Source organism: Lactuca saligna, chromosome 5, assembly GCF_052625555.1.
Source record: "Lactuca saligna cultivar CGN05327 chromosome 5, ASM5262555v1, whole genome shotgun sequence".
In the NCBI taxonomy this organism is placed as follows: Eukaryota; Viridiplantae; Streptophyta; class Magnoliopsida; order Asterales; family Asteraceae; genus Lactuca; species Lactuca saligna.
Window position 1 is genome coordinate 177082002 of NC_136421.1, and position 144179 is coordinate 177226180.

At 39.4% G+C, this 144179-nt stretch overlaps 5 protein-coding genes and 1 long non-coding RNA gene across 7 annotated transcripts; 3 read left to right on the forward strand and 3 right to left on the reverse strand.

Moving 5' to 3' along the window:
- Window positions 1–2925: 2925 nt before the first annotated feature.
- LOC145045976 (RAF-like serine/threonine-protein kinase PRAF) lies at window positions 2926–4269 on the reverse strand. Its single transcript, XM_078994264.1, has 3 exons — window positions 3856–4269; window positions 3742–3746; window positions 2926–2929 (listed from the first exon to the last, which is right to left on the reverse strand). Exons 1-3 carry the CDS (start codon window positions 4267–4269, stop codon window positions 2926–2928), a joined length of 423 nt encoding a protein of 140 aa, XP_078850390.1.
- Window positions 4270–25215: 20946 nt separating this feature from the next.
- On the reverse strand, window positions 25216–25665 carry LOC145045978 (RAF-like serine/threonine-protein kinase 24). Its single transcript, XM_078994266.1, has one exon. The coding sequence runs from the start codon at window positions 25663–25665 to the stop codon at window positions 25216–25218; it is 450 nt and encodes a 149-aa protein (XP_078850392.1).
- Window positions 25666–68933: 43268 nt separating this feature from the next.
- LOC145046408 (uncharacterized) lies at window positions 68934–70075 on the forward strand. Its single transcript, XM_078994698.1, has 2 exons — window positions 68934–69184; window positions 69531–70075. The coding sequence occupies exon 2, from the start codon at window positions 69548–69550 to the stop codon at window positions 69893–69895; it is 348 nt and encodes a 115-aa protein (XP_078850824.1). The 5' UTR covers window positions 68934–69184; window positions 69531–69547; the 3' UTR covers window positions 69896–70075.
- A 3117-nt stretch (window positions 70076–73192) lies between these two features.
- Window positions 73193–74537, reverse strand: LOC144997896 (hydroxyproline O-galactosyltransferase GALT3-like). The gene has a single exon (XM_078957758.1). It carries the CDS (start codon window positions 74530–74532, stop codon window positions 73588–73590), a length of 945 nt encoding a protein of 314 aa, XP_078813884.1. The 5' UTR covers window positions 74533–74537; the 3' UTR covers window positions 73193–73587.
- Window positions 74538–75674: 1137 nt separating this feature from the next.
- LOC145047116 (uncharacterized) lies at window positions 75675–78563 on the forward strand. 2 transcript variants are annotated; one of them, XR_013682115.1, is made up of 5 exons: window positions 75675–76200; window positions 76288–76508; window positions 76905–76954; window positions 77054–77205; window positions 77336–78563. It is a non-coding gene; the product is annotated as an uncharacterized LOC145047116 (long non-coding RNA). The 2 variants fall into 2 exon arrangements; XR_013682114.1 differs by having other exon boundaries at window positions 76288–76954.
- Window positions 78564–130671: 52108 nt separating this feature from the next.
- On the forward strand, window positions 130672–132301 carry LOC145045760 (CASP-like protein 2C1). The gene is made up of 3 exons (XM_078994082.1): window positions 130672–130928; window positions 131347–131488; window positions 131863–132301. Exons 1-3 carry the CDS (start codon window positions 130777–130779, stop codon window positions 132106–132108), a joined length of 540 nt encoding a protein of 179 aa, XP_078850208.1. The 5' UTR covers window positions 130672–130776; the 3' UTR covers window positions 132109–132301.
- Window positions 132302–144179: the final 11878 nt, after the last annotated feature.

Sequence of the window (144179 nt, forward strand, 5' to 3'; positions counted from 1 at the left end):
CGGCATCAACTGTGTCATACAACTATACAACTGACGTGATAACTTTCAACTTGTTGAATAACAAGACAGTTCGTCTTACCAAGAACATGTTCATCGACTTCTTGAACATTCGTAATAACCCACCGTTCTTTAAGCCAACTAATTCACAGATTATCTTCATGTTCAATGAGATGGGTCATCAACCTACTCTTGAAAAGATAAGTGATTCTAGAAAATCAAGCTTACCATGTATTCGGAATTTCTTATTTGGTCTCTTTCTAAGATGTTTGGCCGGAAGGAGTGTAGGTCTAGACAGGGGACAAATGGAGGTTTATGCCATAGTTATGGGTCTTTACTATGATTTAAGTGTTGATTATGGAGCTCAGCTTTGGAAGGAGTTTAACAAAATCCTAGAAAATACAAGTGTTGATAAGGGGATTTCTTGTGCAAGGTACTGGAGTTTGATTTTAGAAAAAGTATACGCAAAAGAAGGCATTCAAGTTCCTGAAGAAGGAGAAGTTGCAGAATTTTCTTTGTACCAGTTTCCTAAAGTTGTTGAAGATGATGAAAATATCTTCACAAGCGTCACAAGAATTCCTGATGCAATGCTTCGCAAAGTTTCGTCTACTCACAAGGTGTTAGTTCGCTACATGAAAACGTTTGATCCTAATGTGCGAACTGGAGTGTTGCTTGAAGTCAGTGCTGAGTCCTCAAAGAAAAAGAAGAAAACTCAAAAGAAAGACAAACATGAATCTTCCAAAGTGTCGAAGGATGAAGGGGTTGAGAAAGATGAGCTTTCTCCCAAAACAAAGAAGGAAACTATACCAACAAAATCAGGGGTATTAAAGAAGCTTCGCAAGTCATCACACATGGCAACTACTTCACCTACTATTCGCAAAACTGAGGTGAGTAGTAAGGGAACTATGTTTAGAGATGTTCCCGCTCATGTTTCTCCTGGTTAAAAGAGAAGAAGAGATGAAGAGGTTGCGAAGCGTATTACTCAAAAGCTCTACAAGAAACGAGATGATTATTCACAATGCGTCATCAAATGATGAAGTGGTTCCAGAAACTCCACCTGTTTCCCTTTCCACAACGGTAAATGTTTCTCTTCCAATTACATCGCAAATTTCCACTACCACATCCATTCCACTTAAAGTTCTTACACACAACTCAGTTCATGAGGAAGAACTTATTTCTGATAAGGTTGTTAACGTATCTGATACGCGGACACTATCACAAATATTGAACTCACAGAGCCAATTATCTTATATACTTCATTACCACCATTTCCTCTTCCAAATACACATACAACCACATCATCCATATTTGATCATCCTTTGAAACATCCTTTTACTACATTGCTTCCATCTCACTCACCTGAAACACCACCACCTATACCTTCGCAAGCTCCGTCTGATGAAGAAACCGAAGGAGGAGGTTTTGGAGGAACGTTTGAAGCCATACACTTTGATTTAGAGGAGGAGGACATACCTGATCATATGCTAATGTCAGGTAAGCAATTTAAAATCCTGAATCGAAAGTTGAATGCCATTATTCAATCACAAGCTGATGCTGGTACAAAGTCATCTATATCGGGATTGGAGGTTGAATCTATGATCAAAGCTGCAGAGAAACGTATCATTGCTAAAGTTGATGATTCCGATAACAATAATGAGCTTCGCATTCAAGCTCAAGGAAAATCTTTTGATGGCGTTATAAAAGATTTGAAAATTGTTACAAAAGAACAACATGTTCTTTTCGTACAAGATGTGAAGAAGGTCAGGGAAGATGTTAACTTCAAAATTGAAGAGTTAAAGGCAGAAATTGCAAAGGAGATTCAAGACCTTCATTCGCAAAATTTAGAAGTACAAAAACGTGTTGATATTATTGCTGAAGCAATGACCAAGCTTGCTACTGATTATCAATCATCTGCTCAAATGATCGAAGCCACGCGTCAAGAGAATAAGGAGCAGTTTTCAAAATTACTTCAGTTGGCTATTGAATTAAAAAGTTGTATTTCGCAGCCTTATCAACAAACGATTCTTACTCCGGAATTTTTAACTCTCAAAGTCAACACTTTAAAGCAAGCTATCCAAAAGGCGTTGGCCCCGATTACCAATTTTACTTCACTGTTGCCAAAGAATGCCCCGCCTGCTTTCACAAGGGTGCATGGGGGAGAAATAAAAGGAAGTAAAGGAGAGGATGTGAAAACTGTTGGGAAGATTAATTCCACTCAGCTCAAAACAACTCTATCAGTACTCACGAAACCAATTCCTTCAACAATAGAAACAACAAAGCCATTTACAAAGCCAATTCTCAAGGGAATTATCATTGGTTCAACATAAGGAGGGAGTTAAAGTGCGAAACCTCAACTAGTGAATACTGGAAAAGGAAAAGAGGTGGCTTACGAAAAGTCAAAAGAAGAAAGGAAAGCAGAGATTGAAGCAGAAATGGAAAAGCAAAGACAAATTCAAAGCATTTTAAGACAAAGGGCAAGTGATCCACCAAGTTTGAACAAAGGTGATCCTGCGAAGTTGTATTCATACGAAACAATTGAATCCAAAATCTTGGGAAGTCATCTGTATGAGTTTGAGAACAAACCCAGAAGAAGTTATGATGTTGCAAATTCAGACAAATGCCAACTTGACTTTCTGATCAATGAGATGATGTTTGTGACAACATAGTACAAGATCAGTGAAAACATTCAAAAATGCTGATGAATACACTTTAATGAAAATCAGATTTCATGATGTACTTGCGAAGGATCAAGATGAGGTTTGGTCATTGATGAAGATTAAGAAAGTGCTTACTATTAAGAAGGATGAACTGTTCGAGAACATGCTTCAAAAATAAGAGAAACAGATGACGTGACTTATTACCGTATCGGGAAAATGACTTGTTAGACCAACGAAGTTTCCAAAATGTTTAAAAAACTCAAATCATGTTTTAACTGTTAAAAAAAAAAAAAAAAAAAAAAAAAAAAAAAAAACCCAACAAACTTAAACAAAACAAAACAGAGATTTTTTGAACGGTTTGAAACTTTGTTGGACTTTTTAGATAAAATGTTAAATTCGTTGGGTTTTCTTGAACTGACAAAACATGATTGGGGTTTTTGAATGGTTTGAAAACTTTGTTGGGTTTTTAAATCATTTTCCCTCAAAACATCAACAAAATTCTTTCTTATTAGTGAAAATATGATAATCGAAATCACACCAATCTAGCTAAAGTCGGTTGAAAACCTTTTCTTTAAATGTACTATATCCCGGAAATGTCAAGGAAATTTGCCATGCACTTGAACGGGTATTCTTGAACCCGATAAAATATTTGTTTCACACAGACCAAATTTGTGAATATGTAGCTAGCTAGTATATAAACCCTAACATAACCTAACTTCATCCACAAACACAAACAAATATACATTTTGTTTTCTTTACCCATCTCGTATACGCATTTCAAGATAGAATACAACAAAAAAAACCGAAAACATTAAAGGAACAAATAATAGCATATAGTTACTGCATATTCATATTAATGTTGTTGCTCTTTTTAAAGATACAAAAGGTTCCAACATACAAAACTAACATTAAGGTGACGAATAATATGAAAGTGTAATTTTTGCGTAATAACGAGGAGATAACTTTCTCTAGGATCCTCATTGAGATAACTCATGCACCTTAATGGATATTGGATTTATGTAAAAACGAATAATGGATTTATGCTTGCACCACTACAACTAGTTCAACCTTAATCTTCATCAGTTACATCATCTTCAATCAATAAAAAAAAAACTACCAAAATCAATAAAACGAACATTCTTCTGCCTTTCGGCTCAAGAAACCATCAATGTCCAGCCATGGCTTGGTCTACATGATAAACCTGAGGTGGTGTGTAACCGAAGAACTTCACTCCTGCCAGCTTATAACTGCGGAAGTAATCCTCAAAAACTTCAGGTATTGGCGGTGGTAGAGGGTCGAGAATGGCTCTGATCTTCATGTTTTTACCAACCCGATCATATTCTTCCATAACATAATTAAGATCTTCATCTGATGTAACTTTCACTAATGAGTACAAATCGTCCATAGGCAACTTGCACCTCAGGTTCATAGAAGGTCCACATATATCCCACCACTTCACAATTAGTTCTGTGTAAGTGATACTCTTATCCACAGTCAAGATTATGTTTGTTCCACCAATGTATTTGAGGTTGCCATCATTCGGACACACCTTGAACGTGTCACCATAACTATAATGGAATTTTATCTTCTTACCAGAATCGGAAGGCACAACCATGGCTAATTACAGGTATGGTAACAATCATGAATTGTTAATTAAGCATTCTGATGAACAAGAAGCAGAACGTACGTATATATATATATATTTGTTGTACAGGTTTCCTTATTGTGATAGGAAAACTTTCTTTAAATCCTTCATGATAGGTATTAACTATCGAGTGCTCCTGATAATATGATTACAGACCGTTTGAAAATTAATGGGAGAAATAGCCTTAGATTTCTCCGATACTTTCCTTGTATATAGTTATTTGTATCAAATTCTAGTTAGGCTGTTATTATCTTAATTTTTAATCTTTATCGTTTATACTAATAACAATTCTCTGAAGAATATATTATTAAGTATCTGTAAATGTGTAAGAAACTTTAAGAACAAGAAATAATATATCAGTAATTACAATGTGTTTCTACTATTTTATTTATTTAATTTTTCAAAATTCTTAATGACTTAATTTTAAACTTTTTTTAAATAAGTAGTAATGTCTTTTTACAAAAAAAAAAAAAAAAAAGTTTGGAGGCTTATTTGATAATTAATAAACATGTATTGTGTGGTTACATGTTCTTTTTTCTTAGTTCTCAATTATGTAATTTATTAACTATTTTTAGTTTGGTTAATTATCATTAAAAAGTTTTGTTAGTGTTTAAGCATAAAATATAAATATAGCGACCCAACTTGTTGCCCGATTGTATAGTTAGAGGGTTGATGATGATTTGGCTATTAAGGTACTAGGATCCAAATTCGATGACATATACAAATAACCGGGTAAAAATCTCTATGGGTCAATATATAACCTAGCTACCAACATATTTGACCATAACACTCTCAATGAGTATTGTCTAATAAGTTTTTCTTGTGTGTTTTTATAAAACCATCGTCAAAATGTTTATTGAAAAGACCTAAGAAGGTTGTTAAATTTGTTGTCGGCCCCACGCATATAACATCTATTTTTTGGTCATGAAGTTTTGGGTATTTTGATAAAAATAAGAAGTTTCTTTATTTTAGAATTGCATGATGAAATCGGTTTTTCAACGGCTAGCGCAACGACAACAAATCAGAACTTCTAAACAAGCTCAATTGGAGAAACTTGTTGTCATTGTGTATGTGTCAAACTTTCCTTCTCATCTTTCTGTGCGTGAACTTTGGAACATTTATGGTAACATGGGACACCAGGTTGATGTTTTATTGCGAAACATTTTAATAAACTCGTATAAATGTTTGGATTATGTCTTTTCATTAGAATGGGTGATAAGGCTAAGCTAATCGAGTCCCTTTGTAAGGTATGGATTGGGAACTTGGGTTTACATGCAAACCTTACTAGATTCAATAGGGGTGATTCAACTCCTAAACAATCTCTTGCTCCTTCAAAGGCTCCTTATGTTAACAGGATTGTTTCATTTAATAAGAGTTCTTATGCATCACCTGATAAGACCTCTTATGGTTCAATTGTTAAAGGATCATCAGATATGAAAGAAAATGTAACAACCTGAAAACCATAATAAATTTTTTCACTTTTAAAAAAGAGTTATAGTCATCAACTTGTTCCAAAACCATTATGTAGTACAAATGTCAAATTATTAGAGTAACAATGTCAAAAAGTACGGAAATTAGTGAAGGGAGAATGATGTGCCATCACGTCGGGCTTTTCCCCTTAGTACTATAAGTACCTGAAACCATAATATATAAATTGTAAGTAAAAGCTTAGTGAGTTTCCCCAAAGTACCACATATCATACATAAATAAGTTAGTGATATGCGCCAAATCATAGTCTTACAAGTAATTCTTGTCAGGGGCTAAATCCCGGTCTTCCATACAAGTGCCATGTGCCAGATCCTGGTCTTTCATATAGATGGCAGGGGCCATGTAACGTCCGTAGATCCGAGATAGTCAATTTAGAGATAATAAGCATCAAAAATATGAGTTTTTGATGGAAGATTATTCAGAAGGATTAATCTTTTCCAAGTGGTAGTATATGTTACAAGGGTAAAGAACGTCGAAATCCAAGTTATAACGAAGAAGTTATGATCCGTCAATGTTTTTCGACAAAACCAGCACGACACTGGGAGACGTAAATAGTGAATTTACAATTGAAAGACCCCAACTTTCGTATTTTTGAAAGACCCAAACCGTCTATTACAAAGTGTTATATATATTACATAACTACCCAGGATATTGTAATTTATACAAACATAAACTGTAGTACAAAAGTACTATTACAAACTATTCTAAATCTTTCAATACTATGTTATATATATATATTACATAACTACCCAGGATATTGTAATTTATACAAACATAAACTGTAGTACAAAAGTACTATTACAAACTATTCTAAATCTTTCAATAGTATGTGAATATACTAGTTACTTATCACCTGCAATTGTTAAACATTGATAGGGTAAGCTGTGATGCTTAGTGAGTTCAATAATAGATACAATATAACGTTATGTCATATATATATACTTCAATGTGGCAAATGCAAAGAAGAATAACAAGACATATGTGAGATCATGTGACAAGCGTTCATATCAATCAAAGACGTTATTCAAAGATATACTTTTCAATTGTTGATATACATCAATAAAGCTTTGGCCCAAATGGCATAGAAGACATGCAATTTTTGATTAACATCTTGTTAGATTTCAGGCTTATAGTCTTGTCTAACCATTTGCCAATGCCATAGAATAGAAGTCATTCTCTTACGAAGACATGCTCTACATGGTCAGAGGCTACGTACCAGTACCAATGTAAATCTAAGTCCTTTCACTGATCACATTGTCAAAGGTATTACAATTGCTATAAACATAGCGAATAAAATCACACGGGAAAATAACTCAGAATAATAACACTGAAAAGCACATAGCACATATAACACATAACATACAATTTTTCCTATATATTGAACTCACCTTAAGTTAACCGGGGGTTAAAATAGTAATTTGGACAACACTTCGGCTTTAAATATGTCTTTCTATGTTGAAAACCGGGAGCTTAATTGAAAACCAGGCTCTACGAAGGTAGGGATTCAAAACCGAAAAGATAAAATTTATGGGCTTCTTGGGGGTCTCGGGGCATGTTTCGGTTGCTAAAATTGATATCGGGGCTTCGGGGAAAGTTAAAATAGTGAATATATGGATTTAAGGGTGAAAAATGGCAAATTCTCAAAATTACCCGGGAAGGCTCGCAGGCCTCCCTTTTATAGGCGAGGGGCTTGGATCCAGAGTTAGGAAAAGCAAGCACATGGCTCGCATGCGAGGAGGGAAAGGCAGGTGGCGGTGCGAGGCTCGGACACGTGCTTGGTTCGGATGCGAGGCTGGTAGGCGAGACGTGTCTCGCGTCGGACTGGCCACCGATGTGAGACGTGTCTCGTTCTTGCTGGACCTCGGTCTTGGCAAATCATAAGTGAACACGTGCTGGTCTCGAAATTAGGCCAAGTCTCGGATACGCTGCTGCTTCGTGCGAGGTGACGTGTCTGAACACTGTTCATGCGAAAATTCTCGGTTTTCAGGCCCCGAACTTCTAAAATCCATAACTTTCGCATACGAGCTCCGTTTTTGACGTTATTTATACGAACGCGTAGCTAACATTACGCTCTACAACTTTTGTTTAGACTTCGTCGGCTAATTTTGACTTTATTTTTAATATTATTATTTTTAACTGACCGAGACAGAAAAATTCGTTAAAAATTCATTACTTCCTCATCCGACATCCGTTTTCATCAGACTTGTTACCGTTGTATTACATATGACGAGACCTTCGATTCTCGTTAAGGATGTATCGGTCAAATATCTATCGATCTAAAATTCGAGTTTTTAGCTGTCTACTACTAAGTTGAAACTTCGAAAAATCATAACTTCCTCATACGAAGTCAGATTTTGGCGTTCTTTTTAATGAATTTTTCGGTTTAACGAATACTACGACTTTCATTTAGATTACTAAGGCTAAAAAGTAGTTTATCAAAAACTCACTTTTTACGTCATCCGGCGTCGTGTCGGTTTTGTCGTGGATCTTCGGTTGTTCATAACTTCTTCGTTATAACTCGGATTTCGACGAGGTTTTCGCCTACAAGTTTCTAACGAGATTCTCTACAACATCAAATAATAAAATTTTACTTATTTAAACTCGCTAAATTTCACTATTTGGCTTTTAATTGGAATCTCATTAGACTTCCAATATTTTGTGAGTGATTCTAAACATAGTTTTACTTCATTTCTAGTAAAAACCATCTGTTAGAACTCAACACTTAATTTCACATAGTATTTCACAATTTTATTCATTACAAAACACGATTTCAAAACGTGTATTGAAACATCCCAAAATACGACCCAAAATTTTTTGTTTAACAATTAAAGAAAGTACTAAAATAATATCACAAGGTAAAACTCATACGTCAATATTTCAAAACAGTAACTAATAGTTATGTAGAATTGTATCAAAACTATACCAATCACATTTATGAAAAACTAGAAACATCTCCCAGGACAACTGAAACTGTGGTGTATGCGATGCCATCAACTCGAGCTCTTCCCTTTGCTTGCAGAAGTATCTGAAACCAAAACTGAAACTGTAAGCACGAAGCTTAGTGAGCTCCCCCAAACTACCACATACCATACAATACATATAAACACATACTGGGCCTCGCCCACTGCATCGGATCGGAGTCCAGAAACTGCATCGGACCGAAGTCCGGAACTAGCCAGAGCCTTGCCCACTGCATCGGACCGAAATCCGGAACTACTGAGGCCTTGCCTCCTGCATCGGACCGAAGTTCGGAACTAACTGCATCGGACCGAAATCCGGAACCACTGATCATAGCATAGCATAAACATATCAACTAGCATGGACACATAAACAGCATACTGCATCGGGCTGTAACCCGAAATATATAACACATAAATCCTGTCTGAGTCACGAAGGCATCAGACATGATAAAATCTGCATCGGACCAAAATTCGGAAACTACTACTAGCTATACGGGCCGACATTGTGGCCTTAGACCCGTTCCTACTGGAAGGAAACTCACCTCATGATCTGGCTGCTGAGTGTATGGCTCTGGAAGCTATCTGTTGCTGCTCTGGTATCTCCCCGGCTACAATTCCAAAAATACACTCAATCAAAACACTAATAACTGCATTGGGGTAAAATGACTCTTTTATCCCTGGCTAAAGTCAACTCTCCTGGTCAAGGTCAACTCTTCTGGTCAAAGTCAACTTACAGTTGACCTAACTCGCTGAGTTGGGTCGCCAACTCGCCGAGTCCCTACTCTCATTTCTTAACCCTGTTAGTTGCTACTCGTAGAGTATGGCTTAAACTCGACGAGTTCCTATTTGATTCAAACACTCAGACTATTTGCATCCGACTCGCCGAGTTGTATGAACAACTCGACGAGTTGTTCTTGAATTTATGAAGATTGCCTTAGACTCGTCGAGTTGCATGAACAACTCGTCGAGTCCCTCCATTACTGAGTCTAACCTCCGAATCACTGACTCCATTCCACTACTCACTGGTCTCCACTCGGAATCACTCAAAGGGGAAGGATCGGGGACTCGCTGCTCGACTCGCCGAGTCCGAAGAACGACTCGCCGAGTCACATGCATGCAATTACTAAAAACTCGATTCTGCTCAAAACCACTGCATACAATGTATAGATCTGAGTTCCTTTATCTGGTTTACCACGTAAAGTTTCCAACTTTACGTGTACATATGCATACAAAAGGATATAAACGCTAAAAAGGTACTTGGAAGAGTAGATCTAAGGCTATCATGCAAAAACGCTCCATAAAGTTGATAGATCTACGTTTTTGGAACTGAAACACTGCTAGATCCGAAAGCTAATCCATCCAATATGATTTCTCTACTATGAACAAGCTAAAGAATGGGCTAAATATGCTTATAAAGGAGAATCAATCATCAAAACAGGAAGAAACCGATTATTACCTCAAAATACTCTGAAATGGGTGCAAAAACTTGGATCTTCTTCTTCTCCTTTGGATCTAGCCTCCTTCTTCTCTTCAAAACTTCAAGATTTACACAAGGAATGCTCAAATACTCAATGGAATGGTTAGGGTTTGGTAAAGTTGTTCTTGAGAATACTCAATCCATCCAATACGATTTCTCCGAGTTCATCTTCATCCGAAGAACACTCTAAGCTGTGACTCGCCGAGTTGTATGAACGACTCGTCGAGTTGTTCTTGAGACAAGAAGATTGCATTGAACTCGCTGAGTCATGGCACTGAATCGCCGAGTTACTTCACGAGTGAGCCTAGCTTCCGACTCGCTGAGTCCTAACACACGACTCACCACTTCCACTCTACAAGCACGAAAAAGGGGAAAAACTCGGGGACTCGCGACTCGACTCACTGAGTCCGAGGGATGAATCATCGAGTCGGCCACATGCAATTACTATACACTCGATTTTTCTTAAATCCAGCTCATGCCATTCACAGATCTGGGTTTCTAGGGCATGAATTACACCTAAAGTTTCCAACTTTACGTGTAGAAATGCACCAATGAAGGTTTTAGGGCTCAAAATGCACCAAAAGGGGTAGATCTAGGGCTTTCATGCAATTTACTCCCATAAAGGTTATACATCTGAGCTTCTGGAGCTCAAACATGACTAGATCTAGTGAATAATCAACCTATTACGACTTCTACTTCATGCACAAGCTTGGAAAAGGTTCAAGAAGAGCTCAAGAGGTGCTCTAATGGGGGTTTTAAGCATACAAACAGAATGGAGCAGAGATATACCTCAAAGAACTCTGAAATAGCACCAAGATATCTGGTCTCCTTCTTTTCTCCTTGATCCACTCACATTCTTCTCCCAAAAATCTTCAAGGAATCACTCTAAACACTTCAATTTCACAAGAAACGAGTTAGGGTTTGATGTAGTGCGCTCTGAGGGTGAAAGGGGGCGATCTTAGGCCACACAAGCTAGCTTAAATAGGGACAAACCCTTGAAATTAGGGTTTCATCATACAAAAGGGACTCGCCGAGTCCAGGATATGGACTCGTCGAGTCGCCAACTTAAACGTGTTTCGGATCTCGTCTCTACTCGGCGAGTCGGACCTCCAACTCGCCGAGTCTAAGGCTAAAAAATGAGAAATACTTAGATAAATTTTACGTACCAGGAACCAGGTGCTACAAATCTCCCCCACTTATTTTAGACTTCATCCTCGAAGTCTGCCGCTCGATCCTGAAACAGCTCGGGGTAATGCTCCATCATTTCTTCCACCGGCTCCCAAGTCCATTCTGAACCCTTGCGGTGCTGCCATTTCACCTTCACTAATTCCACCCTTTTGTTCCTTAGATCCTTCGATTTTCGGTCGAGGATTGCGACTGGGCGCTCAATGTAATTCAGGCTGTCATCAACCTGTATATCCTCCAATGGCACCACCGCGGAATCATCCACGAGGCACTTCCGCAGCTTGGATACATGGAAGGTGCTGTGGATCTGACTGAGCTTGGCTGGCAGATCCAGCCTATATGCCACCTTGCCCACCCGGGCTAAAACCCTGAACGGACCAATGTATCTCGGGCCCAACTTGCCCCACTTCCTGAATCGAATGACGCCTTTCCAAGGCGACACCTTCAGGAGAACCATATCCCCGACCTGGAACTCCAGGTCTGATCGACGCTTGTCAGCATAACTTTTCTGCCGACTCTGCGCGGTCTGAACTCTGCTTCGAACCTGCTGGATCCTCTCGGTCGTCTTGAGCACCACCTCGGTGCTCCCCGTGACCCTTTGGCCAACTTCACCCCAACATATCGGGGTCCTACACCTCCGCCCGTACAACATCTCGAAAGGGGGACGATCAATACTCTCGTTGTAGTTGTTGTTATACGAGAACTCAGCCAAGGGAAGATAGGTATCCCAACTACCACCGAAGTCTAGTACGCATGCCCGTAACATATCCTCCAAAGTCTGGATTGTCCGCTTGCTCTGACCATCCATCTGTGGGTGAAAGGCGGTGCTAAAATGTAGACGAGTGCCCAACTCATCGTGAAACTTCTTCCAAAACCTTGAAGTGAACCGCACATCTAGATCCGATATCACGGACACTGGCACCCTGTTCCACGCCACTATCTCCCTGATATAGATATCGGCCAACTTTTTGGCCGAGATACTCTCCTGAATCGGGATAAAATGGGCGCTCTTGGTCAACCGATCCACGATGACCCAAATCGAATCTACTCCTCGTGCCGTTCGTGGAAGCTTAGTGATAAAATCCATCGTAATATCCTCCCATTTCCATGATGGGATATCCAACGGCTGCATCTTTCCGTGCGGTCTCTGATGCTCGGCCTTGACCTTCCTGCAGGTCAAACACTGCTCGACGTACCACGCCACATCCCGATTCATGTAGGGCCACCAATAGTCTAGGCAAAGATCTTGATACATCTTCGTCGCCCCTGGATGAATAGAGAATTGGAATTTGTGCGCCTCCTCCATCAAGATCTGGCGCACGCCTCCAAGATACGACACCCACACCCTACGGTGTAGTGTCAATAACCCCCGGCTATCATAATCGAAGGAGGTGACTTGACCCACTATTCGCTCACTCTTTCGATGCTCCTCCTTCATAGCCTCCTGTTGATCCTCCCAAATCTGTTCCAACAGGGGAGTCACCACAATCAACCTCATGCAAACATCCCTGATCGGGACCGCCTTACGGCTAAGCGCATCAGCCACCACATTGGCCTTCCCCGGGTGGTAAAGGATCTTGCAATCATAATACTTCACTACGTCCAACCACCGACGTTGCCTCATGTTCAGATTCGGCTGATCCATGAGGTACCTCAAACTTTTGTGGTCCGTGTAAATGGTACATCGAACCCCGTAGAGGTAATGCCGCCAAATCTTGATGGCGAAAACCACCGCCCCCAACTCCAAATCATGCATCGGGTAGCTCGCCTCGTGTGGCTTCAGCTGCCTCGAAGCATAAGCAATGACATGCCCCCTCTGCATCAATACTACGCCCAAACCTGAGATCGACGCATCACAGTATACCACAAAATCCTCTACGCCCTCGGGCAGGGCTAAGATCGGCGCCTCGCACAATCTCTGCCTCAGAATCTCGAACGTTGCCTATTGCTCAGGCCCCCATCGAAAGGCCACGTCTTTCCAAGTCAACCATGCTAGGGGTACGACTATCTTGGAGAAATCCCGAATGAATCTCCGATAGTAGCCTACCAATCCTAGGAAACTCCAAATCTCGGATGGAGACTTCGGAACCTCCCACCTCATCACGGCCTCCACCTTGGCCGGGTCTACTGGAATCCTGTTCTGCTTGATGAGGTGCCCAAGAAACTGCACCTCGTGCAACCAAAACTCACATTTGGAGAACTTGGCGTACAAGCTCTCCCTCCTCAGGGTCTCCAAAACCTCTCTCAGATGCTCCTCATGCTCCTCCTGCGTCTTGGAATAAACCAAGATGTCATCAATGAAAACTATCACAGACCGATCCAACATCAGTCTACACACGCGGTTCATGAGGTCCATGAATGCGGCAGGAGCATTGGTGAGCCCGAACAGCATCACCACGAACTCATAATGGCCATAGCGCATCCGAAACGTGGTCTTCTGCACATCCTCTTCTCTGACCCTCATCTGATGATAACCTGAACGCAAATCGATCTTGGAGAACCAAGATGCTCCCTGCAGCTGATCAAAGAGGTCATCAATCCTCGGGAGTGGGTAACGGTTCTTCACCGTTACCTTATTCAGCTCCCGGTAATCTATACACATCCGATGTGACCCGTTCTTCTTCTTCACAAACAGGATCGGGGCTCCCAGGGTGAACTGCTCGGATGAATAAATCCCTTGTCCAGCAGCTCCTGCAACTGCGTAGATAACTCCTGCATCTCAGGAGGAGCCAGCCGATATAGGGTGCCTTGGCTATCGGAGCCGCACCAGGAACTAGGTCGATCCTGAACTTTACCTGACGCTCCGGAGGTATTCCAGGAAGCTCTTCTGGGAACACATCAGCGTATTCCCGCACCACTGGAACCTCGCTCACCGTCGCTTTTCCCGTCTCCCAGGTATCCTTAACATACACGACATATCCCGCGCAACCCTGCTGAAGGTAGCGCCTAGCTCTCGCTGTTGAACATACTGCAGGTCCACGCTATGGTCTCTCGCTGTGAATCACCAGCTCTCCCCCACTCGGGGTCCTGATCCGCATTAGCTGTTGTGCGCAATCTATCACCGCCCCATTAGGGCTCAACCAATCCATGCCTATAATCAGATTGTTCCCCTGCAGCGGGATGGGAACCAAATCCACCAAATAACGCTCCTCAAATAACCTCAGAACACAATCCCTGAACACTGCCGATGCTCGTACCGATCGATCATCGGTAATCTCTACCTCGAAAGGGAAATCCAACATGCCCGAGGACTCAGTGAACCTCTTGCTAAGCATAAGGGAAACAAATGACCGAGTGGCACCCGAGTCAAACAACACCTGAATTGGGATACCGTTCACATGGAAAGATCCTAATGCATATACATAGAGCACATATCAATATCATAGCATCAATAAAAAAAGGTAGTGGAAAGATTCATACTCGTCACCACATCGGGTGTCGCGCGTGCCTGCTCTGCCGTCAGCTGAAATTCTCGGCTCCTCACCACTGGAGCCTCTGCCTTTCCCTGTCGGCCATTTGTAATCCGTAGGGTAGCTAGAGCTGGCGCCTTAACCGACGCTGATGCTGTCAACTGGGGGCAATTGGCCCTCTTGTGGCCTCTCTGGTTGCAGTGGAAAGACAGCAACTCAGATGTTTGAACAACCGATACAGGAGCAGTACAATCCCTGCTAAAGTGCCCCGTCTTGCCGCACTTGTAGCAGCCTGATGATCCCAACCTACATGCTCCCTCATGTGACCTACCGCATTTCCCGCAGCGGCCCGTCCCTCCTTATCCTTTTAGCCTCCCATCTGATCCCTTGGGCTTCTTCCCCGAAGCCCCAACCGCCTGCCCCGCCTCTTCCTTTCTGTTCCAAATGTGCACTAAATCAATCTCCCTTTCTCTCTCCCTAGCAATCATGGACTCCAAGGTAGGGCAAGCTAAAAATCTAACATGCTCTCGGATGTCAGCCCGTAGCATGTCATGATAACGGGTCCTCCTCATATCCTCATCTCCCGCATACTGGAGCACCAATAATGCCCTCTCCCGGAATTTGGCGGTGATCTCCGCCATGGTCTCTGTCATCTGTCGCATGTCCAATAACTCCCTGGCCAGCTGCTGAAGCTCGACAGCCGGCGCGAACTCTGCCTTGAACCTGGTCGTGAAGTCTAACCAAGTCATAGCCTTGACAGCCGAGGCCCCCAACGAGTCCCCCACAGACTACCACCAATCCCTAGCTCGATCTCGTAAACACCCTATAGCAGACCTCACCTTTGACCCCTCAGGGCAGAAGCTAATCATCTGTGCAGACTCAATGTCTGCAATCCATCGTCTGGCAGCTATGGGGTCCTTCGCCCCGTGAAAATCCGACGCACCACTGCCCTGGAAGTCCTTGAAGGACAGTGTGCGAGATCCCGACTGGCCGGATGCCATGTCGCTCCTGAATGCCCGGAGGCGATCCTCCATCAACTCCAATATCCCTTCCTTGATTGACCCGAAAATAATGGGGGTCGACTCAAGGATGCCTATGCTGATCTCTGACGTGATGAACTCGCGTAGCCCCTCATCTACTGGCTCGGATCCTGATCCCGAACCCGATCCCTCTCCTGTACCGCCAACTGCTGGCCTCGAACGTAGTACCACCATTCTGCAATACATAAATAAATAACAATTGTTAGCGATACTGATACCTCTGGAGGGATCACACCTACTACAAGTTACCTGGTCTTATCTTGGCCTTCCTCGATTCGGGTACGTATCCTCTGCTTTCGGTAGTACGGGCCCATACTACCTTCCATATTTATCAATACCTTCTCCAAGGACTGCCTTGACTCCACCAGGTCCCATTCACTACCGCTGATCTCTGCTACTCCTATCCTAGGCTTACCCTAGGAACCCTCTGACTCCACCCAACGCAGTCCTCAGCTGCTGAAGGTCTCTGGGTGATGCCAATTAGCTATTACCTGAATACAATCACATGTGACGAGGCTTGGATAATCCTTCGAGTAAGGGACTCATCCCTACAACGGTTAGGACTCAAACAAGAGCTACGCAATAGAGTCACTTCCAACACTCTGAGATTATTCGATCCTGATCACATGTGACCTTAACGTATTCACCTAACAGCTAACTCCCATCACTCAAAGCCCACATAGCACAAAGCAAACAACATTTGGACAAAAGGAAACAATCTCAAGCAACTCTATCCTCGTAGATAAAAACTGAACTAGCATACAATGCTAAACTCGTACTATCAGGCATAACCTAAACAGGCTATCCTACTACTGTCTAGTCAGTTCTAGCATGCAACTTTTCATACACTGAAGCACATAAGCAGGCACATAAGGCATCACTCCTAGATCCTTAGTCCTATTCTAGCATGTTGTTCTACTGAAACTGATAAACATAACGTAAGCTCGTATGGGTACTTTGGGGAATACTTACTTGAGCTCGGCCAGTCGCGCACATCACACACTGCGTTCCTTCTTAAAACTCTTTACTTAACTTTTTGAAAATATTTTCTTCTTTAATATCTTTTAATCCCTCGATTTGAGTTCAGTCACCCCCGAAGGTGTGTCCGAATCCCTCAAACCAGGGCTCTGATACCAACTTGTAACGTCTCAAAAATACGAGCCAAAAATTTCATTTTAAAACGTGCGCTTAGGAAATCATTAGGAATAAAACGTTCAACGATCATATCATTTCACAAAAGTTATTGCATGTTTGGAAAACATTTTTATAAAACATAAAAGTGTCAGAGTACAATCCCCAGGTGATATCATAATGCGGAATATAAGCATGTGTGTGATGTACTGCTACCGCACCAGCTCCTTCCCCTTCGAAGAAGAGGTACCTGAAACCAAAACTGAAAACTGTAAGCATGAATCTTAGTGATTTCCCCCATAATACCTCATACCATACAACATACAATGAACAGCTAAGAGATACGGGCCTCACCCACACTCCGCTAACTGGGAGATACGGGCCTCGCCCACACTCCTCTATCTTGGAGATACCAGCCTCGCCCACACTCCACTCTCAAAGAGATACGGGCCTCGCCCACACTTAGCTGCTAACCCATAATATACAAGTATCACATAAGCATATCATATCAACACTTCTCATAAGCATATCACATAAGCATATCTCATTAGTATATCACACAAATGTAAACATACCAAGATAATTATCACAAAGACAATTATCTACCAACTACCCCTGTTGGTGGGCCGGCATTGTGGCCTTAGACCCACCCTTACTAGAAGGTAACTCACCTTAAAATAGCTGATGATCTGTGTGGGAACTGATTGTCTGCTGCTGCTGCCGCTCCGGTAATCCTCCGACTATAATTCCCACAAAACCTTAGTCAAATACTGCTAACCGACTTTAGGGTAAAATGACCATTTACCCTTTACCAATCAAGAGTCAAGTCAAAGTCAACTGTCAGTTGGCCCGACTTGTCGAGTTGACTTATCAACTCGCCGAGTCCCTATCCCTTTATCTGACCATAAACCCGCCTCTACTCGTCGAGTTAAGCATTGACTCGACGAGTTCTCCTTCTAAACTATAGGCTAATAGTCCTTCATCCTACTCGCCGAGTTGTATGATCAACTCGTCGAGTTCATCTTCATCCGAAGAACACTCTAAGCTATGACTCGCCGAGTTGTATGAACGACTCGCCGAGTTGTTCTTGAGATAAGAAGATTGCCTTGAACTCGCCAAGTCATGGCACTTACTCGCCGAGTTACTTCACGAGTGAGTCTAGCTTCTGACTCGCTGAATCCTAACCCCAGACTCACCACTTCCACTCTGCAAGCACGAAAAAGGGGAAAAGCTCAGGGACTCGCGACTCGACTCGCCGAGTCGGCCACATGCAATTACTATACACTCGATTTTTCTTGAATCCAGCTCATTCCATTCACAGATCTGGGTTTCTAGGGCATGGATTACACTTAAAGTTTCCAACATTACATGTAGAAATGCACCAATGAAGGTTTTAGGGCTCAAAATGCACCAAAAGGGGTAGATCTAGGGCTTTCATGCAATTTACTCCCATAAAGGTTATAGATCTGAGCTTCTGGAGCTCAAACATGACTAAATCTAGTGGATAACCAACCTATTACGACTTCTACTTCATGCACAAGCTTGGAAAAGGTTCAAGAAGAGCTCAAGAGGTGCTCTAATAGGGTTTGAAGCATACAAACAGAATGGAGTAGAGATATACCTCAAAGAACTTTGAAATAGCACCAAGATATTTAGTGTCCTTCTTCTCTTCTTGATCCACTCACCTTCTCCAAATATCTTCAAGGAATCACTCTAAACACTTCAATTTCACAAGAAACGAGTTAGGGTTTGATATAGGGTGCTCTGAGGGTGAAAGGGGGCGAGCTTGGGCCGCACAAGCTAGCTTAAATAGGGGGCAAACCCTTGAAATTAGGGTTTCATCATACAGCAGGGACTCGACGAGTCCAGGTTATGGACTCGCCAAGTCGCCAATTTAAACGTGTTCCGGATCTCGTCTCTATTCAGCGAGTCGGACCTCCAACTCGCCGAGTCCAAGGCTAAAAAATGACAAATACTTAGATAAATTTTACGTACCAGGAACCAGGTGCTACACAACTGGAAGGTTGACCAGGACTTTTACTTTGACCATAGTTGTCTTGGTTTGACTTCTAGAGTTCAGTTTGGAACTAAGTGTTTTATTGGTATTAGTAGCTCGGAGAGCTAGGGGAGCAGCGGCTCAGAAAGTGGTCGAGCAACAGCCAGAGATTTATCAACAAAGTTCAGTAGTGCGAGGTGAGTCTCCTTACTGTTTTTATGGGTCTAAGACATCAATGCCGGCCCATCTAGTTTATGTACGCTAGGAAGACCGAGGGATTAGCCCTAGGCAGTATGCATGAAAGACCAGGAGGCAGCTCCTGGCACACAATATGTTATTATGTATGATAGGAAGACCCGGGGGTTAGCCCTAGGCAATATGTATGAAAGACCAAGAGGTGGCTCCTGGCGCACTGTATGCCATTGTGTATGAAAGACTAGGAGGTAGCTCCTGGCACACTATATGCTGATTAGCCTAGTAGAGTAGTATGTATAGTTGTCTTTGTGATACTTGCATGAAAGACCAGGGGGTGGCCCTTGGCACCTGTCTGTAAGACCCAGGGAATGGCCCCATGCTGGACCAGGAAGACAACATGCGGCCCGTGGCACAACCATCGGACTATGTTTGGCACATAACACCTTAGCAATACTACGTTTGGCACATAGTACCTTACTTGATTATGGTATGTTGATTATGTATGGCTCTTGGCTAAGTATGGCATGTTTGGATCAATTGGTTGTATGGTATGTGGTATCTGGGGAACTCACTAAGCTTCGTGCTTACGGTTTTCAGTTTTGGTTTCAGGTATCCGGTTTTCAGAAAAGGAGCTCGGAGGGTTGCAGTGCACACACCATGATAAGTTAACCTGGGATGTCTTACTCTGATAATTAAACAAGCAATTTGGAAATGAAACTATGATTTGTCATATAAACCCTTTTTGTATGTTTGAATAACTTTACACTATGATTTAGTAATGTTTTTAAAAGAAATTTTTGGTCTTGAACTTTGGGACGTTACAGTGTATGTTAAAAGAACTAACTAACCCTTCGAGAGATGTTGTTCTTGTAACTTCTGAAGTCATATTTTGGAATATCCACTGCTTTCCACTGCTTTAACATCTCCACAACTGAGAGTAACTTCTCATTATCAAAAGCATCTGGAAAAGTACAATAAGAAACAAGAAAACAAAACCTGATTAGAAACAAAAAAAAAATATCAAGAAAATAGCAAGTTAAAGTAACAAAACTTGCCAGGATGATCAAAGTTGTACTCATGGACCCTTGTAAGCTCTACAGGAGACAAATTATGATAGCATGAGTGCTGAAAACAAAACCATAAATACCTATCAGCTAAATAAACCAGCTTTTCTTCAAACAAAATATAGTAAAATGGATCAATGCATATCATAGACAAAAGAACAAATTAACAAGACTATAAATAGAGAGGAATAAGGATTAAATCATCAAAGAAAAAGTTACCTGATTGACAAGTATTACACGCTGGTCATACATGTACACAATGCATATATATATATATATATATATATATATATATATATATATATATATATATATATATATATATATATATATATATATATATATGGTTAAGTTCAAATGAAAACACTATTTAATGTGAGAACGTGAGAACACTACTTTATGTTACTATTCTACTATGAATTTAATATGTATAGTATTGTAGTAATTATAATATGAATATATTCAATTTTATATTGATATTCTACTATAAAATTGATATATATATGTGTAGTAATTTAGTAAGTTGATATATATATATATATATATATATATATATATATATATATATATATATATATATATATATATATATATATGGTTCAGTTCAAATGAGAACACTATTTAATGTGAGAACGTGAGAACACTACTTTATGTTACTATTCTACTATGAATTTAATATGTATAGTATTGTAGTAATTATAATATGAATATATTCAATTTTATATTGATATTTTACTATAAAATTGATATATATGTGTAGTAATTTAGTAAATTCTAATGTGAACGTTAAATATGTGATTGTTCATATATTCGGTGATGAATAATGTCATAAAGTTGTACATACAAAATTTTAATATGCATATTAATGTTTGATTGTTCGTATATTTGTTGATGAATAATGTCATATCGTTGTATATACAAAATTCATAGTAGAATAGTAACATAAAGTAGTGTTATCACATTAAATATTGTTCTTATTTGAACTTAACCATATATATATATATATATATATATATATATATATATATATATATATATATATATATATATATATATAAGCAATTAACCAAAAAAAAATCTAAGAAGGTATATATATCATGGTGTATTGAAGGAACAAAAAAAATGAACTGCACTGCATTCACATTTACTTAAGCGGGGAAAAAATCAGAAAACCAACCTTAAAATCGGTGGTGAAGATAGGTATATCACCGGAAATCGTTTTCTATGGCGGTGTTCACCGTTCTTGTCCGGCCGGCGATAGTGTTTTAGGGCTCCAAAACCGGAAACAAATCCCCCAAAATCGGAATAAAAACTCAAGCTCTTACTAATTAAGAAGAAATCAAGGACCAAAACCTTACCTTTTAGCTGGCCGATGAAGTAGAATGCTGGGATCGCCGAAGCTTGAGAGGAAAACAGAAGGGGTAGTCGACTGGAAAATGAAGACTGAAATCGTTTTTGTTGCAACAAAACCATATAGAGATGACATATCGTCTCTATAGGTAAACGAAAACGGGGTCGTTCAGCTTCATTCTCGCCAAGTCCAATAAAATACAGACTCTCTGTCATTAAAAAATAAAATAAAATAAAAAGGGTTTTCACGCGGATCGCGGTCCTACCTTTTCCAGACGGCATGTCGTCTGGATAGCTTGATCAAAACAACGTCGTATTCCATTTCTACAAGACGGATAAAAAGTAAATCGAAATTAATTTTTAAGCACCCTATAACTGACGACATGTCGTCTGCCTAGGCTGACCAAAACGGCATCGTATTGCTTTTCTGCGACAAAGAATTAAAATAAATCGAAAATATTTTTTTAATTCCTCCTCCCGATGACATGTCGTCTGTATAAAAATTCGATATACCGCCAATAGTTTACCCCTTCCCGCCAAGCCTACGTAGACGACTTGTCTTCTATATAGCTTTTCTGGTCAACGACATATGGTCAATGTTTGAAAACTCTGTCCGGACGACATGTCGTATCTAAAGATCGACTTTTACCGATGACAAATGTCGTCTGGATTGGTGTCATCTACAAAGGGTTAGATCCTTGTAGTGGTAGTTGTAATCGTACATCACTATATTTTTCTTTGGCTTCTCCTTTCATTTTTATCTAATCGAATTTGTCATGTGTTTCTTCATTAACTACATATTCATCCACATTAATTTGCAAAATCATTTGAATGATTATGTTTTCTAATAAGATGTTCATGCACCTTCACACGATAGTTTAAAAATTCCGTACCCCCGTCACTTTGAAAAACTTTAAGCTTGGTGGAAAATTGATTTTCCACAAAATTGAGAAATGAGACCAAAACATCATAAAATTCTGATTTAGCCTTGAGTGGATACAACCATGTAAAGCGCAAATAACCGTCCACAAAAGAGATGTAGTAGCGATATGAATTAACCGACGAAACGGGTGACGGCCTCCATAAATCACAATGCACCAAATCCAATATATGTAAAGCACGTTTATTATTATTAGAAAATGGCAAGCGATGAGACTTAGCAAGTTCACAAGGAGAGCAAATATTGGGTTTTGGCAACACACTAGAAACAGATAAAAGTCCAAGTTTATTCAACATAGAAATAGTGTCAAAAGACACATGTCCCAATCTGGAGTGCCAAAGTTCAAAAGAGGCATGCGGCTTGGATCCGGCAAAAAACGCATAAGCTTTGGGAGAAGTGGCTAGAACATAAAGCCCACGATCACATTTTGCTTGTGCTAGGACCTGCTTCGTTGTTCGATCCTGAATAAAAAATGATGAAGCAGAGAAAAGAACATCCACAGGATTATCACGTGTTAGTTTACTAATGGATAATAAATTTTTGGTGAGGCGGGGAACCACCAAAACATCCCGCAAGTAAATACCATTAGCAATTTTGGAAGAACCAATAGAAGAGATTCTGAGTGTATTACCATTTCCAAATTGCACCGAAGAGTCACCACCATACGGCTCGACATTAGACACTGATCCGGTGGAAGACACCATGTGATCGGAGGCGCCGGAATCAACAAACCAATCAGGGCCGGAAGGAGTAACTTGGCACTTGGCTAAAAAAGCTTTGGCGAGATCAACATCACGCATGGGTGAAGGGGACACAAAAGAGTGAATTTGAGGGCACTAGTTCGCGTAGTGGCCATTTTGGCGACAAAGTTGACAATGAGGCGGCCGACATCCACGACCGCGACCACCACAACACGAGCGACCACCCCGACCCCGACCACCATTCGAACCCGAGGAGGGAGTAGCGCCGGCAGAAAAAGAAACCGAGGGAGTGGTGTCGCCGTGAATAGATTTGAGAAAAATTTCATGACCCTTGGCCCTAGCCAACAAGTCGTGAAACCCAAAAACAGTCCCGGAAGCACGGATGGCGGTGGAAAATTTCTCAAACGAGGCACCGAGACCGCAAAGAAACTAATGGGTTTTGTCAGTTTCCTCCACCCCTTGACCAATGGCGGCAAGTTGATCACAAACAGACTTGAATTTTCGGCCAAATTCTGAAACGGTGGAGGAAACCTTGGTAAGATGACGTAGTTGATCACGGAGATTTTGGGCACACTCTAAGGAGGAGTTGTCGTAGGTGGCTTCAAGGGCTACCCAAATGTCATGAGCTGTTGAGAGGCCCACAATCTCAGAAAAAGCTTCTTCTTTGAGAGAAGCTTGAAGAAGAATAACAACCCTTTGATCGGTTGAGACCCACTCTGCCAATTCCGGATTCAAGGTCGGCTTGTTATCAACCAAAATGGAGGGCGGTGGGGACGAAACGGAGCCATCAACATGACCAAGAAGTTGCTGGTATTGTAAAAGAGGGATCATTTGATTCTTCCATAGAAGGTAATTGGATGAAGAAAGGCGAATGGTGATGAGATGCAAGATGGTGTTCATAGAGAGAGAGGAAGCATCGAAGTTAGACTTGATGAGGAAGCTAAAGGGTGAGGAAAGTTGATGGGTGGGAGAGGAAGAAGAAGAGAGTGATGGTTTTAGAGGGAGGGAAAAAGAAGGTTGGGAGTTACAAAGCTTGATACCATGTGAAAGTTAATGAAAAACTCTCTGTTGTAGATACACGAGAGTTACAAATGATACATATATATATATATATATATATATATATATATATATATATATATATATATATATATATATATATATATATATAGGCTTGATACCATGTGAAAGTTAATGAAAAACTCTCTAATACATTTGCTGTTCAAAACATCAACAAAATTCTTTTTTATTCGTGAAAATATGATAATCAAAATCACACATTCACACCAATCTAGCTAAAGTCGATTGAAAACCTCTTCTTTAAATGTACTATAACCCGGAAATGTCAAGGAAATTTTCCTTGCACTTGAATTGGTATTCTTGAACCCGATAAAATCATTCGTTTCACACAGACCAAATTTGTGAAATTGTCTTGCATCATCAATGTTGATTCTGGTGACCTAAAGACAAGATAAATCAATGATAAAAAAAAACTAAGCTATGTTGTTTTAAATAAAAAAAAAAGTCTAATATATGTAGTAGTTAGTATATAAACCCTAACATAACCTAACTTCATCCACAAACACAAACAAATATACATTTTGTTTTCTTTACCCATCTCGTATACAACAAAAAAACCGAAAGCATTAAAGGAACAAATAATAGCTTATAGTTACAGCATATTCATATTAATGTTGTTGCTCTTTTTGAAGATACAAAAGGTTCCAACATACAAAACTAACATTAAGGTGACGAATAATATGAAAGTGTAATTTTTGCGTAATAACGAGGAGATAACTCATGCACCTTAATGGATATTGGATTTATATAAAAACGAATAAAACGAATAATGGATTTATGCTTGCACCACTACAACTAGTTCAACCTTAGCCTTCGTCAATTACATCATCTTCAATCAATAAAAAAACTACTAAAATCAATAAAACGAACATTCTTCTGCCTTTCGGCTCAAGAAACCATCAATGTCCAGCCATGGCTTGGTCTACATGATAAAAATGAGGTGGTGTGTAACCGAAGAACTTCACTCCTGCCAGCTTATAATTGCGGAAGTAATCCTCAAAAACTTCAGGTATCGGCGGTGGTAGAGGGTCGAGAATGGCTCTGATCTTCATGTTTTTACCAACCCGATCATATTCTTCCATAACATAATTAAGATCTTCATCTGATGTAACTTTCACTAATGAGTACAAATCGTCCATAGGCAACTTGCACCTCAGGTTCATAGAAGGTCCACATATATCCCACCACTTCACAATTAGTTCTGTGTAAGTGATACTCTTATCTACAGTCATGATCTTGTTTGTGCCCCTAATGTATTTGATTTTGCCATCATTGGGACACACCTTGAACGTGCCACCGTAACTATAATGGAATTTTATCTTCTTACTAGAATCGGAAGGCACAGCCATGGCTAATTACACGTATGGTAACAATCAGGAATTGTTAATTAAGCATTCCGATGAGCAAGAAGCAAAACGTACGTATATATATATATATATTTGTTGTACAGGTTTCCTTATTGTGATAGGAAAACTTTCTTTAAATCCTTCATGATAGGTATCAACTATCGACTGCTCCTGATAATATGATTACAGACCGTTTGAAAATTAAGGGGAGAAATAGCCTTAGATTTCTCCGATACTTTCCTTGTATATAGTTATTTGTATCAAATTCTAGTTAGTCTGTTATTATCTTAATTTTTAAGAGTTTTTGACAATAATAGAGTGATTGGAAAAAGTATTTACCATTTTAGTGTACTTTCAAAAATATTTACCAAAATAGTGTTTTTTTTTCATTTTTTTTTTCAGTTTTCCTTAATATTTTTTATTTTAAATGTCCATTTTTTTTTCTCTTTTATTTCACCTTATTACTTTTTGTTAAATAACAATTTTTATTTCAGTTTTTTTTTACCCTTTTTTTACTAACAGTTTTCTTTATCATTTTTATTTCTTTTATTTTCTTTTTAATGTTAAATATCCGTTATTATTTATAGTATATAAAAAAATTTAAAAAGAAAAGCTAAATTCACTTTCATAAGTGTAATTAAGTGGCCCAATTGAGTAATGCTTTAGTTTTCTAATATTATATAATACGAATTTGAAGATGTTTGTTATTTTAGTTTTCATATAATTAAACAATGAAATATATTTTCGTAGAAAATCAATAGGCCTAGAGTACGTGTAGAAAGTTTATATTATTCAATATGACATATTGTTTTTTCCTTTAAAATTAAATGAATTTGTTTTTATGTAATTTGCATTAAACAACCAAAAACCCACATTTAATATAAATTACCGGTTCAAGGAAAATGGGAGGCCTAATTTTTTTTTTCTTTTTTTCATGACTCTAACATTACACATATAATGTTTTTAAGGTAAAAAAAACTCAATATTGTTCGTTAAAAAAACACCACAATTAAAAAAATAGAATACATGGCATATTCTATTATCTTGTATCTTTTGTTTATTTATTGTTTTATTCCATTCATCCAAATAAACCATTAAAATTAATTTTTATTTGTTTTGTATAATTCACTGTTATGAACTTTTCTTCTTGGTAAAACACTAAATTATGCAACTAGTTACTATATTTTATTTTACTAATTTTATACCAAATTAATTTTGTAATCAATTTCTACAATCATGTTGAATTCGCTACCAATTTATTAGTTTTTTTTACCGTATTGATTGCATATTTACAAAATAAAATATTATTATATACAACATCCTTACATGAAAAAAAAAATTATGTCTCCCCTTACACCTGCTCCGCTTATTGATTTTCTACGAAAAGATATTTCATTGTTTAATTATATGAAAACTAAAATAAAAAACCTGTCTTCAAATTCATATTATATAATATTAGAAAACAAAAGCACTACTCAATTGGACCACTTAATTATACTTATGAAAGTGAATTTAGCTTTTCTTTTAAATTCTTTTACATACTATAAACGATAATGGATATTTAAAATTAAAAAGAAAAAAAAAACAGAAATAAAAATGATAATGAAAACTGTTAGTTAAAAAAACAGTAAAAAAAAGGTTAAAAAAAGCTGAAATAAAAATTGTTATTTAATAAAAGTAAAAGAGGAGAAATTAAAGAGAAAAAAATTTTGGATATTTAAAATAAAAAATATTAAGGAAAACTGAAAAATAAAAAAAAAAAAAATAAAAAGAAACACCATTTTAGTAAATATTTTTGAAAGAACACTAAAATGGTAAATACTTTTTTCAATCACTCTATTATGATCAAAAACTCTAATTTTTAATCTTTATCGTTTATACGTATAATCTATAATAACTCTCTAAAGAATATATTATTAAGTATCCGTCAATGTGTAAGAAACTTTAAGAACAAGAAATAATCTATTAGTAATTACAATGTATTTCTACTATTTTATTTATTTAGTTTTTCAAAATTCTTAATGATTTAATTTTAAACTTTTAAATAAGTAATAATGTCTTTTTTCAAAAAGAATTTGGGAGGCTTATTTGATAATTAATAAATATGTATTGTGCGGTTACACTACTTTTTAGTTTGGTTAATTATCATTAAAAAGTTTTGTTAGTTTTGAAGTATAAAATATAAACATTGCGTAAGCTTGTTTTCCGGTTGCCTTCGAAGTTTAAACCTTGGTTCCTTGTTGATTTCCAAATATGCAATTAAAGATGTCACTTATGACTTATCCCAACAATACTTCATCCAACCACCATCTCATCATTTATTTTTTATTTCATCATTACTACAAAAAATATCAGTTTGAGCATACAAAACAAATTCAATCTTAAATAATCAACAAGCCAACAATCATCGCTAATTTTGCTAAGATTGTTTCAGAAAAAAGGCATTAAGAATTTCATTGTTTACTTTACACTCTAACGTAAAAGTAGCTCATGCCTTATCCCTTATCTAGGAGTTATGGATTTTGTATATTTTCATTTTATAACAAACACTCTTTTTCTCCACGATTACAAAATTTTCAGATTTTTGGCAACATTGTTGATCCTAGACCACAATCAGTTTACTTTTGGTAAGTCCAATATATGCTTTATTTCTTTAATATTTATTAATTTAACTGATTTGATTGTGAGCATGGATAACCATAAGCCAATGAGACACAAGAAAGGAAAGAAGTCAACTGAAAAAGCAAATGACGAGCATCCATCTGAAGTTACGCCTTCAACTCTTAGTAACCACCTCAAAGGCAAGATATGTATCTTTTTTTATCACAACTGTTATTTTGCTATTTGTTTATGTTACCTCTTGGTGTGGGACATGGTTGTAATTTAGAAACTCTTGAAAGGATCATTGATTCATGCACACCCAAAAGTGCGGATATTGCTATTGGATGCCGAATGTTGGGAGACTATCTTTATCCAGTACACCAGAAGATTATGATGAATCATCACCCAAAACTCACAGTTTTCTTGCCGATGCTCTGAAGAGATACATGTATGTGTCCATGGAGTTGATGTTCCTTCTGTGATGGGTGAAGTTGAAAGGCATAACACTTCCATGGACACTGTCAAAAGAGAACTTACTCACGAGTTCTTTTAATGTTGTGTTTTGTTTTTTATAATACATAGTATTGGAATGATTATTTGTATTTTGACATATGATAGTTTTTGAAATGAATTATTGTTCTTATGTATGGTATTTTATTTTGTATTATGATAATTTCAATCTGTTGTTTAATTTGAAAATTAGTAATTCTATCAAAAACATATATTTTTTAGAACATTTAAAATTATGACACGCAGATGCGTGTCATCTTCATTTATGACAGGGGCTTTAATGATACGCAATGTGTGTCATAAATGCGCGTCATAAATGTGTGTCGTAATTGCATGTCATAAATGTGCATCGTAAATAGACGATGCCCAAAAGCGTATCGTCTCTCGTTATGACAGAGCCTTCCTTGAGACGCATTTGCGCGTCGTCTGAGCGTTTTATGACGCGCATTGCGTGTCATAAAAGGGTGTTTTTCTAGTAGTATTTTAGGCTCTTCCAAAACCTTGACGTGAAACGGCTGTCACGATCCTACATAATCGTTAGGGGAACAGCGTGAAGTCTTACTATCTCCTTCACATAGACAATTTGCAAGCTTATCCATAAGCCACCTATCATTGGCCACTATTAAATATGCACTCTTTCTCAATCTGTCTATGATTACCCAATCATATCATGACCACTCTTTGTCCTGGGCAAAATGGTCAAAAAAATCCATGGTTATGTCTTCCCATTTACCCATGCATATCGGTAAAGGCTCCAAACTCTCGTATGGTATTTGATGATGTGCAATAACTCTCACCCAGGTCACACATGCAGTCACATACTTAGAAACATCAAGCTTTATCATTGGCCACCAGTAGTAAGGTTTCATGTCCCTATACATCTTGGTGGTGTCTGGATGAATAGAGTACATGGTCTTGTGAGCTTCTTCCATGAGAAAATCACTCATTCCTCCCATCTTAGGCAGCCAAATTATATTTTGGAATACCGTTAATCGTTGGTTGTTTATACTAAATTCCAACGTTTTGCCTAAATGCTCTTCTTTTCAGTTATCTCCTTCCAAATCTTCCTCCTGAGCTTTCTTAGTACTCTCTACAATTATTGAGACAATCTCAATTCTCAATGCCCTTCGCTTCTTCCTTTCCAAGTTTATCTTTCTACTAAAAGCATCTACTACGACATTGGCTTCACCAGGGTGGTAAAATATCTCGCAATAATAATCCTTGAGTAATTCTAGCCAACGCCGTTCTCTTATATTCAACTCCTTATAATCGAAGAGACACTAGAGACTCTTATAATCGGTTTAAAGCTTATACTTTGTGCCATAAAGATAATGCCTCCATATCTTTACCATAAGTACTATCATTGCCAACTCCAATCATGAATGGGATAATTCTTCTCATGCTCTTTCAGTTGTTGAGATGCATATGTAACATCCCAATATCCAGGTATTTACCATTTACCTCCTTGGTACGAGAATAGTTTGCAAATTGGACCATAATGGCATTTTTTTAATTTTGGGGGTTGCGTGAGTACGTTGGGCATACATACTAGTTGTAACATCCCGATGATGAGGCGATTTTAGTTTTAGCCCTAAGTATGAAAGAATAATGCATTTTGACCCTTAGGTTTGAGGAAGATTGCAAGAATGGCCTATAGTGGCATTTTGGTAATTTTAACCAAGGATTAATACACTGAGCGTATGTTGTGTATGCTAGGCATACTAGGGCGGACCCTAGTATGCTAGGCATACACCGCATACGCACGGTGCACATGGTTAACCTTCAAACCCTAAATTTTAGGGTTTTGTCTATATATAAGGATCATTATCTATTGTTTCACATTCCCTCACCAGCCTCCATCTGAGAAGAACAACCCCCAAGCTAAACCTAAGTGAGAAGAGTGCATCTTGAGCTTACCTTTGTGTTTTGTAGCATTCTTGAAGAAGAAGAAGGTGGTGAGAAGAACTCTGATCTTGGAAGTGACTTGGATATGAGATTATCTCCTTGCTAGCATCCTCCAGGAGGTAAAAAGTTCATAACTTGATCACCCTATCTTGTAGATGTATCCATTTCTTCATTTTGGTCATTTTTGGTCCCAAATATAGTGACTTTTTAGCATGACATGCTCTTTACCTAATAAGTCATACTTTCAAACCTTATCAGGGATCTTGAGCCATAAAAATATGGTTTTGACAATTAGTTTTGCTCCATGCATGCTATAGAAGGTCTTAAGGCATTAAGATGTTGAGAATTTGTGTCTTAAGCACTTAATAGACATGCAAAGTCATAAAGTTGGAAACATTATGAATCCTAGTGATATTTTAGCATTAGATCTGAAAGTTGGATGTGAGATCTTAATGCATTAAGCTCTTATTGAGGAAATGGGGTTCTTAGTGTATGTCGTGCGTACCTCAATGTACGCCACGCGTACATGGTCAATTTCCCAACTCTGGTCAAGGTTGGAGTACGCCCAGCATATAAGTTGAGTACGTCCCGCGTACTTGGATGAATGGACCAAGTTGACTCCTTGACCCATAGACTTTGACTTTGACTTTGACCAAGGTTAAAAAAATTTGACTTAAGGGTATTTTAAGCTATAGTTGAGCCTTGGTCTATATCTGTTGAATAGGTGACCTATAGAGCCGATATTTGGAGCAGTGTTTCATTCAATTTTATGTTAGACTATGATGTGAGTTTTCCTCACTGTACTTATGGGTCGAAGGCACCAAGGTCAGCCTATTGGATTAGATATCCTGATTTTATGTATGTTGATATATGGAGTTATGTGGTACTAGTTATGTTATTAGACTGGTAGATATGTAGGACTGCCTTTATTATCTATTATAATTGATAATGTTATGCATTGATATGTTATGGTTTATTGGGTTGAGGCAGACCAGTGGATAGACTGAAGGCTAAGATACCTAGGGCAGTTCGGATAGACTAAAGGCCTGCAAGGCGGACCAGTCAGGCTGAAGTCCCAAAGGTCTATCCAGATAGATTGTTGGCACGGTGAGGTGGTCCAGACATGATGAAGGCTTTGTGTAACGACCCAAAATTTAAGACCAAAAATTTCTTTAATAAATCATTACTTAAAGTAACATCATCATTCCAAAACATAATATGAGTATAGGTTTTCAAAACATATGTTCGTTATCAGAGTAAACATCCCCAGGCTGTCTAATCTATGGTGTGTGCCATGCGATCACCCCGAGCTCTTCCCTCCGCTACCAGAAGTACCTGAAACCAAAACTGAAAACCGTAAGAACGAAGCTTAGTGAGTTCCCCACCCTACCACATACCATGCATAACCACATACTGCACATACTGGGCCATGCCCCCTATCTTGGGCCTCGCCCCCTACCTCGGGCCTCGCCCGCTACAACGGCCCCGCCTGGCTTCGAGCCCCGCTCGGATACAGATCTGTTTTACTTAGGCCTCGCCTGTCACAGGGCCTCGCCCGTCAACAAATAATAACACATAAACATTTCATAACACATAACTAACACATGCAACTGGTTTTGTCCTAAGGCCTCGCCTTTCCTGGGCCTCGCCCATGTCCTGCTACTGAGGAGTCATGGAACCCCATCCATGCTCCTAATGGTAGTGAGGTACGGGCCGAGCCTACTCTCACTCCTGTTCTAATTCGGGTCTCGCCCCTAATCTGCTACTAGTGAGATATGGAACCCCATCCACACTCTGCTATTGGTGAGATACGGGATCTCGCCCACACTCACCTCCCTACCAGGTACATACATGTATCACACAGACAACAAGTATAAACTATCATATATAAACAATTCCTTGGGCGCCCGCCCGCTATTACTGGACCTCGTACTGCAAACAATGTTAGCATACTGTGCCTAGGGCTAACCCCCAGGTCTTCTACTCATAACTACATGGGCCGGCATTGTGGCCTTAGACCCATTCACACAAAGGGAAACTCACCTGAACTGGCTGAACTTGCTGATGATCTCACTAGTTGCTTCCCGACAACTCACGGAACTCCTGTTCCCCTTGCTCCCCGAACTACCAATATCAATGCAACACTGAGTCTAACTGACCCCCGAAAGACAATCAAGTCCACCCTGGTCCAAAGTCAAAGTCCTAGTCAAAGTCAACCTTCCAGGTCAACCCTACTCGCCGAGTCACCCTACTGACTCGCCGAGTTCAAAATGATCAGATTCCTTTCATTTGCGACTCGACTCGCCGAGTCTACCGATTTCTGAGTCCAGACCTGTTCAACTCACTGAGTCTCCACCCGACTCACTGATTCGAGTCACAACTCGAAGGGTTTGGGGTTTTGCGACCTGACTCGCCGAGTCCAAGAACAGACTCGCCGAGTCCAAGGCAATCTTCATACGACTCGATGAGTTGTTCATCCCACTCGTCGAGTTTCTCCAAAACTTCATGCTACTCGCCGAGTCCACTCAAAGGACTCGTCGAGTCCCTTCAGATCTCCTTACATGCAGAGGATTTTTGAGTCATGCATGGACTCCAAACTATAGATCCATCCTTCCCAAGCCTATTCCACACGTAAAGTTGCAAACTTTACGTGTAGAGAAGGAGATCTAGGCAAGATATGCCATTAACTAGGGTGTAAGGCCAAGGGACTTCAAAATCGACTCAATGGCTGATACTTTATGCTTCTCCAGGCCCTAAAACACTTGAATCTGAAGTAGCAACTCCAGATCCGGCTTCTAACCCAAAATAATAACATTATGGCAAAAGAGCCCCAACAACCACACATAGATCTAGGTGCAAAAAGGGTCCAGGAATTAGTTTATTACCTCCAAGTGCTCAGAATGAACTCACAATCCCAGATCTATAGCTCCTTCTTGCTCCTCCAAGTTCCTTCTTCCTTTTCCAAGCTTTAATGCACCTTCCAAGGCTCAACTAGGAGATATGACGGCTAGGGTTTGATATCCAGGGCTAAAGAGGCAGTAAGGAACCCTAGGAAGAAGATTAAGACATTTATATAGGCCCCGAGTCCCGAATTTAGGGTTTTCCACGCACAGACCAGACTCGCCGAGTCACCTTGACCGACTCGCCGAGTCGGTCGCTTACACCTCGACCCCGATCCCGCTCGGACTCGCCGAGTCCCTCCTTGGACTCGCCGAGTCGGCCCTTAAATTAGGGCTTTTCTTTCCCTTCTTGGCCTTTGAAACTTTGGGTGTTACAACTCTCCCCCACTTAAACTAAACTTCGCCCTCGAAGTTTACTATACTCTACTGTCGGCGATCAACCTCCAAAGCCCCACCATCCATTCTAGCACCAACTGCCTAACTTTGTTGGCCTTCCGTTTAATCATTCAAACCAACACCAATCCTTACAGATAATAACTTCGGATGCATCCTGACCATGAACATCCTGGAAACACAACTTACTCCACCGACAATCTTTCTGGTAATCTCCGAGTACTGCAACATAAGGGTCCACCCCTTCTTTCCTTGCGCGATTTCCCTGTCTTCCCAAGGCAACGCTCCATAACCATCTATCCCTTCTGCCGCTGTGAAGACCCTTTCCTCACCAAATCTATTACTCTCGCCACTCCCAGTACGGGTCATCGTTGCCAGTACCCTCTGGGCATTCATCCTGCTATCATTTGGTGTTGAGCACCCCACGATCGACTAACTGAATTCCACCATACTCTGCATCCCCGCACTGCTACTGACTAGGAATCCTGCTATTCTTATCTGGCTTCCGAATGAACTGAGGCCATCCTGGTCCCTACCAACCTATCAACAACTGGATTACCGACCCTCACCGATTATTGATCCAGCACAACCACTAGTCGCTCCCAGCGACATTCGAAGATACTTCCGCCACCTATACAGCTCAATCTATTTTACCATGCTGGCACTACAATTTCCTGGGATCCCCGATCCCCTTGTCTAGACGCTAAGATCCTACCAAGTCCTACCTGTGCTGCTAAAACTTACGGGCCTCACCCACGGGTCTCACCCAACCGTACTACTGAGCCACCCGGCTCTCAGGTCTCACCTATACTGCTATCCTCATACGGTCCCCGCCCACGGGTCTCACCCGACTGTATCCTGGAGAGGCCTCTTCCAAGGTCTCATCTCTCCAGACTATACAGGCAACTCCATACCATTCTCATCCATTTTCCATTCTCGATCCCTATCTGAATGTTAGGAGATAAGGGCCTCGCCCCGACTCCGCCAACGAGCTACTACAAAATGCTACGACTGCCCCGTAGTCTTGCATCACTTTCCACCACTGACTGCTGACACGAAAACATCTCTTGCTATTTGACCTCAAGATCCCCATTTCGACTCACATGAGCTCCACATGTGGCCCTTTAATCTAAATCCAAACCACATACCCACCATTACCCTTCACACGCACGCGCTGATGGGAAGTTCTCAAACTCCTAACCCCGAATCTTTTAAACGATGAACTACCCCTTTTCCTTATCCAAAATCATATACCCGATCTGGATTCGCATGCCCTTACCCTTATACACTCGGAGGATTCTCCCCCACTAAGATCCTGCTCACACCTCGATGATCGGTGAGAAGAAATCCCAATCCTTGCTACCATAATCAATCCGCTGAGGAATCCCAAGCTTACCATAGCTAAGGATCCAATCTGTCCATTTTAAAACTTATACGGCTCCGAACTAGCGAGACATACCGAGTCCCTCCAAGGCATGCTACGGATACTGCACTCAAAGTAACCTTCTTCGATACAACTTATCCCTTAATTACTAACCAATAACCAAGGTATGCAAATGGCATATAACTCGATCCCAATGAACCTGCTCAAAAATAGAATTCTCAACCGCTAATGATGCAGAACCATAACAATATAATCATGCACAAAATACAAGAACTGAAAACGGAAGTCGCATACCTGCAATGTCCGGCGTTGCTTGCATCTCCAAAGTAGCCATCTGAAAAGCCCTGCCTCCTACCGCAGGCGCCTCCGCACGGCCCTGACGGCCGTCTATGATCCTCAAAGTTGCAGGAGCGGGTGCCGTCACCTGTTCTGCTGAAAACAAACTAGGGCACTGGGCCTTCTTGTGGCCCCGCTGATTGCAGTGAAAACATATCAAGTCTGATCCCTGGGTGATGGTAGCAGTACAATCTCTACTAAAATGACCCGTCCGACCGCACCTGAAACAGCCAGACTCACCACCACTACCACTCCTGCACGCGCCCCCGTGCGTCCTGCCACACCTTCCGCATCGACTGCGGTCCTGATAATCCCTCGACCTTGAATCCGTTCCCTTGGGCCTTTTTCCCGAACTCGCGGCAACCTGAACCTCATCCGGCTTCCTCTTTCGGATCTGCTCCAAATCAATTTCCCTCTCCCTGGCCCGAGAAATCATATCCTCCAGAGTCTTACATCCGGACCTGCTCACGAATTCCCTGATGTCATCCCTCAGCATCTCGTGATATCGTGCCTTCTTCATCTCCTCATCCACGACATACTGCGGAACAAGAAGGGCTCTCTCTCTGAACTTGGCGGTGATCTCCGCCACAGTCTCAGTAGTCTGCGTTAAATCCTGAAACTCCCGGGCCAACTGTTGAACCTCAATAATCGGCGAAAACTCCGCTCTAAACCTCGCTGATAAATCACTCCAAGTCATCGCGTCCAACGCGGCATCATCCCCCAAAGCGTGACCAATCTCCTCCCACCAATCCCTCGCTTTGTCTTTCAGAAGACAGGAAGCGAGTCTGACCTTGTCCTCCTCAGGACACCGGCTCGTACGGAATGCGTTGGCAACATCAGCCAACCATCTGCTGCTAGCAATGGGGTCCCTAGCCCCATGATAATCTGGTGCCCCGCAAGCCCTGAACTCCCGAAATGTCAAGGTACGCGCTCCCAACAAAGCCATCATCTCAGTACGAAAGGCTCCCAGCCTCTCATCCAAAATCTCCAATATACCCTCCTTGACCGTGCCAAAGATCACAGGAGTCTGAGCTAGAATATTGCGCGTAACCTCCGCTGATATCAACTCCCTCATCCGCTCCTCGAGCTGCTCGGCCCCTAAACCCGAGCCTAATCCCTCTCCGGCGCCTGATCCGCCCGCTGGTCCCTCTTGCAATGTCACCATACTGAACATACAACATAACCACTATCAGAATACTCCTTACTGCTGCGAGACCAAACATACTCACTACCAGGTTTCCGGTCTTGTCTCGGCCTTCCCTGAATCGAGTACGGATCCTCTGCTTTCAGTAGTACGGGCCCATACTACCTTCCACATCTATCCGTACTTTCCTCAGGAACTGCTTTGACTCCACCAGGTCCCTTTTTCTACTACTACTGCTCCCAGCACTACCTCATCCTAGGCTTACCCTAGGGAAACCTTTGACTCAACTCAACCAGTCCTCAGCTGCTGAAGGCCTCCTTGCAATGCCAATTAGCCATCACCTGGATACCATCACATGTGACGAGGCTCAGATAATCCTTCAAGTAAAAGACTCGTTCCTACAACGGTTGGACTCAAACAAGAGCTGCGCAATAGGACCAAATCCAACACTCTGAGATTATTCAACCCTGATCACATGTGACGTGACGTATCCACCTAATGGCTAACTCCTATCACTTAGAATCCCACAATGCACAAAGCAAGCAGCATTCAGACAAGGGAAAATCTAACCATGACATACTCAAGCAATCATATCCACATAGCAAGAATCTGAACTAGCATGCAACACAACTTATAACTCAGGCATAACCTAATCAGGCTATCCTACTACTGACTATTCAGCACTATCATGCAGATCAAAAGCACATATAACAAGCACATAAGGCATCCTCCCTAGATCCTTAGTCCTAATCTAGCATGTTGCTCTATTAACTGATAATCAAAACATAAACTTGTATGGGTATTTTGGGGTACTTACTTGAGCTCGATTGATTGCATGCACCACACCTCTTTTCTCTTTTCAAGTTCTTTTCTTTCTGAATTCTTTTTACTTTTATAAAGCCGTTTTCTTTCTCAGAACTCTCTTTACAAAACTATCTTTTCGCTTTTGAAAACCTTTTATCCGACTCCTCAGTTTGAGTTCAGGCACACCCGAGAGTATGCCCGAATCCCTCAAACCAAGGCTCTGATACCAACTTGTAACGACCCAAAATTTAAGACCAAAAATTTCTTTAATAAATCATTACTTAAAGTAACATCATCATTCCAAAACATAATATGAGTACAGGTTTTCAAAACATATGTTCGTTATCAGAGTAAACATCCCCAGGCTGTCTAATCTATGGTGTGTGCCATGCGACCACCCCGAGCTCTTCCCTCCGCTACCGGAAGTACCTGAAACCAAAACTGAAAACCGTAAGCACGAAGCTTAGTGAGTTCCCCACCCTACCACATACCATGCATAACCACATACTGCACATACTGGGCCACGCCCCCTATCTTGGGCCTCGCCCCCTACCTCGGGCCTCGCCCGCTACAACGGCCCCGCCGCTCCAGGCCCCGCCTAGCTTCGAGCCCCGCTCGGATACAGATCTGTTTTACTTAGACCTCGCCTGTCACAGGGCCTCGCCCATCAACAAATAATAACACATAAACATTTCATAACACATAACTAACACATGCAACTGGTTCTGTCCTAAGGCCTCGCCTTTCCTGGGCCTCGCCCATGTCCTGCTACTGAGGAGTCATGGAACCCCATCCATGCTCCTAATGGTAGTGAGGTACGGGCCTAGCCCACTCTCACTCCTGTTCTAATTCGGGTCTCGCCCCTAATCTGCTACTAGTGAGATATGGAACCCCATCCACACTCTGCTATTGGTGAGATACGGGACCTCGCCCACACTCACCTCCCTACCAGGTACATACATTTATCACACAGACAACAAGTATAAACTATCATATATAAACAATTCCTTGGGCGCCTGCCCGCTATTACTGGACCTCGTACTGCAAACAATGTTAGCATACTGTGCCTAGGGCTAACCCCCAGGTCTTCTACTCATAACTACATGGGCCGGCATTGTGGCCTTAGACCCATTCACACAAAGGGAAACTCACCTGAACTGGCTGAACTTGCTGATGATCTCACTAGTTGCTTCCCGACAACTCACGGAACTCCTGTTCCCCTTGCTCCCCGAACTACCAATATCAATGCAACATTGAGTCTAACTGACCCCCGAAAGACAATCAAGTCCACCCTGGTCCAAAGGCAAAGTCCTAGTCAAAGTCAACCTTCCAGGTCAACCCTACTCGCCGAGTCACCCTACTGACTCGCCGAGTTCAAAATGATCAGATTCCTTTCATTTGCGACTCGACTCGCCGAGTCTACCGATTTCTGAGTCCAGACCTGTTCAACTCACTGAGTCTCCACCCGACTCACTGATTCGAGTCACAACTCGAAGGGTTTGGGGTTTTGCGACCTGACTCGCCGAGTCCAAGAACAGACTCGCCGAGTCCAAGGCAATCTTCATACTACTCGACGAGTTGTTCATCCCACTCGTCGAGTTTCTCCAAAACTTCATGCTACTCGCCGAGTCCACTCAAAGGACTCGTCGAGTCCCTTCAGATCTCCTTACATGCAGAGGATTTTTGAGTCATGCATGGACTCCAAACTATAGATCCATCCTTCCCAAGCCTATTCCACACGTAAAGTTGCAAACTTTACGTGTAGAGAAGGAGATCTAGGCAAGATACGCCATTAACTAGGGTGTAAGGCCAAGGGACTTCAAAATCGACTCAATGGCTGATACTTTATGCTTCTCCAGGCCCTAAAACACTTGAATCTGAAGTAGCAACTCCAGATCTGGCTTCTAACCCAAAATAATAACATTATGGCAAAAGAGCCCCAACAACCACACATAGATCTAGGTGCAAAAAGGGTCCAGGAACTAGTTTATTACCTCCAAGTGCTCAGAATGAACTCACAATCCCAGATCTATAGCTCCTTCTTGCTCCTCCAAGTTCCTTCTTCCTTTCCAAGCTTTAATGCACCTTCCAAGGCTCAACTAGGAGATATGACGGCTAGGGTTTGATATACAGGGCTAAAGAGGCAGTAAGGAACCCTAGGAAGAAGATTAAGACATTTATATAGGCCCCAAGTCCCGAATTTAGGGTTTTCCACGCACAGACCAGACTCGCCGAGTCACCTTGACCGACTCGCCGAGTCGGTCGCTTACACCTCGACCCCGATCCTCCTTGGACTCGCCGAGTCGGCCCTTAAATTAGGGCTTTTCTTTCCCTTCTTGGCCTTTGAAACTTTGGGTGTTACAACTCTCCCCCACTTAAACTAAACTTCGCCCTCGAAGTTTACTATACTCTACTGTCGGCGATCAACCTCCAAAGCCCCACCATCCATTCTAGCACCAACTGCCTAACTTTGTTGGCCTTCCGTTTAATCATTCAGACCAACGCCAATCCTTATAGATAATAACTTCGGATGCATCCTGACCATGAACATCCTGGAAACACAACTTACTCCACCGACAATCTTTCTGGTAATCTCCGAGTACTGCAACATAAGGGTCCACCCCTTCTTTCCTTGCGCGATTTCCCAGTCTTCCCAAGGCAACGCTCCATAACCATCTATCCCTTCTGCCGATGTGAAGACCCTTTCCTCACCAAATCTATTACTCTCGCCACTCCCAGTACGGGTCATCGTTGCCAGTACCCTCTGGGCATTCATCCTGCTATCATTTGGTGTTGAGCACCCCACGATCGACTAACTGAATTCCACCATACTCTGCATCCCCGCACTGCTACTGACTAGGAATCCTGCTATTCTTATCTGGCTTCCGAATGAACTGAGGCCATCCTGGTCCCTACCAACCTATCAACAACTGGATTACCGACCCTCACCGATTATTGATCCAGCACAACCACTAGTCGCTCCCAGCGACATTCGAAGATACTTCCGCCACCTATACAGCTCAATCTATTTTACCATGCTGGCACTACAATTTCCTGGGATCCCCGATCCCCTTGTCTAGACGCTAAGATCCTACCAAGTCCTACCTGTGCTGCTAAAACTCACGGGCCTCACCCATGGGTCTCACCCAACCGTACTACTGAGCCACCCGGCTCTCAGGTCTCACCTATACTGCTATCCTCATACGGTCCCCGCCCACGGGTCTCACCCGACTGTATCCTGGAGAGGCCTCTTCCAAGGTCTCATCTCTCCAGACTATACAGGCAACTCCATACCATTCTCATCCATTTTCCATTCCCGATCCCTATCTGAATTTTAGGAGATAAGGGCCTCGCCCCGACTCCGCCAACGAGCTATTACAAAATGCTACGACTGCCCCGTAGTCTTGCATCACTTTCCACCACTGACTGCTGACACGAAAACATCTCTTGCTATTTGACCTCAAGATCCCCATTTCGACTCACATGAGCTCCACACGTGGCCCATTAACCTAAATCCAAACCACATACCCACCATTACCCTTCACACGCACGCGCTGATGGGAAGTTCTCAAACTCCCAACCCCGAATCTTTTAAACGCTGAACTACCCCTTTTCCTTATCCGAAATCATATACCCGATCTGGATTCGCATGCCCTTACCCTTATACACTCGGAGGATTCTCCCCCACTAAGATCCTGCTCACACCTCGATGATCGGTGAGAAGAAATCCCAATCCTTGCTACCATAATCAATCCGCTGAGGAATCCCAAGCTTACCATAGCTAAGGATCCAATCTGTCCATTTTAAAACTTATACGGCTCCGAACTAGCGAGACATACCGAGTCCCTCCAAGGCATGCTACGGATACTGCACTCAAAGTAACCTTCTTCGATACAACTTATCCCTTAATTACTAACCAATAACCAAGGTATGCAAATGGCATATAACTCGATCCCAATGAACCTGCTCAAAAATAGAATTCTCAACCGCTAATGATGCAGAACCATAACAATATAATCATGCACAAAATACAAGAACTGAAAACGGAAGTCGCATACCTGCAATGTCCGGCGTTGCTTGCATCTCCAAAGTAGCCATCTGAAAAGCCCTGCCTCCTACCGCAGGTGCCTCCGCACGGCCCTGACGGCCGTCTATGATCCTCAAAGTTGCAGGAGCGGGTGCCGTCACCCGTTCTGCTGAAAACAAACTAGGGCACTGGGCCTTCTTGTGGCCCCGCTGATTGCAGTGAAAACATATCAAGTCTGATCCCTGGGTGATGGTAGCAGTACAATCTCTACTAAAATGACCCGTCCGACCGCACCTGAAACAGCCAGACTCACCACCACTACCACTCCTGCACGCGCCCCCGTGCGTCCTGCCACACCTTCCGCATCGACTGCGGTCCTGATAATCCCTCGACCTTGAATCCGTTCCCGTGGGCCTTTTTCCCGAACTCGCGGCTACCTGAACCTCATCCGGCTTCCTCTTTCGGATCTGCTCGAAATCAATTTCCCTCTCCCTGGCCCGAGAAATCATAGTCTCCAGAGTCTTACATCCGTACCTGCTCACGAATTCCCTGATGTCATCCCTCAGCATCTCGTGATATCGTGCCTTCTTCATCTCCTCATCCACGACATACTGCGGAACAAGAAGGGCTCTCTCTCTGAACTTGGCGGTGATCTCCGCCACAGTCTCAGTAGTCTGCGTTAAATCCTGAAACTCCCGGGCCAACTGTTGCACCTCAATAATCGGCGAAAACTCCGCTCTAAACCTCGCTGAGAAATCACTCCAAGTCATCGCGTCCAACGCGGCATCATCCCCCAAAGCGTGACCAATCTCCTCCCACCAATCCCTCGCTTTGTCTTTCAGAAGACAGGAAGCGAGTCTGACCTTGTCCTCCTCAGGACACCGGCTCGTACAGAATGCGTTGGCAACATCAGCCAACCATCTGCTGCTAGCAATGGGGTCCCTAGCTCCATGATAATCTGGTGCCCCGCAAGCCCTGAACTCCCGAAATGTCAAGGTACGTGCTCCCAACAAAGCCATCATCTCAGTACGAAAGGCTCCCAGCCTCTCATCCAAAATCTCCAATATACCCTCCTTGACCGTGCCAAAGATCACAGGAGTCTGAGCTAGAATATTGCGCGTAACCTCCGCTGATATCAACTCCCTCATCCGCTCCTCGAGCTGCTCGACCCCTAAACCCGAGCCTAATCCCTCTCCGGCGCCTGATCCGCCCGCTGGTCCCTCTTGCAATGTCACCATACTGAACATACAACATAACCACTATCAGAATACTCCTTACTGCTGCGAGACCAAACATACTCACTACCAGGTTTCCGGTCTTGTCTCGGCCTTCCCTGAATCGAGTACGGATCCTCTGCTTTCAGTAGTACGGGCCCATACTACCTTCCACATCTATCCGTACTTTCCTCAGGAACTGCTTTGACTCCACCAGGTCCCTTTTTCTACTACTACTACTCCCAACACTACCTCATCCTAGGCTTACCCTAGGGAAACCTTTGACTCAACTCAACCAGTCCTCAGCTGCTGAAGGCCTCCTTGCAATGCCAATTAGCCATCACCTGGATACCATCACATGTGACGAGGCTCAGATAATCCTTCAAGTAAAAGACTCGTTCCTACAACGGTTGGACTCAAACAAGAGCTGCGCAATAGGACCAAATCCAACACTCTGAGATTATTCAACCCTGATCACATGTGACGTGACGTATCCACCTAATGGCTAACTCCCATCACTTAGAATCCCACAATGCACAAAGCAAGCAGCATTCAGACAAGGGAAAATCTAACCATGACATACTCAAGCAATCATATCCACATAGCAAGAATCTGAACTAGCATGCAACACAACTTATAACTCAGGCATAACCTAATCAGGCTATCCTACTACTGACTATTCAGCACTATCATGCAGATCAAAAGCACATATAACAAGCACATAAGGCATCCTCCCTAGATCCTTAGTCCTAATCTAGCATGTTGCTCTATTAACTAATAATCAAAACATAAACTTGTATGGGTATTTTGGGGTACTTACTTGAGCTCGGTTGATTGCATGCACCACACCTCTTTTCTCTTTTCAAGTTCTTTTCTTTCTGAATTCTTTTTACTTTTATAAAGCCGTTTTCTTTCTCAGAACTCTCTTTACAAAACTATCTTTTCCCTTTTGAAAACCTTTTATCCGACTCCTTAGTTTGAGTTCAGGCACACCCGAGAGTATGCCCGAATCCCTCAAACCAAGGCTCTGATACCAACTTGTAACGACCCAAAATTTAAGACCAAAAATTTCTTGAATAAATCATTACTTAAAGTAACATCATCATTCCAAAACATAATATGAGTACAGGTTTTCAAAACATATGTTCGTTATCAGAGTAAACATCCCCAGGCTGTCTAATCTATGGTGTGTGCCATGCGATCACCCCGAGCTCTTCCCTCCGCTACCGGAAGTACCTGAAACCAAAACTGAAAACCGTAAGCACGAAGCTTAGTGAGTTCCCCACCCTACCACATACCATGCATAACCACATACTGCACATACTGGGCCACACCCCCTATCTTGGGCCTCGCCTTCCCTACCTCGGGCCTCACCCGCTACAACGGCCCCGCAGCTCCAGGCCCCGCCTGGCTTCGAGCCCCGCTCGGATACAGATCTGTTTTACTTAGGCCTCGCCTGTCACAGGGCCTCGCCCATCAACAAATAATAACACATAAACATTTCATAACACATAACTAACACATGCAACTGGTTCTGTCCTAAGGCCTCGCCTTTCCTGGGCCTCGCCCATGTCCTGCTACTGAGGAGTCATGGAACCCCATCCATGCTCCTAATGGTAGTGAGGTACGGGCCTAGCCCACTCTCACTCCTGTTCTAATTCGGGTCTCGCCCCTAATCTGCTACTAGTGAGATATGGAACCCCATCCACACTCTGCTATTGGTGAGATACGGGACCTCGCCCACACTCACCTCCCTACCAGGTACATACATGTATCACACAGACAACAAGTATAAACTATCATATATAAACAATTCCTTGGGCGCCCGCCCGCTATTACTGGACCTCGTACTGCAAACAATGTTAGCATACTGTGCCTAGGGCTAACCCCCAGGTCTTCTACTCATAACTACATGGGCCGGCATTGTGGCCTTAGACCCATTCACACAAAGGGAAACTCACCTGAACTGGCTGAACTTGCTGATGATCTCACTAGTTGCTTCCTGACAACTCACGGAACTCCTGTTCCCCTTGCTCCCCGAACTACCAATATCAATGCAACATTGAGTCTAACTGACCCCCAAAAGACAATCAAGTCCACCCTAGTCCAAAGTCAAAGTCCTGGTCAAAGTCAACCTTCCAGGTCAACCCTACTCGCCGAGTCACCCTACTGACTCGCCGAGTTCAAAATGATCAGATTCCTTTCATTCGCGACTCGACTCGCCGAGTCAGTCCATGACTCGCCGAGTCTACCGATTTCTGAGTCCAGACCTGTTCAACTCACTGAGTCTCCACCCGACTCACTGATTCGAGTCACAACTCGAAGGTTTTGGGGTTTTGCGACCTGACTCGCCGAGTCCAAGAACAGACTCGCCGAGTCCAAGGCAATCTTCATACGACTCGACGAGTTGTTCATCCCACTCGTCGAGTTTCTCCAAAACTTCATGCTACTCGCCGAGTCCACTCAAAGGACTCGTCGAGTCCCTTCAGATCTCCTTACATGCAGAGGATTTTTGAGTCATGCATGGACTCCAAACTATAGATTCATCCTTCCCAAGCCTATTCCACACGTAAAGTTGCAAACTTTACGTGTAGAGAAGGAGATCTAGGCAAGATACGCCATTAACTAGGGTGTAAGGCCAAGGGACTTCAAAATCGACTCAATGGCTGATACTTTATGCTTCTCCAGGCCCTAAAACACTTGAATCTGAAGTAGCAACTCCAGATCCGGCTTCTAACCCAAAATAATAACATTATGGCAAAAGAGCCCCAACAACCACACATAGATCTAGGTGCAAAAAGGGTCCAGGAACTAGTTTATTACCTCCAAGTGCTCAGAATGAACTCACAATCCCAGATCTATAGCTCCTTCTTGCTCCTCCAAGTTCCTTCTTCCTTTTCCAAGCTTTAATGCACCTTCCAAGGCTCAACTAGGAGATATGACGGCTAGGGTTTGATATCCAGGGCTAAAGAGGCAGTAAGGAACCCTAGGAAGAAGATTAAGACATTTATATAGGCCCCAAGTCCCGAATTTAGGGTTTTCCACGCACAGACCAGACTCGCCGAGTCACCTTGACCGACTCGCCGAGTCGGTCGCTTACACCTCGACCCGGATCCCGCTCGGACTCGCCGAGTCCCTCCTTGGACTCGCCGAGTCGGTCCTTAAATTAGGGCTTTTCTTTCCCTTCTTGGCCTTTGAAACTTTGGGTGTTACACTTTGTATGCATGTTGTTGTTGTTATGTTTATCTTGTGGTACATGGAGGGAACTCATTAAGCCTTGGATTACAATTTTAGTTTTGTTTCAGGTACTTTTGAGGATCATGGCAAGGCGAAGGCATGGTTGCACATATCCTTTATTTTATGTTGTTGATCTTGGGAGACTCTGATTTTGGATAATGATTTTGGAAATAATGGTTATGTAAACGCTTCTTTTTTAGTAGATGGATTGTTTTGAAAATTTTAAAATTTTGTGATTTTTGAGATGTTACAAGTTGGTATCAAGGCCTTGGTTCGAGTGAATTGGAGGAACATCTATGTGAATTTAGGCTTAAAATAAGGAACTAGAAAGGTTTTAAAAATGATTTTCAATTTTTTTTCAAATGTTACCAAGGAAGGATGTGATGTGTACGATCAGCCGGAGCGAGTAATTTTACCCCAAGTTACCACACTAGTATTGATATTATGTTATGTTAGAACAACATGCTAGTGGTAGGCTAGGGTTCTTCAGGAATTACATGATAGAATTGCCTGATTATTGATGTCTGATAATATTTATTTGAGATACGACCAACATGTGTTTGGGAATGATAGTGGTGTTGCAACGAGTTTAAAACTTACCAACTCTGCATACAAAGGATATCTCAAACATACTATAAAGTTCAAATACTATAGGAGTATTTTAGGATGCTATACAATAAAAATAAGTCTAAAAACTTACCAATTCCATATACCAAGGAAACTTTAGAATCAAACATACATTTGAAATAACACCTGACTTGTAACCTCTACTAACGGATTACCACCGTTTCATCTTTTAAACCTTATGGCAGAAAGATACCCCCGAAGAAGTTGAACAGAAACAAAAACAACGCACCACCGCCACCACCTCCACAGTATGATTTGGTTGTCTTTCAGGCTGCAATAACAACTACAGTGATAGTTGGCATGACTCAAATCCACGCAAGTGGTGCCAGCAGAGTGGGTAGTGGTGCTAACAACTCTAACCATGGAGAAAGCCACAGACGCATAAGAGAGTGCTCGTACAAAGACTTCACAAATTGCGAACCCATATCCTTTAATGGAAGTGGGGGATTCATTGCTCTAATGTGATGGTTCGAGAAAATAGAGTCCATCTTCAGGATATGCGCGTGCCCGGAAGGGAGCAAAGTCAATTTTGCTGCCTATAGTTTCTCCGTTAGTGCCCTAACATGGTGGAATAATCATGTCAAGTCACTGACCCTACTAGTGGCAAACGCGATGGGCTGGGAAAATCTTAGATGATGATAGAAGAATATTGCCTGAGGGGCAAAATAGAAAAACTGGAGCAAGAGATGTGTACCCTTACCATGGCAAGCTCGGATATAGAAGCCTACACTAATAGATTTAGTGATTTAACGGCAGTATGCCCCAGGATGGTTACACCGAAGAGCAAGAAGATAGAGAGATACATTTTGGGACTATCTCCTCCAATCCAAGGAAACGTGATTGCTACGAAACCCCTCCTGTTTGACATTGCCAAGCATCTGGCTCAAACATTGGTGAACCATGGAGTCCGCCAAGGCTTGATGACTCCCACTCTTGAGCCGACGAAAGGGGGTGACTGTAAGCAAAAGTCTAAGGGAAAGAAAAAGAGGCAACCAATGCAAGAACCCTCGGAGGGACAACAAATTGTTGCGGTTCATGTTACCAGAACACCTACCACTCTAGCACCATCAGAAAATATGTCGGGACCCTCCCGAAGTGTAACAATTGTAAATTCCATCACATCGGAGGGTAACGAGAGTTGAATTGGCAGAACTGCCTCAGGAAGGGACACACTACCCGTTTATGTAGAGCACCGAAACGACCAAACTCTCAGGTCCCATGCGTTGTAGTAAGCCAGGCCTGTTACAGGTGTGGTGAAATGGGACATTACAAGAGGGATTTCCGATAAAACGGAACGCTGGCAAAGATGGAAGAGTGTTGATGATCACTGTAAGAGAGACTCTTCTAGAAACACCTGTAGACAATGATACGTTTTCCAAATAAAAATATTTTAAAACTTAATTTTTTTACGAAAACGATCATCAACTAAATCATACTCATAAATTGCTCTCTCGTCTGAGCAAATCACAACATTCATATAAAACTAAAGACCCTTGCAGGTAAGCTACAATGGCTTAGTGTATACGTTAGAGTCATATATAATTAAGAACCCACAGGTTTGGAGTGCATGACTCCGCCTTAAATCTTGTTCATTGTCTGGTTGTGGATTTAGGACAGAGTCACTTAGTCGACTGTCTTCTCATCCTTAATTATATGTGACTTGTAGACACCAAGCGATTATAGACAGACCTGGTGGGGATCATAACTTGAAGTATCATCACTATGTATCGGAGCACTCTTACTGCTAGTACTCGCTTAAGGTGGTACAAAATGTTCACAGTAATAGTGACAAGGACCAAATAGAAAGAACTAGAAACGTACACACAGTACATTATCGCTCTAACAAACACTTTTTTCCGAATCGACGTAACACCTGTTTTAATAAGGAGTTCCGACGTCGTCATATGACATGGATTGGCTTGGTCCTTACCATACCAATCACATGTGCTACTGAGGAGACCCTTCACTCTAACCAACCGACTAACAAAACCCTTGTCACTCATAACGACAAACTAGATATGAACCTTGGAATCATCTCTCGCTTAAGACCTCCGAAGTACTTATGCGAGGAGTACCATATCTTCTGAAACCTTCTCGATGGATCCCCATCAGACCTTTTGGGAATACTACATGTGAAAAAGTCAAGTTCGAGCATGGAAGCTAGGGGAAAACATGATTAATCTATCATCGTTAAGTGTATGCACGAGGGTGGTATATAATTAAGATTCTACGGACCGAGGATGTATGTTGTCGCCTTATCTCCTGGTTCTTGTTTGATTGTGGACTTAGGGCAGAGTCACCCATCCGACCGTCTTGTCAATCTTAATTATATACGACTTGTATACACGAGGTGATGATGGATGGACCAGGTATGAGTCCTACCATAAACTTCAGGACAAAAGCTACCAGAACTACATGCGGACATCCTACCAGTTGGATGAACATAGAAAAGTAAGCCAAACCCGCACCCCCTCTACTAATTAAAACAACAAACACAACAATGAAGATCCGTTAGAACGCTAAGCAATGATCTGAATTAACTTGGGAACAAGAAGATCAAATGGAACCAAAGTACCCACCTCTTTTCCTAGCCCCTAAGTAACCACTCTAGAATGAAATTTGGGACAAAATTCCCTCTAACGGGGGATAATGTAACAACCCGTTGTTTTCTAGTCAATAAAAGTCAAACCATCCTATATAAAATTTCAAATTTTATTTATTTCGTTAAGTTCATAAGGGTTATGACACGTTTTAAAATATATGTAAATAATGTTTATATAAGTATTTTTATTCTAGTATAAAAATACACTAACAAAAACCTTGTCTTTTGGAACCGAGAACCCTCGGACCGAAAACTACCCTCACCGAAATCAAACCTCAGACCGCAAACCCTTCTTCGGCCGAAAACCCCTTTTCGGACCGAAAACTCAACCGGTATATATATTTTCACTCAAAAAACTTAGTCATTTCTCACTACTTCACTCGAAAACACTCCCATTTCTCTCTCAAGTATCATACAAGGATCTTCATATCATCAAGAAAAATCCTTCAAATCTTCATAATTTCTACCATGAACACCAAGAACAATCTTCAAATTTTCAAGCTGGCTGAAAACCCACCTGAACTGAAAACTCATCCAGACAGAGAACCCTTTAGACCGTGAAATTGGTTCTTGGTTGAGGTTTTAATACTGAAATCAAGAGATTTCGGTGAATGATAGATAGGAAAACCTTTACCACTACTCCAAATTAATTGTCGCTAATTTTGTATGTAATTCTTACATAAATTAAGTGTTGTTTAACACTTTAATTCAATGTTTCGCTAATTTAAATACGATTACGTGTTTAAATAACAACAGGGTACCGTTCTTTCCACGTATGCTAGCCTGAGGATCATCTTTTCAGTTTCACTATCCAACTCGAATATGGACTAGAGGTGAGTTCATACCCCTACGTTTTCACTGTTTTTTCAATGTTTTTAGGGGGAATACAAGTAAACGATTTCAAAACCGTTTCAAACCATTTGCAATTGTTTCAACTGATTTATTATCTACATTTTATTCAAAATATATTTATTTTATATATATAATTAAGGTTCAACAGACTTCGAATTGGCAATTCCATCCTCAATCATGTTCCTTATTCGACTGTCTTTTCATTCTTAAATGTGTGTGTGTGTGTGTGTATATATATATATATACACACACATACACACACACACACACACTAGGTGAATACCCTCGTGTTGTGTGGGTTATAAAAAAAATATTTTATATTAAAAATAACTAAATCATTGTTATTAACAATTAAATAATAATTTCATAAAAAATATAGAAAAATGATTTTTAGTATTTTTATTATGTTGAACTATATTATAAGAGATAAGGTTGGAACTTGAATTTGTTTTGCATATACAAAGTTATATGATTAAAATAGAAAAAAATAATAATTTTTAAAAATAAATAAATAAATCGTTATTGTTATCTATTAAACAATAATTTCATATTAAATTAAAATGTTTATATTAAATATTATCATTATGTAGAAAATATGATAATAGAGAGATCTTTTTATCTATTTTAAATTTTATCATTCTATACAATATATGATAATAGAGACAACTTTTTATCTTAAATAGTAAAAAAAATGTTTTGTATCATAAATATTACCATAATTATGTAGAACATATCATAATAGTGATGTCTTTTATAAAGTTAAAACTTTAAATTCTATTACATACATAGTTGTAAAACTTGGCTAACACAACCAAATACTCTGCATGTTACTTAAACTCGGCCTCTAATGGAAGCGAGTTTTCCTAACTCAACCAAAAGACACTCAGATCCTTATTAAACTTGATCCAAATCTAAAAGATACAGTCCAAAATCATTTTTGAAATTCTGAAATTTAATTGGTCACTTATCGACAAAGACAATCTCACCAAAAAATACATTCAACGTCTTACAAAGTTAGATGCAAGGAATATCTCATGGCTTAGTCCCTTTGAAATATTTCACAACCTTTCCTATTTATAGAGGATAATACATTCTCTTGTTTACTCTCACGGTCAATGTGGGATGAAGACATTTTAATTAAACTCATTTCTTTATTTGCCAATAATTTCATTTTGTTAAATAAAATATTAAATAATAAATATAAAATGTTATACAAAAAATTATTATTCAATAGTTCCATTTTTCAGTAATCTCGTAAGTCGCTATAAAAAATTAAGTTTTTATTGAATAACTTTTTGTTAAATACTAAAATCATAAATTCAGTTAGGTACTTAATATAGAAAGTTTGTTTATATGTATTTTCATGATTCAAAATGTCATTATAAAATGAATTCATTTATAAAATATAACCGAGTATATATTTCGTGCTTTTGAATCAAAGAGATTTTCCAGACAATTATAATTTTATGTTTAAGTAGATTTTTTTATTTATATAACATTATGTAACTAATAATATTATTATAAACAATTTGAATAATCATGGGAGTTTCAAATGTATGTGGTGAAAGGAAAATGCTTCATTTCTCGGTCCAAATTGATCAAACTCGGACCGTTTCAGCTTAATATACCAAACTACATAACGTTTTTTCTATTGAAACCCGGTTTGTATATATTTTGTATTTTTGAATCAAATTTATTTCTCAAACAATTATAATTTTATGTTTAGGTAACTTATTTATAATATTATTAAAACCAATTTGAAAAATCACGGGAGTTTCAAATGTATGTGCTGAAAGGAAAATGCTTCATTTATCGGTCCAAATTGATCAAACTCAGATCGATTTAACTCAATACACCAAACTACATAACGGTTTTTCAACTGAAACTCTGTTTGAACCTAAAAAAATCTTGTTCAAAACCATTTTTGGCATTCTAAAACTTAAATGGACAGTTGCCAATAAAGACAATCTCACCAAAGAATACCCTCAACATCCTATAAAGGTAGGCATAAGGAAGTTCTCGTAGTTTGGTCCCTTTGAAACATTTCACAATCTTTCCTATTTATAGAAGAGGAAATGTTCTCTTGTTTACTCTCACCATCGATGTAGGATGAAGTCATTGTAATAAAACATGCTTTCTTGTTAATTAAAAACATTATTCAACTTATTTAGTAAAACACATTTATCTTGTTTTCCCTTTCTTTATGGTTCAATAGCTCTATTTTTCTATAATCTCGTAAGTTGCTATCCAAAAAAGTAAATTTTTATTGAATAACTTTTTGTTCAATTCTAAAATCATAAATTCAGTTAGGTACTTAATATAGAAAGTTTGTTTATATGTATTTTCAAGATTCAAAAGTTCATTATAAAAAAGAATTCATTTATAAAATATAATATGCGTATATATTCTGTGCTTTTGATCAAATCGAATTTTCAAACAACTATAATTTTATGTTTAGGTAGATGTTTTTTTATATTTATATAACATTCTGTAACTTTTTTAAAATAGCATTGGAAACAATTTGAAAAATCATGGGAGTTTCAAATGTATGTAGTGAAAGGAAAATGCTTCTTTTATGGTCCAAATAGATCAAACTCGGACCGATTCAACTAAATATACCAAACTACATATTTTTTTCTAGTGAACACACAGTTTGTATATATTCCGTGCTTTTTAATCAAAGTGATTTTTCAAACAATTATAATTTTAGGTTTAGGTAGATGCTTTTTTTATATTTATATAAAATCATGTAACTTATTTATAATATTATTAGAAATAATTTGAAAAATCATAGGAGTTTTGAATATTTGTTGAGAAAGGAAAATGATTCCTTTATCAGTCCAAATTGATCCAGCTCCGGTTCAACTCAATATACCCAACTACATAATTTTTTTTCTAACAAAAACACGGTTTAAACCTGAAAATATTCGGTTCAAAACCATTTTTGGAATTCTAAAAGTTAACTGGATACTTGTCAATATAGACAATCTCACCAAATAATACCTTCAAAATATTACAAAGGTAGACATGAGTAAGTTCTCATGGTTTGGTCCCTCTGAAACATTTCACAACCTTTCCTATTTATAGAAGAGGAAACCTTCTCTTGTTTACTCTCACCATCGATGTGGGATGAAGACATTGTAATAAAACACCCTTTTTTGTTTATAGAATATTATTTAACTTATTTATAATATTATTGTAAAGAAATTGAAAAGTCATGGGAGTTTCAAATGAATGTGGTGAAAGGAAGTTTAAAAAGGGGGTTTCAAATGCATGAGATTCAAGAAAAAATGCTAGCTTTATAAGTATGTATTATATATATATATATATATATATATATATATATATATATATATATATATATATATATATATATATATGAATATAAAATATTGTACGTTAAATTAATAACCCTTTTGTAACATGTCGAGCAAAAGGGTATTTTTCACAAATCTTTTACTACTGGTTTATTCACACTATTACATTGCAAGGGTTTCCAAATCATTACAAAGCATACATTTAAACCATAATAGGTATAGTTTGTGTGTCACTACACTATTTTACAAAGTTCAAGAAATGATACAAGAACACTACTCTATTTTACTAAGATCAAGGTTATACAACTAAATAATTAAGTATGATTATTTTATATTACAAAGTACGCTACTACAAGATAATACATACATTTTCCAATACAAGTGAACACTATAACACTACACGTAAACTAGTTAATACAAGGTTGTGAGGCACTACTTCATTGTACCCACTAGGGTACAGGTTCAAGTCCTACAATTTAAAACCAGAGTCTCCTAGAGGGAGAGCATGAGTTTGTGTATAGATGTATACGGGATTGAGAACCCCGTACCTAAACTGTTAGCTACAGTTAAGCTGGTAGGCCTGGATTGACAAATGTCATAACATTCCGACGCCTGAAGAACGTCGTACATGCCACTAGTCATTTAGCGTGGTTATATAAAACTCACAATAGTATCAACTAAACGATGTTTACGAGATTAACACTACTTCATAGGTTTTATTTAAATAATAAGACCACACAGCCTTACGAGTAAAAAGAACATACAATTCAAAAGGGACCTATAATGTTAACTCTATGATTCCTTAATTTATACGTTAATGATTATTTATATATAGTGTCTGGTAGGTAGTAGGATGGGTAATTTTTGCTTCATTTCATGTTCCTTGTTTGGTTGTGGACTTAGAGCAGATTCACACAGTCTACTATCTATTGGATCTGGGTTATAAATGACCAGTATACGCTAAGTAATCATAGGGGGGAAACAGGTATCGGTCAGGTCACTATATATAAGTACAGTACGCTATTTTCTAGTACAAAACATGCTTTTCTGAAAGAACGTATAACAAGTTACATGCATATAAAAAGGGTTGCATTACAAACACAACCGTATTACATTGTTTATCCAAGTACGAGTCAACCGAACTTACATCTCATTACATCAAAAAATATAGGATTTTCTGGAAGAACACATTAAGGATTTAAAGGAACAAAGATCATGCTTTCTAAAACAAAATGGTTATGAACTCACCAACTTTAATGTTGACACTTTCAAAACCACTTGTATTATCAGGACAGTAGTAGACAGGTACTCGCGCAGGTTCTAGAAGACGGAGCATAGTAGCTTTATGTCTTATTTTTCTATTTACTTTCGGTGTCAAATATACAATGATTCGAGTGAGATGTAAACACTAATTATTAATACATAGGTTGTTGTTGCTTTGATTACTATTATATAATTGTTGTGATACTATACATGAGGTCCTCCGCCCCAAACGTTTCCGTTGTTCCGGTTTGGGGGTGTCACAATACATTATCATTTTATGAGGAAAAGATACAAAAGTCATACATACATTTTTAGTCTTGGATGTAAGACTTACAACCCATTTTTATAGAAAATATCATATTTTATGGAAGTATACAAAACCATTTTAAACAAAACAATTACAAGTACATTTCATACAAAAATGCTTATGAACTCACCAACATTATTGTTGATGCTTTTTGAAATCACTTGTATTCTCAAGGAACCCGTAAATAGGTATTCAAATCATTTTGAGAACAGGAGTTGTTGCATCATGGGTTTCTTCTTTTCAGTCATTTGATGTGCAATAATTGAACAAACACAGTGTTTAAACCATGTAAACTTGTATTCTTAATGTATGAGGTTTGGGTTGCTATGTTTCAGTTATACTTAACTGTTATGATATTATACAATGACGTCATCCACCGCCAGACTTTTCACCCGTCCTGGTCTGGGGGTGTGACACTAGATTTCTCCTTATAGTTAATATTTGTTGTGTTTTCTCCCATAATCTATTTCCTCTTTCTTAACTATCCCTACATTGTTGCTCTCACCTAACCCTTCAATGACGACCTGGTAATGAGCCCCTTCCCCTTTCCTCTTATCCCATCACTTCCTTTATTCTCAAAGACAACCCTTTACCATGATGCCTATGGTGATGCTCTTGTTGGGAAGATTCTAAGGGTAATTAGTAGTGGTAGGGGAATGAGGTTGAAGTTGTTTATAGATTACTAGAGTTGGTCCATTCTCGATTATCATTGCTTAACGTCGATCATCATCACTAGATGGTGGCGATAGTGGGATAAGTAGCAGGAGTGACGAGATCAAATAGGAGATGACATATAGATAATTTGGTATGTATGGCAGTATGAGTGGGAGAAAGGGTTTTTACTATAGATTGATAGGATGGTGTGAGGCATGGTTTAACTAGTTTAACAGATTTATAGTTATACATAAGGAATGAATCTTTTAACAATTAATCGATGACATGCCTTGGCTGATGAGGAAAATCTTGTAGATGTGGCACTAAAACTGGTCCCAGTGACTAAAAAGACATGATGCTTCTGACCTTATGCCCTAAGCAACAAAATACTTTAGGGGCTGAATCGACCAACCTAGAAACATTGAAGAGCATTTGTGACATTTCCCCTTTAATCTATATATAATATGATAAAAGAATGCATATATATATATATATATATATATATATATATATATATATATATATATATACATATACATCACATATAAAAAAAAATTAGTGATAAGTATTGTTAGCCAAGATCATCCACCAAAAATTTTAAATTTGTACTAGAAATTATATATAAGGAAAAAAGATATAAAAATAAACACAGGCAATAGAAGACATTATATATAAGGAAAAATATATAAAAGTAATTATAGACAATCTATGTATAAGGAAATAATATACAAGACATTATATATAAGAAAAAATGATATATAAATAACTATAGACAATACAAGTCATATTATATTATATGGTACGAAAAAGTCTCACATCAAATAATAATAATAATAATAATAATAATAATAATAATAATAATAAAGAGATTTTCCATTTTAAATAACTGTTTTATCTTTCACACTTTCATACCATAAACTTGTTGAGATTTGGCTTAGAGTGACTTATTCAAAGTATAAATAAATTTTAATAAAAAAATAAAAAATTAAGAAATAATTGATTTAGGTTCGGTAATCTTAACACAAGTTTCATATGTACAAATAGGTTATTTTTATGCTTGAACCGATGTAGGCAAATACATTTTTTATTAGGTTATTAGGTGTGTGCAACATGTTAATGTATGTTATTATACCAAAAAGTTGTCACCTCACATATCATGTGAACCATGGTGTTATAACATGTGACAACCCGAAATTTCTATCTTGAAAGTCAATCCAATCAATCAAAAGTTAGACTTATTTTTGATACCTATTATCAATGTTTAGGGCCAGTTTGAGAGTCTGTAAACCTAGTAAACTAAGGGTTGAATGTTAGGGAGTGTTAACTTGGAATCAGTGGTTTGCTTTTGGGCCTGAATCACCTAAAAAGGTACTTCACGGCCGCAAACTAGGTTCACTGCCGTGAACCCATCTTTGGGCCGTGAACCACCCTCCATATATATATATATATATATATATATATATATATATATATATATATATATATATATATATATATATATATATATATAATTCACTCATTTTCTCCTCATTCTTCAACCTCCTAGTTGTGATCCTCAAGAATCCTCTCAAGTATCATCTTTCAAAAGTCCTCATTTTACTCCAAAATCGTAAGTGCTTCATCCCTTTAATTGTTCATGCTTAGAAACCTCTTTGTTCTAGCCTTGATTCATCACTTCCTCATCACCATCTTTCAGATCTTTAAAGATTTCACGGTCGCGAACCCTTCATAGTGCCATGAACCCTTCATAGGATCTTGGACCGTGAACCCATGTAAGGCCGTGAATTCCCCTTGTTTGGTCGTGATCACCTTTCAGCCTTCTAGATTCGATTTTAACACCTTATAGCAAGTGATTCCTACTTCCTAAGGTTGTTTGCCATGCATATTAGTTGTTATAGGCACTAAATGTATGAATATATATATATATATATATATATATATATATATATATATATATATATATGTGTGTGTGTGTGTGTGTTATCATATGCTATATAGGATCCATTGGTGCTTCGAGACATCGTTGGTGAACTCAAACATCCTATATCTATCTTTCGTAGCATTCACTCACTATCAGCTGAGTTCATACCCATGAAATCAACCTTTTTACATGTTTTAAACACTTTTAAGGGCAGAATACAAGTTGAACACAATAAAATTGTGTTTGTTTATACATATAATAACTTGCAAACAAAAGGACTTTACTGTTTTCAAACATTGTTAAACTTCATTTAAAAACTCTTTTCAAAGTACTTTTAAGATCTTTTATTTTCAAAACCGTATTCATATAAATATTTGTGTATAAATATGCATTAATGAACTTAGGACTAATATTGATGACTTTGACTCCTGTTCTTTGTTTGGCTGTGGGCTTAGGGTAGGATTTACTAGTCCGAATGTTGATTATCTTATAATTATACATGCAAAATGCTTATATGGATATTAAATCTCATTCTCAAGGTTATACTTAACTTAATTGTTTAGGCTTAGCAATTAGGTCTTTCCAACAAATCAGTTATACAGCAAACATACTAGTAAACTATAATAGGCATAGTTTAGAGAACATACATATACATATACATATACAAGAACGAGAAGTAATACTAAACATATACATTTACAAAATGAACATGTGCACTTAGAAAAAGGAACATACATATACATACACAAGGGACAAAAGGAACGTACACACTATACATATACATGATAACTATAATGTGATACTAATTCATGCACGACAATAAACTTGTTGTGTCACGTTTTATAACTAGAGTCTCCTGGAGGCAGAGCGTGAGTTTGTGTATTGATCTATACGGGATTGACCATCCCACACCTTGCGGCTAGCTACAGTGGGACCTGCAAGTCCATGGGCGAACAAATGTCATACCTTTTCTACGTCTGAAGAACGTCGTGTGTTTACACTAGGTCGATCAAGCATGGTTATAACCCCCATCACATTTTAATCTAAATTAACCAAACCGGTTATAAGGAAGTAAAACAATCAATAGAGTATCATTCACTCGTACAAACATTTCATTTTCATTATTACAAAAGAACAAACATACAAATAGTCGAGTCATGGTAGAAGACTACATTTCATTATAAACAGAAGATATAATATTTTCTGGGAAAATAAATAAATCTTTTTATTATACAAATACAAACATTTATGTGAAACAAATACAACCTAATGACACTAAACTACTTATGATCTCACCAACAACTTTATGTTGATGCTCTCTTTTCAAAATAACTTGTATTCTCAAGGAACCAGTAAGATAGGTACACTCGTTTAGCTTTTGAGGAGGCGGAGAAGAAATCAAGACTCGTCTTATTCTTTTGTTATACTTTCATTTTTGGTGTCATTTAAACTTTATAAAGAACACACTTGTATTAACTATACTATTTAATGCAATGGATGTTATTGCTTAATTTACTAGTATGCATTGTTACGATATTGTACATGACGTCCTCCACCCCGAAATGTTTCTACCAATTCGGTATGGTGTGTGACAGATTGATATCAGAGCATTGTTTATACTGAGTTAAGTATATCAACCCATAAGAGATATACAACTATAAATACAATGGGATTAAAATACTCTGACCAAGAGTAATACTTTTAAAGTATAACAAATATTTTACTAAAAGTATACACACATGCATTCACATTAAGACTAGTATCATACTAGAACAGAACAAAAGTATTGTGATTGTTGAACAACACAAGTAGGGTTGGGGATATATGGCTAGGTCTTGGAATGACATAGCTTGATCAACTATGCCAGTCCGAGAAATGATTAGCATATGCCCATGAATGTTTATGGTGTTGCAACAAGTCTAAAAACTTACCAACTCTATCAACAAAGAAACATTAAGAACACAAAACAAACTTAAAAATACTATAAGAGTATTTTGTGGTACTATGATTAACTTATGTGAAAACTAAAGACCCTTGTTAGTAGGTCTATAATTACTGAGTGGATACACTAAAGTTATATATAATAAGGATTATATAAGCTTAGAATCTATGGTCTTCACTTTACTTCTTGTTCCCTGTTTGGTTGTGGACATAGAATTAGATCACTTATTCTAAGGCCTATCCTATCTAAAGTTATACATAACTCATATGCACTACATAGTTATAGAAGTATATGATAAGGATCACTCCCCTATAAGTATTGATAGTTTATAAGACTATTAATTGCCTCTTTTACCCCTATTCTCACGTAGATATCATGGCAGGATTCATCCTCCTAGGGATCCGTACTTCCTTAATCAAGGGAACGGAGGTGGGCTAGAGGTCGAACCGGAAGAAGAATTTAAGGAAGAAATGAATGAAGATTCTGACTCAGAGCCTAAAGCCAATGAGCAATCCCTAGCGGCTCTGATGCCACATCCTAACCCTCGACCTAAATTTCTAGGTCCAACGCCTCTGTGGGCAGAAAGTTTGGGAAGGTGGAGCCATGAGCAAGGATAACCCTTTCCATATAATGGAGATTGCAGCTTCTATAACTTGAGAGAGGGAGGTTATGCAGACAGGATCCTTCCAATCTTGGTTCGCTGAGTGGCTTGCAATGAAGAGCATGGTAGGGCAGTTATCCACTGAACCATGGAGATAGATGCAAACATTGGAGTCAATACGGTTCGTATTCTCCAACTTAAGGCGGATCAAAGGAGGACCCTGAATCACAACAAGGGTCTGCTTTGGGAGTTAACTGCAACTCAAGCTGAGGTCAGAGAACTGCAGGCTCGTTAGACAGTATTTGAGAGGCGCATGTTTGATATGGAGCATAGGTTAGCAGAATCAAGGGCTCGTTCGAGCGGTTCCCTATGCTATTAGAGGATGCTCTACTCACCCTTTCTTTTGGTTTAAGGAATAGCCTCCGTAGATGCTCTAGGTAGCACTCTTTCCTGTAAATATTCCTGTCTAGCAAGTACTATTCCACTAGATCTTTATGTTGTCAAGTTTTCCCTCTGTTGGTATATCGTGAGACCTACTCCAAGGTCGAATTTTCAGAACTCTATGTAACTTTTGTACCAACTATTATGACATATATTGTTTCTGCTAGCGATCATCTCCATCAAAGTCTCTTCTAGCTCAATATTATTCCTCTTGGTATCTCTGTTGAAGTCTTATCATCATTTCATCTTTTATAGCTAAAGGATGCCGCCTCGCAAACGTCCCAACATAAATCCTCCTATAACTCCAACTCCTCCACCACCCCCACCACAGTTCGATGCAACAATGTTTCAAGCTGCCGTGACTGCGGTTGTAACCGCAATTATGATGAAGATGAATTATGGTGGTGCCAATGGTGCCGGAACAGGTACCAACTCCGACCAAGGTGATAGCCAAACGCGTACAAGGGAGTGTACCTACAAGGACTTCACCAACTACTAACCCAGGGTCTTTAATGGAACTGGGGGAGTCATTGCTTTATCGCAATGGATTGAGAAGATGAAGTCGATCTTTGAGATTTGCTCCTGCCTGGAAGGAAGCAAGGTAAAATTTGTTGCATGTACCTTCTTTGATAGAGCTCTGACATGGTGGAATGGCTATGTCAAGTCACTCACCCTAGTAGTGGCTAACGGGATGGGATGGGATACACTGAAGGACCTCATGACATCAGAATATTGCCCGAAGGGTGAAGTTCAGAAGCTCAAGCAAGAGCTTTGGGGCCTTAAGATGTCAGGTTCTGCCATAGTGGCCTATACCACAAGGCTCGGTGATTTGGTGGCCCAATGTTAGGGTATGGTCCCCACAGAAAGCAAAAATATCGATAGATATATATGGAGACTAGTACCCCCATTTCAGGAGAACGTTTTGTCATCAAACCCCACTACATGCGACAGTCCCAAGCGTTTGGCACAAACAGTTCTAGACCATGGAGTCCAACCACAAGCAACTGCAGCTACCCCTACTGTCCTAGAAACAACCAAGACAAGTGATAACAAGAGGAAGTTTTGGGATAGGAAGAAAAGCCAATCAGAACAACCATTTGCCAAGAAACAACAGGTTGTGGTTGTTCATGTTGCAACAACCCCTGCAGCCCCTGCACCAGTGAAACAATATGCGGGGAGCCTGCCCAAGTGCAACAAGTGCAATTTCCATCACAACGACCCCTACCATGAAAAGCACTGTGTTAATTGTAAAGGGAAGGGGCACACGGCCCGTTGATGAAAGGCACCAACTAGGCCAATCACCCAGGTCCCTACCACAGGAGCAATCCAGGCCTACTACGTGTGTGGAGAAACGGGGCACTTCAAAAGAAATTTCCCTAAGGCCAAGAATGCTGGCGGAGCAGGAATACTTCTTGCTATTAGTCACGAGGAAGAAGTGAAGGACCCCATCGTAGTCATGGGTACGTTTCTCCTCAATAACCCATATGCATGCATACTATTCGATAGAGGAACGGAGAGTAGTTTCGTGGACCAAGAATTTAAACACTTACTTAATCAAGCACTAAAAGAAACATTCATCGTAGAAATGGCTAATGGGAAGACTGAGACCTCTAGTGAAATTTTCATAGGATGTACTCTCTCTCTAGAAAACCATTCATTTCCAATCGACCTCATGCCTGTCTTAATCAAAAGCTTCGATGCCATCATTGGCATGGACTAGTTAAGTCTCCATCATGCTGACATTCTGTGTTTTGAGAAAGCCATCCATCTAAATCTGCCAAGTAGCAAAACCTTAGTGATCTACGATGACAGGTCGGGTGCAAACCTTCAAATCATTTCATGCACTCAAGCCCAGAAGTACTTACGAAAGGAATACCATGCATTCTTAGCTTACATTGTTGATGCAATCAAGGAAGTAAAAGACTTAAAGAGCATCCCTGATGTCTACGATTTCCACGACATCTTTCCCGAAGATCTCCTAGGGATACTCCCGCAGCGACAAGTTGAGTTCAAGATCAACTAAATTCCTGGAGCTACCCCTGTAACCAAGTCGCCTTATCGACTAGCACCCGCGGAGATGCAAGAGCTATCCAGTCAACTGCACGAACTCCTCAGCAAGGGATTTATAAGGCCAAGCTTCTCGCCCTGGGGAGAATCGGAATTATTTGTGAAGAAGAAAGACGGATTGTTCCGTATGTGCATCGACAACTGCGATCTTAACAAGTTAACCATTAAGAACCGCTATCCTATTCCGCACATTAACGACTTGTTCGAACAACTCCAAGGAGTGAGATAATTTTCTAAAATTGACTTAAGATCCGGGTACCATCAACTACGAGTTCTAGAGGAAGATATTCCCAAAATAGCCTTCCAAACTTGCTATGGTCACTACGAGCTCGTAGTGATGCCCTTCGGATTAACGAACACACCCGCAGTGATCATGGATTTAATGAACAGGGTATGTCTTCCTTACTTGAATAAGTTAGTGATGGTTTTCATCAGTGATATACTTATCTATTCGTGCAGTAAGGAAGAACATAATCAACATCTACACCAAATCTTGGAAACACTACATGCAGAGAGGCTGTATGTGAAGTTCTCTAAATGCGAATTTTGGATTTGAAGAGTCAAATTCCTAGGTTATGTGGTGAGTAATGAGGGTATTCATGTGAGACAACGAGAAAGAACTCAACATGAGACAACGATGGTGGGTCGAACTACTAAATGACTACGAGTGCAAAATTCATTATCATCCCGGTAAAGCCAATGTAGTAGCAGACACCCTAAGTCGGAAGGAATACCCATGTCGTAGAATCAAGTCATTGACTATGACAATCCATTAGCACCTGTCTGCACATATCAATGAGGCTTAACAGGAAGCCTTGAAACCTGAGAATGTGGCGGGTGAAACCTTAAGAGGAATGGACAAAAATCTAGAAGTCAAGGGTAACGGAGCTCTATATCTCATGGACCGGATCTGGATGCCAAGTCATGGTGGTTTTAGAGACTTGGTCATGAAGGAAGCGCACAACACTCGATACTCCGTTTACCCAGGTTCATATAAGATGTATCTGGATCTCAAAAAGTTATACTGGTGGCCTAACATGAAAGCAGAAATTGCTACCTTCGTGGGCAAGTGTCTTACTTGTGCCAAGGTTAAGGTCGAATACCAGAAACCCTTAGGTCTACTACAACAACCGGAGATACCAGAGTGGAAGTGGGAGCGGATTTCTATGGACTTCATAACCAAGTTGCCCAAGACATCGGGTGGTCTCGATACCATATGGGTGATCGTTGACAGGTTAAACAAGTCTGCACACTTCCTCCCGATCAAAGAACTGCACAAGTTATAAAAGCTAACCAGAACCTACATCAGAGAGATTGTATGACTGCACAGGGTGCCTATATCCATTATCTCTGATAGAGACAATAAAGTCACTTCAAGATTCTAGCAGTTGCTACAAAAGTCCTTGGGCACTAGGCTGGACATTAGTACAGCCTACCACCCCCAAACTGATGGACAGAGTGAGATGACTATACAAACTCTTGAAGATATGCTGTAAGCCTACGTGATTGACTTTGGAAAGGCATGGGATACTCATATACTCCTTGTCGAATTCTCCTACAATAACATTTACCACACAAGCATCATGGTTGCTCCCTTTGAAGCCGTCTATAGCTGGAAGTGCAGATCCCCTTTGTGTTGGGCTGAGGTGGGCGACACTCCGTTAGATAAAGGACAAGTTCCTCACAGCACTCTCACCAGTCCAAAAATCATTTGAGAGACGACAAAAACAATTGTACAGATTCACGAGCGACTGAAATCCTCGCGAGATCAACAGAGAAGCTACGTTGACAAACGACGAAAACCATTTGAATTTCAGGTCGGTGACTTAGTGCTATTGAAAGTCTCACCCTAGAAAGGCATGACACACTTTGGCAAGTGTGGTAAACTTAATCCAAGGTACATTGGGCCTTTTGAGATTCTCGCAAGAATCGGCCCAGTAGCTTACAAACTTTGTCTCCCGCAAGAGCTTAGCAACGTACACCCTACCTTCCACGTGTCGAACCTGAAAAAGCGCCTATCCGATGAGACTCTTGTTATCCCACTCGATGAAATCAAGATCAATGAGAGCCTAAACTTCATGGAAGAACCAATAGAAATCATGGACAGGGAGGTCAACCAAACGAAACAAAGCCGTATCCCGATAGTGAAGGTTCGCTGGAATGCAAAGCGGGGACCTGAATTCACTTGGGAGTAGGAGTATCAAATGAAACTTAAATATCCTCATCTTTTCCATTAGCCTATATGTATTTCTTATTCTTAATTTTGGGACGAAATTCCCTATATCGGAGGGATGATGTGACAACTTGAAATTTCTATCTTGTAAGTCAATCCAATCAATCAAAAGTCAGACTTGTTTCTGCTATCTGTTTTCAGTGTTTAGGGTCAGTTTGAGATTCTCTAAACCTAGTACACTCAAGGGTTGAATGTTATAGAGTGTTAACTTGGAATCAATGGTTTGCTTTCGGGCTTGAATCACCTTCAAAAGTAGTTCATGGCCGCAAACTAGGTTCACGGACGTGAACCCATCTTTGGGTCGTGAACCACCCTCCATGTATATATGATTCACTCATTTTCTCCTCATTCTTCATCCTCCTGACCATGATCCTCAAGAATCCTCTCAAGTATCATCTTTCAAAAGTCCTCATTTTACTCCAAAATCGTAAGTGTTTCATCCCTTTACTTGTTCATGCTTAGAAACCCCTTTGTTCTAGCCTTGATTCATCACTTCATCATCACCATCCTCAAGATCTTCAAAGAGTTCACAGTCATGAACCCTTCATAGGGTTGTGAACCCTTCATAGGATCTTGGATTGTGAACCCTTGTAAGGCCATGAACTCCCCTTGTTTGGTTGTGATCACCTTTCAACCTTCTAGTTTCGATTCTAACACCATATAACAAGTGTTTCCTACTTCCTAAGGTTATTTTCCATGCATATTAGCTGTTATAGGCACTAATTGTATGAATATATATGTTATTATACGCTATATATGATCCATTGGTGCTTCGGGACTTCATTGGTGAACTCAAACATCCTATATCTATCTTTCGTAGCATTCACTCACTATCAGGTGAGTTCATACCCCTGAAATCAACCTTTTACATGTTTTAAATACTTTTAAGGGGGAGAATACAAGTTGAAACACAATAAAATTGTGTTTGTTTATACTTATGATAACTTGCAAACAAAAGGACTTTACTGTTTTCAAACATTGTTAAACTTCATTTCAAAACTCTTTTCAAACTACTTTTAAGCTCTTCTATTTTAAAAACCATATTCATATAGATATTTGTGTATAAATATGCCTTAATGAACTTGGGACTAATGTTGATGACTTTGAATCATGTTCCTTGTTTGGTTGTGGGCTTAGGGTAGGATTCACTAGTCCGAATGTTAATTAACTTATATTTATACATAGAAAATGCTTATATGGATACTAAATCTCATTCTCAAGGTTATACTTAACTTAATTGTTTATGCTTAACAACTAGGTCTTTCCAACAAATCAGTTATACAACAAACATACTAGTAAACTATAATATGTATAGTTTAGAGAACGTACATATACATATACATATACAAGAACGAAAAGTAATACTATACATATACATTTACAAACGGAACATATACACTTACAAAAAGGAACATACTGTACATACACAAGGGACAGAAGGAACATACACACTATACATACATGATAACTATAATGTGAAATACTACTTCATGGCATGGCAATACACTTGTTGTGTCACATTTTGTAACCAGCGTCTCCTGGAGGGAGAGCGTGAGTTTGTGTATAGATTTATACGGGATTGACTATCCTATACCTTGCTGCTAGCTACAATGGGACCTGCAAGTCCACGTGTGAACAGATGCCATACCTTTTCGACGTTTGAAGAACGTCGTGTGTTTACACTAGGTCGATAAAGCATGGTTATAACCCCACCACATTTTAACCTAAATAAACCAAACCGGTTATAAGGCAGTAAAACAATCAATAGAGTATCATTCACTAGTATAAACATTTCATTTTCATTATTACAAAAGAACAAACATACAAACAGTCGGGTCTTGGTAGAAGACTACATTTCATTATAAATAGAAGATACAAGATTTTCTGGGAAAATAAACAAACCTTTTTATGATACAAATACAAACATTTCTGTGAAACAAATACAACCTAATGACACTAAACTCCTTATAATCTCACCAACATCTTTATGTTGACGCTCTCTTTTCAAAATAACTTGTATTCTTAGGGAACCATTAAGACATGTACACTCGTTCAGCTTTTGAGGAGACAGAGAAGAAATCAAGACTCGTCTTATTATTTTGTTATACATTCACTTTTGGTGTCATTTAAACTTTACAAAGAACACACTTGTATTAACTATACTATTTAATGTAATAGATGTTGTTGCTTAATTACTATTATGCGTTGTTATGATACTGTGCATGACATCCTCCACCCTCGAATGTTTTCGCCAATTCGGTTTGGGGTTGTGACATAACACCAATTGAGGAAATGAATAACATGTTATAACACCTACTAATTTCCATCTCATCATATATATATATATATATATATATATATATATATATATATATATTATTTTTTTCGATTTATTTATTGTTTATTTTTTTCTATTTTTTCGATTGTTTTTTATTTATGCTATAATAATTATAAAAATAAACACAAATTAACAAAACATGCTATTTAATTAAATCATAAATTTAACATAACATTTAAAAACTAAAAATAATATTACACAGACAAAAAAAATATTGAACGCAAAAAATACAAGTCCTAGTCTTGTGTCCTTTTTTCAGCTTCCTAAATTTCATGACGACATATCTTCCTCGCTCTTCCGAAGAATTTCTCAATCCTTCGTCATTTGATCTTCCTCTTCTTGACGACGAAGGAATTCCAAGTGTTGGTGTTGTACTTTGACTCTTTCTTTTGCTATTAAATTGTTTGCGTTGAACTTTTCTTTCATTTCCAACAACTCTTGTGTCATTCTTTCAGCTTCATCCGCATGTTGTTGAACGCGCTTCGCTTTGTTGCGTACAGACGATCGCTGGGGGGGGGGGGGGGGTTCTCTTTGATGTTGTCCGAGATGTCATCTATTTCGGCGTTGAGGTCAATGTTAGTTCGTGTGTCAGAAGTGTCAAACGAACTTGAATTCCGTGACCTCTTTGATTGTACCTCCGACAATGTTGGCGTTTTAATCCATTCTGGACATTTTCTCACAATCTCCCATATTTTTTCATACTTGAAAACAAGAACCATTTCGATGTGATATTGCTTCCTCGCCGCTCTAAACACATCAAAATTGTTTGCACCAGTTTGTTTTTTCGAGACAACCGATTGAAGTCCACTTGCTACTAAACATACGGTATTGCGATATTGAGGCATCTTCATAAGCGTGTGAAATTTTTGAGCACAACTTCCTAAAAACTAACTTTCCTCATATCGTTTCCTTGGCATTCATTTTTGGAAGTCCCGCACACATGATCGCCAAATTGTACTCCTCTTCCGGTGGTTTAGTTTCCTCACTTTCTGCGATAACTTTCCATTTCTTTTTCCTTTTCCCTTTACCTCTCCGATTACCTTCCGGTTGCGTTTCAGCAACCATATCTTACAATGATTGTGTGTGTGGTGATTGGGTGGTTGTTTGTAGCATGAAAGCTAAAGTATTGAAAATGTTTTATTATAGGTTGGAATTGTGTTGCATGTAGGGCGATGTAGAATATTATATTGAGGTGTGGTGGGGTTAAAATAATTTCTTTGAAGAAATGGTATTTATGTTGAGTTTTGAGTGTTAAGGAGATTCATGTAACTCTTATATTGCATGAAACGCATAAGGACATGTGTTTGTGTTTGGTGGATGAGTGTTTGAGTTTTGCTCTATAGTTGAAAAATGAATTGATTTTTGAATATATTAAGATAAAGAGAAGAATGGTGTAGTAAAAATGGTATTTAAATGCAGTATATATACGTAAAAGTTAATATGTAATTTTTTTTTATTCAAATTTTGAACGTTCATCGGTTTCCAATTTGAAAACAAAAGCATGTATGACTCGTTTGGATGGCAACAGATGACAACATAACGGGTGCGGATGGTATTTTTGCTTGTTACCATGCCGTTCAGGGTGAGCCACGTCGATTCTAGCGCTCTCACCAGCCCGTACCGTCTAGTCTTATAAACTCACAAACTTGTTCTTTTTACAATAATGATCCACACAAAGTCAGTGGCCAAAATATGAAAGCGAATACAAGTGTGGCTTAGTTAGAAATAATCCTAAAAGCTCAGTGTAGCTAAACGCATCGAATCTCATAAACGGCGTTGAACCATATTCCCGGTCGCCACTCGCCACCACCTCCATGCTTGAATAGCCACCAATCTCACCTCCATTTCTATTCTTCACTTCTGCCATTAGTTTTCGCTCTTCGACTGGAAACTGAATCACAGGTAAGGCTTCCCTCATAGTTTTTCCTCTATCTATGGAAATCTCTATTTGTGCAAATTATTTCTTCTAGGGTTTTAGGGTTTATGTACCTGGCCAGATCCCCAAATGAAATTTCATGAATTTCTCCTTTCATGACTAAAAAACAGATGCCTCATTGAATAACATCTTTTTGATAGCGTTGGATCCGATTTGTCTTAGTAATCGATTATAATCACAAGTTTACACGCATATTCGTTCTCGATCCTTTTATCTGTTGCTCGTTGATCCTCTAAGATGTTAATTGTCAAATCTGATCAGAACTCCCTCAAAAAACTTGATAATCAGTTCGATTTCTAATTTTACTTTCAGTTCCGAACACGAAACAAATGGCAAATGAGCAAGGAGTCGATGTAAATCAACCGGGGAAGATCAATGAAAACCAGGTAGAAAACACCGGCGTTTCAAGCGGCTTTACAGGGATGGTATATGAACAGTATCGTAAAGCTAAAGAGAACGCTGAAGCTTATCCTTATGTATGGAGTTCCTATCTTATCGTCTATGGTGGATTTGGTCTCTGGGTAGCATATAGATACAGAAAGCTTCGTAATACTGAAGACAGAGTCAAAGCTCTTCAAGAAAAACTTCGTATCCTTCGTCAAGAAAGAGAGCCAACAACAAGCTCTGCTGCATCGACCAAAAAGATAACATCATCTAATGAAGAATCTACCAAATAGTCTTCAGGTAATCTCTCTTGAATCAATCCATTAGAAAATGCGTTAGCATGTGGTGAGATTTTTGGTGACGACTGTGTAGAGACTAGGTTTTTGAATATCTGATCTGTTCGATCGTTGTACTGAGATTTTAACTGTGCATACTGCATAGAAGAAGATGAATTTCGATCACTTTTGGTGATAGATGAGTTAAATTTTGATATTGAGATATTCTTGTGAGGAGAGTTTTCAAGAATTGAATAATTTTTTTTGATTGTTAACACTATAATTGGTGTCTTCTTTGTTGTGATTGAATCTTGTTTACTGATGTTTTACTTGTGTTTTTGCTAATTGAAAAATATGATGCAATTAATTCGTGTAATTGCAACGAAATCTGGAAGAGAATAATATGACAAATTATTGACAATATTGAATGATGGTGTATGAACATTTACATCTTAGACTTCGATAAGCTTTTCACAATATGTGTAGTTAGGAATGAGCAAATGGACCGGGGAACCGGTCGGAACCGGAACCCGATGGAACCAGTCGGGCCGGGACCGGGACGTTATTTTTGTGGATTTTTCGAATCAGGAACCGGTAGGAGCCAGAACCGATATAACCGGAACCTGTAGAATCGGCAAAAACCGGAACCGTATGATGCTATTTTTCGAGGATCGGTTCCAACATTTGAAGACACGACAAGAACCGGTAGGAACCGGAACCGATATAACCGGAACTGGTAGAACCGGCAAAAACCAGAACTATATGATGCTATTTTTCGAGGACCGGTTCTTACATTTGAAGACACGACAAGAACCGGTAGGAACCGGTAACCGGTAGAACCGCCGGGCCGGTTCGATTCTTGATTTTGGCCAAAGCCGGTTCCCGGGTTGGGTCCGGTTCGATCCTTTTGCTCATCCCTATGTGTAGTGCTTTCATCTAACACCCTTATTGGCAAAGCAATCGGTGATAACCGATAACAATCCTACTTTTGACAATCCAAAGATCTTAGGGGCTGTTTGATATGTGTGTAACTTTCTGAGTCTGGTTAGAAATGGAGTCCGATTTGGTCAGATTTTGATATCACAATTAGAAGTCTGTGATTCGTCCTATAGCTCCTGGCATGCCTTTTATTTGATATGACTTTTACCGAGTCAGATCAGAGAGAGGTTAGGTCTTAATGAGACTTAATCAAGCCTTCTCAATGAAGAACTTTACTTATTTATTTAGGATTTTATACAAAAAAGTCTCATTATTTTGGGATAAAATAATTTTTTTTAATCATTATTTTGGGAAGATTTTTTAATAGATTTCTAAATGCTTTTTTTTTAAGAGAAATGTCTCATTATTTTGGGAAAAATCATATAATTTGTCATTTCATATAAAATAAAACAAAATAACTTTTTCGTTAATTTGGACAAAAGGGAAATTTTTGATATAGTCTCAATATTTTGGGTGGTTAGTTTATGGTTTAAGCATTCACTTTTATTTTTTAAAGAGAAAAGTATCAATTATTTTATATTTGCCAAAATGAATGAAATAGCACTTATTTTTTTAACAGAAAATGATAGATTTTTATGTTCAAAAAATAAATGTTTGTATTAAACTGTAAGCTGATTGAAAATATTGGAATTTTATGGGAGATTTGTTTTTATACAAAATGTTAAATAATCGTGTGTCTTCTTTTCAAAAATTAAAAAGAAAAAAGAAAATTAGGACTTAAGAAATTTTCTCTAGACTTTTCTACATACAATCCATTTATATATACTTATTTTGAAACTTATTTGGTTCAAAAGGCCATAGTAATGGGTTTGGCCCAACTTTTCTTTGATAGTAATTCAAGTAGCCTTGATTTTGAGAGATGTACAATTTTATCACGAATAAAATTTTGCTAGATTGCCAGTTGTAACATGTTTTAAGTATTCTATTGTAAGGATTCTATGTTAATTGTTCAATCCACCTTGGCATCATGCATGGCAATTTTTGTCCTACGTGGCATGTATAATATAATAATTATTATGAAAAAAACAAACTACCCAAAATGTTTCCCAAACCTTGTCGTGCAACGGATATTGTCTCAAACCTCGTACTGCAAACGTGCATTTGGTCCTGATATATATATATATATATATATATATATATATATATATATATATATATATATATATATATATATATATATATATATATATATATATATATATATATATAGTTTCTAGAAAGTTTGAAAACATATTAGTTCACTATATTTTTTTTCCAAAAATTGTAGTATTTGTAATGAAAATTGAAAATTGAAAATTTAGATGACATGCTTGGTTTAATATTTTTTTCAATTTTCTTTTTACAAGGAGAATTTTTATAATTTTTTAAAATTACAAATAACTTGAAAAAAATGATGTTTTCCATATTTTTATATTTTTCTATTTTTTTTCCAAACCCTACACCAACTTCCATACCCTACAAACCCTTAAAAAAAAACCACTCATTTTTTCTAAATATTTTTCAAACAAAAATGAACAGTGTTTCCACCAATGTTTTAAAACCCGGGTCAACCCGACCGGTTCAACCAGTTAGACCGTGACACAGGGTAGAAAGTGGATCAATTAATAACGGTTTTTTGTAAAAATTCGGACCGGATCAAACCGGCCGGGTTTCTCCAAAACTGCGGTTCGAGCGCTTGTGTTGAACCGGTTAAAACTGGATTGACTCGTTTTAATAGGGCTTGAATAGTTTGATACAAGTAGCGAACGCCAAAACAACTAGCCGTTTGCGGTTTCTTTAATGTTTTTCAATGGTTAAATTTGTGGACATCAAATTATTGGTTTTATATCTTTATGTATTATGCAAGAAAGTAAAAATATATAAAAATAGAAAAAGACCATAAACTGGGTTGATCCGGCGGTTCAGCCGGTTGAACCGGTTAACCTGTGAACCGGTCATCACATCATATCAACTAAAAACCCGGATTTTAAAACATTGGTTTCCACAACACGTTATAGCAAGTCAAGCTGTATATATCTATTGGAGGTGATTATTATCGAAGTTACATATTTTTTAAAACGTTTCTGCTCTAAAAGGCAATTGTAAAAATCAATTCAACCAAATTGTAATTTGGTTACTTCAGATCGGTTTTGCATACAGATCTATTCAGATATATGTTTTGAAATAGACCAATTTAGATTCAATTAATTCTATCGGATTCAACTTATCCATCAAGACGAAAGCTCTAGAATGCACCCTTAATTTTCCTAAAACTAGTTGTTTTACAATTTAGGTACCCGGTTTCATAAAGAATTGTCACATTGAAAATCCTATGTGCTATTGCACTTTTTGGTCCTTGTGTGCACCAAAACATGGCTATGAGACGCTTACCTTTCATTAGCACACCCCCTAATTCCCCATACGACGCATTGGTTTTTAATGACAAACGACTTTGTGAAATCTCACAATGCTAACACAAAATTTCAAAGTATGTTGTTGCCTTTTCAGCCACGCAAATTTACGTTTCTTTAATAAATCTGTGAAGAAAATCACATCTATATCAACTATCTATACTAAACTATATAAGGAATAAAATCGACAAAAGCTATCTAAATCCACCTTTTCTTCTTAATAGTTATCAATTAACCAAGAATCAACTCTTTATTGTTTACAAATCCGATTAAAAAAATAAAACAAAAATGGTTAAGGTATCAAGTAGAAATGATCATTACCTAATCCATATGGTACAATTTAGAAGGTTTAAGATCTTGGGTAGCGTTGAAGTACTTCAATGTCCGGATCCACTTCTCTTGTGTCTTCAAAAGGTGAACCGCAACCGTGTCGGGCCATAATTCATGCGTACACTGTGTGGGTGGCTCGGGATAATTATACATTGACCACTTTGCATTATGTCGATTCTTTCCCTTTTTACCTTTTTCCATCCAATCTCCAAAAACTTTATCTTCCGGCCCTTCCAGATGCACCTTTGGGATATCTGATACCCGGAGCCACTCCACAATGTCCCAGGATATCAGATATCCCATTCCAGACATATAATGTCCATACGGATTCATTTGATTACATGGGATCGTATATCCATAATACAAATCCTCCCTTGGTAACACTCTCAACGACTGCACAAGCTGCCCGAGCCGAAAATAAGCGTCGTCGTCACCCTTCATCACATAATGATATGGTGGGTAGTTCCCGCCCGAACTGCCCGAACTACCTGGATCTTCTTTAAGCATATCGGGCAGACTCGAGAAGTACGTATAACTCTTCCCATTGTTCATATTCTCTTTGCAATTCAAGATTATGATGTCGTTGTATTGCATTATTTCTAGGGCTATTAGAACCTTTTGGTCTTCTTTTGTGAGGTTGCAAAAGACGAATTTGACGTCGACTTTTGCTCCGGCGACCACCGGTTGGGTGGCGTAGATGAGGCGGAGGAAGTGGCGGCGGTGGTAGTTGTCCGGTAGGGTTAAGATTCCGAGAAGAACACGGATTTCTTCTGATGAAGCGTTTGTGGGTAGAGTGTCCTCCAATTGTAGCGCACATCGGCTAAACCGTAATAAATGGTCAAATCTGAGTTCATTTATGGAAGCAATAGTGCAAAGAAACGCAATGAAGATGATAGATGAAACAATGAACCTCCGACCCTTTCCTGATTTTGCCATTTTGAAAAAACTCGATTCATGATAATAAAACTTGTTAAAAGTTTATGGGATATAAAGCCTCTTTTGAAGTGGGTTTCGTGATATTGAGTCAACTAGATGGACTTTTTGTGTCCTTGAAGGAAGGTAGAGATGTGAATTCACTATTTTGCCCTTGGGATATGTAAAGGAGGAGAAAGTTTGATGGGTTTGGGTAGGGTGTTTTTGGTAATTGGAAAAAGGCGAGGTGGTGAGTTTGAGCCTAACTTAAATGTTACTTAAGCAGTTTTGCTTGAATAGTGGTCAAAGGAAAATTTTACATCTGGTCAACGGGTTTGTGTGACTTTTAGTTTAGGTATTCCTACATGAACATGGGGTGGCTGCTGAAAATTTACGTTTCGGTATTAAAGTAAGCATATGAGGCATTTTGGTTAAAAAATGGAGTTTGACTTTCTTTTGTTATAATATTTTTGTTTAATACAACAAATATTAAACCAATTATAATGTTTATCAGTTAAATAAATAAATAAAAAAGTAACAATGTTAAACCATTTACAAAGTATACTTTTTATAAAACGTGTAGAAGAGTACGAGACTGTATGATCCGAGACAATATACACATAATAACACGTGGTATCAATCTAACTTACTAAAAAGCAAAAACATTTTCAATTCTTAACATTATCTTTTAGATAATTTATTTTACATCAAATTTATAATATTTTTGTATAAGAAAATGATTTATAGACAATAATTTTTCTCCAAACATAATGATTATGCTTTATATATTTGTATTATACAACTCTATAAAACATAAATTGTTGTGTACGAAAAGAAAATATTATGTACGGATGAATTCCCTTTCGTAAAAAATAATATAAATACCAAATTTTTTCCATGATATATATATATATATATATATATATATATATATATATATATATATATATATATATATATATATATACGCACACACATATATGAATGATCATTTGAGAACTCAAAGTTTCCCGAGAACCCAAGAACCAAACGAAGGCCGTTAGATCAAAATAATTAAAGGTTAGGATGATCTATCACAGTTTCGTAAATAACAAAGGGGAAAAAGAGACGGGGCATTTTATTTCACATGAATTAGGGGCATTTTAGAGACAACCTAATATACCGTCTCAGATGCCAAATCTGGTTCAAATCGGAAGACAAGATGGAGATCAAAAATCTAATCGGCGACCACCTCCTTCACTCTCCAGAAAATCGACGCCAAAGCCTCCTTGTCCGCCACACATTCTCTCATCCTCACCGAAGATCCATATTCATCTCATCTCCGACCTCAATCACCATCGATTTGCTACAAACGGCGTCGTTTTGACTTCGTCGGATAGTGTTGGTTGCCTCTGCCTCCATCTGATTGTGGAACTGTCTTCGTCTCACCTCTGCCAAAAATCTATCTCAGCCTATCGTTGCCTCACACCCTCACCTCTTAAATTTCAGTTACAGTTAATACCAAAAACTTAGGGTTTGTAATTGTTTTCTATCCACGATTTCAATCTTGTGTCAGGATTCTAAATCAACAGAATCAACATTTCATATATTATCTTCAACAGCAATGGAGCTCTCAATGAAGTTCGTCTCAAGTAAAAAGCATATGTCATAGCTCTCTGTTCTGTTCTCAGTGATATTCCTAATTCTAAAATGGTAATGTTTCCGATTTTTCAATTATATAGTAATTTTCTCTTTCTTTTTTAAGTAGTTGGTCTATTGATTCCTCTATCAATCCGGTAGATATGGAAACGATCTTCCAATCGCATTTGAGGTTCGCTTCACTAGCTGATCAACTGTGATGGCTTATTGAGGAGTTTCAGGGCGGCGATTTCATATATTGAGGGTATATCGGAACAAGTTATTCACAAAAGGCATCTGATTATTGCAACAATTCACCAACTCTGATCTCTCCACTTTCGATTATGTTTCAAATTGTATCATCTTTTGAGTTTGGTCTTCTGGTAGGTATTTATAACCTCTTCCTAGCTTTTCTCGATTTATGACTTCAAACTTTTGTTCATAGTTCCAATTCAGTAAATTAGTTTTTGATTTTGTATAAATATATTCGTTCATAGACGTTTCTCTTATGATGGCAACTATTTCTAGGCTATTATTTATGCGACTGTAAGGCTATTTATGAAGAGTATATTTCTAAGACCTACGAGAATGGTGGTTGAGTTGTAGTTGCTGGAACTTGTGTGTGTGTGTGTATGTTTGTGTGTGTGTCCAGAGATGCTATCGTAAAATTATATGGCTTTTTATTCTATACATCTTAAATATGGATCATGATATGAAATTTTTTGGATACGGGTGATGATCTAACATATATTCTTGTTGCTAATAATCCTTTCTGACAGTTATAGAGATTTCAATTTAATAATTATCTCGAAACGAATGGTAATCACAGGTAAGGCTTTGCATAAATTATTTAGATTACTTTGTTTTGTATTAATACGATATGATATTGGTCCTAATAATTTTTTATTTGACATGGATCTTGTTGTAGGAGTTATGCTAGTGTTGTTTCTACAACTCTTCCTCCATTCGACTCCTTTGAAAATCACATAAATTGGATGACAATTAATTTAAGTAGACAGAGTGTGGAAGATGGAATTTATTATTTGAAAAAGCACCTTATATTTGGTGTGTATTGTGGAAGTAAGCACCTTATTTACGCATTGTGTTTTGAAATGTCTCCCAATCATACTTTCAGTTTTTTCCTTATTATGACATTATACTTTCAAAAGTCTACCCAATTATAGCAGTGAAAATTGCTTTGCATTAATAGGAAGAAACAAAAGTAGGATGCTATGATGTACAAATCAATGGAAGTATGTTGCTATGTATTGAAGTTAACCCAACAACAAACATGGCATCACTATCTTAAACCCTGAAAAACTCGGTATCTTTCTTGGAGGCTCTTCTAGTTTTCCACCATTATCATCCACCACAATCAGTGTTCTAAAAGGCACGCCATAGCGCGCGCCAAGGCGCGCCATGGCGTGAGGTGTGGCTTCACCGTTACGAAAAACCTTATAACGTTGGTGTTAGCCGTGGCGTGTGGCAAGGCGCGATATGGCGCGCCATGGTGCGTTATGGCGTGTTATGGCGCATGTTTTTTCGTTTGAGACACAGTTTTTTGCTATTTGTTATGTCTTTTCTAATCGGAGATACAAGTATTTTGGTTTTTGTTAACTTTTTGTTATTAGTTATTGAACTAATATTGCTAAAAGTAGTTATATTTAATATAAATTTATATTTATGTGGTAATATAATTTTAAATTAATACAAAATTCCCTCCTTACATCACGCCTTGAAAAAACGTCATGGCTCGCCATGGCTCGTTAAGCTTGAGGCTTGGTCTTGCCGCCACGCCACGCCTCACGCCATTTAGAACCTTGACCACAATAGTCCAGGCACCAATGTCAGCACCAACACTTGCTGTCCTTCTATGCCCTGCAACTTTGCTCTCATGTTTCTCATCAAGGTATTCTACTTTTGAAGGAAGCTTTTGCATCTGAATTTTTTTTTCTTGCATTTGGTATTGAATGTTCTTGTGTCTGGTGATATTTCTTTCAACCAATATTTCTAATGGACTATCTATGTCTGGGGGCATTTATGTTATTCTACAAGCTGGGCACATCAGATAATTTACTGATTTCAATTCAAGACAAGATAAAATGGGCACGATGAGTGAATTGGACAAGAAACATAAAAAAGAGAATGAAGAAAGACTGGAAGAAGTCAAGAATGTATTCTCTCTAAAGGATAGCACAGTAGCACTATTCCTTTTAATTTTCTTATCTAAGTAAAATATAAGATAAGGTGTTGATAATATTTCTGTTGTGTCTGAGTTCTAAAATGAATAGTTTTTTTTTATTATTTTTTTTTTGGGCGCAGGGGGTGGGGGGTTGAGATGGAAGAGTGAAAATAGGAATGATTTGTTTTTGGATATTTTTGTCGATATGTGTTACTTACATGTGGTAGAAGTTGCAAACTGAATTCCAATCAACAAATTTTTGGTTATCTATCATTAGATAGTTTTAATCGTTTCAAAAATATAAATGAATGTTTGGATTATAATTTTTTTTAAATCCAATAAGTCATTTTTTTTATAAGACACTCAATCTTATTTCACTACATTTAAGAATTGACCAAAATATCCTTTTAATATAATAAAAACTTTCCGTTCCTATGCTTCCAAACAAGAAAAACTCACAGCAGCCTCCCTTCTTCTCTCATCGCCTCCTCCGGCGATTCTCAATTACCTGCCGTCGATAGCTCGCCGTTGACTTCTATCATTGGATACGGTCACACCCAACAGCACCAGTGTGACAACCGTCAATTTCCGATCAAGTCAAAGTCAAATAAAGTCATCAGCTCAGACCGGTCAGATCATATAACCATTGTATATTAGGGCTTACACTATGTTACTATTGTGCAACTCACTATTTTAATAAGAAGTTATCACTTGGAAAGTTCATTCGTTCAGAAATTTCAAACCTAATCAGGGTAAGTGATGAAACTATTCAATAAAACGTTATTTCATACCCCTCGGGGGCATAAACCATCATAACTAAGCTTAACGGGGTGTACGAACCTTGCATTGCGAAGCTAAACATCCAAAAAGGTCACAAACAAAGCCTCTCTCAATCTCTCTTTATAAATCTCTCTCTATCTGAAATCTCTCCCAAATCTCTCTCAAAATTTCTCTCAACTTTTTATAGTCATCCGGGTCATCCTAACCCTTAACATGGTCAAAAATCACTCAAAACGGGAAGAAATCACGAAAAACAGCCTCTTGGAGCCGAACCCTCTTAGGAGCCGAACCCTCTTAGGAACTGAACCTCCCCAAGGAACTGAAACCTTTCCTGAGCCAAGACTCCTGAGAAGCGAGACCACGGAGCCGAACTTGTCAGAACCGAACATATCAGAACCGAGCCTTCGCCTTCGCCTATTTCCCCCACCTTCGCTTTCGCTCCTCCCCAAGCCGCTAGCGAGACTACCCAGGGACCGAACCCTTCTCTCGGTTTTTCTCCAGCGACCGAACCCTCCTCTTGACTCCCATCTACTTTCGGTTCTAAGCACCAAGGACCGAACCTCCGGCCCAAACTTCGGATTTTTGCCTGATTTTCCCGGTTTTTGACCATTTTCACATTTTAAGCCCGTTTTTCGTGATTTTAACGTGGTATTTTCACCCAAACTTATATTTTAACATATAAGACCCCATATTTCCATAATCTAAACACATTTTAGGGAAATCTTTATTTAAGAATAAAATATGGTGGGTAAGTTATTTAGGTGGAGTGTTGACTTATCCTTTGTACAAGATCACAAGCAACCTCCCACACCCACTCCATGGCCTTACCCAGCCACTATTCCCCCATAGCTAGTCAATTATTGTCCTTTTCCCACTATTTTTCCAGCCATACTCTTGATCAAAGGCTGGAAAACTCTTGTCTCTCCTCCCATTATACTCATTCTCCACCAAGAAGCAAAAACTCATTCTCTCTCACTATCCCTCTCTAATCTCGAAAATTCAAGGTTGATCACAAGCCCTTCATCGACTCCTAGTAAGTAATATCACTCCTCACATGATTTTTCCTCTTTTTCGTTCTACATAAATCATGGATATCTTACACTGACATCATCATAATTGTGTTAGATCTTTGAATCTCTAAGCAATTTTCTAAGTGTTCTTAAGTTGAACACTTCTTTTCTTCATCATCCATCTACTGAAATCATTCAAGGTGAGTTCATACCCCCACATTTTCATGTTTTCTTCAACCTTTAGGTGGGGGGGGGGGGGTACTACTAGTTAAAACACCAACAACATAACTAAACTCAAATAACAGCTTTCAACAGAAAACTTAATGTTCATTCACGAGCTATTTTGAACATCTTAAACTTTTTAGTTCTCAAAACTGTATTAGGTACAAATAGTTCAGGTTTATACCTTTAAAATGACTACTTCATGTCCATACGAATTTGTACGATTTATGGTGATTTTTACAAAACTACCTATCACCGTAGCTACAAATTTGGACTAGTCTGTGAATATGAACATTTTCACACCAGTTAGGGACTCCTAAAAATCATAATAAAATTTTTGAACAAACTAGACACATTTTCTAAACTCTCAGAGTTTATGGATCTAGTTTTCGATCTCGTGTGAATTTTTTGTGATTTTTCTAAATCAGTGCAGAAATGCTAAAAACAAGTTCACAGATTACAACTGTATTAACACTTTGTAACATGTTGAGCAAAGTGTAAAACCTTGATGTATTCATATTTTGCATGGGTTTTCTATTTGGATACATTTATTTTACATAAAAATGTTCACTAAATTGTAAGAATTCTTTATCATTACAATTAATGCATTATGAAGCATGGAAAACCTAGAATCGTTTTGCTATATACATTCTACTTACATAGAAAGTGAATACTACACACTACAAACATTTGGATAAACTATAATAGGTATGGTTTATGTTACATATACAATACAAAAGAATGCATTTTTAGAAAAAGGGGTTTTCATTATCACATTACGTAAATCTGTTAATGAATAAATTTGAGAGACATTCGCTTCACGTTACTTCTAAGTAGCGCAAGAAAAGTCCTTTAATTATAACCAGAATCTCTTGTAGGGTGATAGTTGTGTATAGATCTATATTAGGTTTGACAAACCCACACCTTAGCTGCATGCAACAGCTAGACCGGCAGGCTTCGGGTGACAAATATCATTAAAAATCCGACACCGGAAGAACGTCGTATATGAGGCCAACTAAGTCATAGTATGGTTATAATAACTCACATGGGGGTATTAACAAACATAAGATTTATGGGATTTCCATTTAAACTAACAAGTTTATGCCAATTTAAACTTGCACGATTCAAATGTTAAATGGAAAAAAAATACTAGAATACTATCAGTCTTGGCATTTTAGACTACAATACATTTTAGAGAGAAAATATGAGATTTTTTGGAACAAACACAACTTTTACAAGAAAGGATTTCAACATTTCATTCTAAAGCTTACGAACTCACCAACTTAATCGTTGACACTTTTTCAAAACTACTTGTATTGTCAGGGAATCCGTAAATCAGGTAAACAACGGCTTTTGAGGATGGAACGCTAAGGCGTCAAATATTGTATTTTGTCAACATAATGTAATTGATTCAGAAACATGTAAACATATACTATGATGTAACTTTTTCAATTATATTTATGTTGGTTGTCTATACTTTGAGCACTATTATAACTGTTGTTATGATACTATACATGAAGTCCTCCACCCCTAACGTTTCCGCCATCCTTGGTTTGGGGGTGTGACATATTGGTATCAGAGCAATGTTTATAGTGAACTAAGTATATCGAACCACATAAGATATACAAACTATAAATGAATTTGGGACTAAAAGTCTCTGATTAAACACTTTCAAGTGACTATACTTTTAGAAAATAAATAGTTTCTTGTTTAAAGGATAAGTACATGCATACATGCTCGCGTAGTGTCACAACTAGGAAGAACATAAAATAAAAAGGAGGAGTTGTGCATTACGAGTATGCCTTGGGATATGTGGTCAAGTCTGGGATGGATATAGCCTAATCAACTATATCCGTCCGGGAAGTGACTTGCATATATCGGGGGATAGTAGTAGTGGGCAACAAATCTAACAACCTAACATCACCCTATAATGAATGCGCTAAAAACCAAACATAATATTTACAAATACCATGGGAGTATTTTGTAACAGCATAACTCAACATTTTAGGTTCATTTCATATCTCTTACACCTCTATTCTCGTACAAACGACATGGCAGGATTCCATCTACCTGGAGACCCTTATTTCCCTAATGAGGGAAACGTTGGATGGCTCGAGGAAGAACCTAAGGAAAAGATCAAAGAGGACCCTGAAGAGGTTAGCGAAGAAGAAGAACCCGAGGGGGAAGATGAAATGGAGGAGGAAGAAGAAGAATCCGAAGAGGAAGAAGAAGAAGAGGAACCAGAGGAGGAAGTCATCAACCCTCCTTACATCGCCAGGGTGCCTGCGAACTGTTTTGGCTACAACGGGCATGAGCCCCGTTGGGCAATAGTGATCGAGAGGTGGAGCCGACAACAACGCCAACGATCTCCATATGGCGATCAACGGGGTTACTACGACCTCAGCCACGGGGGACCGGCTGATAGAGCCCTCCCCGTCATGGTCCAACATATTACAAATCCCGAAAACCAGAATAGGGAAATGGCAGATCAAGTTCGAAATCTCAATGCTGTTACGGAAGCCACCAATGCACGCACCAAGGAGTTGGAAAGGGACTTCTATCCCGTGGACCAACTTATTGAGGACCTTACCGCCGCTCGAGCAGAGGTAAATGAGTACCAAGTGAGGTACACAACTCTTGAGGAGAGAGTAATCGCGGCTGAAAGCCGGATTGCGGAGCTTCAGGAAGCTTCGACCTCATCTTAAGGCCACAGTGGACCAGAGGACACCTACTTCGAGTAGTGGTTACACTGCTCACATTTTGTTATAAAACTAGGATTTCGTGTATGCGTTGGTGCTACTTTTCTTACAAGTAGGTTCGACCCTACGTTTAAGTGATTACACTATTCAAAGGGTCGTTATCCTGTCAAAATTTTCTTCTACATTGATGTAATGTAGACCTCCTGTGAGGTCAAATTTTCTTAAGCAATATGTACTAAACATACATCAATGAAATTGACTTACATGTTATTTTGTTGGTTAATTGGCATGAGAACTCATAACTTGATAATACAAACAATTGTAAATGAGAACTCTAAAATTCTTAAGTTTTACATCGAGGTTATGTGTAATTAAGGGACGATCGATTTAGAAATGGTGAGTCCGCCTTAGGACCTGTTCCTTGTTTGGTTGTGAACTTAGGGCAGATTCATTAGGTTCAACGGTTTATCAAAACTTAATTACATGCGTCTGGCGTATGTCGAGTGAATTTTAGGAGTGGATCAAGCACAAAGTAGAACACAAGTGTTCGGTTGAGTCACTATTTCTAAATTCATAATTCTAATCATATAGACCTTATTTATGAATTGTTTACAATTACGGTGAAGTTGGGGAATAACACTAATAATGTAGCACAAATATCACACGACTTATTCTTACTATTAATGACTTACCAAGGTTTTGTTATTTTGGCAGAATTATGCCACGGAAAAATCCCAGACCTAATCGCAATGATCCACCCTCTCCGCCACCATCTCCACCACGACCTCCTCAATTCGACCCTGCCATATTTCAAGCTGCCGTGACAGCAGCAGTGGTGGCTGCAATGTCACAAATAGGTACGAACGGTGCCGACGGTTCTGGATCTGGCGCTACGCACTCTAATCATGGGGACAGTGCGGGGTGTGTGAGGGAATGTTCTTACAAATATTTCATGAATGGAAAACCTGATTCTTTCAATGGAAGTAGGGGCGTCGTCACTCTAATGCAATGGTTCAAGAGGACCGAAGCAGCCTTCAAAATCTGTGCTTGCCCCGAGACGAGCAAAGTCAAGTATGAAACATTCACTTTCATCGGTAGAGCTCTCACTTGGTGGAATGGCCGAGTTAAGTCACTTACTCCCGCAGTGGCTAACTCCATAAACTGGGAAGATTTGAAAGATTTGATGCTAAAGGAATATTTCCCGAGGGGCGAGGTGCAAAAACTTGAAGAGGAACTCTGGAATCTTAAGATGAAAGGCACTAACCTTGAGACCTATACTTCCCGATTCAATGACCTAGCACTCCTTTTTTCGGCAATGGTCACTCCAGAAGGGAAGAAAGTGGAATGATACCTTTGGGGATTATCATCCCAGGTTCAGGATAGTGTTCTGGCATCAAGACCCACTACTTTTGAAAGTCCCAAGGAATTGGCACAACTACTTATCGATCATAGGGCCAGTCGTGGTACCGTGATCGCCGCCTCCGATCAAGCAAGAGGGGGGAACAATAAAAGAAAATTCTGGAACAACAAACAGAAACAATCGGGACTAGACTCCGCCAAGAAACAGCAGACAGTTGCTTTTCGTGTTGCCACTACTCCTACCACTCCAACACCACCAAGGCAATATGTTGGAACCCTTCCCAAATGCAACAGGTGCAACTTCCACCATACTGGTGCTTGTCGGGAAATGCGTTGCAACAACTGCAATAGGAAGGGACATACCACTCGATTCTGTAGAGCACCAACCGAACCCATAACTCAAGTCCCCAACACCGGAGTGGGTCGAGCCTGCTACAACTATGGGGAAACGGGGAACTTCAAACGAGACTGCCCAAAGGCATGAAATGCCAATACTAGAGATGTAAGAAGAGTCCTAGCTATAGGACATGGAGAAGCAGTCCAGGATCCTACGGTGGTTACCGGTACGTTTCTCCTCAATAACTCATATGCATGTGTATTTTTGATAGTGGGGAAGAGAGGATTTTTGTGAGCCACCAATACAAACATTACTTAAACAAAATCCACAAGCACTAAAAGATTCATAAGTCGTAGAAATGGCAAACGGGAAAGTAGAATGCACTAGTGATATATACTCAGGGTGTACTCTTACTCTAGACAACCATTCGTTCAAAATTGACCTAATATCGGTCACAATGAAAAGTTTCGACATCATCATTGGTATGGATTGGTTAAGTCCAAATCATGCCGACGTTATATGTTACGAAAGGGATGTCTGTCTTAATCTGCCAAATGGCGAAACCCTTTTCATCTACGATGATAAACCTAGTCTAATTTACAAATCACTTCGTGCGTCAAAGCTCAAAAGTATCCCCGAAAGGAATACCATGCATTTTTAGTCCACGTGGTAGATAAGAACCGAGAAACAAAGGACCTCAAAGACATCCCGGAGGTCTGTAACTTTCCCGACATGTTCTGAGAAGACTTTCCAGGCGTACCACTTGCACTACAAGTCGAATTCCAAATCGATTTAGTCCCAGGAGCTACCCCTGTAGCCAAGGCTCCATACCGTCTTGCGCCGATGGAAATGCAAGTACTGTCCAGTCAACTGAACGAGCTACTGAGCAAAGGATTTATCAGACCAAGCTTTTCACCTTACGGAGCACCAGTCCTATTTGTAAAGAAGAAGGATGGATCATTTCGCATGTGCATCGACTATCGTGATTTAAACATACTTACTGTCAAGAATCGATATTCCCTACCCCGAATCGACCAACTACAAGGAGCGAGTTACTTTTCGAAAATCGACTTGAGGTCAGGTTATCATCAACTGCGAGTTTAAGAGGATGATATACCCAAGAAAACTTTCAGAACGTGCTACGGCCATTACAAATTTGTGGTGATGCCCTTTAGACTAACAAGCGCACCTGCGGTATTCATGGATCTGATGAACCGAGTGTGTCGACCCTTCTTAGACAAATTCGTAATCATATTCATCAACGATATATTGGTCTATTCGCGAAGAAAAGAAGAGCACAACCAGCATTTGCGACTAGTACTGGAGACTCTAAGAACTGAGAAGCTTTATGCTAAACTTTCAAAGTGCGAATTTTGGCTCCGAGAAGTAGGACTTTGTTGGCCATGTGGTTAGAGAGAAAGGGATACATGTGGATCCATAAAAAAATCAAAGAAATCGAAAACTGGGCTACACCAGCAACACCAACGGAAATCTGACAATTTCTAGGGCTAGCGGGATATTATCAGAGATTCATCTAGAACTTCTCCAAGATCGCAAAACCACTCACCACCCTGACTAAAAAAGGTGTGGCATTTAGTTGGGAGACTAAACAAGAAATTGCCTTCCAAACACTAAAGCAAGCCCTGTGCAGCACACCAATCTTGTCTCTTCTAGAAGGGACTGAAGATTTCATGGTCTATTACGATGCTTCAAATTAAGGCCTTGGATGTGTGCTCATGTAAAGGGGAAATGTCATCGCCTATGCCTCAAGACAACTTAAAACGCTTGAAGTTAACTACACTACTCACGATCTCGAGTTAGGAGCGGTAGTGTTTGCCCGAAAGATCTGGAGACACTACCTCTATGGCACAAGGTGCACCATATACATTGATCATAAGAGCCTCCAACATATCTTCAATAAAAAAGAACTCAACATGAGACAGAGAAGATGGGTAGAATTACTGAACGACTATGAGTGCGGGATTTGCTACCATCCGGGCAAGGCCAATGTAGTAGCAGATGCCTTAAGCAGAAAAGAATACTCGGGATGCCGAGTAAAGTCACTAACAATGACGATCCATTTGCACATGTTCACACAAATCAAAGAGGCCCAACTAGAGGCCTTGAAACCGGAAAATGTGACGAGTAAGGCATTACGGGGAATGGATAAGAACCTTGAAGTAAAAAACGATGGAACTTGTTACCTCATGAATCGAATTTGGACCCCGAAGTTCGGCGGGTTCCGAGACGTTGTCATGAACGAAGCCCACAAAACCCGATACTCCATCAACGTAGGTTCAGATAAGATGTACCTGGATCTTAAGAAGTTACACTGGTGGCTGAACATAAAAGCGAAGATTGCAACTTTCGTGGGCAAGTGTTTGACTTGCGCCAAGGTAAAAGTAGAATACCAAAAACCGTCAGGCTTACTGCAACAACCAGAAGTCCTCAAATGGAAGTGGGAATGGATAACTATGGACTTCATAACCAAGTTACCCAAGATGACGTGTCGAATGGATACCATTTGGGTAATTGTTGACAGGCTAACCAAATCCGCTCACTTCCTGCCGATCAGGGAGACTGAAAAGATGGAGAAACTGACCAGGACCTACATTAAAGAGATTGTACGACTGCATGGGATACCAATGTCCATTATCTCTGAAAGAGATAGTAGATTCACTTCACGATTTTGGCAGTGTTTACAAAAATCTCTGGGCACTAGGTTGGACATGAGTACCGCCTACCAGCCACAAACCGACGGACAGAGCGAAAGAACCATTCAGACACTTGAAGACATGCTGAGAGCTTGTGTAATAGATTTTGGTAAAGCATCGGATACCCACTTACCACTCATCAAATTCTTTTACAATAATAGCTATCATACCGGCATCAAGGCCGCTCCGTTCAAAGCTCTATATGGTCGTAAATGTAGATCACCCCTGTGTTGGACCGAAGTGGGGTACACCCAGCTAACTAAGGGGCAAGTCCCAAATAGAGCCCTCATTGGTCCTAAAATCATAAGGGAAACCATAGAAAAGATCGTTCAAATACGAGAAAGACTAAAAGAATCTCGTGACCGACAAAAGAGTTAGGCCAATAAATGACACAAACCATTGGAGTTCCAGGTTGGAGCCAGTGTGCTATTGAAGGTATCTCCTTGGAAGGGTATGATACATTTTGGTAAACGTGGGAAACTAAACCCTAGGTATATCGGGCCGTTTGAAGTCGTTGCCAGGATTGGTCCTGTGGTGTACAAACTCCGACTACCACATGAACTTAATAACGTACACCCTACCTTCCACGTATCAAACTTAAAAAAGTGCTTATCCGATGAGACCCTCATAATACCACTCGAGGAAATCGAAGTTAACGAGAATCTCCACTTCGTCAAACATTGTATTTTGTCAACATAATGTAATTGATTCAGAAACATGTAAACATATACTATGATATAACTTTTTCAATTATATTTATGTTGGTTGTCTATACTTTGAGCACTATTATAATTGTTGTTATGATACTATACATGAAGTCCTCCACCCCCGGACATTTCCACCATCCTTGGTTTGGGGGTGTGACAACCGCCGTCCGTTGCATACCACATATTCTATTCAATTAAGGTGAGATTTTGTTCATCCTTCTTTCGTTTAACTGTGTCTGCTCTAGATTTTCCTTTTCCCATGATTTTAGTTGAAATCGAAATCATATGTGTTTGTTGAACTCAAAATATGTATGATGTCTGCAAATTTTAGATGTGTGTGTTACTGTTTTTGTTCAACTGCATTCAATTGCATGCTCTCGAGTTTCCTTTCCCACTGATTTCAATAATCGAAATCACATGTGTTATTGCTTACTGTCACTGCAATGGTTATTGTAAATGCATATCATCGTTTGATTACAAACGAAGTTTACTATAAAACATTATGTGTGGACTATATCTCTGTCTCTTGAGAATATGTTTCGAAAAAAGTGTTTCCAAATTAACTCATTTCAACATTGTAATGATACGATAGTCAAAGCATGATGAAAAATAATCGCAATTAATTATATGCATTTACAATAACCTCTTTCTCTCTCTCTGTATATATATATATATATATATATATATATATATATATATATAATCTTATGTGGCTTTTGAAAGTAGGATTATGTATTACAATCAAATAAGTATTGTGTTATACAAATTATCAAACACCTAAATCAACTAACAATTAAAATTCTCAGTTTTGGACCCAAAACAGCCACTGTTTAAAGCTGTTTTACCACACCTGAAACCTATATAACTTCCGTTTTTTATTTCATATTCCAGAATTTAAGACTTTTATCTTTTCATAATGTAATTTCGAAGGTCCAAAGGATTTTTCTAAAATTTTATATGATTTGTACAAAATTACCTATCAATGCAGCTAAATTCTGACCAGCTGGTGAATAATGTGATTTCTCCAAAGTTTGTAGCAACAAAAGGTTATGGAAAAATTAATGGATAAACTAGATACAAAATGGAATCTTTGAAAGTTTACGGGTCATTAATTTGATTCCTCGTTATTTATTTATAATTTTTCCAATACAAGGACAAATTTGTAATTTTTGCTGAATTTTCCAGCTTTGGATTTCAAAGGCTTTTTGACAACTTAACACATTAAGCCATCACTAAGAACACCCATAAGGGTAAAAATTATCCTCTTAATAGATGTGGCATGTCAAACAATAAAAATATCATCCCACTCATAACCCACTCATCAAGGTAGAAAATATTTGGTGGAAAACAAAGTAGGTTGCACAAATAGGAACTTGGATTTCTTCCACCACCAATTCTCATAGAAGGACTTTGAAATATTGTTTTGAGGCTTATTGATAGACTCAAAACATGATTTAATCTAAACAATAAACAACAAAATCATGAGCACTCTTGTATTTATTTCTTTTCTTTCTCTGCCTCTATTGTTGGTTTGTGAGTATGCAGAAAGCAATTTTTCTGACTCCTTGGACATGCTTGAGGATAAAAGTTTAAAAATAGAAGATGATTCTGACTTGCCATCATGGTCAGGTGATGAACGTGGTGTCATGGTTCTTATGAATGGTGATAGCTTTGGTGCTGTTGGAGATGAAGTTTCTGATGACACAAAGGTGAATATACATATATAGTCTTTCTTGATTGTATTGATGAAGTCATTAAAGCGATTCTTTTTATTTTCATGTATGTTACATAACAAGCCTGTAAGGTTGAACCTTATAATATGATGATGTTTGAAATTGATCCATCAGCATCAGTGTCAGCATAAAAGTTGTTCAGTATTATATATTGTCTTATATGTAACAAATTTAGTATTTATGTTGTTTCCATAGTTATCATATATTAATTAGCTGGAACATTCCTGATTTGTAGGGATTGTCTATAATAGTTCTATATAATCTTTTGTACGGGTTTGTGAAGGGGTTGTCTTTCACAAACCCTAATAGCCGCTTTGTGCGGACAATAATCTCTTTGTGAGATTATCATTCTTAGTGAAAGCCCTTTGTGATATTTCGTTGTTCTGTTCTTATTATTAGTCATTGTTTGATAAATCGATTTATCGAAGGTCCTTTCAATTGGTATCAGAGCAGGTTTCTTTTATCAAACAAATGGCTTCATCCTCTTCTTCTTCAAACTCATTAAATCATCCTTCTGCTAAAATTCCTCCGTTTGATGAAACAAATTTTGCTATGTGGAAAATAAAGACTCTCTATGAATTAGAGTCAGTAGTTGAAGACATGCTGGACATCAAAAGGGTCCATATGTTCCGATGTATCAGCCCTTGAAAAACAACGTTCCTGATGTTGCCATGAAGAAAACTGGACGGCAGATGAAAAAAGAAAGAATGGTCTAGATGTTCGTGCTCGGGCTGCAATCAGCTATGCTTTGCCATACAATATCTTTGGGCTGGTTCAGAATTGCATCTCAGCAAAAGAGATGATGGATACACTGATTGTATCTTTTGAAGGCACTGAAGAAGTCAAGGCTACTTAAATAAATGATCTAAACAGAAAGTATGAACACTTTTTTGCAAAGAAAGGTGAAACCCTGACTCTAACCTTTAACAGGTTTAATACTCTTGTTAATGATCTGCGGAGACTAGATCAGTTACAACATCGAACTGTTCTAGTGTAGAAGTTTTTGGATTCTCTGGGTGCAGGTTGGGAGAACCATGTTGATGTGCTGAAAAATAGTGAGAAGATCAATACTATGGACTTACAAAGTCTCTATGGAAACCTACGATACTATGAGGAACCCAAGCTTCAGAGAAAGGAGTTGATGAAGGATTCTCAGCGTGAGTCATCAGTAGCTTTATTCTCAAACAAAAAGCAAGTGTCAGAGTCAGACACTGAAAACCATTCAGACACTAATTCTTCTAAAAGTGACACTGATGATCTCGAAAAGATCGTGGCTAGTGCGGCTTTGATTGTGAAGATTTTTGAGAAATCAGGCCGAAATTTCTCAAAGTTTCAGAAGAAGATGAGTGGGAAATCTTCAAAAAGATCAGACGCTGATAAAAAGCGTGGCACTGAAAGGAAAGGGAATGCTCAGTGATTTAACTGTGGGAGCACTGATCATTTTGCAAAAGAATGCAAACAAAGAACCCAAAGCTCGGATGAATACTGGAAGCAGAAGTACAACAAGCCAGTTGAGAAACTGAAAGCAGAGAACTTGGAACATAAAGTTCTTGTCGCTGAAGAAGAAAAATGGAAGACTAATGAGGAGTCATCAGATGATGAAGTTAAGTGTCTGATGGTCAAGATAGAAGACACTAATGAATGTAAAGTCAGCAACAGTTCATTTGATGCTGATATGTTTGATGAAGTGGAAAACTTCAGGAAGCACAACACTAATTCTCTTTCAATGTATCAGGTTCCAAACTTTTTTTCATATTCAATGAATGAAAAAATCAAAATGTTTGAGTATTTGGGTGTTCTTAATTCTAAGAAGAATCAAACCATAAGAAATATGCAAAATCAAATTGATCTTCTTAAAACTGAACTATCCTTAAAAAATAACATTATTGACACTACTCAGGAAAATCTAAGAGTTACTAGTCTATCAAATTCCTCACTATGTGCTGAAATTGATAAAGTTAAAGACCTCTTGATCAAAGAACAAACTATTTTAAAACTTTGGGCTAAATCTCACAAAAATGCTAATTATATTATTTCTGCTCAAATACCTCACTCATGTGAGAAAATCCTTGGGGGAAATTTTGCTGAAACAGAAAAGGTTTTTAAATCTCAAGAAAAGGAATCTGAATTTTATTCCATAAATGAATTAAAAGATAGTTTCAAAAACACATTTATCAGCAACACCTTTATTAATCTGAGTTACGTTGATGAACACTGTGTTACTGACTCTAATGGTATTACTGAGTGTAATATTGAAATTACTGGAAATGATCCTACTTCTTATCCTGCACATCTTGTGAGACCAACTCCTCTCACTAAAAATATTATCGCATTTCCTATCTCAAACGGAGTGTTTCATGCTGTTCATGAACAACTTGAACAATATCCTGATTGTAGTGTTTCAGTACATAAGTCTAAATCTGATACTGATGTCAGCTCCTCATCCATCACTGATTGTAGTTCTTCTGACACTGAATTCTTTAGTAATTCAATGTTAAATAAAAGGACTCAAAGTTCACTTGGTGAATCTTTCAAATATAAATGTGTTAAATCTAAAAATGTGTTTACCAAGAAAAACTTTGGTACTAGAATTTGCTACAGATGTGGTGATTCGACTCACAAAATCAGTGAATGCAAGTTTGATAAAACATTATTAAGAGCTGATAACATCAAAGTTAGAAATGAAAAATGGAATCTTAAATCAAATTCTTTAAACTGTCTTCCTAAAGAGTGCTATAATATATTGTCAAATAACTTTGTGAATGACCCATCTTCCAATGGGTCAGTGTGTTCTAATTAGTTTCTCAGCATTGCAGGGTCAGGAGCATCTTTGGTACTTAGATAGTGGTTGCTCAAGACATATGATAGGATCCAAGTCTCTCCTGGAAGACTATGTCAAGAAAACTGGTCCTGCAGTAACATACTGAGACAATGGAAAGGGGTTCACTAAAGGATATGGAAATATCAAGTGCAATAATGTGGTGTTTCAGAACGTTTCATATGTAAAGGGTCTCAACCACAATCTTATCTCAATCAGCCAATTGTGTGATACTGATTATGAAGTTCACTTTTCAAAGAAGGAAGAGTTGTCAACACTGACAAGAACATCGTACTTTCAGCAAGTAGAAAAGATGATATATATGTTCTTGACATGTTCTCAAGTGACAAGGCGCTGATGCAATGTTTCTTTACAAAGTCTCAAACCAATCTCAGCTGGATTTGGCACAAAAGGTTCTCTCATTTGAACTTTAAGAATCTATCCAAAATATCCAATCAAGATCTAGTTAGAGGTCTCCCAAAACTCAGCGTTGTCAAGGACAAGATGTGCTCAGCGTGTGAACAAGGAAAACAAACCAAGTCATCATTCAAACCCAAGTCATGTTCTAGCATATCTATTCCTCTTCATTTACTACACATGGACTTGTTTGGACCTATTCATGTTCGTTCCCAAGGAGGAAACAAGTATACTCTAGTGGTTGTGGATGAGTTTACTCGATTTACATGGGTGGTTTTCTTGAAGAAGAAAAGTCATGCTGCACAGGAAATTATCTCGCTGATTCGTAAAAATGAGACACTGACTGGTCTCAAAGTTAAGCAGCTAAGGAGTGATCATGGCACTGAGTTCCAGAATTCAACTCTTGAAGAATTTTGTGATTATAAAGGCATTGGGCAAAACTTTTCAGCTCCTCGCACTGCTCAACAAAATGGAGTTGCTGAACGAAGAAATCGAACACTGATTGAGGCAGGAAGGACCTTAATGATTCATGCTGGTCTTCCTATGTCGTTTTGGGTTGAAGCTGTTAATACATCATGCTATACTCAAAATCGATCTCTAATTCACAGGATTCACAAGAAGACACCACATGAGATGCTTAAAGGTCGAAAGCCGGACGTATCCTTCTTTCACGTGTTTGGATGCATTTGTTATATTCTTAATCAGCGTGATCCAAGATCAAAATTTGAGCCTAACGCTGACAAAGGTATTTTTTTGGGTACTCATCTATTTCAAAAGCTTTTCGTGTTTTTCATGTGAACAGGCAGTGCATTGAAGAATCCATTCATGTGAAGTTTGATCAGGAATCATACACTGATGAAAAAGTAGCTCATTCTTCCTCTATTTTTCAAGAGCTTCTCTCTTGCCCATATGATGAAGTTTCTCATGCTGAAGAAGAAGATACTATTCCTGATCCTATCATTCCAGATCCAAGTTCCTTGAATCAAGATACTGCAGTTAGCTTGACAACTCATTTGTCTGATAATGATGAAACTCTTGAGAATGAAGACCCTCCTGCAACTGATGTTCCCTTCAGCAATAACACTTCAACGTCAAATCCAGTGGAATCAGCTTCTGGACATCAAGATCACCCTGTTGATCAAATTATTAGGAATCTTCATGATGGTGTCCGAACCAGATCTCGTGTATCTAATAATTTTTGCATGTATGTTAATTTCGTTTCAATGATTTTACCTGACAAGATACACACAGCTCTTCAAGACGCTGACTGGATTAAAGCCAATTCAGTATCTGCTGCCTTGCGCTTGCGAGATAGAGGTTGAGTATCCTCACTAGCTACATCTAAATCTTCTCCTTGGACTGGCATAATGGGATCAATGAATTTCATATCTAACATTTGACATTCATCATTATGTTCATCTTCATTATTCTCTGAGGCATATCCTTGAGCTAAAATAGTGGGATCAATGAAGTTCATGTCCAATATCTGACACTCATCATCATGTTCATCATCATGCTCACTATCTTCAGCAAGATTTTCAGTATCTGCTGGTCTATCAGGCTCCTAAGCAACTGGTCTCGTGCACAGGCTGTGGTGGCTCAGTCTGGTTTAAGATGTTATCCTCAGATCCGAGCTCAACAGATTCAGTGTCTCCCTCTTTTGGATCATCATCATCATCAGTGTTGGTATCAGACCATCACCGGAACACGCTGAACGAGTTCGAAAGGCACAAGGTTTGGACCCTTGTTCCCAGACCATCAGGAAAGACCATCACTGGAACACGCTGGGTCTACCGCAACAAGGTTGATAAAGATGGCATCATTACTTGCAATAAAGCAAGGCTTGTTGCTCAGGAGTTCACTCAAATTGAATCCATCGACTACGGGGAGACTTTTGCTCCAGTTGCTCACATTGAAGCAATCAGACTATTTCTTGCATACGCTTCATACATGAACTTCATTGTCTACCAAATGGATGTCAACACGGCATTTCTTCATGGTGAGTTACAAGAAGAGGTATTTCTCAAACAGCCCCAGGCTTTGAAGACAAAGAGCACCCTGGCTATGTGTACCGACTAGATAAAGCTGTATATGGACTGAAGCAAGCTCCCAGGGCCTAGTATGAGACACTAACATCATATCTTCTTGAAAATGGCTACAGAAGAGGAGCAATTGACAATACTCTCTTCATCAAACAGAAAGGCTCAGAACTGATTCTTGTTCAAATCTATGTTGATGATATCATCTTTGGATCTCCAAATGAGAAGCTGAGCAAAGAATTCGCTGAGATCATGTCTCAAAGGTTCGAAATGAGCATGATGGGGAAGATGACTTTCTTCTTAGGTCTTGAGGTTCAGCAACAAAAATCAGGTATTTCAATTTGTCAAAGTAAATACATTGCTGACATGCTAGTTAAGTATTCTCTCAGCGACTACAAACCGGATTCTACTTCGGTGTCCAAGACTGATAAGCTACACGCTGATCCCACCGGCGCTGATGTTAATCACTCTCTTTATCGAGGAATGATTGGATCTCTTCTCTACCTCACTGCAATTCGCCCTGATATCATGTTTGGAACCATTCTCTGTGCTAGATTCCAAGCTAATGTCAAGGAGTCTCATCTCATTGCAGTCAAACGCATCTTTCGATACTTAAAGGCCACTCAAAACTTGGAACTGTGGTACCCTCGTGATTCAATGCTTGAACTCTTTGGATACACTGATTCCGACTATGCAGGTTGCAACTTAGACAAGAAGAGCACGTCAGGTGGATGTCACTTCCTTGGAAATCGACTAATCAGTTGGTCCAGCAAGAAACAAACCTCAGTAGCTATCTCCACTATAGAAGCTGAGTATGTTGCAACTGGGAGATGTTGTGCTCAAATCCTATGGATTCAAAATCAACTTTTAGACTATGGGCTTAAATTCACAAAGACTCCTATATTCTGTGACAACACCAGTGCCATTCAGATCACACAGAATCCGGTTCAGCACTCAAAGACAAAGCATATAGAGATCGGACATCACTTCATCAGAGACAATGTTGAGAAGGGCAAGGTTGTTTTACAGCATGTCAAGACTTCCGATCAACTAGCTGACATTTTCACCAAGGCCCTGGATACTCAAACTAATGCTCACATCATTGGCGAACTTGGAATGATCACTCTCGATTGAAAAATTGTTTTACTAATGTTTGTTATTGTCTTATACACTAATATTTTTTTGTACTGATGATGATGCGCTGATGATGTTTAGTATGCTGAGTACACTGTATGATCTCTTATCTCTTTCTCTTCTACAAATCTTCTAAACTAAAGTTGAATGATTCACTGTATTAAACCATACACTGATAACAACTTGAAACTCATTGCCGATGGTTAGACAAAACACCAAGTTCTATCACACGCAACTATTCACTCTTACCAATCTTACACTGATTCTGTGATTCGGTGTGACAAAAAACATGCTGATGAGAATCTAACAGTCTTTGCCGATGGTTAGACAACACACCAAGTTCTATCACACGCAACTATCCACTCTTACCAATCTTAAACTGATTCTGTGATTCGGTGTGACAAAACACATGCTGATGAGAATCTAACAATCTTTGCCGATGGTTAGACCAAAACACCAGTGTCTATCACACGCAACAATCCTCTCTTCACCTTCTTCTCACTCAGTGTCTAATGATTCAGTAAGAAATACCACTCACTGATAAAGACTCGACACTCTGTGATGATGGTTAGATAATTAAACAAGTATCTATGACATGCACCAATCACCTTGCTAACCCTAAACAAGCAAGTTGTACCTTGAATTAACGACAAACTATCTTTCAACATGTAACTTTCCGTGATAGCAATCTCAGCGCTTCCACAGTCACTGATTGTCGTTTCCTCTTTGGTACAACGGCTCTATTTACCTAACAGCTATTTTTTTGATTTGACAGTCTGGCAAGATACGCAGTTATTTTCGCTAAAGATAATCATTACCTTTTACTGTTTCATTCCCTATTTAAACCTTTTCACCTCTTCCCCAAACCTTTTTACCTTCCTCTAATCTTCTCTCTCTCTTAAAAAAAAAACCCTAGAATCCTAAACTTCTTCAATGGCGGCATCACTGTTCACCTACTCCTCTACTTCAAGAAGAGTCGTCCCAGCTCCAAACTCTCCTCCTCTTCCCATATACATCAAATCCACCAATGTAGTTTTCAACCCTGATATTCCAGATGTTCATCGAGGTCTTGGACTTGCTGATTTTGTTAATTTGTTAGTCTCATGCCGACTCCGATACGCAATCAGTGACGTTCCATCAGAGTTCTTTCCCGAACAAGTTTGTGAGTTCTACTACACTGCAACAATTAATGATGAAAACAACGTCATCTCTGGGACTATTGGCCGTGGAAGACACTCAGTCTTTATTACTGCTGACCTCCTCAGTGCTGCACTCAGGTTACCAATCTTTGAACCCTTCTCTGAGCTTCCACCCATTGAACGTTGTCGACGTCTCTTTGATCAACTGGGATATGATCACTCAAAGGCTGGTACTCGATCAGCTCTCATTCTGCGTCAATGTATGACTCCGGGATGGAAGTTCTTCACCGGTGCTCTGTGCAAATGTGTGGGTGACAAATCTCGCAGTGGTGATCAACTGAGCACTTATGAGCAACAAGTCGTCTGTTCCCTTCTTCTCAACAAGCGACTTGATTATGGGGCTTTCTTCTTTGATCAACTTGTTCAACTTCTTCGTGCAAATGTACGCGCTGATCATGTCCCCTTTCCACGCTGGATTGCTCTTGTGCTAGATAAATTTTTCGCTGAAGCTTACTACTCACTCTGGAAACCCCATCCAATGCCCACGCATGTCAATACGAATGTATCAGGATGATCCATTGGAAACTGACATCGGCATCTCTGATCAGATGAGAGAACGGATTGCAAATCCATATACTGTTCCTTCACTAACCGCTGATACTGAGGAAGGAGCTGATGGTAACAACGAAGATCATGCTGATCAAGAAGCTGAATCACAGGATGGTGGTCATCTCTCCCCTTAACTTTCTCATCATACTCTTTCTATCACTGAGAGAGTTCACTCAGCTCAAGGGGAGCCACTAATTCAGGGGGATCAACCATCCCATGGGGAGCCACCATCTCAGGGGGAGCAACCATCCTAGGGGGAGAACCCATCCTAGGGGGACCAACCTTCTCCGGGGGAGCAACCTCACTCACAAGAAGTTCCAGGTACTTCATTCTTTCATATACCGACCTCAGCATTTAATGAGCTTCTGACACTGACTCGGGACATGATTCAACGTCTTCTATGAATTGAGCCCGATGTCCATCAACTGAAGGGAGTTCTTTTGCCAACTCCTTCCTCTGGCCCACAACATGATGATGATCAAAAAGGGGGAGACACTGATGATGATGATGATCCAAAAGAGGGAGACACTGAATCTGTTGAGATCGAATCTGAGGATAACATCTTAAACCAGACTGAGCCACCACAGCATGTGCACAAGTCTGATAGATCAGTTGCTGAGGAGCCTGATAAACCAGCAGATACTGAAAAGCTTGCTGAAGATAGTGAGCATGATGATGAACATGATGATGAGTGTCAAATGCTGGACATGAACTTCATTGATCCCACTATTCCAGCTCAAGGAGATGCCTCAGAGGATAATGAAGATGAACATGATAATGAATGTCAAATGCTAGATATGAAATTCATTGATCCCATTATGCCAGTCCAAGGAGAAGATTCAGATGTAGCTAGTGAGGATACTCAACCTCTATCTCGTAAGCGCAAGGCAGCAGATACTGAATTGGCTTCTTCACACACTGATACTTCTCTGCCTAGCAAGAAACCTAAGTCCATCGTCAGCATATCTAACTTGGCAGCTGAATGGAACATGTCTCCTGATCAAGTTAAGCAAATTCTTGATGAAGCCAATCAAGCTCAGCTTCTAAAGAATATTGCTCAAGCTGATGAATCTCTCATTCAGCATCAACTTTAGGCCAAAGGATCCTTTGAAGCTCAGATGCAGAAGTTCTTAGAATATCAGTCCAAATCCAAATCTTCCCATCCTCCTCCCAGTAGCAGCAAGTCAAGGATTGAATATGTTCTAGACAGGATTGATCGAAAGAGGTTTCAAGATGTTCTTAAACGACAAGTGAGTAGTGCTAAAATCATCAAAGTTAAAGCTTCTAAACCTCATAATGAGAAAATTCTTACATTGTTGATCACTCGTCAAGGTCCTCAACATCCATACACTAAAGTTTTCAAGAGGGATGAGCTGATCAGATATGGATATTCTGAATGTATGGAATTGCTCGAATTAGCATCCAAGCAAACATCAGCTCTCTCTTCAGAATTGGCATGTGCTCTCCATCTACTGATCAAGAAAGTTCAGCGTTTGGATCTTGTTCCTATACAGCACTCTCAGCAGCAAGGCCAAGGTTCCTCAGTTCCTAGAATCCGAAGGACCAGATTTCAAGTTGATGGTGAAGTTGTGTTGGTTCTACATTTTGGTGCTGAAGGAATAAACAACTCTCTTCCTATCGGTGTTGAGCCAGTTCAACATAAGTTCATCTCTGTTCCTGAACATGGAATGTTTTATCTCGATAAAAATAGAAGAATGTGCTTTCAGCGCACCACAAAAATTCCAAGAGCTCCAACAGCACATCTTGTTGGCTTAAGACAAATGTGCATGAGTCATCAAGATTTATCTGGAGAGTTTCACATACTGATTGCTATGGAGCTGCTGAATAGAAGACAGGAGCTGCTGGATAGTCCTTACTGGCCTGTGAAAATAGAATCTGAAGCTGAGTATGAAGAATTTTTGTCTAGAGGTGTTCTCGTATAGCTGTTGTTTTGAGCATCATCATATTGGGGGAGATTGTAAGGTCGAACCTTATTATATGATGATGTTTGAAACTGATCCATCAGCGTCAGCATCAGCATCAGTGTCAGCATAAAAGTTGTTCAGTATATATATTGTCTTATATGTAACAGATTTAGTATTTATCTTGTTTCCATAGTTATCATATATTAGTTAGCTGGAACATTCTTGATTTGTAGGGATTATCTATAATAGTTCTATATAATCTTTTGTACGGATTTGTGAAGGGGTTGTCTTTCACAAACCCTAATAGCCGCTTTGTGCGAACAATAATATCTTTGTGAGATTATCATTCTTAGTGAAAGCTCTTTGTGATATTTCGTTGTTCTGTTCTTATTATTAGTCATTGTTTGATAAATCGATTGATCTAAGGTCCTTTCAAAGCCTTTGGAGATGCATGGAAGGAAGCATGTTTTACAGATTGCATTCACAAGAAGCAGTGCAATATATAATGATATATGCATGAGAACTCAATTGTAAAAATAGAAGAACAAGACTCAGAAGAAGAACAAAGATCTCCATGTGGATATGATTCAAAGTGTCATCCAACAACTCTTCTATCATGCCAATCATAATTGATAATGGTTCATGTTCAAATTTTTTTGAAATTTTGTATTTTTCTAAATCATTGCGTGGCGGTTATAAGTAAATCACATGTAATTCATATGTGAATTACATGTGATTCACATGTAAATCACAAGTAAATCACATACGAATTACATGTGATTCACATGTAATTATGAATTACATGTGATTCACATATAATTCACACATGATTCATATGTAAATCACATGTAATTCACATATGAATTACGTGTGATTTAAATGTAATCATAAGTGATTCACATATGAATTACATGTAATTCACATATGCATTACATATAATTCACATATAAATTACAAGTGAATCACATATGAATTACATGTGATTCACATGTAAATTACTAGTGAATCACATATGAATTACATGTGACTTATATGTATATAATATGTATTTCACATATGAATTACATGTGATTCACATGTAAATCACATGTAATTCATATATCATTCACATATAAATTACATGTAATTCACACATTAATCACATGTAATTCACATGTAAATCACAAGTGAATCACATATCAATTACATGTGATTCACATGTAAATCACAAGTGAATAACATATCACTTACATGTAAATCACTAGTGAATCACATATGAATTACATCAATATGCACACATGCATTTTGTGTGAGTGGTCTTTGTTAGTTATGTTTTTTTTAATTTTCTTGTGAATTTCACATTTGAATATTAAAAGATACAATCAAATGTGAATATCATATTATATAATCACATTTGGATCTTGCATGATATAATCATATGTGAATCTTATATGATATATACTTGTGCATTTTTTCTGAGTGTTCTTGCATTAATTTTTTTTTTTTTAATTTTCTTGTAGGTTTTGAAAAATTTGTTGAAAATATTGAAGAGGTGAAAAGTGATAAATTGAAGAAAATATGGAAATCTTGATATGAAGAAATGATAACACTGTGAATCTTTGTAGTTTTTTTTTATATTTTATTTTGTATCGAATAAAATACTTGTATTATGCTTATAAATTGATTAATGAAAATAAGTTTTTTTATAATTTACTTACAAATATTATAGTATAAAAAATATGCATATACGCATTTGAAAAAAATATGCATATATGCACCTAAAACTTTGATTTTTTGTTAAAAAAATGCATTTTGAAAAAAAATTGCACTTTTATATAAAAAGTGCAGTTTTTTTTTATATTTTTTTTTATTTTATTTTATTTTTTTTTTTAAGAAAAAGTGTAGTTTTTTGTCTAGAAAAAATGCAGTTTTTTTGAGAAAAAAATGCAGTTTTTTTTGAAAAAAAATGTAGTTTAAAAAAAATTCATCTTTTTTTTTGAAAACAATTAAAAAATCTCCATTTTTTAAAAAAACCGAAAATTATTAATCTTTTTTAAAAAATAAATCTGAAATTTTGAGTTATTTTGTTAATTTTTAGACATTTATATTAATATATTAAATAACACAATAATTAAACATTAAATGAGATTGGTAATATGACGATAATTTCCTTAACGAATTACTTTTGATCAAACTCTCTACTTTTAGTTCTCGGGTTCTCGCGAAACTTTGAGTTCTCAACCGATCTCAACCCTATATATATATATATATATATATATATATATATATATATATATATATATATATATATATATATATATATGAAAAATTTCAATAGATAACAATAATTATTAGTTTTCCAAACAACCAAATATATATTTTTTTTAAGTTCTAAAGCTTATTCTTTACTGAAAAAAAAAACTAAAAATATCTAAATTATTAATTTAACATTGTGAATGTTAAATATATTTTTCAGATTCATCGTGTGAATTTAAATTCACATTGTGAATTTGATGATTTTTTTTTATCGAATTTGATATTGTTGGAAAAAAGATAAAAGGTGGTGAATTTCTACTTTTTTTCGTTTGTTTCCTTTCTAAGTGTGACAAATAGTTTCTTTTTATGAATAATTTTTTTCATCAATAGGCAATTTTATACTTATATTTAACACATAATATAGCGTTTGTTTATTTGATTCTTAAAATGTGGCTTACGAAAAAGTTAAAATGAACTAAGTCATGCATATTTATCAGATAACTCTACTATATTTTTAGCTTTTTAATGCTTGGACATTCGCGTAAAGACCTGATTATTAATAATCGGGTTCGCACATTTGTTCCATAGTAAACCACGTATCATAAAACATGATCTTAAGTAGTTCACTGGTTTCCCACGACTTCGTTCTTCCATTGAAGCGTGAACTATATGGGTCAACGACTATGTGTTTAATTAAGGCATGTTGCAAGTATGTGAAGAATAAAATGGTTCGAAACCAGTCATGCTCTTTTTTATTTTGGTTTTGTTTTTGTTTTATTTATTTATTTATTTTTTATGGTGAAGTTGCAATTTTACATTTAATCATCATGTTAAAATGCATTTTTACAAATAACATTGTCATTCGGTTTTATTACTTTGGGTTATTTTCATTGTAGCCTAATAATGTCTCATATATTGGTTTAAATGGTCCATTGTGATTTTTTTTATAATTTTTTTATTTTTATTTTTATTTTTTTAATTTTTAATTTTTTATTTTTCGTTTTAGGGGTACACACTTGTGTTTTACTGTTCTAAAATGTCATTATCAAATTTATGAAGGGGTCACCCGGTGAACCCCTTCCTAATCATCAGTTTTTATATCTCACGTGGATTTGGTCAACTGAAATTGTCAACAAACCCTAACCCCTTCCTAATCACCTCCTTTTGCAGATAGAGCTCCATTACTTTTCGGTGCTCTACATCTCCGTTACCTACATCCAAAACGAAGAGAGAGAGAAAATTATGTGTCGATTGCTTCTTCATCTTGTGACACGATGTTGGAAACCAGCGCTGTTAAGTGTTGCACTCGTTGTGCTTCGGAGAGGACGTTACAATGGAGAATAACTATGTGTGATCCGAAGACGTTATGCAACGCCTACAGTGTGAGACTCAAATAAGGTCAGAGTATCTTCCGGAGGCGTACCGGTGGTGTTGATGTCCCATTTTTGTTTGACGGTGCTCTGGTACTCTTACTCCTTGATCTGTTATGAAATGACGTGTTCTATGGTCGGAAGTTTATAGTTCTGGCTATGAGATTAAGCTTCATAACAATACACCTGAATATAATCCCCAAAATAAAACTCAAGATGAAAGCATGAAATGTAAGCTGGTTCTACCATGGCGAAACCTTCCAGCTCTTGAATAACCTCTCAATAGACTCCAACTTCATCTCCTCCATGTTTCTCTTCTCCTCATTTCCGTTCCGTAAATCATCTTCCCGTTAAATGTTTGAAGAATTCCGTTCCATCATCGTAATTGATTGTTAGTTGTGATTCTGAAATTGATGACTCATGAGATGAAAGCGAAGTCTTGAAGTGTGAAATTCAGGGCTAATTAATAGTTTTGCGGTTTTGAATCTATGTTTTGTTACTAGAAAAATTTGAATCGGTGGGAAGTGGACGAGATTATTCGTTATATTGCCAGTGATTTGCAGACAAGAGGATGTAAGAGATGGTGGTCATTAATTTCAGGGGTGGATCTGAGCTATTGTTGAATAAGAACTCATCTTCAAGAAAACTTTAATGTAACTTTAATTTCTGTGTAGATTTGGTTTAAGAAATTCCAAATGTCAACTATTAAAGAAGGTGAAGCTTCTTCTATTGATGGAGGAAGGGATAGATTAATATAACCAACTTTAAGTTGGCAGTTGACTAAATGGGCGTAATAACTTTTGGCTTACATGGCAACGGTGAGTCGACTCACCATTGACTAATTGTTGACTCACCTACTTAGTTGGCAATTGACAAGGCAATGCAACCTTCAAAAATAGGTAAAGGTATGAAATTAACCGATAAAACACAAGATTGTGCCCTTCAAAGGCAAAAAAAAAATCACGAGGGATTAAACAAAAATACAAAACATTGTTGGGTTAGAGTGACAATAACCCTATTACTTATATACAAAAACCATGTTATCACGAAGTGACAAAATATCTATTGTTAAATATTGTCCTTTCCTAAGGTTGTTCATTATTGTCATTCAACTTTATTGTGTTTCATAACACTCACAATCTTTGCCTATGCCAATTGCCACATCAACTAGAATGTTGAAAACAATAATTAAGTTAGCAATTCAGGACTATACAATATAAATCTAAAAGTACAATTGTTAAACATTTACCATCCTAATCTTATAGCATGAAGGGGCTTACAATTAAAACGTTAATTTTTTTTTGGGAACCGGAAAATATTATATAAAAAGGAACCTTGACTAGCAAGGAGCTAAAAAAAGACAGAAGCAAATGAGTACAAGAGGGGAAGAAAGGAATACCAACACTATAATAACATTATAGACTCACAAATGGACTCGAGCACCATTCCTGCCAACTTACGTTACCATTTTTACCCAAACGTGCACCATAGACTGAATCAAGTCAACTATCTTTGGAGGAGGGATTCTATTTTTGTTAAAGGCTCTCTCGTTACAAGCTCTCCAAATTCCCTATAATGTGCCATAACATACATCCACGAGGATTTTCCTTTTTCTCTTGCAATTCCCCCACTTTGATTCTTCAACCAATAGTTCCTTAACATTGATGCATTGAAATGCCGGTATCCCACATCATTTGAAGACCCATTTCCATGTTTCTCTTGCAAAATGTCAGCCCCATAATAAATGAAGTGATGTTTCCTCCACTGATCCACAATATATGTACATCACAGACTCGATATGTACCCCACATTTGATCAGGCCTGCAACAATAGGGATACAATCCTTTAGAGCCATCCATGCAAAACATTCGGCATTTTGCGGGACCTCTTTAATACAATCAATCAACTCCAACTGTGAACTTGAACATTTTTATCAATATGTCGCCTTAAAACCTCCGTTGTGTAACGACCATCAACTGCCAAATCGCACGTCCACGAAACAAAAATTCGACACGAAATGAAATAGGGATGAAACTGAAATTCGAATTCGTGTTCGTGTCGTGTTTGTGTCAAGTTCAAAATTCGACACGAAATTGACACAATTTAGCATTTGTATGTCGTGTTTTTTGTGTTTGTCCTATTTTTCATGTTATATATGATTAATTATTAATTATATAAACTAATTTTTATTTTAATTTATCTTTGTCATGTCGTTCCGTGTTTGTTGTTTTTTAATTGCTCCATTCGCAAATCCTTCTAGAGATCCAAAGGCAACTCAATTCAAGATTTATTTGGAGAACCAAGTAAAGAAGGGATTTCCTAATATGAAGACTGCTGAGTTCATTATTAAGAGATATCCTTATGTACTGGATCCCAAGACAAATCAGCCTTTCCAGACTGTTATGTGGCTGCCAACCAATAAAGTTAGACAAATTCCGATGTTGCAGACCTTCAGTGATGGATCTATTGCTAACATGCTTTATTGGGTCTATGATGAAACAACTGCAACTGTTATCATAAAATTCCAAGATGGTTTCTTTCACCTGTTCGACAAATGAGACCTGCTTCAATTTGGAAAGTGGGATATTCATCATTTTGCTCTACATCAGATCAAGGTGGCTGAAGAGATTTTCGAGTCCGCTGCAAAATAGTACACGACAATGGTCGCCAAGATTATTGGAAAAGAGATGTGGCGTGGGGTGATTGGGGGGGGGGGGGTTTCGATGTGCTTATAATTGAAAGAGACTGAGTCACGGCTAGCCCCAAACCAAGTGGGAGATTGAAGGGTCTAGTTAATGGTTTGGGCTAGGCTAATTGGTATATAAGTCTTATTGGGTCATTTATCATGTAAATGAAGTGTTTTGATGAGTTTACGGCCAGAGTGAGTTTACGGTCGTAAACGTGTTTACGGCCAGTCTATTTCCCCTATATATAGGGAGTGTCTGAGTCTGCTAGTTGTTGTTGATGATCCACTACTGTTTACGGCCATTAGTGTGTGTCCAAGTTGTACCCGACGTTTTTGTAATATAAACGTGTGCAAGGCTTGGTTTAATCTTCTTCTACTCCATTCTCATCTTGTTTGATTATCAGATTGCTTGATCACTGGTTAAGATCCTAGTTTAGGGCCTTACAATGTTTAGTGCCCAAAACCTAAGGTTTAGGCTGATATGAGGGGACAGAAGAAGGAGACACCAAAATCTTCACCTCGTATATTTTAGATGACTATTGAGGAGCGCATAGAAAATAATGAGGTTATTCTTGGAACTTTTATAGTTAATGATATGCTTCCTATGGTCTTGGTTGATGCCGGTGCTAGTAGATCGTTTGTATCTCTTTCTTTCTGTACTCGTTTTGTAACCCTAGAGTCCTCTGGGGTATGTGTTAGATATTGACATAATAGCAGGGTATTTTTTTTCCTATTCGGGAAAGTTTGATGGGTGTTCTATTGTGATTTATAGATACACTCTTCCTTTGACTTTGATTCGAGTCAAGATCAATTCATTTGATGTCATCATCGATATAGATGGGATTTCCTCACATCAGACCAAGATTATTTACACCGAAAAGTGTGTGTATATTCCTATCATTGAGGGAAGGCGTGTCTATGTTGATGGGGGAGAAAACTCTATATTTATTCCTATCATATATGTGATGAAGGTGCACAAGTTCCTAGAGAAGGGGTGTTAGGTCTTATTGTCTCATGCGATGGAGATATCAAAGAAGATGGTACATCTCTCTGACTTGGAGGTTGTTGGGGACATGCCGACGTCTTCCATAATGAGTTTCTAGGTTTACAACCACCGCTTTAGGTAGTGTAACACCTCAAAAATTTCAAACTTTAAAATTCTATGGTTTTAAAAGCATTCGGGTGTTAACCCACATTAAACAAAAACTGATCCCACAAAACATTTAATAATTTAAAACATTTGGTGCTACCATTAGGCATCAATATAACCATAGCAAGCAAACAAGAATTACATCAATACAATTAATAAGGAACTTAACAAGTTCCGCTCCATTCTTTGTCACTTGACTTCTAACTTCCATCTATCATTCTCTCCCCTTAGTGTAACCTAAGATACATGGCATTAAAAAGAGAAATGTAAGACAATAATTTCTCGTGAGCTACTTGGATTTGAGACCCAATACATTTATCATATTTTCATCAAAAACGTTTCATCTTTGCAAAACAAAATTTTAGACCATAAAACATTTTCAAGCATTTTCAAGGAAAACTCATTTCATACATGTCATAAATATTATTTCATACATTCTCATTTCATTTCCTTTCATTTCATTTCAAAAGACATATTTCCATATTTCAATTTCTTTTGTCATTAAGTCTAATTCTGGTACTATACCGTTTCCATTTTTATACTTAGGGTTTGATGGGTTTTGGTCATAAGAACATCCTATGTGCTCATACAAACCCTAATGCTTGGATCTAGGTTTCTCTATTGTACATGCAAGTTATCCAAGACTATAAACCCTAATTCTAGCATACAAGGAATCATATTAACATAAGAATGGGTTTAAGACATTACCTTGATACTTATGTAGCAATAACAGTCCAATTCCTCCTTGTATTGACTTTAGAAAGCTTAGAGTTACAAATGTCACTTCTCTAATGGTTCACAAACACCAAGAGCAAGAGGATGGAGGCTGCCCTAAAACGTGTGAAACCCTAGAAGGATGCTTAGCCTTGTTTTTGGGTCATAAGGGATGTATATATAGTTAGGCTATTAGGGTTATCCAACAAGGAAACCCTAAATTGGATGCTTAAGCCCTAAGCAACCCATAGATTCCTTTCCTTAAGGCCTTGGACGATTTCCTCATGGGCTTTCCCATAGAATTCGTCCACTCCTTAATATAAGGCAATCTATAGCCCAAATTGCAGTTATCTCATAATTACAATTCCAATCCCTTAAGTTTAATTAATCTCTTTTAGTCACAAAACTAATTACCAATTAATTATTGACCAATATTAATTAAACAATATGATTTCTCCTTTAATATATTATTCTCATAATATATTAATAAATCATATTTAATCCTTTCTCTCTATAATTCATCCTATCAAGTTGCTTTGGTGAAGGCAACCCAAAAGGACCATGCACCATCGGGTCAAGTACATACCAAAATAGTTTTGGACTTTGACACTAATCCAACAGTCTCCTACTTGGATAAGTCTAATAACTATTATGTGTATGACTTTAGATCCTGATATGCAATCGTAGCTTTCCAAAGCAACTGTCAACTCTGATCCTATCAGATACGGGTGTCTTTTAGATAAGGGATCATATATTCCTCCATTCTAGATATCGTATAAGAAATGATTTCAAATCATTTTCTTTGTACTATTTCTCTACTTCCGATTTATGACGACTGACTAATTGAACAAATCAAATTAGCCCTAGCCCGGCCGAGCATTTACGTTTGTCATCACTAAACCATCGAGGGGACCAAAGATATCGCTTTTATCCTATTTGGGATAAAAGGAACGGATAAACTTTGATTCAATGCTCGCTTGCACTCACTTACCGAATCACACACAACAATATGTTTTATGACACCATGTTACTAGTGTGTTTTCATATTATCAATGTGCAACCGATTAGCAAGATACAAATCACACATCTCGGTTTCAAGAATATAAGATGTTATCGTCTCACCAATCACTCGTGATACAATCCATGGAGTGATCCAAGTGAGCGTAGGTTTGATCCAATGCTCAAATTCATATTCATAAGCACTCATGAATGTTGCAGCAAACATTTGCTTATGTCTAACACTCTTTAGACAATCCACACACCAATTCATGACAGTCTTCATTCATACCTACTTCCAACATATGAACGACTATGGCCCGTTCGAATAATTTGACTGTTCTTAATCAATTAAATTATTCAGGAAGTCAAAATATGCAAAGTGAAACACAAGAATAATACTAATCCCATATGGCCTCAACCCTTTGAGCATAAATAAAACACCTTTTATTTATCACCATATCGATTACTCATTATTTGTCGTTTCGGGTAATCAACTTCTTACTTGAATTATTACACTTGTCCCATGCTCTTTCGCATGCACACAATGTTTACCTATGGTTCTTACTTTGTGAAATAGATCAAATTGAACACATTTCCAATCATTCTCATTTTACAACTCCAAATGCTTTTTTCATAAGTGAAAGAATATCAAATTCTTGCTACTTATAGAATATGCTAGATTCTAACATTTTATGCAATGATCCTTTCGTAATGTCACTGCACCAAAGTCACAAAGACTATTGCCAATGATATTACAAAGTCTTCTATCGGAGATTGTTACAATACAATTCCTTAGATATGATGTCTCTCACTCAAAGTACATTCCTTTGAACATCCTTTTGCAAAAAAAACTTCTAATCTAGACATAGATTTTTTAAAATTCAATTCCCAATATGGAAAAGTTTCCATACGTAACATATGACAACTCATTCTCAATAGAATCTTATCTATATAATAATGTCGATATGGTCTATCCAATACTATACTTCCAATTACTCACAAGCAACCAATCCTAGGCGAACTTTGGATTGTCCTTTGATAGTTGTTTAATTATTTTGGTCAAAAACCGATTCTAGTCCTTTTTCCCTCTAAATGCGCTAAACATTTGGAAAATTTTAGAATGGTCAAATATTATAGCATTTGCAATCGATCCTGTACCCGAAGCGTATGGGAAACAATGCAAAATGTCTTACATAAAGATTTGATACTTTATCAATCTTTTTCCATAATGTTTTATTTGCTATGTTCTCAAAATTCGAATTGTAAAGAGGAATGCCGTAATCATAATCGAAATTTTAAGAACACACTATGTACTTTTGACTAAATTTATTAATATTCCACAACCTAAGCCTTTAGATTTAAAATGAAGCATAATATTCTCTCCCTTAATTATAGCAAAACAATTATTCCATCCTTACAACTTTGCAAAGAATGACTCTTGTTTTCTATAATTAATATTGCCAACTTGCAATACTTTCCTTAATAATCATACAATCATAACATTTATGCTCCCACTATAATGATGATTATTATAAAACATAACACTTATGCTCCCACTAGCTTCGACATGTATTCATAAACATCTTAACTTTCAGAAAAACAACACCTATTGAATTTCTTAAGTCCATGCCTCTAATACTTAGTGCTTTGATAATCTTTTATCAATGCTTCTTGAACTTATACACCTTTGCCTTAGATAGTTCATATGTGTGTCTAAACAATTAAGACTAATTGCCAAACCTCACAATTCAAATCATGGAAAGGGATACCGTACCATAATCGAATTTGAGAATGGAATTTTACAATCACTATCTTCTTAAAATCTTTCTTAGTGAAAGCATTTTCTCACAATCATTTTCATGAAGGAGGAAATCGTATGACACTTAGATTTAAATGGTGTATGTATTCCTATCCATGTAAATTTGTTAAAACCAAGGTTTACGACAAATTCAAACTCATATGGACCGAACTTTCTTAATCTTGATTTCTTGCCTTATGGTAGCACGGCTACCCACCATGTCGTCCAAGTAGTTAAGCAACTCACGTTTTCCTGTCAATGTAATTTTCATTGATCAGGGTCCTTGCCTTTTATGCATTCAAATGAGAACTCATAGGACTCACATGTATAATTAACTCAATTGGAACAACACATAAACAAAATAATGTCAACATGATAGGTTGTTAACCTCAACTTGTGTGCTAGTGATGATCGATAAGGTTTATTTGATTTGTTCTTGAAACCTTTCAAGACCATTAAGACTCCCACTGACTCCTTGACATATAAGATTCTCTTGTCAATAAACATTTCTTGACAAATAAATATTCAAGAGTTATTGTAGTTTTTATCAAAACACTTCATAAATTGGTCCTAGTTGGTCTTTGTCTTATCCAAGACATCACAACTTTCCACGTTTGATGAATGTTATAAACCTTTTAATACTTTTCACTCATTGTCACAATCTTAACTCTAAGACTTGTTTTGGAATGAAGTATGATTGGTTTCTTGATTTAACCATTTCTTCAATTCCTGATTCCTCTTCTTAAACATACAATTGTACTAAGACTCATTTAGAGGATCATTTGAGATATGGTTCTTAATCATTAAGACCTATCATAAAACATAAAAGGTACTCTCCCTTCTTCTTAGAATGGATAATCTTTTATCTTTCTGCCTACTTGATTCTTCTTATTCGTTCTGCCATTGATTTAAACCTTTTTAATCAATTCCGAATTACACTTAATCTTATAAGTATAATCATATTTACTAAACCTTTAGTGAATCATGAAAAATATCTTTGTTACTCTTATGGTGGACTTGATCAACAAACAACTTTGTGTGCTTGATCTCCTAGTCCTTCACTTGACACTTTGTCAACGAATTAGTCTAATTTCCAAATATGAAAATTTTCATTCTTCGTGCAACCAAGTTGCATGATTCCAAATTTCTGTCCAATTGAAACTTGGGTGATGAGAAACTCTCCCTATTTGGCAAATTCTCGACTTTTCCATAAACACCATAAATAAGAATCATATCCATTTGTTTTAGAAATATGCAAACACCAATTTTCATAACGATTTCATTGCAAGGAAATAAACAAATAAATAAATAAGTCAAACGAAAATTTATTTTATTTATAAAAGCAGCGGAAAACATTTGTCCTTACAATGCAAAATCCATTTAAAACTATGTATTTCAAAAGGAAAATTTCTAACAACTCTATCATAACTATCTAAGCTCAAAATCTAATCTTCAAGTCCATGCGATCAAGATCCATTCCTCGTGATTAGATTCATCTTGCTCCTTCACCAAGCTTCATTTCTTTTCACCGATCCTGCAAAACATTCAAATGCAATCTTATCACATCATGTATTAAGAATCAATGAATAGGAACTTAATGGAGTTAGATAGTGGATTTTTATCTGAAGCACAACCATACTATTTGACTCTCCCATCTTTGGAATCTTCAGGCTCTTGGGGCAGACTTCTATCCAATGCCCTTTCTCTTGCTAGCAAATGCAGGCCGCTTCTCTTAGAATGTCCTCGGAAGCATGGTCGGTTGCTTTCCCAACAAATACGCTACATTGCTTTCCTAAAACATTTCTGATTCAACAGCAATGAGCATGTAAGTTAGGTCAATGAGGTTATCATCATGATCCATCATATAATACTTTCTTTTGAACTCATTATATGATTCAGGGAGTGCCTGCAGAAACCAGTTCACAGCCAACTCATCGGGAAATGACACACCCAACACAATTAACCTATCGATGTGTGATTTCATTCCTAGAACGTGGGCACACACGGGTTTACCATCTTCATGTTTCATTTCCAATAGGGCTTTAGTGATATTGAACCTTTCAATTCTTCGATCTTGTGGGTTAGGGATAACAATTGGAGGAGGTGGAGGAACTGAAGCATGATTTCTTGTTCCTCGATCGAATCATGGAATACCATCTTCATGTGGAATGCTTGTTCCACGAGATTTGGGAAGACCATAGTTGTCGAACTTAGACATCTAGAAACTGGGAGAAACAAATTCAAGTTAGTTAATTGATTGAGTCCTTAGTAAATCACCCAAATGAGATACTAAGGCTAGGACCCAACACAATATTTCACAACTCGGGAGAGGGATGCCGTAACCCTAATTGCAGAATATTTGAAGGTAAGTGAATGACGATTCACTAATTTCCACCACGAAAAACGAAAAAGAAAATTTAAGTTTTAAATCTATGAAAACTCCTAGATCATATGAGATTCATTGAACTTTCAATGGCATGTTTAAATCTCGATATGCCCCTCTTGTTTGTGACTGGGATGCCGAGGATCACAAAGCGGGTGTGAATAACCATGAAAACTTACATGGTGCCCTCACATGTTACAGTCACCTATTCGATATGCCGATAAACCACACACGCTCCACCGAACTATGGCAAACATTGAGTCACCCTTTGCTACCTTTGCTTAGAACCATTTAGTGTGCCGGTAAACCACACACGCTCCACTAACGTCTTCGCAAGGGCACAAAGTGTAATTTCATGGAATTGCATCAATTCACTTTGCCTAAGTAACTAATATTGGGAATTTGCAAAACATTTAGTTACTTTTGTATTTCATTATACTTATAATGGAAGGTTCCGTCCTATCCTACCTGTTCGGCTAATGACCCTCCACTAGTCAAGAGTGCGGTGGGTAAGAGTGGATACCCATTCAATCGCCGTATTATAGGCAATTTCCTTAAACACCCCTTATAGACCAGCTTCCTGAATGAGGCCTACTAACGGTAAGACTGACTTTTACTCATACATATATATAATGTTAGACTTTTAATGTTATATATAGTATAGGGTGTATTTTACACTTTTAAAATACTAGGTGGTCAAATTTAACAATTATACTTTTAATTCAATTAAATTGTAAACCTAAACTTTTATGGATTTATTAAACATCTTTTAATTATACACCTTAATTAATTAATAAAAACACAAGGGTGTGATTTGAACTTTTCAAAACATTACTAGGGTTTTAGAATTTAACATTCCTAATTAATCCTTTTAATCCACTTTTAAATTCCAAAACTTAAGGGCAAGTTTTGAAACATTTCAAAACATCAGGGTTAGAATTTAAATATACATCAAAAGTAAACTTTTAATCAAAATTTAAATTCCAAAACTTGAGGGCAAGTTTTGAAACCCTTTTCAAAACATGAGGGTTTTAACTATTTAAATTTCGAAAAAACAAAACTTTTGAGTTCAAATTTAAACTATAAAACATAAAGGGGAAAATATGAAACTTTTCATAACACAAGGATCAAATAACAAATAATCTAAATTAACATTTAATTACGTAATTATCCATATTTGATTTATTTAATGATTCCTTGCAAAACAATTTACCAATTTAATCAAAATAATTAATCAATTATCACATAAGGAAACAAATATTTTATTAATTGATAAATATCTTCAATTAAATGAAGAATATACTCAAATATATCAAAAAAACAGATTTATATTGATCTAATATGATAATGCAAGTATCCTCAATAAAAAACAGCAAGAAATCCCGTTTTTCCGTCTTTCTGACCGACTGACTCGTCGAGTCAGGCATGGACTCGTCAAGTCAGCATGGACTCGGCGAGTTCATCTATAGACTCGGCGAGTTCAGCCCCCAGAATCCCAAAATTTCGATTTTTAAGCTTGAACAAACAAACAAAACATCAATACAATAGAAACCAATCATGGCTCTAATACCACTGATGGGTTTTGGTCATAAGAACATTCTATGTGCTCATACAAACCCTAATGCTTGGATCTAGGTTTCTCTATTGTACATGCAAGTTATCCAAGACTATAAACCCTAATTCTAGCATACAAGTAATCATATTAACATAAGAATGGGTTTAAGACATTACCTTGATTGTTATGTAGCAATAACAATCCAATTCCTCCTTGTATTGACTTTAGAAAGCTTAGACTCACAAATGTCACTCCTCTAATGGTTTACAAACACCAAGAGCAAGAGGATGGAGGCTGCCCTAAAACATGTGAAACCCTAGAATGATGTTTAGCCTCGTTTTTGGGTCATAATGGATGTATATATAGTTAGGCTATTAGGGTTATCTAACAAGGAAACCCTAAATTGGATGCTTAAGCCCAAAGCAACCCATAGATTCCTTTCCTTCAGGCCTTGGACGACTTCCTCATGGGCTTTCCCATAGAATTCGTCCACTCCTTAATATAAGGCAATCCATAGCCCAAATTGCAATTATCTCATAATTACAGTTCCAGTCCCTTAAGTTTAATTAATCTCTTTTAGTCACAAAACTAATTACCAATTAATTATTGACCAATATTAATTAAACAATATGATTTCTCCTTTAATATATTATTCTCATAATATATTAATAAATCATATTTAATCCTTTCTCTCCATAATTCATCCTATCAAGTTTCTTTGGTGAAGGCAACCCAAAAGGACCTTGCACCATCGGGTCAAGTACATACCAAAATAGTTATGGACTTAGACACTAATACAACAGGGTCTACGTCCAATAAAGGAACCAGTCCCACGTCTAGACCAAGGTGGAAAGAACAAATCAATTCACCAAGGTATCATTTCTAAGGCCAAGGTGGAAATAACAAATCAATCCACCTAGGTATCATAATAGGACATCTATCTCGCGAAGGGGAGGTGTCACCTCAATAGATTCCTCCAGTGCCTCTTACGAGGTATCATGGCCCAGGCAATCTTCATTTCATTACTTTCCATTCATTTCCATTACTTTACATTTCTTTTCATCACTTTCCATGCTTTACTCATTTCATACATTAATATCATAAAATCATTTCAAAAGTCAAGCATCTATATTTCAAAACATTTCAAACATATTTTCAAAACATTCGATCTTCAAAAACGTTCTTTTCTTTCAAAAGCAGTATTTCCTTTAAGGAACTCTTTCAAAGTACCCTGTCCAAAAACATTTGACGCTTTCGTTTCAAATCATTTCATATATCAAAACATTACATTTCATTATCATAAAATCATTTGACATGTACCCCAAATTGGGAAAAATGCCAACACGTACCCACCTCAATCACACATAGGTTAGCTAGTATTCTGCTAGTTCCTTTCCCTATATCGATCCTCTTCAAAGACTACCTACACTATATATGGACATAATTCATTAAAATGACCAAAATACCCCTCAAAGGTTTAAATACTAAATTTTATTGCTTCATATCATTCCTCATCCAAAAATATGAATGTAGGCAAAAACCGTGCGTAAATGCGAGTTCGTATGCAAAAGTTATGAAGAAAAGAAGAAAATCTCCAAATCAGGCATTTACACAGGCCGTGTAAATTAAAGCATGCATTTACATGGGCCGTGTTTTCATGTCTGTACATACACAAAACTCAATTTTTCTCAAAATAACACCCTACTTTGCATAGTTCTTGAAGACTCTTTTTCCATTCACTTTGTACCATTTATTTAAGTTCTCACACATGTTTAGGAGGTCTTTTATCATCTTAAAACACTCCACTTAATCCATTAAGTGCTCATTGAAACCATTAGATCATGATGATTCTAAAGTGTTTAAAATAAGGGTAAACTAGTCCATTTTTCATTTGAACATTCACAAGGCTTGTTCACAAGTTATTGAACACTCAAATAAATGTTGTCAAACACATAAAACATTAATTATTCTCATTGTAAGTACATAAACTAACCATGGAATCCTCAATTCTATTCCATGTTCCATAAATTTCCCTTTAGGCTAAAACAATCACTAGAACCACTTATAAGTCAAGAGATCCTTCATGTTTATATTCTACTTCCATCTCTAAAGTGTAAATTCATGTTCATGAATGTCATTCACTTGCAATATGTCAATCATCATATAGTTATCCCTAGATTTCCCAAAATACCCTTATGGCAAATTATTCCATATATCAATCTAGGAATCAAGCAACACCACATGTTTTGAATTCAAATCATTCTAATAACATCCATTCATAGTTATGTACTTCATTTGTTTAACAATTATACCAAATCGCATAAAATCCATTGGTGTCCTCATATATTTCCCTAAGTCACCTAAAATTCATGTTTGTGCTTGATTCTACCATCATGGATGAATTTGGGCATTCAAATTGCTTTTATTGCTATCAAATATCATGTAGGTCATAGAATCCAATCGTATTTCACCATCACTTGCAATATCCCTAATTTGGGTTTTTCAAGGGTTCATGGAGCTTTTTACCCAAACCATCAAATCCGTAAATAAGATGATTGGATTGAGATTAGAACCATGGAAACCACTCAAGGGACGTTAGAAAACCAAACCCTAATCATTAAAGCCAATCAAATCCGACATTGGGGTTCAATCCCTAATGATGAACTCGAAAAATAGAGGTAGTTGAGAAGGATTTATACCTTTATGTTTATATTCTACTTCCATCTCTAAAGTGTAAATTCATGTTCATGAATGTCATTCACTTGCAATATGTCAATCATCATATAGTTATCCCTAGATTTCCCAAAATAACCTTACGAAAAATTATTCCATATATGAATCTAGGAATCAAGCAACACCTCATGTTTTGAATTCAAATCATTCCAATAATATCCATTCATGGTTATGAACTTCATTTGTTTAACAATTATACCAAATTGCATAAAATCCATTTGTTTCCTCATATATTTCCCTAAGTCACCTAAAAATCATGTTTGTGCTTGATTCTACCATCATGGATGAATTTGAGCATTCAAATTGCTTTTATTGCTATCAAATATCATCTAGGTCATAGAATCCAATCTCATTTCACCATCACTTGTAATATCCTTAATTTGGGTTTTCTAGGGTTCATGGAGCTTTTTACCCAAACCATCAAATCCATCAATAGGGTGATTGGATTGAGATTAGAACCATGGAAACCACTCAAGGGAGGTTAGAAAACCAAACCCTAATCATTAAAGCCAATCAAATCTGACATTGGGGGTTCAATCCCCAATGATGAACTCGAAAAATAGAGGTAGTTGAGAAGGATTTATACCTTCTTAGCCTTTGATTGCTTCCTTTCTTGCTTGGATGCTTCAAAACTCCACTTGAATCAAACCCTAGGTGTCAAGGAGTGAAGAATCTCCATTTCACAGCCTTCTACTTCCTCTCATCGATCTCATTTGCTGAAAATGAAGAGAGTTCATTCTTTTTTTTCGGATTTTACACATTTAGTCCATGTAGTCTATAACTTTTGTAAAACTTGCCATTTCTTCATTTCTTTTCATATTTGGCTAAAATAGGTTGACATAATGAGTCCTTGACCATCCCATTCCTAAAATTCCTCAACCATTTAACCTTGGTGAGTCAACCCTTTGTCAAACATACTTTTTTCCAATTGACACTTTGGGTCCCTTAACTTTGAAATGTTATTATTTTCCCTTCTAAACTTCCAAACTTCATATCAACTAATGATATTATTATCCCTTGATGATTAACTATATAAATCATTTTTCATTTATTTAATTTATTATTTTAAGAACCCGGTCTTAAATTTTAGAATGTTAAAGGTAGAGTTTTTGATTTATATTATTCCTGGTGCGGTCCTGATAGAGCAAGCACCTTATCAGTTAGCTCATTAAGAAATGAAGGAGATGTTGTCGTAACTTCAAGTGTTGTTTGTGTGGGGTTTTATTCGATTGAGTTCCTTGCCTTGGGATGTGTCGATCCTTTTCATAAAGAAGAAAGATGGATCGATATGGATGTGTATCGACTACCAAGAGTTGAACATGGTGATTGTGAAGAATAAGTAGCTACTTCTAAGCATCGATAACCCTTTTGACCAGCATCAGGGTGCAAGTCATTTTCTAATGATTGATTTCTGATAGGGTTATAGTCATGTGTAGGTTTAAGAGCTGGATATTCACAAGATCACATTTAGAGTGAATTTCAGGCATTACGAGGTTTTTGGTGATGCCATTCGGATTGAAGAATGCTCCAACGGTATATATGGATTTGGTGAATAAGGTATGTTGTCCATTTGTAGCACCTGGTTCCTGGCACGTGAGTTTTGTCTAAGTATTTTGTGTTTATGGTCGTGGACTCGGCGAGTTGGAGGCCCGACTCGCCGAGTAGAGACGAGACTTGGGGGCGCGGTTAAGTTGGCGACTCGATGAGTCCATATTATGGACTCGGCGAGTCCGCGCTATCTGATGAAACTCTAATTTCCAAGGGTTTGCACCCTATTTAAAGGACCATTTGCGCCCCAACTCCGCCCCATTCACCCTCAAAAGCTCTCCACATGTTCTAGCTCTTGTTCTTGTGAGTTTGAGGCATTTTAGTGTGTGTTCTTGAAGATTTTGAGAAGGAAGTGGAGTAGATTAAGAGGAAGGGAAGGAAGCCAAGCATCTTAGTGTTCTCTAAGTGATTTCTTTGAGGTAAAACTTGTTTCCCCCTGTCTCTATGCTTGTTACTCCGTTAAAGTCTTTCTTGATCCCTTCCCCAAGCTTGTATGTGCATTATAATTCATAATAAGTTGATTTGCCTCTAGATCTAGGCATGGTTGAGCTCCAGGAGCTCATCTGACTCGATGAGTCTAGTCGCGAGTCTTCGAGTTGTCCCCTTTTTCGTTGTGTCAAGTTGTGTAGTGAGTCCAGGGTGGACTCGGTGAGTTGGAAGCCAGAACTCACCCATAAGGGAACTCGGCGAGCCGATGCCCAAACTCGGCGAGTTCAAGGCAATCTCCTTAGATCAAGATCAGACTCGGCGAATTGTTCATACAACTCGGCGAGTCGCAGCATAAGTGTTCATCAGATGAAGATGAACTCGCCGAGTTGTTCATACAACTCGGCAAGTAGGATGAAGGTCTTGAACATCAGCTTGGAAGGAGAACTCGTCGAGTCAACGCCTAACTCGACGAGTAGAAATGGAATCCAGGTCAGTCGATTGGATAGGGACTCGGCGAGTTAGCGAGCTAACTCGGCGAGTCGGGTCAACTGAAAGTTGACTCTGACTTTAACTTAGGGCATGATCAGGGGTAAAATGGTCATTTTACCCAAAGGACAGTTAGCAGTGTTTGATTGAGTATGTTGTGGGATTTACCGCCGGAGGATTTCCGGAGCAGCAGCAACAGCAGTAGACAGTCAGTTCCTGATTAGATCAGCAACTAATCCGAGGTGAGTTGCCTTCCTGTAGCGGTGGGTCTAAGGCCATAATGCTGGCCCACCAGTAGGAGATGTATGATAGATGATTGTCTTTGTGATATCATCTAAGTTTTCTACTACCTGATATGTTATATGCTAGCATGATATGTTGTATGTGATAGTAGTAGAGTTTGGTTGTTAGCACCGAAGGGTAGTCAGACACCCCAGATATATCTGATATTATGTTTGTTTTATGTTATATGTGATAGTAGTAGTAGGCGGTGAAATAGTCCCTGAGGTTCGGTTGTTAGGATCGAAGGGTAGTCAGCACCCCAGAATAGCTCAACATGGGTAGGTCAGCGCCCCAGAATGGCTTGACACGGGTAGGACGACACCCCAGAATGGCCGCACGGGTAGTCGGCACCCTAGAATGGTCGTACCGGGTAGTCAGGCACCCCAGAATAGCCTGGCAGTATGTATGTGATGTATTTGTATGTTATGTGGTACGATGAGGGAACTCACTAAGCTTTGTGCTTACAGTTTACAGTTTTGGTTTTAGGTACCTCTTCATCAAAGGGGAAGGAGCTGGCGCGCTAGCGGCACATCATGCACACACACTGGTTTCCCCATTTATTAGATTTCTCTGGGATCTATACTATGATATTTCGAATGGTTGTATGATTTGGCTTTTAGACATGGTTTACGTTGTGATGTGGTTTGATCAAACAATGTTTTTAAATATTAACGTTTTCTAAAGTAATGTTTTAAAAACGAAATTTTTGGACGTGAAAATTGGGTCGTTACAAGTTGGTATCAGAGCCCTGGTTTGAGGGATTCGGACACACCTTTGGGGGTGTTTAAACTCAAATCGAGGGGATTAAAAAATTTTGGAAAGAGAAAATGTTTTCTAAAAGGCTAAGCAAAGGGGTTTTAAGAAAGAACAAAGTGTGTGATGTGCGCGACCGACCGAGCTCAAGTAAGTATTCCCCAATGTACCCATACAAGTTTATTTATGTTTATCAGTTTCTATAGTATGAAATGCTAGAATAGGACTAAGGATTTAGGAGTGATGCCTTATGTGCCTGCTTTATGTGCTTTAGTATATGAAAGAGTTGCATGCTAGAGTTGAGCAGACAGTAATAGGGTAGCCTGTTTAGGTTATTCCTGATAGTACAGGTTTAGCATTGTATGCTAATTCAGTTCTCTCTACGAGGATAGATCTCGCACGCTGTCCTTTAAGGACTTCAGGGGCAGTGGTGCACCGGATTTCCACGGGGTGAAGGACCCCATTGTTTCCAGGCGATGGATTGCAGACATCGAGTCTGCACAGTTGACTAGCTTCTGCCCCGGGGGGTCGAAGGTGAGGTATGTAGCAGGGTATCTACGAGACCGAGCTCGAGATTGGTGGGAGTCAGTGGGTGACTCTTTGGGAGCCTTAGTTATCGAGGCTATGACGTGGTCGGACTTTGTGACCAGGTTCAGGGCAAAGTTTGCGCCGGCTGTCGAGCTTCAGCAGCTGGCCAGGGAGTTTTTGGACATGAGATAGACGACGGATACCGTGGCGGAGATCACCGCCAAGTTCCGGGAGAGGGTACTGTTGGTGCCCCAGTATGCGGGCGATGAGGACATGAGGAGGACCCGCTATCATGATATGCTCCGGGCTGATATCTCAGAGCACGATAGTTTTTCAGCTTGCCCCACCTTGGACTCCATGATTTCTAGGGCGAGGGAGAGGGAGATAGATTTGGAGCATATCCGGAAACGGAAGTCAGAGGAGGGACAGACAGGAGGGGCTTCAGGGAAGACGCCCAAGGGATCAGATGGCAGGCCGAAAGGCCAGTCAGGACCGAGCTGCTGCAGGAAATGCGGTAGGCCGCACGAGGGGGCGTGCAGGATGGGATCATCAGGCTGCTACAAGTGCAGCAAGTCTGGGCACTATAGCAGGGATTGCATTGCTCCGGCAGTAGTTATTCAGACATCGGAGTTTCTGTGTTTCCACTACAACTAGAGAGGCCACAAGAAGGCCAATTGTCCCCAGTTGACAGCTACAGCGCCAGTGAAGGCACTAGCTCCAGTGACCCTGCAGATCACAGATGGCTGGCAGGGCAAGGCAGAGGCTCCAGTGGTGAGGAGCCGGTCATTTCAGCTGACCACCGAGTAGGCACACACAGCACCCGATGTGGTGACGGGTATGATTCTTTCCCTCTCATTTATTTATATGATGTTATGATATTGATATGTGCTCGGTATATGTATATGTGTTAGGATTGTTCCATGTGAACGGTATCCCAGTTCAGGTATTGTTCGACTCGGGTGCATCCCGATCGTTTGTGTCCCTTGCGATTAGCAAGAAGTTTCCTAAGTCTTCGGGCATGTTGGATTGCCCTTTGGAGGTAGAGATTGCTGATGATCGATTGGTGCGAGCATAGATGGTGTTTCGGGATTGCATATTGCGTTTGTTCAAGGAGTGCTACTTGGTAGATTTGGTTCCCATTCCGTTGCGTGGGAACAAGGTGATTATAGGCATGGATTGGTTGAGCCCTAATGGGGCAGTGATAGATTGCGCACAGCAGCTAGTGCGAGTCCGGACCCTAGGTGGGGGAGAGTTAGTGATTCATGGCGAGAGGCCACAATGTGGACCCTCAGTCTGTTCAGCAGCGAGGGCTAGACGATACCTTCAGCAGGGATGCGCATGTTATGTTGCGTACGTGATGGATACCCGGGAGTCGGGTAAGGCGACAGTGAGCGAGGTTCCGGTGGTGTGAGATTTCGCAGACGTCTTCCCAGAGGAGCTTCCTGGGATACCTCCGGAGCGACGGGTGGAGTTCAGGATTGACCTCGTTCCTGGTGCGACTCTGATAGCCAAGGCACCATATCGGCTGGCTCCTCCTGAGATGCAGGAGTTGTCTACGCAGCTGCAGGAGCTGCTAGACAATGGATTCATTAGACTGAGCAGTTCACCCTGGGGAGCCTCAATTCTGTTTGTGAAGAAGAAGGATGGGTCGCACCGAATGTGTATAGATTATCGGGAGCTGAACAAGGTAACGGTGAAGAACCGTTACCCACTCCCGAGGATTGATGATCTCTTTGACCAACTTCAGGGAGCATCTTGGTTCTCCAAGATTGATTTGTGTTTAGGTTATCATCAGATGAGGGTCAGGGAGGAAGATACGTAGAAGACTGCGTTTCGGACGCGCTATGACCAATATGAGTTCGTGGTGATTCCGTTTGGGCTCACCAATGCTCCTGCCGCGTTCATGGACCTCATGAACCGTGTATGCAGACCAATGCTGGATCGGTCTGTGATAGTCTTTATCGATGACATCTTGGTTTATTCCAAGACGTAGGAGGAGCATGAGGAGCATCTGAGAGAGGTTTTGGAGACCCTGAGAAAGGAGAGCTTGTATGCCAAGTTCTCCAAGTGTGATTTCTGGTTGCACGAGGTGCAATTTCTCGGACACCTTTTCAACCAGAACGGGATTCTGGTCGATCCGGACAAGGTTGAGGCCGTGATGCGGTGGGAGGTTTCGAAGTCTCCATCTGAGATTCGGAGTTTCCTGGGATTAGCAGGCTACTATCGGAGGTTCATTCAGGATTTCTCCAAGATAGTCGTGCCCCTAACGCGGCTAACGAAGAAAGCCGTAGTCTTTCGGTGGGGACCCGAGCAGCAGGCTGCGTTTGAGACACTAAGACAACGATTGTGCGAGGCGCCGATCTTAGCCCTGCCAGAGGGCGTAGAGGATTTTGTGGTTTGTTGTGACGCGTCCATTTCAGGGTTGGGCGCGGTACTGATGCAGAGGGGGCATGTCATTGCCTACGCTTCGAGGCAGCTCACGCCTCAGGAGGCGAACTACCCGACGCATGATCTGGAATTGGGGGCGGTGGTTTTTGCCCTCAAGATTTGGTGGCATTACCTCTACGGGGTTCGATGTACCATCTACACGGACCACAAGAGTTTGAGGTACCTCATGGATCAGCCAAATCTGAACATGAGGCAGCTTCGGTGGTTGGACGAGGTGAAGGATTATGATTGCGAGATCCTCTACCACTCGGGGAAGGCCAATGTGGTGGCCGATGTGCTTAGCCACAAGGCGATGCCGATCAAGGACGTTTGCTTGAGGATGACCGTAGTGACTCCCCTGTTCGAGCGAATTCGGGAGGCTCAACAGGAGGCTATCAGGGAGGAACATCGGAAGAGCGAGCGTGTGGTGGGTCAGGTTTCCTCCTTCAACTATGATATCCGAGGACTATTAACACTACACCGCAGGGTGTGGGTGCCATATCACGGAGGCGTGCGCCAGATCTTGATGGAGGAGGCGCACAAGTCCCGATTCTCTATTCATCCCGGGGCGACGAAGATGTATAAGGATCTTCGTCTAGATTATTGGTGGCCCTGCATCAAGCGGGATGTGCATGGTACGTCGAGTGGTGCTTGACCTGCAGGAAGGTCAAGGCCGAACATCAGAGACCACATGGGAAGATGCAGCCGTTGGACATCCCGTTGTGGAAATGGGAAGATACACGATGGATTTTATTACGAATCTTCTCAGGACTGCGTGTGGAGTAGATTCGATTTGGGTCATCGTGGATCGATTGACCAAGAGTGCTCACTTTATCCCGATTCAGGAGAGTATATCGGTCGAGAAATTGGCCGACATCTATATCAGGGAGATCGTGGCGCGGCATGGGGTGCCACTATCGGTTATCTCGGATAGGGATGTGCGTTTTACTTCCATGTTTTGGAAGAGATTTCATGACGAGTTGGGCACTCGTTTGCATTTTAGCACCGCCTTCCACCCGCAAACGGATGGTCAGAGCGAGAGGACCATCCATACTTTGGAGGATATGTTGCGGGCATGTGTGTTAGATTTCGGTGGTAGCTGGGATACCTATCTTCCCTTGGCTGAGTTCTCATACAATAACAGCTACCACACGAGTATTGACCGTCCCCCATTCGAGATGTTGTACGGACGGAGGTGCAGGACCCCGATATGCTGGGGTGAAGTTGGCCAGAGGGTCATGGGGAGCACCGAGGTGGTGCTCAAGATGACAGAGAGGATCCAACAGGTTCGGAGCAGGCTTCAAACTATTCAGAGTCGGCAGAAAAGTTACGCCAACAAGCGTCGATCCGACTTGGAGTTCCAAGTCGGGGATATGGTTCTCCTGAAGGTTTCGCCTTGGAAAGGCGTCATTCGATTCAGGAAGCGGGCAAGTTGGGCCCGAGATTTATCGGACCGTTCAGGGTTGTAGCCCGGGTGGGCAAGGTGGCGTATATGCTGGATCTGCCAGTCGAGCTCAGCCAGATCCACAACACTTTCCATGTTTCTCAGTTGCGGAAGTGCTTAGTGGATCATTCAGCAGTAGTGCTGTTGGAGGATATTCAGGTTGATGACAGCCTGAATTACATTGAGCGCCCAGTCGCAATCCTCGACAGGAAGTTGAAGGGTTTAAGGAACAAGAGGGTGGAACTAGTGAAGGTGCAATGGCAGCACCACAAGGGTTCGGAGTAGACTTGGGAACCGGTAGAAGAGATGATGGAGCATTACCCTGAGCTGTTTCAGGATCGAGCAGCAGACTTCGAGGACGAAGTCTAAAATAAGTGGGGGAGATTTGTAGCACCTGGTTCCTGGTACGTGAGTTTTGTCTAAGTATTTTGTGTTTTTGGCCGTGGACTCGGCGAGTTGGAGGCCCGACTCGCTGAGTAGAGATGAGACTTGGGGGTGCGGTTAAGTTGGCGACTCGATGAGTCCATATTATGGACTCGGCGAGTCCATGCTGTCTGATGAAACCCTAATTTCCAAGGGTTTGCACCCTATTTAAAGGACCATTTGCGCCCTAACTCCGCCCTATTCACCCTCAAAATCTCTCCATACGTTCTAGCTCTTGTTCTTGTGAGTTTGAGGCATTTTAGTGTGTGTTCTTGATGATTTTGAGAAGGAAGTGGAGTAGATCAAGAGGAAGGGAAGGAAGCCAAGCATCTTAGTTTTCTCTCAGTGATTTCTTTGAGGTAAAACTCGTTTTCCCCCTGTCTCTATGCTTGTTACTCCATTGAAGTCTTTCTTGAGCCCTTCCCTAAGCTTGTATGTGCATTATAATTCGTAATAAGTTGATTTGCCTCTAGATCTAGGCATGGTTGAGCTCCAGGAGCTCTGATCTACTGCCTTTATGGACCCATGTTGCATGAAGACCCTAGATCTACTCTTTTGGTGCATTTTGAACCCTAAAACCCTCATGGACGAATATTTACATGTAAAGTTGGAAACTTTACGTGTCATTCATGCTCTAGGAACCTAGATCTATGAATGGCATGGACTGGATTCGAGCAAAATCGCGTATATGGCTCTTGCATGAAGCAGACTCGGCGAGTCGCTCATCTGACTCGGCGAGTCTAGTTGCGAGTCTTCGAGTTGTCCCTTTTTTCGTTGTGCCATGTTGTGTAGTGAGTCTAGGGTGGACTCGGTGAGTTGGAAGCCAAAACTCACCCATAAGGAAACTCGGCGAGTCGATGCCCAGACTCGGCGAGTTCAAGACAATCTCCTTAGATCAAGATCAGACTCGGCAAGTTGTTCATACAACTCGGCGAGTCGCAGCATAAGTGTTCATCGGATGAAGATGAACTCGTCGAGTTGTTCATACAACTCGGCGAGTAGGATGAAGGTCTTGAATATCATTTTGGAAGGAGAACTCGTCGAGTCAATACCTAACTCGACGAGTAGAAATGGAATCTAGGTCAGTCGATTGGACAGGGACTCGGCAAGTTGGCGAGCCCACTCGGCGAGTCGGGTCAACTGAAAGTTGACTCTGACTTTAACTTAGGGCATGATCAGGGGTAAAATGGTCATTTTACCCAAAGGACAGTTAGCAGTGTTTGATTGAGTATGTTGTGGGAATTACCGCCGTAGGATTTCCGGAGCAGCAGCAACAGCAGTAGACAGTCAGTTCCTGATTAGATCAGCAGCTAATCCGAGGTGAGTTGCCTTCCAGTAGCGGTGGGTCTAAGGCCACAATATCGGCCCACTAGTAGGAGATGTAAGATAGATGATTGTCTTTGTGATATCATCTAGGTTTGCTACTACCTGATATGTTATATGCTAGCATGATATGTTGTATGTGATAGTAGTAGAGTTCGGTTGTTAGGACCGAAGGGTAGTCAGACACCCCAGATATGTCTGATATTATGTTTGTGTTATGTTATATGTGATAGTAGTAGTAGGGGTGAAATAGTCCCCGAGGTTCGGTTGTTAGGACCGAAGGGTAGTCAGCACCCCAGAATAGCTCGACATGGGTAGGTCAGCGCCCCAGAATGGCTTGACACAGGTAGGACGACACCCCAGAATGGTCGCACGGGTAGTCGGCACCCCAGAATGGCCGTACCGGGTAGTCAGGCACCCCAAAATAGCATAGCAGTATGTATGTGATGTATTTGTATGGTATGTGGTACGATGGGGGAACTTGCTAAGCTTTGTGCTTACAGTTTACAGTTTTGGTTTCAGGTACCTATTCATCAAAGGGGAAGGAGCTGGTGCGGCAGCGGCACATCATGCACACATACTGGTTTCCACATTTATTATATTTCTCTGGGATTTATACTCTGATATTTCGAATGGTTGTATGATTTGGCTTTTAGACATGGTTTACGTTGTGATGTGGTTTGATCAAACAATGTTTTTAAATATTAACGTTTTCTAAAGTAATGTTTTAAAAACGAAATTTTTGGACGTGAAAATTGGGTCGTTACACCATTATTGGAAAAATCTATCATTTTTTCATTGAGGACATCTTAGGGTATTCACGGAGTGCCGAGGACCATCAGTGGCATATTCGAGAAGTCTTTGATGCCTCGTGATGGGAGAAACAATAAGAAAATTTCTCCAATTGTAAATTTTGATTGTGGGAGGTTCAATTTCTTGGACATTTTGTTGGGGCTAATGGTACCAAGGTGTTTCCAACCAAGATTAAGGCCATAAAAAAGTGGTCTAGTCCGAAGAATCCTTTAGAGATTTAGAGCTTTTTGGATTTCGTTGGATACTATAGAAGATTTATCAAATATTTCTTAAAGATTATTGATCCATTGACCAAGTTGATGAGAAAGGAGAAACCTTTTTTTTGGATTGATAAGGAAGAGGAAGCATTCTAGATTTTAAAGAACCTTTTGTAGGATGTACCTATCCTATCTCTGCCTGAGGGAAATAAGGATTTTTTGTAATAAATGATGCATTGTATTCTAGTTTAGGGTGTGTGTTGATGCAGAGAGGGAAGATGATTTCTTATGTATCACAACAGGTGAAAGGTGTAGAAGTGAATTACTACATATATGATTTTTAGGTAGCTGTAATTGTGTTTGCACTCAAGTTATGTGATCATTATCTTTCTGGGATGATGTACACACTATACACTGATCATATTAGCTTGCAACACATCCAAAAATATGAGGTAGTGACGAGGAGTTGAGTTGCTTGTTGATTATGATTGAGATTAGTTACCACTATAAGAAAGCAAATGCCGTAGCTAATGCTATGAGTCTTAAAGGGCATAGGATGTCATATCATCTAAAGTTTTTGGGATTGGTGGTGGTGAATCATCAGGTTCATTTGGTAGAGGATAGTTGGGACTTAAGACATTTAGATGGCGAATTTGGGTCCCTAAGGTTGGTGGCGTTCGTGACATACTTTTGTGAGACACATAGTGACAGAATGTCAGATAAAGCAATTTTGTAACCGCCAGTCAACACAGCGCGACGAACCGATATGCATTTCACATCTTTTGCCTTTTCCATTAATTTGAGGAAATAAACAACATGCATTGTATTTCCATTTCCTATATAAAAACTTATTTATCACTATCATTTCCATTCTAACCATACTATAACATACCAAAACAAAATTCTTCAAATAATTTGACATAGAAAATGTCATTTAGGATCTTACACCAATTATTTTGCATTATTTTCCCAAGTTACTCCTTTTCCACTTCAGTGAATCATTTATAGTGAACTCACTTTCATATTCTTGAAATACTAAGCTTAAAAGGTTTCCACTAATAATTTAATATGGTCCATGAGCAACTCACAAAGCTTGTTTCATTCTCTATGCCATCAAATGCTTATGCCCCCCTTTTATCCACATAATAGCAATGTACTTGTGTTTTTAAATATTTCTAGTCTGAACACTTGTTTCATTTCATCATAGCCACGTAAGGCATATTGGAACATGTTCAAGCATTATTCTCATTCAATTTGACATTTAGAACAAATTCTAATATTAGATACAATTTCTATCGTTTTCCAATGTCACAACTTTAATTCCTTAAATTTTCATAAATTTGATTCACTATTTACAAAATTTACACTTTCCTTTCTATAGAAATTTAAAAGGGTTGCATTTGCCATCGTAGATTTTGTTCTTGAATAGCCTAGAAATTCCCAAGGGGAAACCACCATATGGCATGGAGGAATGGAAACCTCGCAGTTGCTGCATCGTCATTACTAATTGTTTGCATTACTTTTTGGTAATTCTATATATACGATTGTAGAATTGGGTAACTGAAATTTAAAAATACAATTTGACATGCAATGAGATGAACGAAGGAGGACACATGGAGTAGATTTTGAGGAATGAGGATTATGGAAGCATTCATTACAATCTTAGCGTTCATGGAGCTACTCTATGTAATGTTGTTGCGCGTAGGTTTGTTCAACAGCTTATATGGACCAGGGTACCTGTGAAAAAAAATATAGACTTGCTGGATGTCACGCGGTAGAAGCTGTCATTAAAGGGACAAAAGTTTAATGATATATAGTAGATTTGTACGTAGGAAGGTGCTTAATAGATGATGTTAAATTATGATGGAATGTAGATAATTAATATGAATAGGTTAATTAGGTTTAGCCTTAGATTAATCAATTGTTAACTAGGATTTAGTACTATCTTGTTAATTGTTATAGTTCCTTGTCACGGTGTTAATTGGTTTCATAAATATCAGTGTTTCTAACGAATCTATATACTAATCTTGATTCTTGAAAGTTACAACTAAAATACAAGTGGATTAAATTTCGACCCATGAATCGTTATCGTGATCAATGCAACCGAAACACCAAAAAATGACTTTTAAAAATGATGATTGTTTGAATTTCTTTTATAAATATTAAAGATTTTTCTGAAATTTTTTATAAATATAAATGACTTCTTTGAAAAACAAAAATAGAGTAATGACTTTACATGCATGTAAAAGATTGAAAACGTATGAGCAGAAAAGTTCCCTTTTGTAATGTGAGATCAACTCGAAATCATGTAATATAAATCTTAATATTTTATGGTTTATAGTAATTATTGTACGAAACAAATAAGTAGATGAAAATCAATTTATTTCACTATGATATGAAATCAAAATTAAAGGGTAATATTTAGATATAAAAACGGTTGTTTCGAGGCTCCCCCATTTCCATTATACCGGATATATCTAGAGAGAGGGAGAGAGAGAGAGATCTAGAGACATAGCGAGATCTATAGAGAGAGAGAGAGAGAGAGAGAGATATGGATATTACGAGAATGGAGGCACTTCTAAGAGCATGTGCAACCTTGCTCTTACTAACAACTGCTTGCTTGGTTAGATTTGATACCCAAACCAGCCTTATCTTCCCCGAATACTCACGAACTGCTACTTTCAGAGACATGAATGCTCTCTAGTAAGCTCTCTCTCTCTCTCTCTCTCTCTCTCTCTCTCTCTCTCTCTCTCTCTCTCTCTCTCTCACACACACACACACACACACACACAAGATTCATGTTGAATATGAACTGGTACAGATGCGCTCAAGCTTATCAATCAGTTCAAATTTTACACTTGAGTGCCATCCAGTAAATTGCGTTACGTCTAACAGGCTTCATGTCCATGATTTATGAACACGGGTGTAGTTTCAAACCCCGTTTCAAGTCCATTATGTACAAATAGAGTTTAGCCTGTGTGCAGATAATAACAACACTCACAAAACGTTTTTTGTATACTTAAATTATGACCCCAAACTTGGATTCACGTGTTTCCGGGCTGGTTGTTTTATCACATTCTTTAATAATTTTGGTATTTAATAATGTCATGGTTTTGTGCAGTGTGTTGGTGTTCATGGACGTAGCCGTTGCAGGTTATAATCTGGTTCAACTAGTAATCAGAGGCCTACTCTCATCTCATATGAAACAAGATATGAATGGTTCCTACAAGCATCTTGCTTGGATCTCTTTCTTATTCGACCAGGTATTCTTACTTATCGTCTTATCAGTCTTCTAATTAATAACAAGAAAACAAGCTTTAAATAGTTAACATCTTAATCTTCTGACCAAGGGAAACTTAATGGTTAATATAGTTGATCCATCTCATTTATAACATTGACATCTATATATGGTTTAGTTGGATGATTAAAGAGAAAAGGGACCATTAAAATGAAGTTGATAAATGGACCAACACTAACAAATAAAAATGAGGAACTAAAACACTTCAACACTAAAAAAGAGTTAGAGCCGATTAATTAATGTATCGATGTATCAACGCCATCCAACCATAATGCATGTATGGTCCTTACCATTAATATTCTATAGGTACTGAAAGTTTATGTGGTTTAAACCCTATAGGCAGTGGTGTACATGTTATTTGCAGCAAACTCAGCATGCCTTACAGCCTCCTTATTGGCAGTCAGGGGTGAACACGATCTATTCTGGATGAAACTATGCAACAAGTTCAACCGATTTTGTAATCAAATAGGTGGGGCACTACTTTGTGGATATGCAGCATTTTTCTTGATGGCTTTGGTTTCTTCCCTTTCGGCTTATAGTCTTTTTAGACATTATTCACCAAAAAAGTATCTTGTTCTAAAGTGAAAAATAAGAACTTCAAATGTCATTGGCATGTTTTATATAATATTCCATATCTTAGTTGTCACATGTATATTGGTTAAATTATGTACCTTCGGTTGGTGTTACATGTGATTCATGGGTAGGTTGTAGTCATTTTCAGTAATGAATACTCTCGTTTGTTTTAGAAGAGTATTTAAAGCATGTGTCATCCACTTGATGTCTCAAGAGTTAATTGGTTGGTTGCATTAAAGGGCATTATGCCAAAATGATCAAGCGGTTTTTATGGGATTTTTTTTTCTATTATATATATATATATATATATATATATATATATATATATATATATATATATATATATATATATATATATATATATATATATATATATATATATATATAACCGACAATCTAATCTACTCCGAAACTAACAACTAGAGGTACAAACGAGCCGAGTCGATTCGAGTTCGAGCTCGGATCGATTCGAGCTTTCTTTTACTGAGTTCGTCTTGATCTCGTAAAGAGTTATACAAGCTCGACTCGGGCTCGGTATCGACTTGTTCTTATCTGGCGTGCCTAAATAAGCTTAAGCTCGGCTCGAGCTCGTTAAAAAGCTCGTTTACTAATACCCTAAATTCATAAGTTACCTAATATGTTTTTATTTTAATATATATAAATAATAATAAATATTATATAATAAAGGCTCGTTTAGGTTCGTGAGCCTAATCGAGCCTTGTGACATAGGCTTGAGCTCGAGCTCGTTTAATAAACAATCTTAATATTAAGCTCAAGCTTGGCCCGGGCTCGTTTAAAATCAGTTTCGAGTTGAACTTTTAACGATCCGATCTTGAGTAGCTCGCGAGTAGCTTGGCTCGTTTGCACCCCTACTAACAACACTTATTTCATTTATGTCTACGACGGGACTTGAACCCTCAACCTCAAATAGGGAGGGCACTACCTGATACCGCGGCTACAAACCCTTTGGTTCTATTATTATTGAAAAGAGTAACTTACACCAAACATCCCTCGTTCGTATGTACGGAAATATACATTCAGTTTATATTTTTAAAAATTAATTTAGACTGCCTCTGGTTTGGTTAAAAGTTACACTTTTCATTTCTCATCAGTTTAAATTTGCACATTTATTCTATGCATTGTTCAATTTATTTCTAATTTATTTTTTATATTTTTCATTATTTTTAACTATTAAAAAGTTTTTTTTTTGACTAAATTAGTGGGCCAACCAAAATCTTTTAAAACATTAAACCTAATATATATATATATATATATATATATATATATATATATATATATATATATATATATATATATATTTCTTTTGCTTATGAACACTTAAATACTACCATCCGAAATTTGCTCCAATGCCTGAAATTTAATGGTCCACAAAACCCTTTTAAAATATTAAACCTAATATATATATATATATCCCTCGCAAGACATGAAATGACTATAATGCGCTCTTAACTATTTTCATTGACCACCATCTTATATCCTGTGCTATGTTCACATCTAATGAGTACCACCTCAGTCGGAGATGTGTAACATCATCAGAAATAACATCACCAATGTCGATTTCTCTCCTTTGACCTCACCTGAATTTCTACCTAAACCCTTGAGCCATCATTGTCATTTGTTTCCTCGTTCTTCTTCCTAGACGAAGTAGAGAAACAAAAACATATATACACACACACACACACACCTTATGTCTATATGCTGATGCAATACATAGAGAAAGATTGAGAGAGAGAGAGAGAGAGTGTGTGTGTGTGTGTGTGTGTGAGTGAGAAAGAGAGAGAAAAATATTGAGAGAGAGAGAGAGAGAGTAAACAAAATATCACCATCGCCACATGTACGATAAGGTTTTGAGAAACCGGGTAGATGTAATTACTAAAACAAACCAATAGGAGATGTATGGTTTTAGATCGAATACTTTAGGGGTTTCATGATAGATTTCACTTTAGGGGTTTTAGATAGAGCATCACCACCACCAGTAATCTCTTCTTCCATTATTTGTTGCAACCACAGTTAGAGTTCAACTGGTGGTGAGGTTGTATATTGTAACGAGTTGGAAATACTTCCATTAACAATTTTAGTTTCTGTTACCCGAATTAATTCTTTCGTGATATTAGATAAAGTAAATTAAATAAGTCGATGTTAATTGACATAAATAATAAAAATATTGGGGCATATAATTTAATTAAATTGATTTAGTAGAAAAATAGAGTAAATTTAATTCATTAAAATGTTAAATAGAGTGGAGGGGACTAAAGTGTCATTAAAAAGAAACTTAATTTGCCAAGTATCTAGGTTTAGGGTGAATAGAATACAAGGATAAATATGTGAGGGTTTTAATTGTAAAAATTAAATGTAACAGCCATGAGGGACATCAATTGATTGAAATCCTTGTACGTTCTTTTTCCTTGGCCTCTACGTATAAAGAAAATGAGCCATGTGTCCTTGGGGCTACATCGCGTATCAGAGGTAAAAAATCGACATCGAAGGAAGGGGAAAGGAGGCATATGTGTTGCAGCCTATAAGCGATGAATTTTCTTATGTGGCGTGTTCGACATTCGACCGTAGCAAATCAGGAAGCATCGACAATGTGATGGACGAAAAAGAAAAAATGATTGTGCAAGGGAGTTATGACTTGTGAGAATTGTCGATGCTAGGCAAATGAGGGAGGGTTAGACGTGTTTTATTATATTCTTGAGTATGTGAATTCGACTCAAATGGTGATTTTCTTAATATCCTTCTTCCTCTTGTGATTAAACTCCAAATTTATAATAATTAGATTGAGTTATAAGGTTCAATTGCTTTGCTGTTGATTCGGTTAACCTTCTTCTTCATATTCTCAATCATTATGACTATGTGATTAATTTCTAGCCTCATCGGGTGTGTTCTTGGCTATTTATTTTTGTCAAAATTCTATTAAAAACACTCCTTTATATGTTGATAATGTTGCTTGATGAATTGGTTGAAATCATGGGTAAAATTGTGTAGCACCCGGTTCCTGGTACGTAAATGTTATTGAGTATTCCCTTTCTTTTTGCCTTGGACTCGGCGAGTCATAGGTCCGACTCGCCGAGTGGAGGCGTGACCCGGGACACGTTTAAGTTGGTGACTCGGCGAGTCCATATCCTGGACTCGGCGAGTCACAGCTGTTGGATGAAACCCTAAGTTTTAGGGGTTTGCACCCTATTTAAAGGACTTATCAGCCCCAAGCCGGTCCCCATTGACCCTTAAAGCCTTGTATCTCTCGTTCTAAGCTATTTCTTTGAGAGTTGAGGTTAGTGGGTGTGTTTTTGAAGGCTTTGAAAGAGGAAGGAAGTAGATCCAGAAGAAGGGAAGCCATCCAAGCATTATTTGTGTCCTTCCAGCAGTTCCTTTGAGGTATAACCCGTTTTCCCCTTGATTCTATGCTTAAAACTTCATTTGGGTCCTTCTTGGTCAATTCCCCAAGTTTGTATGAGCATTATATGTCGTAATAAGGCGTTTGGCCTTTGGATCTATGCAAGATTGAGCTACAGGAGCTCAGATCTGTTAGCTTTTTGGCCCCATGAGGCTTGTTAGCCCTAGATCTACCCTTTTGAGACATTTTGAGCCCTATAATCCATATTGGTGAATATCCACACGTAAAGTTGGAAACTTTACGTGTGATTCGTGTCCTAGAAGTCCAGATCTATGAGTGGCATGGACTGGAATCGAGCAAATCGGTATATTTAAGGAGTGCATGGCAACGACTCGGCGAGTCGTTCATGTGACTCGGCGAGTCTGCTCGCGAGTCTTCGAGTTTGTCCCTTCTTCATGTGTCGAGTTGAGCCATGAGTCACAAGGGGTGACTCGGTGAGTTGGGAGCTGAACTCACCCATGTTAGGACTCGGCGAGTCAATGCCCTGACTCGGCGAGTCCAAGGCAATCTTCATAGATCAAGAACAGACTCGGCGAGTTGTTCATACAACTCGGCGAGTCTTAGCATAAAGTGTTCATCGGATGAAGATGAACTCGACGAGTTGTTCATGCAACTCGGCGAGTAGGATGAAGGAGTTGAACGACAGTTAGAAGGTGAACTTGTCGAGTCATAGCCCGACTCGACGAGTAGAACCAGGGACCCAGGACAATGGTTTACTAGGGACTCGGCGAGTGGTGATCCACTCGGCGAGTCGGGTCAACTGAAAGTTGACCCTAGCATTGGCTTAGAGCTAAACCAGGGGTAAAATGGTCATTTTACCTAAAGGACAGTTAGCAGTGTTTGATTGAGTATGTTGTGGGAATTGCAGCCGGAGGACTCCCGGAGCAGCAGCAGTCAGTTAGTTCTCGATCAGTTCAGCAGCTACTTTGAGGTGAGTTACCTTCCAGTAGCAGTGGGTCTAAGGCCACAATGCCGACCCACCAGTAGGAGATGTACGATAGATGATTGTCTTTGTGATATCATCTAAGTTTGTTACTACCTGATATGTTATATGCTAGCATGATATGTTGTATGTGATAATAGTAGAGTTTGGTTGTTAGGACCAAAGGGTAGTCAGACACCCCAGATACGTCTGACAGTATGTGATGATATATTTGCATGCTGGCTTGTTATGTTATATGTGATCGTAGTGGTAGGGGGTGAAATAGTCCCCGAGGATCGGTTGTTAGGACCGATGGGTAGTCAGCACCCCAGAATGGCTTGACATGGGTAGGTCAGCACCCCAGAATGGCTTGACACGGGTAAGACGGCACCCTAGAATGGTCGTATGGGTAGGTCGGCACCCCAGAATGGCCGTACCGGGTAGTCAGGCACCCCAGAATAGCCTTGCAGTACGTATGTTATGTGTTTGTATGGTATGCGGTACGTTGGGGGAACTCACTAAGCTTTGTGCTTACGTTTACAGTTTTGTTTTCAGGTACCTCTGCATCGAAGGGGAAGGAGCCGGCGCGGTAGCGGCACGTCATACACACACTCTTCGGTTTCCGCATTTATGAGATTTACTGGGACTGTACTCTGATATTTTGATGTGATGTATGGTTTGACTTTCTAGAACATGGTTGCGATGTGTTATGGTGTGAACAAACAATGTTTTTATTTATTAATGTTTTTCTAAAGTAATACCTTAAAAAAATGAAATTTTTCGAACGTAAAAATTGGGTCGTTACAAGTTGGTATCAGAGCCCTGGTTTGAGGGATTCGGACACGCCTTCGGGAGTGTTTGGACTCAAATCGAGGGATTGAAAGATTTTCCAAAAGAAATTGTTCTTTAAAACCCGGAAAAGAGTCATAAGAAAGAGCAAAGTGTGTGACGTGCGCGACCGGCCGAGCTCAAGTAAGTATTCCCCATAGTACCCATACAAGTTTATGTTGTGTTTATCAGCTTTATGAATATTGCATGCTAGAATAAGCTAAGGATCTAGGAGTGATGCCTTATGTGCCTGTTTATTTGCTACAACTTTATGGATATTGCATGCTAGAATTGAGTAGACAGCAGTAGGATAGCCTGTTTAGGTTATGCCTGATAGTGTGAGCTTAGCATCCTATGTTACGCGTCGTTTCTTGTTCTAAGAACGGTTTTGGCTTGAGTCTGTTTTTCTTTATCCGAATGCTGCTTGCTTCGTGCTTGGTGGGATTCTGAGTAATGGGAGGGAGCCACTAGGTAAACACGTCACACCACATGTAATCAGGGTTGAATAATCCCAAAGTGTTGGAACTGGCCCTATTGCGCAGCTCTTGTTTGAGTCCAACCGTTGTAGGGACGGATCTTTTACTTGAAGGATTATCTAATCCTCATCACATGTGATAGTGTTTAGGTGGTGGCTAACTGGAATTATGAGGAGACCTACAGCAGCTGAGGACCAGTTGTGTTGAACTTGAGTTTTCCCTAGGGCAAGCCTAGGATGAGAATATCAGAGAGTAGCAGTAGTAAAGGGGAGTTGGTGGAGTCGAGGAATTCCTCGGAGAAGGTACGGATAGATGTGGAAGGTAGTATGGGCCCGTACTACTGAAAGCAGAGGATCCGTACCCGAGACGAGGAAGGCCAAGACGAGACCAAGGAACCTGTAAGTAGTTGAGATCCCTCAGAAAGTAGCAGTACCACTAATGATTATTATGATGTTTTGCAGAATGGTGGTACTTCGACCGAGACCGACAGATGGCGGGTCAGGAGAGGGGTCAGGTTCAGGATCTGGCACCGAGCCGATTGAGGACAGGATACGTGAGTTCATCACGTCGGAGATCACTAGGGGCATCCTTGAGTCGACCCCCATCATCTTTGGGTCGATCAAGGAAGGGATCGTGGAGTTGATGGAGGATCGCCTACGGGCATTCAGGAGCGACTTGGCCTCTAGCCAGTCGGGATCTTGCACACTGTCCTTCAAGGACTTCAGGGGCAGTGGTGCGCCGGATTTCCATGGGGTGAAGGACCCCATTGTCGCCAGGCGGTGGATTGCGGATATCGAGTCCGCCCAGTTGACCAGCTTCTGCCCCGAGGGGTCGAAGGTGAGGTACGCAGCAGGGTGTTTGTGGGACCGGGCCCGAGATTGGTGGGAGTCAGTGGGTGACTCGTTGGGAGCCTTGGCTATCGAGGCAATGACCTGGTCGGACTTTGTGGCTAGGTTCAGGGCAGAGTTTGCGCCAGCGGTCGAGCTTCAGCAGCTGGCCAGGGAGTTTTTAGACATGAGGCAGACGACAGAGACCGTGGCGGAAATCACTGCCAAGTTTCGGGAGAGGGCTTTATTGGTGCCCCAGTATGCAGGTGACGAGGATATGAGGAGGACTCGTTACCATGATATGCTACGAGCTGACATTCGGGAGCATGTTAGCTTTTCGGCTTGCCCTACCCTGGACTCCATGATTGCCAGGGCTAGGGAGAGAGAGATAGATTTGGAGCACATTCGGAAACGGAAACTTGAGGATGGTCAGGCATCAGGGGCTTCGGGGAAGAAGCCCAAGGGATCAGATGGGAGGCCAAAAGGCCAGTCGGGACCGAGCCGCTGCAGGAGGTGCGGCAGGCCGCACGAGGGGGCGTGCAGGATGGGGTCGTCAGGCTGCTACAAGTGCGGCAAGTTTGGGCATATCAGCAGGGATTGCACTGCTCCTGCGACAGTTATTCAGACATCGGAGTTGTTGTGTTTCCACTGCAACCAGAGGGGCCACAAGAAGGCCAATTGCCCCATGTCGACAGTTTCAGCGCCAGTGAAGGCGCCAGCTCCAGCGACCCTGCGGATCACGGATGGCCGTCAGGGCAAGGCAGAGGCTCCAGGGGTGAGGAGTCGGGCATTTCAGTTGACTGCTGAGGAGGCACGCGCCGCGCCCGATGTGGTGACGGGTATGATTCCTTCCTTCTATCTTTTATTTTACGTTGTTATGATATTGATATGTGCTCCGTGTGTATACATGTGTATTAGGATCGTTCCATGTGAACGGCATCCCGGTTCAGGTATTGTTCGACTCGGGTGCATCCCGATCGTTCGTTTCTCTTGCTCTTAGCAAGAGATTTCATGAGACTTCAGGCGAGTTAGATTGCCCGTTAGAGGTAGAGATTGCTGACGATCGATCGGTGCGAGCATCGATGGTGTTTCAAGATTGTGTTCTACGACTGTTTGAGGAGCGTTACCTGGTAGACTTGGTTCCCATTCCATTGCGTGGGAACAAGGTGATTATTGGTATGGATTGGTTGAGCCCTAATGGGGCAGTGATAGATTGCGCACAGCAGCTAGTGCGAGTCAGGACCCCAAGCGGGGGAGAGTTAGTGATTCATGGAGAGCGGCCGCAGTGTGGACCCACTGTATGTTCAGCAGCGAGGGCTAGGCGCTACCTTCAGCAGGGATGCGCGGGTTATGTCGCGTACGTGATGGACACCCGGGAGCCGGGTAAGGCGACCGTGAGCGAGGTCCCGGTGGTTCGAGATTTTGCTGATGTTTTCCCGGATGAGCTACCTGGGATACCTCCGGAGCGACAGGTGGAGTTCAGGATTGACCTCATTCCCGGTGCGGCTCCGATAGCCAAAGCACCGTATCGGTTGGCTCCTCCCGAGATGCAGGAGTTGTCTAAGCAGCTGCAGGAGCTGCTGGACAAGGGATTTATTCGGCCAAGCAGTTCGCCCTGGGGAGCCCCGATTCTGTTTGTGAAGAAGAAGGATGGGTCGCATCGGATGTGTATAGATTATCGGGAGCTGAACAAGGTAACAGTGAAGAACCGTTACCCGCTTCCGAGGATTGATGACCTCTTTGACCAGCTTCAGGGCGCATCTTGGTTCTCCAAGATTGATTTACGTTCGGGTTATCATCAGATGAGGGTCAGGGAGGAGGATATGCAGAAGACCGCGTTCCGGACGCGCTATGGCCATTACGAGTTCGTGGTGATGCCGTTTGGGCTCACCAATGCTCCTGCCGCGTTCATGGACCTCATGAACCGTGTATGTAGACCGATGCTGGACCGGTCTGTGATAGTCTTTATCAATGATATCTTGGTTTATTCCAAGACTCGGGAGGAGCATGAGGAGCATTTGAGAGAGGTGTTAGAGACCCTGAGGAGGGAGAGCTTGTATGCCAAGTTCTCCAAGTGTGAGTTTTGGTTGTGTGAGGTGCAATTTCTGGGACACCTCGTCAACCAGAACGGGATTCTGGTCGATCCGGCCAAGGTCGAGGCCGTGATGAGATGGGAGGTTCCGAAGTCTCCATCTGAGATTCGGAGCTTCCTGGGATTGGCAGGCTACTATCGGAGATTTATCCAGGATTTCTCCAAGATAGCCGTGCCCCTGACGCGGCTGACGAAGAAAGTCGTGGTCTTTCGGTGGGGACCCGAGCAGCAGGCTGCATTTGAGACGCTGAGACAGAGATTGTGTGAGGCGCCGATCTTAGCCCTGCCTGAGGGCGTAGAGGACTTCGTGGTTTATTGTGATGCGTCCATTTCTGGGTTGGGCGCGGTGCTGATGCAAAGGGGGCATGTCATTGCTTACGCTTCGAGGCAGCTCAAGCCTCACGAGGCGAACTACCCGACGCACGATTTGGAGTTGGGGGCGGTGGTATTTGCCCTCAAGATATGGCGACATTACCTCTATGGGGTTCGGTGTACCATCTACACGGACCACAAGAGCTTGAGGTACCTCATGGATCAGCCGAATCTGAACATGAGGCAGCGTCGGTGGTTGGATGTGGTGAAGGAGTATGATTGCGAGATCCTTTACCATCCGGGGAAGGCCAATGTGGTGGCCGATGCGCTTAGCCACAAGGCGGCGCCGATCAGGGACGTTTGCATGCGGATGACCGTGGTGACTCCCTTGTTGGAGCAGATTCGGGAGGCCCAACAGGAGGCTATCAAGGAGGAGCATCGGAAGAGCGAGCGTGTAGTAGGTCAGGTTTCCTCCTTCGATTATGATAGCCGAGGGTTATTGACACTACACCATAGGGTGTGGGTACCGTATCACGGAGGCGTGCGCCAGATTTTGATGGAGGAGGCGCACAAGTCCCGATTCTCTATTCATCCCGGGGCGACGAAGATGTATAGGGATCTTCGTCTAGACTATTGGTGGCCCTGCATGAAGCGGGATGTGGCATGGTATGTCGAGCGATGTTTGACCTGCAGGAAGGTCAAGGCCGAACATCAGAGACCGCATGGCAAGATGCAGCCGTTGGATATTCCACTGTGGAAATGGGAAGATATCACGATGGATTTTATCACAAAGCTTCCCAGGACCGCACGTGGAGTGGATTCGATTTGGGTCATCGTGGATAGATTGACCAAGAGTGCTCACTTTATTCCGATTCAGGAGAGCATATCGGCCGAGAAATTGGCCGACATCTATATCAGGGAGATTGTGGCACGGCATGGGGTGCCGGTATCGGTGATCTCGGACAGGGATGTGCGTTTTACTTCCAGGTTTTAGAAGAGATTCCATGACGAGTTAGGCACTCGTCTGCATTTCAGCACCGCCTTTCACCCGCAGACAGATGGTCAGAGTGAGCGGACCATCCAGACTTTAGAGGACATGTTGCGGGCGTGTGTTCTGGATTTCGGTGGTAGCTGGGATACCTATCTTCCTTTGGCTGAGTTCTCCTACAACAACAGCTATCACGCGAGTATCGACCGCCCTCCCTTCGAGATGTTGTACGGACGGAGGTGTAGGACCCCGATATGTTGGGGTGAGGTTGGCCAGAGAGTCATGGGGAGCACCGAAGTGGTGCTCAAGACGACTGAGAGGATCCAGCAGGTCCGGAGCAGGCTTCAGACTGCTCAGAGTCGGCAGAAAAGTTATGCCGACAAGCGTCGATCCGATTTAGAGTTCCAGGTCGGGGATATGGTCCTCCTGAAGGTGTCGCCGTGGAAAGGCGTCATCCGATTCAGGAAGCGGGGCAAGTTGGGCCCGCGATTCATCGGACCGTTCAGGGTCTTAGCCCGGGTGGGCAAGGTAGCATATAGGCTGGATCTGCCAGCCGAGCTTAGCCAGATCCACAGCACCTTCCATGTTTCGCAGTTGCGGAAGTGCCTAGTGGACGATTCTGCAGCAGTACCTTTGGAGGATATTCAGGTTGATGACAGCCTGAACTACATTGAGCGCCCAGTCGCAATCCTCGACAGGAAGTCGAAGGATTTAAGGAACAAGAGGGTGGAGCTAGTGAAGGTGCAATGGCAGCACCGCAAGGGTTCAGAGTGGACTTGGGAGCCGGTAGACGAGATAATGGAGCATTATCCCGAGCTGTTTCAGGATCGAGCAGCAGACTTCGAGGACGAAGTCTAAAATAAGTGGGGGAGATTTGTAGCACCCGGTTCCTGGTACGTAAATGTTATTGAGTATTCCCTTTCTTTTTGCCTTGGACTCGGCGAGTCATAGGTCCGACTCGCCGAGTGGAGGCGTGACCCGGGACACGTTTAAGTTGGTGACTCGGCGAGTCCATATCCTGGACTCGGCGAGTCACAGCTGTTGGATGAAACCCTAAGTTTCAGGGGTTTGCACCCTATTTAAAGGACTTATCAGCCCCAAGCCGGTCCCCATTGACCCTTAAAGCCCTGTATCTCTCGTTCTAAGCTATTTCTTTGAGAGTTGAGGTTAGTGGGTGTGTTTTTGAAGGCTTTGAAAGAGGAAGGAAGTAGATCCAGAAGAAGGGAAGCCATCCAAGCATTATTTGTGTCCTTCCAGCAGTTCCTTTGAGGTATAACCCGTTTTCCCCTTGATTCTATGCTTAAAACTTCATTTGGGTCCTTCTTGGTCAATTCCCCAAGTTTGTATGAGCATTATATGTCGTAATAAGGCGTTTGGCCTTTGGATCTATGCAAGATTGAGCTCCAGGAGCTCAGATCTGTTAGCTTTTTGGCCCCATGAGGCTTGTTAGCCCTAGATCTACCCTTTTGAGACATTTTGAGCCCTATAATCCATATTGGTGAATATCCACACGTAAAGTTGGAAACTTTACGTGTGATTCGTGTCCTAGAAGTCCAGATCTATGAATGGCATGGACTGGAATCGAGCAAATCGGTATATTTAAGGAGTGCATGGCAACGACTCGGCGAGTCGTTCATGTGACTCGGCGAGTCTGCTCGCGAGTCTTCGAGTTTGTCCCTTCTTCATGTGTCGAGTTGAGCCATGAGTCACAGGGGGTGACTCGGTGAGTTGGGAGCTGAACTCACCCATGTTAGGACTCGGCGAGTCAATGCCCTGACTCGGCGAGTCCAAGGCAATCTTCATAGATCAAGAACAGACTCGGCGAGTTGTTCATACAACTCGGCGAGTCTTAGCATAAAGTGTTCATCGGATGAAGATGAACTCGACGAGTTGTTCATGCAACTCGGCGAGTAGGATGAAGGAGTTGAACGACAGTTAGAAGGTGAACTCATCGAGTCATAGCCCGACTCGACGAGTAGAACCAGGGACCCAGGACAATGGTTTACTAGGGACTCGGCGAGTGGTGATCCACTCGGCGAGTCGGGTCAACTGAAAGTTGACCCTAGCATTGGCTTAGAGCTAAACCAGGGGTAAAATGGTCATTTTACCTAAAGGACAGTTAGCAGTGTTTGATTGAGTATGTTGTGGGAATTGCAGCCGGAGGACTCCCGGAGCAGCAGCAGTCAGTTAGTTCCCGATCAGTTCAGCAGCTACTTTGAGGTG

What these genes read in the sequence shown, in the direction of transcription:
- LOC145045976 (XM_078994264.1), bottom strand. Translation starts at nt 4,269, where the DNA reads ATGGTTGTGCCTTCCGATTCTGGTAAGAAGATAAAATTCCATTATAGT.
- LOC145045978 (XM_078994266.1), bottom strand. Translation starts at nt 25,665, where the DNA reads ATGGCTGTGCCTTCCGATTCTAGTAAGAAGATAAAATTCCATTATAGT.
- LOC145046408 (XM_078994698.1), top strand. Translation starts at nt 69,548, where the DNA reads ATGGCAAATGAGCAAGGAGTCGATGTAAATCAACCGGGGAAGATCAAT.
- LOC144997896 (XM_078957758.1), bottom strand. Translation starts at nt 74,532, where the DNA reads ATGGCAAAATCAGGAAAGGGTCGGAGGTTCATTGTTTCATCTATCATC.
- LOC145045760 (XM_078994082.1), top strand. Translation starts at nt 130,777, where the DNA reads ATGGATATTACGAGAATGGAGGCACTTCTAAGAGCATGTGCAACCTTG. An exon ending in AGAGACATGAATGCTCTCTA is followed by an intron (nt 130,929 to 131,346) that starts GTAAGCTCTCTC and finishes GGTTTTGTGCAG; the next exon opens with TGTGTTGGTGTTCATGGACG. An exon ending in TCTCTTTCTTATTCGACCAG is followed by an intron (nt 131,489 to 131,862) that starts GTATTCTTACTT and finishes TAAACCCTATAG; the next exon opens with GCAGTGGTGTACATGTTATT.